The sequence below is a fragment of the Macaca nemestrina genome, chromosome 12 (genome assembly GCF_043159975.1).
Source record: "Macaca nemestrina isolate mMacNem1 chromosome 12, mMacNem.hap1, whole genome shotgun sequence".
NCBI classification, from domain to species: domain Eukaryota; kingdom Metazoa; phylum Chordata; class Mammalia; order Primates; family Cercopithecidae; genus Macaca; species Macaca nemestrina.
The window spans coordinates 37,728,114-37,872,292 of record NC_092136.1 but is presented as its reverse complement, the minus strand read 5'-3'; the positions used below and the strand labels follow the sequence as shown (position 1 = coordinate 37,872,292).

General features: G+C 40.6%; 1 protein-coding gene across 7 annotated transcripts; it reads right to left on the bottom strand.

Moving 5' to 3' along the window:
* Positions 1–34,801: 34,801 nt before the first annotated feature.
* LOC105463281 (brain derived neurotrophic factor) lies at positions 34,802–102,667 on the bottom strand. 7 transcript variants are annotated; one of them, XM_011710305.2, is made up of 2 exons: positions 102,031–102,667; positions 34,802–36,074 (listed from the first exon to the last, which is right to left on the bottom strand). In XM_011710305.2, the coding sequence occupies exons 1-2, from the start codon at positions 102,031–102,033 to the stop codon at positions 35,310–35,312; spliced, it is 768 nt and encodes a 255-aa protein (XP_011708607.1). In that variant the 5' UTR covers positions 102,034–102,667; the 3' UTR covers positions 34,802–35,309. The 7 variants fall into 7 exon arrangements, with proteins under 7 accessions (XP_011708607.1, XP_011708608.1, XP_011708610.1 ...); XM_011710306.2 differs by lacking the exon at positions 102,031–102,667 and adding an exon at positions 100,961–101,395; XM_011710308.2 differs by lacking the exon at positions 102,031–102,667 and adding an exon at positions 101,044–101,395.
* Positions 102,668–144,179: the final 41,512 nt, after the last annotated feature.

Sequence of the window (144,179 nt, the reverse complement as noted above, 5' to 3'; positions counted from 1 at the left end):
GAGAGGGAGTAAGAGAGAGGGGGAGGTACCACACCCTTTTAAGTAACCGGATCTTGTGTAAACTAACAGAGTGAGAACTCACTCATCACCAAGGGGATGGCACTAAGCCATTCATGAAGGATCCACTCCCCTCATCCAATACCTTGCACTAGGCTCTATCTCTAACACGGGATTACATTTCAACATGAGATTTAAAGGAGACAAACATCCCAACCATATCAGCTGAGTTGGTGTTTTCTGCCTTTCCAACTTCTATCTCCTCTTACCCAATACCCATTCCCAACCCAAACACCTGGCACAGGAGTAGACACAGTAGAACTTCATATAAGTACTACCTGCTAATTTAGCATCTCTTGTTACACCTTTTTCAATGTACTTGGTAACTCAAGGACATGGTCATCAATACACTGCCTGGATGAGCATGGCATATCCCTACTACCACTGCATTATGATTGTCTGCTTATGTGCCTGTGTCCCTATCAAACTGATAGAGTCCTGGAAACAGAGATTATGGATTTTCACCTCTGTTGCCCTAGGAACTTGTACAGGGGTTGGCACATAACAGATAATCAATCAATGATGAATTTAAGAAATGGTGGGTCAACGAATTTGATGAAATTCACTTTTGCCTGAAAAAAAATTTGACTATTTAGACTAGTTCAGTCAACAAATTAAGATGTTTGAACCGTTTACACATATGGGCCCAGTCCTCATGAGAATATGAAACGTGTTTTTAGGAGTCAGATAAAATTAGAACTAAAATTGAAATGGAAGAAAAATATTAAAGAAAGCCATTGACTACTAATGGCTTTATTGTTCTACTCAGGAGCATTATGGAGCTTTCAAGGTTTTAAACCTAAAGAAAAACTCTTAACAGTACAATTTCTATCAGGAGAGAGAGCTAGTTTGAGATCTTTTGGTACTGCTTAATTCACACTCAAGAAATAACTCTCTTCTGTCTTCTGGAAGCTACACTATTGTTCCTCCTTCCCCACCCAACAACCAAAAAACAAAGCAACTTCGAGTCCTGGCAGTACAGAAGAAAAATCTTCTCTGCTCATGTTGTAGGTGTGTTTCTTCCACTACTTGCGGTGGAATTCATCAGCCAGGTTGGGGCATGTCCAGGCTGTGTTCCACACATCTTCTTCTGAATCCTCAGCCCAGGCAGAAATCAGACACTTCCATGTTGTCCTTTAAGAGAAGAGCTGGTAGGCTGGGCGCGGTGGCTCAAGCCTGTAATCCCAGCACTTTGGGAGGCCGAGATGGGCGGATCACAAGGTAAGGAGATCAAGACCATGCTGGCTAACACGGTGAAACCCCGTCTCTACTAAAAAATACAAAAAATTAGCCGGGCGAGGTGGTGGGCGCCTGTAGTCCCAGCTACTCAGGAGGCTGAGGCAGGAGAATGGCATGAACCCGGGAGGCGGAGCTTGCAGTGAGCTGAGATCCGGCCACTGCACTCCAGCCTGGGCGATAGAGCGAGACTCTGTGTCAAAAAAAAAAAAAAAAAAAAAGAGAAGAGCTGGCATTTCAGTGTTTTAAACACTGGCATATTCTGGTTCAATGGCCCAGCTAGATGTAAGGAAAGTGTGTTACCGAATTTTTTCATCCTTTGAACCAAAAAGATGCTCTTCCTTATGTTTTACTCCACCTGACCATTGCCTGGCTTGAAGGAAAAAAGAGAACACTTTTCAAGAGCTGAGAAAATTGGCATTGATTTAACATAATTTAGTTAAAAGTTAGTTCTCCCCTGCCATAAGCCACAGCTGATTATTTAGAGAATTATTACCATTCAGTGTTCATTGAGTTTTATCTTTCTAAATTTTCACTGATTAGCATGATTTGTTACTAGGAAAAATATTATGATTTTAATTGCATTTTGGCATCTTAAAAGAATGTTTCACACTACTTAACATCTGCAGTCAACAGATGTTTAAACACAGCTCCCTCAATGACTAAAATTTGGCAAAATGTATAATAGTTGGAACAGCTTAAAATTCTAAATATACTTCTAGGAACATGATACAGGCAGATGAAGTACTACTTGTATGTGTTTTATATTAAATATTAAAATATTACATATACCATCCGTCTCGGAGATGACAGGTTTCAGGGAAAAAATCAACAACAACCAAGAGATGTTTCAACCCTACCATACCAGAGATATTCTATCTATAAGCAGGGCTATGTCTTATGGTCACTGTCAACTGCAGTGGGGACCCTTTTTTAAGTGCTATTTATTGTGGTTAACTCTAGAGGCTGGCAGAGGCAAAACTGAGACAGATACGTTTGTCCTTTTTGCTTCCCCTTTTGGCATCCTTCTTTTCTCTGACTCAGATCCTCAGGAGCTTCCATGAAGGTATATTCTAAGATTAATACGTCAGACTTGAGTTTAAGTTCATTGGTCAGCCTTCAGTTAACTGGGACAAAGATTCATTCATATCTCTGTGTGTGTGTGTGTGTGCGCGCGCGCATGCGTTCACGCTTGTGTGTGTGTGGTGTCTGTCTGCTGTCTGTTTCTCAAGGCAGGGGTGTAGAGAGGAGAGAGGATGACCCAATTAGCATTTCCTCAACTATTTGACCAGCCATTGGTCAAATTAGCATTTGACCAACCATTTAAGCCGTTATGTTTAGCATGGCTTAAAGAAATCCAGAGAAAAATCATGAATTTCATTTCAATCACAACTTTTAACAATCTACTCCTATGGGCACTTTATGACAGTTGATAACTCAGGGCTTAGCAGGTAATTGCTTCCTGTCCCCTTGTTGAACTCACCCCCAGTGAAAATGCCATTTCTACATCAAGAATCCTAGAGGCTGTAGCAGAAAGAATGAGAAATCCACATTTTCTATCCCTGGATGGTTAAGTTCACAGTCACAGGAACTGTGCAGATATAAAGACTTTCAATCAATATGTCTCTGCCTAAGCTTATCCTGTTATTCTGTTCTCTGTTACTGATTTAAGTCAGTAAATTTTGAGTACAGCCAATTACTTTATATATTGTGGGTGGGCCTAATCCAATCAAGTGAAGGCCTTAGAAGCAAAGACTAAGATTTCCTGAAGAAAAAAGAAATTGGTCTCAAAACTGCAGCATAGAAACCCTACTAGAATTTCCAGCCTGGCCTGACCTGCAGATTGGGGACTCAACACTGACTGAAACATCGACTCATCTGAATTTTCAGACCGCCAGCTTTCCCTACAGATTTTGGACTGGCTGGCCCCCACAACTGAATAAGCCAATTCCCTAAAATCTCCTCTCTGTCTCCTCTCCCTCTTGACTAGTCCACATGTGTATATGTAACATCTGGATTCAGAGAAGGTGACTGTACCCAGGAGGAAGTCGAATCATGGAGAGATAAATAGGACTAGGCTATGAGAAGTGCAGTGCAGGTGGTCCATCAGGAAGAGGAAGCAGCTTGTACAAAGACGAAGGAGATAGGGTCTCTGCCTTTGAGGGGGAGAATGGAGGGAGAGAGCCTGAGAGTTGGGAGACTGTGTGTTAGAGAGCAGTGGGTACTAAGACTGGATGGATTGGTAGGACCCAAGAACTGATGTGTAGAAAAGAACCTCTTCTTTTTTTTCCATGCAGGGGGCTTAGAATTATTGCATTTTTTTAAAACACTGAGTCATCTTTTCTATAGTATTTTACAACAGAGTCCACTTCAGACTGTGCAGCTGCTCCCAGCTGTCACCATATCTTCTGTCTTTCATATCCATCCCCAAAGGCATTTGCTCTTCCTAAAAGGGACGCCCTCCAAAGAAATTTTAAAAGAATCTTATCAAGGAGTCCTGGAGAAGAAAGGGATGTGAGGGTCAAGTCACAACTTTGAGGGGAAATAGAAAGAGGGCCCCTTTCTGAGAAAGGAGAATTTCAAAGAGTCTAAGAGAACCAAAAATTCAGGACCTAGGAAGGTAAGCATTCCTGTTTATGCAAGCATCACAGACCATTTGAATGAGTGGGTTTTTCAGGTGATATTTAAATGAATAAACAATATCCATGTCTCAGGGTCAGAAATGGTACTTTTGCAACTGATTCTGTCCCTCTTGAGAGGCTTCCACAAGACTGAGAGGGTGGGATGACTTAATGAACATTAAAAACAATGTTATTAGGCCGGGTATGGTGGCACATGCCTATAATTCTAGCACTTTGGGAGGCTGAGGTAGGCAGGCCCAGGAGTTTGAGACCAGTCTGGGCAACATGGCGAGACCCTGTCTCTAATAAAAATACAAAAATTTAGCCAGGCACGGTGGCACACACCTGGAGTCCCAGCTACTCGGGAGGCTGAGGTGGGAAGATCACCTGAGCTCAGGAAGTCAAGGCTGCAGTGAGCCAAGATGCACTCTAGCCTGCATGGGCAGGAGCGAGACCCTGTTTGAAACACAAAAAACAATCAAACAAAAAAATCCCACACAATGTTATTTTTAAAATACTGAGGGGAGAGGAGGTGGAAAAAAAGGGGAAAACCTAAAACTCTCCATATTCCTACCATCAGAAAATTACATTAATGTGATAAGCGACTTTCTCCCCTCTGAATCTCCAATTCCATTACTTTTAGTAAATATGAATCTTATTCCACAAACTCAGATGTGCAAAAAAAAAAAATAGCACTTTACTTTTTACATAAAATTAATCCTAAGCCTATAGCAACTCTCTTTATCCTATTAGGTAATTAGGAATTTGGTCTCAGATATTATTGTCACCCTCAGGGATGGGCAAGGGTCTCAGAGTTTTGTGTAGCACCAAACCCTAATAAGGTCTCTTCAGCTATTGAACTTACTCTACAGAACTGCTGAGGTGTCCATGGTCTCAGACTACAAGGTCTCTTCTGGTTCTGGCTCCTCTGCTGCTGCTTTTAAAACCAGGAGAATCTTTGGTGAAACTTTGGAATTCCCAGATCCCTAGCCAGCCTCCCTAGGGTCTTCCTCCTCATCAGAGTGCTCCAGAACTCAGACTAAGATTCCATTTACACTCCAAACACCTTCCCTTCTCTCTCCAGTTCCTCCAGGACACCAAGCATAATCTCCTCAATGGGTTTAGGTTTTACAAAATTCGGGACCAGAATCGGAAGTGTCTTGCAGACAACTTTGGCTTCTGGCCCTATGACAAACATCTCCCTTGTGGCAAGAGGCCACAAAAAAGCCCTGGCCATCTGCTTACAAGGGAGGAGGGGAAGAAACACTGGGAGGACAAATACAAGTTAATATTCCAAAAATTATACCACCACAAACTGTTGACCGTTTGCTAAGTCTCCTTCCCGAATGTTCTTGTGCTTATAAAGCAAAAATCTCTACACATAAGCTTTTCTTTTTTAAGCAAAAAGGGGATTGTACTATATATATGTAGTTACAGCTTGCTTTTTTTTTTTTTCCACATAGTATAGTGTGGGTATCTTCCTAGAGTGTCCTTGTTTTATTTGTAACATTGGTTACTGCTCCACTGATGGGTACTCAGGTGGTTTCCCTTGTTTTGCTCTTTCACACAATGCTGTATTGTGCACATACATGTACATCTCTGTGTTATTTTTCTATCATCACTTTCTAGAAGTGAACTGACTAGGTTGACCAAGTGGCTAGTGAATCAATACTCAGGTTTATTTGCAAACAGGAGCATAGTTCTCTGTTTCTCTGCACTGCGGGCCCCGGCCAACTCTGGTGGGTTGGTTAGCACATGCTGGTTTTAGAGAAAGAGCCTGAAAATGCATTTCTCAAGATCTTAGTCTTCATGCATTTGAAAAAGTTGGTGGAGTTGGTGCAAAGATTATTCTTAATATCTTTCTAGTTTGCCTCAGTGAATAGGACTCTCACTATTAGTGTATAGGAAACAATAATCAGGGCTTTACAACTAACCAGCTAAGAGACCCTGGACAAACCATGTCCCACTTGAGGTCTCAGGTAGATCATGTAAAATGGAGATGGGACAGACAGACGATCTCCTAAAGACTTCCTGAAGTGATATCATACATATTATCATATGTCCTCTGCATTCATAAACATACAATGTCCTGGGCAGGTAACAAGTGTCTGTCTGTGGATTGATGACAGACTTTGGGCTATATTGACTTTGCTATGCCTCTTCAGTTTCCTACTTTATATTTTTGGAACAGTATAATATATTTGTATTAGCTTGTGTTCCTCCAAAAGCTGACCCAGGGACAAGGGTTCAAGTTTAAGAGGTTTATATTTGGAAAGTGCAGGAAAGACCAGTAAGGGAGGTGGCTGATATAAGGTATGTTATCAAGCCAGCTGTCACTGGGCTTAATCCTGAAGGGCAATGCTGAGAAACAGCATAAAACCCATGCTTCAGAGTTATCTGCCTTTAGATCAAGGGTGCTGGGGTGTTTATACATGAAATTCCATCAGCACACCCTAATGTGCTAATGTGCTAATTATCAGCACATCTAGCCTGCCATGCAAAGGCTGAGCAGCCTGCCTTGGTTTAGGGAAAAGCCTTCAGGTCAAGAGTGCAAAAAGAGTTTTCTGGAACACAGCTAAGGGATGTGGGCATGGCCACAGTGTCTACTGTGTAACTCTCACAGTTCCCCTCACACCAGCCTTGCTTTACTCTTCTGTGTCTTTGCTCATGTTGTCTTCCCTCCTTTCCCTTTCTGATCAATTTCAAATCCTCAGACTTCCTAGGTTTGTGTCCTGCCTCTGCTACTTCCTAGCTGAGTGACTTTAGGCATGTTACTTAAGTGCTCTGTGCCTCAGTTTCCTTATCTGGAAATAGGCATAGTGATCATTCTCATCTCATTAAACAGTTGTTAGGATCAAATGGTAATAGTGGAAAGCACTTATGGAAGTGCCTACCACTTAGTACGTCTTCAGTAAATGTCATATTTTTTATTATCCTTCAATAGCTACTTAAAGTGGTAGTGCCTTGAAGAAAGGATCCCTGGGACTCCAGGCTGGGTTAAGGGCTCAGGCCCCTTCTTAACACATGATGATGACATTTTCCATATGCAAGTTTATCTTCTCCTATGGACAGTGAGTCCAGGAAGGCATTACTGTGGCTTACTCAAGTCTGTGTCCTCTGCAATTCTTGCAGGACCTAACCTGCCATTCTGTGAATGAGTAATAAACAGAGACTTTGCTTTCATTCACTCATAAATAAACCTTTTGCTTTAAGATTCACCCTGAGTAAAACGTAAATTTCATCAAACTCTAGTAATAATACACTTCCTTTATCCTAACACATACATTGCCAATAGTGCTTCCTTAAAACACACACACACACACACACACACACACACACACGCACATACAAACCACTGCTTAGTATTTCTGAAATCAGGTTGTCAGTCTTAATACTGAGATTTTTTTTCATTTTATCTGCCTTTCTTTCACAAAGTTGGCTATTATTAAATAAATGATTAAATAAATGCTAGACTCTAGTATTAAAATTGACAAATGTATGGTTTAGACATCAAAGTGAAGGATAACTTGGGAATAGTTCTCAGTTGCTCTTCAAGAAATAAGCAGGTTCCTGGGGTTCCTTGCCATGTGGTGGATCTCATACTCCCGTCATTCTGCTAACACAATCCCAGGACCTGATTCTGTTGCGTCTCTTAGGGTATCCGTCTCATCCCGATCAAGGATGAGCAGGGCAGACTGGTAGGTCCTAGGAGTGGGAAGGGACAGAAGAACTAGTCTGATACCATGTTGGAAGGTCAAGACAGAGATGCCAAATCAGATGTCAGGATGGAGGAGCCAACAAAATGGGCAATAGGGGACACAGTTGAGGAATGGAGTGACAGTAGCAAAAGAATGAGAAGTAGGAACCCGGCACAGAGATGTACACCCAGCCAAGAGGTTATCCTGCATTAGATGACAGTGAGCTGGCCTGGAATGGATACCCCAAAACCAAGATCCATGGCAGAGGGGACACTAGCAGTACAGGGTCTGGCCCTGGACATCAGGTGGGTGAAGCTGTTGGAGATGGTGGAGAAGACGGCATTGATGATGAACCATGAGCCTTGGGAGGGTTTAGTCAGATATTAAACATTGCCTCATTTAATTTTGCTTGAAAAGCAAAATAATTCAGGTTAGAATATTTTAGGACACAGGCTTGCTAGTATCACTAAACCAGAAAAAAATTATCAAATATGTATATATATTTGATATATATATAAAAGAGCAAATCCAGATTTGAATCCAGTCTCCTTGAGTTAATAGCCAGAAGAATTTGGGCAAACAATTTGGACAAGCAAGTTCTCTGCATTTAACTTTTCATCATGAAATACACGTAATACTCCTAGGCTGTTGTGAGGAATTATTAAGATAAGAAGATAATGACAGCAATGGTCTACTGAATACTTAATATTTCCAGGCACGGTACCAAGGGTTTTCCCATACTTTGGTCTTATTTTCTAAAATTAGCCTACAAGGCAAGTACTATAGATGCTTATTTTACAGCTGCAAATTGAGTTTCAGTGTGATTAAGTAACTTGTGCCATGTCTCATAGTTAAAGAATATATATACATCATCACCCATGGAATACAGTAGGTGTTTAACACATGTGAGTTTTCTCCTTTCACTCTGCTTGTAGTGCTAGCCATAGAAGATTTTAAAATTGTCAGATTTTTGAAGAAAAAACCCTTGGAAGAGCACTCCCTCTCTGCTAGACTAGAGTTTAACTATCATCATGTTCTTTGTGAATTTGATAGCCTTTTAATCCACCAAGGCCATGACCTTTTTATAATGTGCTGACTTCCTCTGCTGCCAGTGTTTCTCGCGAGGGACCTCCATCTGCATTTGTTTGTGGCTGTCTCTCTCTGTGACATTTCCTCCTTTACCTGATTCTCAAGATAATTTGTTTTTCATTTGAGCTTCAGCAACCTGAGAGATGATGTCAAAATCAATCAATCCTCCAACAAGCTTTGTAAATACAATTCCTTGGTTTTGCAGAAAGGATATCTCTGTTGCCCAGTTCTTCCTGGAGCAGTGCGGCCACCCAAAGGAGAATCAGGAGGTTAGAACACATCCTAGAACATGAAATCTCATGCATGGGGGGATGTCAGCCTCATAGCATCTGAGTCCTAGTGTGGGAAGATGGGAGCTGAGGAGGTGTCATGCCGTGGGACTTCTGGAAACTGCAGGTGGAACATAAGAGCCCTTGGTCCAATGTGGATAATAAGGAGCCCTGTTAGAGAGCCATAGAAACCATCCCTGAGTCATGTCTTTCTTTCTCCTTCATTATGACCTTCTCTGTTGGGGGGAGGCAGCAATGCCTTGGAAAGTTTGAGCTGGTTTCTGATGAGAGGTTGAGGATGGGATCTAATGGTTATCTCCTTCCTCAAAACGGAGCCAGAAGATGCAAGCCAGCTGCCATGGCTTGATTGAAGCCTATTATGGATTTGTCTTTTAATGTGTTTGTTAAAAATTTGAATCAGGTGCAACATTTAAAATGGGAGACTTCACATGAAACTCTAGATTTCTGGCTTGTCTTGAAAAATCACACCTGATAATCCTGGGCTAGCATTTCTATGGACAAGAGTAGGCTGGATCTAGGGAAGCCTCTTTAGGTCAGCCAGGTGCAGTCCTGTGTGCCCCAGTCCCCACCTGACCCCATGCTCCCTTAGGTTACCTGTCTTGTTCCCTGGGCATTTGAGTTTTGACAGAAGGAACGGGAAGGAAAATAACAATAGAGTTATAAGACTTACAGCCTAACATAGTTAATAACAGGAAAAGTAAAAGGTGCTTCAGATAACTATTTCCCTTACATATCATGCAAAACATCCAGTTTTGCAGAAAGAGAAATTGGAGACCTGAGAAGCGAATTAAGCTGCTCAAAGTCGCATGGTGTTGGTAAATGGTACAACCAGAATTTGAGGTTTGGTCTCTTTGACTCCAAGTCGTGTGACCACAAAATCCCACTTGGCCACAGTGGCCTCTCCCAGAATCTGCTTCCCTTTTATGAATAGGATGCCCTCACAGTTCTGCATACCCGGGGCACCCGATGCCCTGTCAGGTATCAAAGAGTTAATGTTTTATCAGTCACTATTCTTGATACTAAGAAAATTCAAGAGGAGTCTTGTTTATCTCTGATGCTGGCTGGCATCCTCTCTGTTCCCTGAGTCTCTAATGAGAATGTGTACAGTGATATTCAAACAGGATAGGAGAAACTTCTTTGTGTATCACTGAGGTTACCATTTGCATTAAGGGAAAAGAGGTTCTATGACTCTCAGTTCGGCAATTCAGCAGCCATCTGTACTTCACATCACTGGCCTGAATTTTCAGCCTCATTAAATTCTTTCAGGTCATCTGGCCCCAATCTTTATGGTTGCCCAAGTGTATATTTATATCCCATGAGTTATTGCCATTTCTAACCTGTGCTTAACTGCTCCCACCTCCCACCACCCTTAATTGATCTTGCAGTACTTCTGGTATTTTTTTTTTTTAAGTCTTCCCTTTCCCAATTATTTCCAAGAGCCCACAGGGGTTACTGCATGTGTATCAGACACTGTGTCCTCTGGGTTTCTACATGGCTTCTACCTTGTTTTGTCAAAGCTCCCTGTGAGCTATTTTTTGCTGGGTACCACGGTCTCCCACCAGACACCACTGCTAAGAGGTGTTTAAGGTCATATGGGGTTGCATGCAGTGGTGGGTAGAATGAATATTTCTTTCTCATGGTCTATGTTTCACATAGCTACCAAACTGCTGGTAGTGCCATGTCTTAGGGAGTCTTAGCTTGGTTGGTTTTTGTCACAACGTCCCTCTGCCTCTATATATCCTTGCATTGCTCCACAGGATTCAGAGGAGATGCCATGGGGAACTGGGCTGGGAAATATAATACTGAGCTAGGGTTTGCTTCTTCCCTTTGATGACTAAGGCCTTTCTTTTGCACCAAGACTATCTGCCTAGTACCCTCTTCCCTTAGGCTGAGTTTTCTCCCAGGGAGCTCTTTACACCCTGTGCAACCCTTGCTATCTTGCCTGCATTGGGTATGACTGGCTCTAAGTGATGGATATGGCTTGGTGGCTCGGAGTCAAATTGGAACCCTTGAAATCTGTTTTTTTGGCTTTTTTTTTTTTTTTTTTTTTTTAAGGTAAGGCCTCACTCTCTCACCCACACCAGAGTGAAGCGGCACACTCTTGGCTCACTGCAGCCTCAATCTCCGGGGCTCAAGTGGTCCTCCCACCTTAGCCTCCTCAGTAGCTGGCACTACAGACGCATGCCACCATGTGCAGCTCATTTTGTGTATATTATGTAGAGGTAGGCTTTTGTCATATTACCCAGGCTGGTCTTGAACTCCTGGGCTCAAGCGATCCATCTGCCTTGGCCTCAGAAAGTGCTGAGATTACAGACAGGAGCCACACAGCTGGCCAGAACCCCTGAAATCTTAGGTGGCAGTGTTTTATATAATCTTGTGTCCTTAAAGCCCAAATCATCTGAAATATTTTTATCATACAGCCTCAACCCAGACACAGATTGGCTTAAGTGTTCCTCTGGGTGCTTGGGTATGCAGCTTCCTTGTCTTCTTTCCTAAAGAAGCAAGCCTGTGACTCAAAGGAGATTTTGAAATTTGGATTCTTGCATGATGTGAGCTGAGTAGCACGGTTATAAGGCTACAGACACTACTGCAATAGGTGGGACTCCTTGAGCCAGCTTAAGCCACAGGGAGGAAATGGAAGTAGAACCCAAGAAAAGGATTATGGCTAGGTTTTGGGAAGAAGGGATTGAGGCAGTGAACTTTCTCTGGTTCCTGCCTTCCTCTGTCGGCTGGTTTCATCCTCTCTCTCTCTATGCAGACTGTCTACCTTTGCCTATCAGTTCACAAGGTGGCATATGACCATCCCATTCTTTTCAGGTTTACATATAATAGTTCCAGAAATATGCAAGACTTTTCTAATCCCAATTTTAAATTCCCAAGAGGAAGAGCCTGATTGTTTCTGTTTAGGTCAGTGTTCACCTCTGATTCAATCAACTGTGTTGCATCCACCAAGTCTGTGTCTAAGGATCAAAGATAGACCAGAGAGGTTACAGTGAGCTGGACAGCCAAATACACATCCATTCTACTTGACCATATTTTTTTCCCATTTTCTCACATTTACTTGTACCTTTCTGGAAAGGCACTGAGGAGTAGAGGGGCGATACTCAAGAGAAGCAATGAAGCCTAATAATAGTGTTTTCTCCTTCCTTCCTTCCTCCCCTCCCCTCCCCTTCCCTTCCCTCCCCTCCCCTCCCCTTCCCTTCCCTTCCCTCTTCTTTCTTGTGTGTGTGTGAGGGTCTCACTCTGTTACCCAGGCTGGAGTGTAGTAGTGTGATCTCAGCTCACTGCAATCTCTGCCTCCTGGGTTCAAGTGATTCTCATGCCTCAGCATCCTGAGCATCTGGGATTACAGGTGCATACCACCACGCCAGCTAATTTCTGCATTTTTAATAGAGATGGGGTTTTGCCATGTTGGCCAGGCTGGTCTCGAACTCTTGGCCTCAAGTGATCCCCCCCACATCAGCTTCCCACAGTGCTGGGATTACAAGCATGAGCTACCGCACTCAACCCTAACAAAGAATCATAGTAGCTAATATTTACTAAGCATTTCTTATGTAACAGATACTATATTGAGTGCATCACAGGAATTATCTCACCTATTACATACAAGAAGATCTTACCATTGGTTATTTTTATTAGCCTCATTTCACATGAGGACACCAGGGTTAGGGGGCTGGCTGGACCAAAATCTATGTGGAGAGCAGAGTTCAAACCAAAATGCATGCTTTTTTATCACTATATTTAGAGACAGACATACCTGGTTTCAAACCTGGTTGCCACTAGCTATGTGATTTTTGAATAATCATTCTGAATCTTAGTTTCCTCATCTGTAAATGAAGATAAAAATACCTTTCAAATTAAAAATGATTTTAAACTAGGCAACTTAGGCAAATTATTCTTTTCAATCATGTACCTGGGCTTTCCTGCCTCATCTAAGCACACTTGTTCTTTCTAATGCTCCCTGACTGTAACCAAAACCTCCAGAGCCCTTCACCCATCCTCTTATTGCCATGAATTGCCAATATCAGACAAATAGTTTAAAAAGGGGCAAGAAGGTAGGATTTGAATTCAGAAGACTTGTATTTGAATCTTGCTTCAGCTTTGTATTAATTGTCTGACCTAAGACAAGCCTTTTTATCGTTCTTAATCATAGTTTCCCCATCTGAAAAATAAGATGTGGAATTGTTATTATTGGTGGTGGTCTGTTCTAAGCATTAAATTAATAAATGCATGTCAAATGTTCTGAAAATTCAAAGACACCATACATTTGGAAAGGATTCTGTTACAGACTCACCAGTGCACCACAACGTAGTAGTCTTTCCTTGTGAGGTATCACCCAAGACCAAGAGAATTAAGGAGTGTGGACACAAAGGGTGAGGTTGGAGTGAAAGTTTAATAAGTGAATGAAGAAAGCTCTCTGCTGCAGAGAGGTGACCTGGAAGTGAGTTGCCGTTTTTCACAGTTGAATGCAAAGGCTTTTATAGGAAACTGATGAGGTCTGGGCATCTAATTAGCATAAGGCATGTGTTTCTGGTAGCTCCACCCCATCCTCCTAAGGCGCATGTGGGCCCTTAGCTTGAGTTACCCATATTGCTTTGTTGCCCTTATTATGCATGTGTCAGGGGATGAAATTTTCCACTGCTGGCATGTCTGGGCAAGTCACCTGTGTAGCCTTTCTTATCTGTGCAGCTGTGGGCATGTCTTAGGCAAGGTCCCCAGTGCAAGTTCCCTTATCTGTGCCTGGAGGCTGTTCTTTTGTTTCTAAGAAGTTTCTAAGAATTCAATCCAGGACCCATCCTAACTGCCTGCCTGACTGGTTTCTTTCTTTCCCCTCTCTCAATTCTTATTAAGGCAGAAAAATTCTAGAATGACTTTTTGTCCTATAACCTGGTTCTCAGAATGTTTTGGAAATGTAACCACCCAATGGGTTCACATTCCCCACTGCCTAGACAGAGCCAATTTATCAAGACAGAGGAATTGCAATAGAGAAAGAGTACTTAATGCAGAGTGAACAGAAAAAAGATAAAGGTCTTTTAAATATATATAGCTTGGATATTCATGTTTAATTAAGCAAATTTTAACTATAGAGCTCTTTTGTTTAAAGAAAATCTCTTTCAAATCTCTTATTACCAGACTCTAGTCAGGACAGCCAATATTTCTGGCCTTTGAATTCTACCCCAGATAACGGCCCACATGAAATTAGTAAGTTTTAATTAAGGTTATAACTTAACCATGGATACAAAAGGTGTTTTAAGGAGATGGTAAGCATTTTTTTTTTTTAAACAAGTTTTAGAATATCCCCAAAGGTAGTTCAGTGAAAGGAAAATTCAAGACAGGAAATCAGAAGCTATCTATGGGATGAAAAACAAAAACAAAAACAAACCTCAATAAATGGCAAAGTTACACAAATAACAAACCAGAAAGGAATCATTCTGAAAGCCAAGAATTGAACCCGGGCCACCATTGTCAAGAGATAAAACCTTAGCTACTGAGCTACATAGCATTGAGCAGTTTCTACTGCTCTTCCCCGAAGAAGTCTAGAGCGGCTGATTTCAAGCTTGTAAAGGCTTTTAACAGCTCAAGATAATTTTTAGGGCTGTGATATGAACCCCCAAATTCCTATCCCCTGGATGGTGGGGACCAAGATAAAGTACCTCTACATAGTCACAAGGTTAAGCTCTTAAAGACACAAAACAAGACAGAAACTTCATCTGGTATTGGTTTCAGGGGCCCACAGCAAAGTTTATAACTGATCAGCCTACCAGGTTGGCTTGAAAAGCAGGATTATAGGGGTCCTAAACTCATGTTCTATTCTGTGACACCCTTCTCTCCATTACAGAAAGACAAATTCTTAGCACAAAGTACACCAGATTTGCCACAGCCTAAGACTAGTCTCACAAATCCTTTTTTACTATTCATCAAACCTTTGCAGAGGACACACACAGTGACATTTATCGCTTACCACTGCCCCCCTACACACACACACACACACACACACACACACATGCACACACTGACACACACATTCACACACACACACACAATGCGGAGAGACAGAGAGAAAGAGAGAGAGAGAGGCCAGACACTTTTCTGGTAAGAATTCCTACCCTTTGTGCCAGCATATCAGGTTTCTGGGTCCCCTTTCTCTGCAGCTTCTAGAAGAATGGAGCAGCGTTTGATGGCCCTGTTCACTGTGCCATAGCTGTGGGGGACCAAGCCCCATTACAAAAGAAAATAATCTTTTTCTGTTTTATGGAACCATAGGCAAAAGCTTCTCAATGTTGCAAGATGCTGCCTGACGGGCTGCATGGGGAACCAAATTAACATTTTCCATTCCAGTGGAAGCAAAATACACATAACGCAACAGACACTGGTCACCTTATTCAGCACCCAACATCGACCTGGCAAGACTCAAACTTTTTCCCATTGGTTCCTGTTGTCTTTGATCTGCATAAAGTGGGGAATGGTGATCTCCATCCAGGAATTCAATGGGTGGTCTCTGGGCAAGATGAAGAGCAGTCACCCCGATCCAGGGCTGTTAAACTTCTTTCAGGACTCACTGAATGTGACTAGAGAGATAATGAGAGTTCTCTGAGTTAGGCCTGCTGGACTTGCATCAGCAATTCCTTCAGAGGTCCCCTCCACATATACAAATACACGCATATAGACAAGACAGACCGAAGGCTTTCCAAGTCAAGACTCCTAACCAAGAATTCCAGAGTGTCTCTTCCAAACTATCTTCCTATTCTCTGTTTGAGAAATCTCCCTGAAATCTTCTTGACTGAGAATTGTCCTGAACCAAGACTCTTTCTACTAGTTAGGGAGAGCCAACCGAGACCCCCCAGGAGCCAAACCAAGACAGACACCCCATGGTGTAGCTACAGACACCTCACAATGGAGCTACAGAACTAGTTGGGAAAAGGAAGGAGACCGTGGCAGCACCTAGGATACTCACCAACCCAGACAACCTGCAGTAGGGCTATAGACAGACACCCTGTGATAGGGCTCCAGTTATGGGATGTCTCCCTAGGACTATTTCTCTATTGCAATTAAATCCATGCCCATTGGGTCGGGAGTGCCCCATCAGTGGAGTGAGTACCAGAGTCAGCTCCCAGTCCAGGTGAACTAGGTGGCTGCTTGGGCTGGCCTGGATCCATTGCTGGAGGGGGCTACTGAACCATGGGTAGGTAGCCACAAGGGCAATCCTGGATAAGCCTCTAAATTTGTAACCACCCAAAGGGTTCACCTTGCCCACTGCTTAGACAGAGCTGATTTATCCAGAAAAGGGAATTGCAATAGAGAAAGAGTAATTCACCCAGATCCAGCTGTGTAGGAGACTGGAGTTTTATTATTACTCAAATCAGTCTCCCCAAAAACTCGGGGACCAGAGTTTTTAGGATAATTTGGTGGGTAGCAGGCTGGTGAATCAGGAGTGCTGATTGGTTGGCTCAGGGATGAAATCATAGGGCATCAAAGTTGTTCTCTTATGCTGAGTCAGTTCCTGGGTGGAGGCCACAGAACTGGTTGGCAGGTCCAGGTGGGACCATCCAGTTGGTAGAAATACAAAAACCTGAAAAGACATCTCAAAAGGCCCATCTTAGATTCACAATAGTGATGTTACCTTTAAGAGTAATTGGGGAAGCTGCAAATCTTATGACCTCCGGAATAATGGCTGGTAATATCTAGAATTCCAGCCCCTCCCATTCTAACTTGGTGGCTGGTGGCCTTTCATTCATTTTACAAGAACAGTTTAGTTTTGGGGAAGGGCTATTATTTAAACTATAAAGTAAATTCCTTCCCAAGGTTAGTTCAGCCTACACCCAGGAATGGAGAAGGACAGTTTAGAGGTTAGAAGCAAGATGGAGTTGGTTAGGTCTAATACCTTTCACTGTCATAATTTCCTTAGTTATAATTTTGCAGAAGCGGTTTCGGGAAGGCCATTGTTTACACAGTATTTTCATACTCTTAATTTGTAACTGCATATGTTTGCATGTCTTACTTTTTAAGTGGCAGGAGTTTTGAGTCTAGGGTATGTCTTTCAAGTTTCTTTACAGAACTTAGAAATAATGGGTGTTTAATAAACACTAGATGTACAGATAACATTCAAGCTTTCTATGCATCTGTCTTTCATGTTTGTGTTGGGATGTTTTTCAACAGTCTGGGGACCTCTTAACAATGGAGTGAAAGGATTTGAAAAATCTCTAAAAGCCTGTATAAATGCAAAAGTATTTTAAATTTACAGGAGGTGCTATTACTACTAATACTGTGCAGATTTGTGAGTAGTTATGGAAATAACCCTATGAGCAAAAATGCTTTTATTTCGGTTTTGTTCTTTGCATTGTACAAATACAGCCTATAAAAATCAAATTTCTACATTTCTGCATCCTGTGTGCCTTAAGACATATCTTGAGATATCAAAAGAAGAAAAAAAACATACAACAACATGGAATCACTAAAGGTTGGAGCTTAAAGATTATTATGTTCAGCCCTGCCATTGTACAGACAAGGAGACTAAGTCTAAGGGACACCAAATGACTTGCCTAAGGTCACACAGCAAAATAGTAATCTTTTTTCTGTCATGATTCGTTCTCTGAAATATGTGGGTGTGTTTAGTATTGTTGACATTTCCTTAGAAAAACAATTTTTAAAATGAAATCTTTTCTTTCCAGGGCTAGAGCAATGTATCTTAGGCTCACTCACTTAAGGAGGTTATAGAAATGAGCCCAAGGAGGGAAACCAGAAGAGCCCCCCAGGCTCACCAGTTGTTTGTTGGCTCCCTACAAACATGTCATTCAAGTGGCTAATCTTACAACAGCACAAATGCATCTAACCAGGTGAATTTCTTCGAGTCACTTCAAGTAATTATTTCTTGAGCATCTACTTCATACCAATGGTGTGCTAGGTTCTATAAGAAAATAAATGTGAATTACTCACAGATAAAAATAAATAACAATCAGGATGCATACGGTGGCTCATGCCTGTAATTCCAACACTTTGAGAGGCTGAGCAGGGTGGATCACTGGAGGTCAGGAGTTTGACACCAGCTTGGCCAACATGGTGAAACCCTATTACTACTGAAAATGCAAAAATTAAGTGGGCATGATGGCGCACACCTGCAATCCCAGCTACTCAGGAGACTGAGGCATGAGAAACGCTTGAATCCGGGAGGTGGAGATTGCAATGAGCCAAGATCGTACCATTGCACTCCAGTCTGGGCAACAGAGTGACTCCATCTCAATAAATGAATGAATAAATAAATAAATAACAATCAGAGAATAGAATCAATATAGCACAGTGGACAAGACCATGGATTATGGAACCAGACTGCCTACTTACTAACAGAATGATTAGTTTTGAGCAAGACCCTTAAGCTCTTTGGGAGTCAGGTTCTTCATGTATAAAGTGTGGCTTACTTAATATTAATAGTTTCTGTGAAGTTGTGAATTTTATAACTATCAAGCTCCTTACCAAAGCTAACTAATTTGCTAATCACTGATTTTGCAAAGCATGTTATGGAGATGTGGCTGGACAAGTTTGCCATCAGAGTCGATATACCGTTGTATTAAAAACAAGATTAAAAAAAGCTGCCAAGTTCTTTGGTGAGTGGTTGGTTAGTCTGAAATCTTTGCAAGGCGCTGATGCTCAAGCTGTTGACATACTCATTGCCTACTTCAACAACTGTCAGAGAAACATAATATGGGGTAAACAGGTGCTTTTTAAAAATCGTTCATAGACTTCTGTAAAATGCAAGATAAATTGAAGTTATTTTAACAGTGAGAAAAAAAAAAAGCAACAAATGTCAGGTGCTTTCAGGGTCCAACATATAATAAGTGCTTTAGTAACAGTTATTTTACATTTGTTATCTCCCTGGGTTTCATTCTAAGCCTATGAAGTAGGTACCATCCACATTTTATAGAGGAGTAAACTGAAGTTAAGAGGTCAAGTAGCCTGCTTAGGTCACCCTGCAACCAGCAACAGAGCCAAGAGTCAAGCCCAGGTCTGTCCGACAGCCAGGCCTGGCCCCATAAACACTGTTCCGTGTGCTGTCCTCAGACACAAGCCTTGCTCTTCAGAAGGTCGTATTCTAGAAGCCTTATTGCAGGACGGAAAACACTAAGTGCCACTAGAGACATAGAAATAATGTGGATGGGGATTTCATAACAGGGCCTGTGGGAAATTGTTTCCAGCTTAGAAAATCAGAGGAAGTTTTAAGGAAGAAGTGGAATTTGAGTCTTGAATGATTTATTTGTGCAGAAGCAGGAGTGAGAAAGGACAAACAAAAAACCAGGGATGAGAGGGGTGAGGCATAGTTTGGAAACAGGCAGTAGCTGGTTCAATAAAAGTGGACCCTGGGGTATGTACAGGAGAGCAGGGAAAGGTGAGGCCTGCAACCCCCCCTAGATGAAGTCAGATCACAAGGGGCTTCAAGTACCAAGCCAAAGAGTGTGCATCTAAAATTGAAGGTCTTTAAATAGCTTTTTAAAAGACTAACTGGAAAAAAAAAAAAGACCAAATGGGAAAAGGAAAAAAATAAGACCTAAGACTTTGGGACATGGTGATTATTTGTCAGTAAGAATTGACGGAATATGGTCTTATTAACCTAGTTAGTTCTCTTCAGAAAAAGCCACGTAGGTTTACAGAAAAAAAAAGTTAATTTTGCAAACAACATACTTGTTCATTTGAAGAGTTGAAGCATTCTTTCTGAAATGTAATATAATTTTAATATTTAAGTTAAAATGCAATTATAGATATTTTTCATCAGTTAGATAAAAGAGATCTAGAATTTAAATTTTACTTATGAATTATTTCCCTCCCTCCCTCCCCCCTCCCTTCCTTCCGTCCACTTGCATTTGTGTTTGGTTCACTTCTCTCTCTTACACAATAGGTATTTTCTCGTTTCTTAATCCCAATTTCTCCTTCATGTTTTGAGTGCTGTTTTATGTTTCAATTTCATATTTATTGTAACATGAACCCTCAGCCACTAGGACATCCAACATCCCTAGAATGGCAGAGTTGAAAGGAACAGTAGAGATGATCTGTTCTAACATTCATCTTACAGCTGAGACAATGAAGGCTCAAAGAAAGAACATGACTTTTTCAAAAACACAGAGTGAGTTCAAGGCAGAAATGGGACTTGCACTTGTTTTCTGGCTCCTATCTACTGCTCATTTCAGTGCACCATCTGAGCACATATGTAAGCAGGGCTCTGGGCTTTTACTTTCTTGAGAATGGTTTAGGGAGTCTCAATAGACTTCTCATGTACTGCTGCAGGACTTAGAATCTATGAAGTATTTAGAGCTGGAGGGAACCTTAAGGTCCTGAAATTCAGCATCCTCCTGGCTGTGGTCTAAATGGTCCCTGCAAAATTCATGTGTTGAAAAGAATCCCCGGTGCAACAGTGTTGGGAGGTGGGCCTTTTTGGGACATGTTTAGGTAAACAGACTAATGTCACTGTGAAAGGGCTTAATGGAAGGAGTTTGGCCCATTCTCACTCTCCCATCCCTTCTTCTATGTGAGAACATAGTGTCCTCCCATCTGAAAAATGTAGCATCAAGGTGCCATCTTGTAAACAGAGAGCAGCCCTCACAAGACAGCTGAACCTGCTGGTGCCATGATCTTGGACCTTCCAGCCTCCAGAACAGTCAGAAATAAATTTCCATTCTTTGTAAATTACCCAGTCTCGAAACTTCTTTTGCAGAGGAGAAGACCAAAGCTGAAAGAAGTGAGGGGTGACCTGCTTAGCTTATGTGGCTGGAGACGTACACAGCAAGGTCAGGGATTCCAATCTGCTGACTTGAGGCCCATGCTTTCACTCTGTACATGCTCATCCTTATTTTCAAAGTCTCCAGTTCAAAAATTCATCCCTTTACAGTCACATATACTGAAAGGAATTCTGCTTCACAATGCCTGGAGGAGCTTCAAGTGGAATGTGTCCAAACCAGGAGGAAACAATTCCCTTGGTTTTCCTCTGACTGTCAGTGCAGGTTGGTGTGTGGTGAAGGTGGGGGTGTGGAAAGCTGGCTAATTCCGCTTTACAAGTTCTTTATTTTCTCATACCCAGGAAGTACCACAGCCACTGAATTCTTGGTGAAACCAGAACCTAAAACAGTAAAAGTGGAGTTGGGAACCTGGGGAAGCAATACTCAACCAAGCCAAAACTAAGATTGCATATTTACATAGCATGGCTGTAGCCATTTTGTTCTTCACACTCTCAAAGTGAACACACAGCACAAGGCTCAGTGGCCAGACTACGTGGTGGGGGTGGGATGTGGCAGGTGTGCATGCATGTGAAAGAACAGTATAAACTCTAAAACATCTACAACAGGGAAAAGCAAAAAAGAAATCCATAGCTCTCCCTCTGATGGTCTTGGTCTCTCTCCTCTGTCATGTATTAGACCCAGAGAATAATATTAGTCCAAATCTCCAGCAACTGTTCATCATTTTTAACCTTTTCTGCCTGGTAAAATCACCTGGGAGCTTTGAAAATAATGTTGATGCCTGAGCTTCACCCCCAGAGATTCTGATTTACCTGATGTGGGATGGGGTGTACAGATCACGATTTTTAAAAATCTCCCCAGATGCCTAATGTGCAACTACTGTGGAGAATTACTCAATTAGACTATCAAGTAGCTTTCCCTGACTGCTGGGATCCATTCCTTGGCTGCTGCAAACAATGTTGTAGCCATTTAGGGCTAAATACACTTACAATGTGGTCTTACACTGCATTCATTCAATTTAATAGACACTTGTTTAGTGCTTTCTGGTACATGGCTAGGTGAACTGCAGTGGGTACGCAGGCGAATGAGTGTCCTCTGCTCTAGAAGAGTTTATACAAGTAACTGTGGCTTAGTAAGGGAGCAATTATTTTTCCCAAGAAAATGCTAAAGGCTTCATGCAATTGAACCTTGAAGATTCTAAACATATAGAAACATTTTTTATATTCATAGAAAATTCATTTGTAGAGAGTAACCTGCCTAATCGAAAATTTGCTTTGATAAGTCTACCATGGTATACAAACAAGCCGTGGACTAGTGCCTGGGTCTGAAAAGTGAAAGCTTCTGTGCATAATAGAGAGTGAGAGTAGGTGATCAGCACGAAATGCTATGTAGGGAAATGGTCAAAAGGACACTTAATGACTTTTAGAGATGGGGTCTCAATCTGTCACCCAAGCTGGAGAGTAATGGCATGATCATAGCTCACTGCAGCCTCAAACTTGTGGGCTCAAGTGACCCTCTCACTTCAGCCTCCTGAGTACTGGGATTACAGGCACGTGCCACCACACCCAGCTAATTAAAAAAAAATTTTTTTTTGTAGAGACGGGGTCTCGCTGTATTGCCCAGGCTGGTCTCAAGCAATCATTTTGCTTCAGCCTGCCAAAGTGTTGAGATTACAGGCCTGAGCCACCATGCCCAGCCATAAGGCCATTTTTAATAAGAACTGTTAAAAATAAAATGTCAATTATGGAATGTAAACTTCATTTTCACATTTATTAAGAAGTCTTCCATAAAATACACATTGCTCATTATTTAGTGAGAGTGAATTGTGTATGAAAAATTCAAAGAAGTGCTAAATCCCACCTTGAGATGGCAGAAGAAAACCAGAGGGTGCACATGGGACAACTGCCTGATGTGTGGGTTTGCTAGATTTTTACAATTAAAATTGCAGGACACCCAGTGAAATTTGAATTTAAATGAATACAAATCATTTTTTACTATAAATATGTTCCATGGAGTATTTGCACGTACTTATATTAAACAATTATTCATTTGGTTTGATGTTTTTTCTGGCAGCCTTATTATGGGTTATGGTTAGGTAGGGATTTTATAATCAGAGAGGGAGACAGGAAATGGACAAAGGTGCAGAGGAGGTAGAATGCGAGGTACATTTAGGAAATAGGGAGAAGTAGGGTTGGAGCGCACTCTCAAGTGTGTTGGAAGTTGTCTGGACATTAAAGTAGGAAAATAAAGCTACATCCTATAAGGCCATAATGTCAATATCACCAATTGGTACTCTGTCAGCAATGGAGAGCTGTGTGACATGTTAAAGGGGGGAAATCATATGCTCTATTCATCCATTCATCTATCCATCCATCCATCCATCCATCCATCCATCCACCCACATTAATGTATCTGTATCAATATGGCACACTTGAAAATCATATATCCTTTGAATTTATATTCTAGTTCTGCCATATGCTCACTGAGTGATCTTCTGCAAATTACTCCCTCTCTCAGCCTCAGTTCCCTGAAAAATGGGCATAATTAGATGTACATCTTACATCTCTCATCAGGTTTATCACAGTGACATACAATTACCAAGCAGACAAGGCCACCTTGAATGCCTTTTTGAGGACTCGTTTGAGGGTTCCAGTACTGTGTGTGCCAACTTAGACCATTATTTCCCAAAAACATTCCTCTCAGTCTATTTCATTTCCTTGCAGTGCACTGGCCTTTACACCTGCATAGTCAACAGTGAGTAAAGACTGCATTTCTGTCTCTCCTGCCACATTGGTACGTTTGTGTATAGGTGGGTGTTGCTATTTGTGTAATGTATTACGAAGTGTTTTCACATTCATTATTTTCATTGAACCTTCAGAGAGATCATTCTGCTATCATGGGAGGATAGATTGGAAGTGGGTGGGGGTAGAGAGATTGGAGGTAGAGAGATGGTTGGAAGGCTGCTGGGATAGCCTGGGCAAGATGCAATGAAGACCTGAACCAGAGTAGTGGAAAGGTGAGCTGAAAGTGAAAGGAATGGATGAAAACAAATGGCACAGAAATAAAAAACAAAGGGTAGTTCTGACACCTGCATTTTGGTCTCCTTGACATTGCTTCCATTTCCTCTAGGGACATGTCCTGGATAAGGGTGAAACCGGATGCTCCTTGGCAGTTTCAGATGTCACACCCCTAACTTTCCATTGGATAAAAGAAGGCCCAAAATAACCTCTGGTCCCATAGGCTAGTGATTACTGGTACTCAGATTCCTGTCCTGAAAACACAGGGAAGAAGCCAGACATTTGCCCACTTACCCTCTCACCAGCTGACCCGGGGCATTAGCACCCTGGTGCCTGCTGACGCAGAACATCTGCCAAATTCGATTAGCCCCGTGGCCTGGCTAAGCTGGGCATGTCCTGCATTGCTTCTAAAACAAGCCCTCCAGGAAGGGGCAGTGAGACTCGGAGATGTTTTTTCCTACTGTCAAGCAAGACTCACTGCTTGCAAGTTTGAGGTAGGGATGGGAAGGAGATAAAATTATTAGAAGATGCAGAAGATAAAGCCAAACACTAATCTAACAGTCACTTCTGAAAACAGAGAAAACACTCCAGTCAACAGGGATTGTTTTTTTTTTTCTCATTGCTTCAACTTAGTAAAGCCTTTTGAGTCCATCAGAATGAGCTAAGCAGTGTGAAATGTGTGGAAACACGTTGTTGGCTCACAGCAGGTTGCTTGGAGGTGGGACAGGTGATGACCTGCCTGTGAGAAGACCATAGAGCTCTCTTTGCTTCAGCACTGGGTCAGTTGATCCTCATCTGTAGATGAGAGATCCTCATCTGTAGACTCAGCCCTCCTGCAGCCATTAGTGCCTCTCCTGTTTCTAATCACAGGGAATCTTAATAAATTTAAGGAGCCTCGTTCAGGAGCTCAGTGTTAGATTGAGCTTTCTGGTGGGTCCATTCTGACTCTGAATGTTGATTTTACTATCTATAATCATTTTTCTTGTTTCTATAGCTAGGGTCCTACTAAATTTCCTATAGAACTAGGGTCCTGTCTGGTTAATTCCCAGTCATTAGAATCCCACACCCAAATTTGGAACCAGGTTAGGGCTCTGAGTCCCTTGGGTAGAAATCTCTGATACCTCTGACTCCTGTTTACCTGGAGGAAGAAGAATCTGGGGCAGCACTTCTACCCTGGCTGGTCAATAAAACCACTGGAAAGATCTTTAAGAAATACAGATTCCAGGGCCCCACTCCCAGAGATTCTGATTTAACTCATCTGGGTATAGACATATTTTTAAAATTCCCTATGTGATTCAAATGTACAGGTCAAGATTGAGAGCCACCAGCCTGGTGGTTAAAATTTGAGGCCTTGGGATTATATAGATGTGGCTTCAAACCTGACTATATCATCTATTAACTGTGTGACCTTGGGCAAGTTATTTAGGCTACTGTGTTGTCAGTTCTCTTGTCTCTCAAATTACATCTATCTCATGATTGATGAGTATTTTAGATAGCATGCAAAGCATTTGGCATGGCATCTGGTACAAAATAGGGATGTAATAGTATTGCCTATTGCCAAATACTTGTCCTTGTGTTCAACCAATTCCTAGAGTAATCTTACCCTTTACTTGGATTCTTTGCATATGGACCATCTGTCTGAAGCCCATGGATAGAAGTCTTTATACTCATTATAGAACATTCTTCACCCTTTCGCATCTAACTTCTGCTCAACCCGAGGGGCACATCCAGTCCTCAGCACCTTGACTTTACTACCTTATCTACCCCATCACCAATGGGATCTGTTCTTAAGAAACTGGGGAAGCCAAGATAGCAAACTGAGTTCATCTTTTGGTTCAATTCAATTCAACTGGCAGTGGAGCATGACCTTGAGATGACTTCTGAGGCTGAGGTGCAGCAAGGACTTACAAGTGATGTCTGCTATACATGGAGGAATGGGGGAGAGAAGGCTGGCGCTGGTGGCCAGGGCTATTGCAGACCCAGCAGGCCTGAGTCATTGTCCTTTCTCTTCTCCACCAATCTCAAACACAAAATAACTGTAAAGTATTGACCTAGAGAGGATTGGGCATTCCTGAGTTTTGCAAGTGGTTCCACAACACTCTGCCTATCTTCCCAATCCCAGCAATTCACAGGAAGCTCTTCAGATTGGCCATGAGGTTAAAGGGGTGACAACTGCCCCATATCCAAGTATTGGAAACAGCTGGCATGAAGCTCTAGAAACCCTACGATCAGGTTTTTCAGCACAGAGCAGGGTTGTATCCACTTTTGGAAAGGCCCCCGTGCAATGAGAGACTGTTTGCATGTTAACCCTTAAAAGTGCAATCCAGTACTCTTTTGAAAGCTAAAAATTCTAAGCACCACTAGTGGTCTCTCTCTCTGATGGAAGCCAAATCCCTTGGACATGTAACTAGCTATTCCACTCCCCTCCCCCGAACCACCGCCTATTTTTTTTTTTTCCGTCTGTACTCAATGCCCTTTACACTTTTAAATTTTGCAGTGGTTTAAGAGTGGCTACAGATCCAGGCTGCCCTGTTACTCACAAGTGTTGCAGCCTTTGCCAACTTAATTGGATTATCTCTGCCTTAGTTTTTTCATCTCTAAAATGGGAGTACTAAAACTACCACCTAGTTTATGGATTGTTGTGCAGTGAGAAAATCTGCATAAGATGCGTTGAACACTGCCTGCTTATAGTAAGTACTAGTCACTATAATTGTGCAATGGGTTAAATGTATGTCAAGGACATGGGGCAGAGGTTAAGGCAGGATTTTCCTGATGTGCCATGTCTATTTTTAGAAATGTGACTGTAGCCCCTTGTTTCTTTCAGACTACATGAGTTCATCTATTGCATCCTGGCTTCAGTCATTGCCATTCAGCTGGGATAGACACTTAGGGATAACGGGCTTCATTTGGAATGTACAGTCTAGAAAAACACCCTTTGTTGTAGTATATCTCTTCCATTTGCCTGAGTGTATGTAGTGGCCACAGCTTAACTGCCAAGCAATATTATTGCTAGTGGGGTAAACAAGAGTTATCTCTCTGAGTCTTCCAGAAAAGACAAAGTGACCCTGGATGCTAATGGCACAGATGAGATGCGATCTCTTCCAGGATTCTGAATATAAGAAAAAAGTCTCTGAAGTGTGTACTAGATGAGCCCAGCTTATTACCAGTCAGCAGAGTGACTACCAAGAGTTCGTAAACACTTTCTGAGGCTTTCTCATGGGTCCATAACTTTCCTAAGTGCTTTATATGTATTACCTAATTTAATTATCACAAAATCCCATGAGGTAAGTGGGAATATTTTTACCTGTCCTTTGCAGGTGAGGAAATGGAAGCACAGAGAAGTTAAGTGACTTGCCTACAGTCACACAGCTCTTGTAGCAGAGTTGGGATTCAGACTCCACTCTTTATTATGTGCCCCCTGAGAGGTGAGATGTTGGATCCCAGAGGAAGCAGAGCTCTGAGGTCATCAGGAAGGGAAGCAGTGGGAGTGGGAGCAGGGCATGAAGTGGGAGCAGAGGTGGATTGAACAAAAACATAGATTTCTCAGAGATTCAGGCAAAAAGGACTCAAGGCCAGGAGTAAACCAAAGTTGGATTGCTGAAATAAGGAGTTTCAAACCCTGGCATGCCAGTGAGGTTTGTCTCCTAAACTAGCCAAAGCTCCACTCAGAATGACCTCTTTACCATTCTGAAATATCTGCTGTTCCTCTGAGGAAATCTGCTGCTGAATGTGGTGTTGCTGTGATTTGTTATGAGACACGTTCTCAAGGCCATCCTCTCAAGAGAAGGAATTATCCAGAGTGCTCAGGGGTGGTGGTGAAGCAGGCTGGGAGCTGTATATCCTTGGTGAATTTATAAAGCCCCAAAGAACAGAGATGCAAACCCATTTCATTCAGAGAACTCTGTAATAAACAGTGACTCTACAGGATGCTAATTCAGCAGTTTCATTCAGAGTTTCCTGACTCTGCAACTTGGCAAAACACAAGGAATCTCTCCTTGCCAGGCACCATGTCATACAGTTGAATGAGTTACATAAAACAAAGGTAAATGCATTGCCTGGCTTTGAAAGTAAGGTTAGAGACCGGTAGAAAGTTTGCATCTTGAAGAATATTTGGGCACCTTCCCCAGGGTATTTTCTGCCTGCTTGTCAGACAGTTGGTAATAATTTTATAGTTGCATATGAAGTAGAAACATTCCTTGGGTCACATCCTCCCCAACCACCACAGTAACTCGAAGTGCCTCCTGCTTTTAATCTTGTGGCAAGTGCCAAGAAATAAGGACACCAACTATGGAGGGAGGCAGGCGATGCACAATGAATTATCTCAGAATGCATCCCAGCCTTCAAGTGCTTCAGAAACCTCTTTAATCTCTTTTAATGGCAAATAATAAAGTAGGAAGAATGAAATTGTAGTCTTAAAACTGAAATTTACCTCCAAGATCATCCTCTTGGGAGATCCCCCAAGTTCAGCCTCTTCCTCTGACAGATGAGGGCATGGAGGCTCAGATACTGGAAAGGGTTGGCCAACCTAGTGATTGAACTACCAACATACCTGGCTCTCCAAGGTAGGCTTGTTAGAATTCAGGCTTCCGTATTGCCTAATGGATTGGACACCCTCCTGTCCATCCCAGAAATAGAAAAATCTTTTAATGCAATTTGCAGTGTAAAATGTGCAGGAGTGTGCACACACACATACGCATACACACAGAGATGGGAATAGCTATGTTGAGGTCCTCATTTCCAGAAACCAGTTCCTACAATATGGAAAAGCTTTGCCACAAAGTCTGGGGAAGCCCTTTGAATTTCTAGTCCGGTCATTCTGGAGGTGTGAACCTAGATTTCCTCAGCTGGATGTTAATATCTGATTAATTCAGGATGCTGATTTAATTTGTGACCTATAAAACGCTATTTCACAGAGAATGGGCTGTGTTGGCATGTGCAGAGCCCAGCTCCCCAGATGGAATAATCTTTTCCTTATTAATTTGCTGCATGTTGCTTCTCATTTCTCACAGTCGTTCCAAATGTGTTACAAACGACTACATGCTCTGGGTCCCGAATCCACTACTGCTGTTGCTTTGAAAGGAAAGAAAAAAAAATTGTTGAATATGAATGGCACTGGGCTTTCCTGGCTCATATTTGCATGCTCACTTTCAAACCATCAGTGCACTCTTCTCTTACAACACTAAGCATTGCTCCACCTGCGAGCACCCATCACTTTTGCGTTGTTTAGGAAATGCAAACATAGATGGTTTGATGTTTTCAGGGCCAAGAAAAGAGTTAGTGACATGACTGGGATCAGATCTCAAAGTTCCAAATTCTTGGGATGTGCCATCTTCCTATTATCTAGAACATGTGAAAGGCTGTTTAATCCCCTTAGTCGAATGATCCTCAAATTTGAGTGGGCACAGAATCACCTAGACGGGTTGTTAAAACTCAGATTGTTGTCCTCTACCCCCAGAGCTTCTTATTTAGTAAGTCTGGGATGGGAACTGAGAATTTGCATTTGTAACAAGTTCCCAGAGATGCAGATGCTGGTTGCAGTCCACACTTTGAGATCATTGCATGAGTCTAACTGGAGGAGAGTGTGGGTACTGTTATCTCCAAGTAAACACTGCTTGGTATCTGTTGGAGAAGGTCTCTGCTGGGTAAGGTTTCTGTTTTATGTCTTTTTCCTCTTTCCTTCCTGATATGCACCAAATCCCAGTTTAGCAACTATTTTTTAAATGTTAGGGCTCAATGGAGAATGCAGCTTGACTAAATAAATTTAAATGTGTACTGCAGTACTTGATATGGATTTTTTCAAATTGTGAGCACTTAAGCCAGACGAAAATATTTCCCCTGGGTTCAGACGTTCTATGCAGACCAGCCCCTGGTTTCTAAGGAACCATTTGAAATGGAATACAGTACCAAAGTGCAGAGCTGCAGAATCATCTTTATGTCCTTTCTAAATGTAGAACATACACCTCAAGCTCAGGATTTCAACTAACACTTTTTGGTCATTTACAGACTTGAGACAAGTCCTGTCATTAACTACAACATTGTGTGTGAGGCTTTTTTCAGGACAGATAGGCTTATTTTTCTAAAGGAAAGGACTTTTGTTTTGCCAGATATAAAATAGCAGTTCACACTTAAATGCAAAGGTCTTGTTTATTGTTTGTGTGGTGAGGTTTAATTGGAAGGCCTGCTTTTTACAATTCCATGGTACTGACGTTACCAAGCACACAGGATTGTTCTTAGAAAAGCAAATGCCAGGCTAAAGAGCTCCTAATCTGGTGCTCTGTGCCTTGTAAATAATTAGGGGGTGGGGGTGAGGTAAAGGCCTATAGAAATCCTACAGAGTGCCACAGAAATGGGTCTTCTCAATGATGATAATGTGTAAGGTCACAGTATTTTTTCTGTTAATATTTAAACATAGTCTTCAAGTAATTTACTGCAAATAATCACTTACTAAAAAGGACTTTGCCTTTTATTCCCTACAAATAATTCAAATGGTGGCCAGAATTGAGAGAATGGATGATCATACTTACAAGGCTGGGGATAGACATGCAGGCAGGGTGTTTATTAGAAGGAATGTCCACAAACATGGGCTGGTTTGGAGTGGCTTCACCCACTCTAGTTGCTAAGTTTAGCTATTAGGTGGAGAGTTCACCAACCACCAGTTAGTTCAATGTAACCAACAAAAGTCAGATTCCCAACCATTACCCCCGATTGTCCCCAAACCAAGCAGCCAACCGACCTTTAAAACCACAGTTTAAAAACCCACAGCTAAAAGGATGGCCTGTGTTCCATCAAACACTAATTTTGCTGGTCAACATTTTGAGGTTGGATCAAATCTGTGAATGGCTTTTTGCAAGCTAAACACTTCATCTTCCTAAATTTATGTACACTTATATTGTTTTTTATCCCAATTAACAGTCTTTACTTAACAATGGTTTGTCAAAATATGCAGCCATTTCCACTTTAACTTATAGACCAGGCTTGATGTTAGAACATGAGGGAGACATGTATGTTTTACAATAAGCTTAAACCTTAACACTACTGGGGGTGCTGGCTGAACTGAGGCAATGCCTGAAGCCATTTATTGCAGTTCAAAAAGTGTTTGACATTTTATCCAGATCTAGAAGCCACTTAAATGAATGAGGAACAATTTAACACTGACCCATTCTAAGATTTAGTCCAGGTTCTCATTCGGAACTGTCTTATTATTCATAGAATTAGTCTAGCTCATAAAAAGATTTCATAGACACAGCTAATCACCACAGAGGCTTATCAGTATGGTGAAAAACAACAGATCAAAGCAATGATCTGAGTTATTTCCAGGCATCTTAATAATTAAACAAGTTTAACTGCTTACTCAATGAATGCAGTACACATTGGTTACTCCTATTAACTCCAAGTTGGATAATTTAGTAGATGTCTCTATTTTGGTTTTTTCTCCAACCTCATCTTCTAATGAAAACTTTCAGTCATGTTTACCAAACTCGTTTAACTTCAAGTAATTTGGATGTCATGTTTAATTTTTACTTTTTTTACTCAACCATTTAAAAAATATTTTGATCCTCTGACTATGAAAATTGGTCAAGCCTGAAGTTTATCAAAGTTCTAATTCCATGGCTAGGCTGTCATGACTGGCAGTCAAGGGCTTCTCTTAGAGTTTAGAGTACTTTTCAAGTTCACTGGACAGATTAGGATAGAGTAATTCATCTCTTTCGATCTGTTTTTCCGTATACACAACACAAGTCAATGTTTGTTATGACTTTCCTGATCCTTATTTATAAGACAATACAAGAGGAAACCATGTGTGTATGTTTAGAAATAGAAATGATACATTGCACAGATATAGTTCACCACGTTATGGGATGGGTTGTCAGTGTTCAAATGGGGAGGCTGAAGAGTAAGAACAGATGCTTTTTTTCCTTAATGGCCCTTTCTCTGATTTAAAATCCTTCCATTTATTTCCCTAAGATTTAGTGATAACTTTAAACACTTTAACTAAATTACCCAGCGGCTTGGCAGCCATCACGGAGGCAAATCCTTTTAGAAATCCTAGCAATCTGTTAGATTGTGGGTACTATGATATAAAATCTGTGTGCTCCACGTACAAAAATTAAATCAGTGCTATGGATACAAATACATACTGCAAATGGCACCATTGCTAAACTGTGAGTATGTGACCTGTCTCCAAATATTGAATTTCTTTTTCTTTTTCCAGTACTTGACTTTCTAAATTTGGGCCAATTTATTCTCATTATCCCTAAGTAAACCTACTTTGATTTTTTTTTTAACAGTTATTTTATAATCAGATAGAGCCAGCCAGCCAGCCGTGATTCGTGGATGCTGATGTTGCTAGGATACATGGTTTGGTATCTGATGAAAGTATATCACTTCAAAGGGGTAAAACTTTCAAGTGTCCGAGAAAATGACACTCCCATCTTACAACATGGAAGACAGATCCAATCCTACAACTTCTCAAAAGCTCACAGACTGCAGGATTGGCCTCCCAGGCTTTCAAATAAGTATCCTCTCTGGAGGGCTGTTTAATTGCTAAAACTAGTCAGATTAGTCTTAAAGCAAGGAACACACGTATTTATAATAAAACACGTTTTCATGTTTGTTTTACAGTAAAGAGAAAAAAACCCAGAACCCCCAGATTTTATGTACTTTGAAAATATATTTAAAAACATTAAAAATTCTATATTTAAAACATATATTATATGTTAATTAGTACACTTAAATAGAACTTGTATTTACAATAGGCTTCTGATGCGGTTAAGTTTTAATGCCAATTTTTTTCAATAACATAATTATATAAATATACTAAAATACAATAAATACTGTTTTTTGTTTTACATGGTGAATAATATCTTTACCATAGAGAGAACAAGGCCACAGACATTTACTTACATTTTCAATGGGAATCACCATAAAAAAGCAACAGGCCTGCTGCCATGCATGAAACACTTCTGCCACAAAGAGACCACAGCAAGACTTTAAAAAACAAAACAGAACAAGAACGAACACAACAGAGAGAGATTTTAACAAAATAAATCTTAGGTCAACATAAACCATCAAGCATGTGACTGTGATGTATCTTATTGGGTAAAAGAGCCACTGACCACACAATTGCTGGATGTGTCTCCTATGAAACCACTTAACAGATCTGGCCCTTGCAATCCTTTAAGATTGTGATGGGGGTTTGTTTTAAATTCGTCCCTCGAAAGGAAGATGCATAAAGTTAACATACAGCAGATATTCCAAGAATTCCTTACATATTAAAAATAATTACAAAAATAATATTTTCAAATAACACAAAACAAACCTATACTATGTAAAGTCTTCCTTCTCAAAGAGGTATTCAGATGGTACTGTGAAAGACAGACTAGCTCTAAAAGAAAGATCGAACAAATTGTAATTCTTTGCTGATGGTATCTTCATTCCTGGGTTATGGTGAGCATCCTCTTTTGCTTATCCCTCACCCTACTAAGATGCAGCAATTGCTTGGGGCTTTCTGATACTTAAGGACGCTGGTCCAAGTGGTGATCACTAACATTTTCAAGTGTGAAATGGGCTGAATGGGCTTAGAGCACTAGTTTTCAGTGGGGATCCATTTTTCCAAGAACACTATTTCAGCCTCCCAACTTGACTTCTAACCCAAAATGGCAGAGGTGAGGCAGGGACCCTCTCCATGAACAGACAGGATGGGAAGAAGGTTGCTGTGGCCTTCACTGGGGAGCAAAATTTTGTCAGCTCTGTCCTGGCCTCTTCCACTGAGCAAGGCACCTTCAAGTCTTGGTGTTCTGAATGTCCAGACACCTTCCCGAAGTCTTGTCTCTGGACAAGATTTCCTATGGGTCCCCTTGATCATTCGGCCTGAGTTTGGGGTTTCTTTTCCTGTTCCCTTTCCCCTTACCAAAAGTTCTCAAAAGATAAACCCTGGTTTCCTCAGGTCTAGTTTCAAAGCATTAAGTGTTCAGGTAGCAAACATCTTCTATCTCATTACATCAATCTCATGATCACAAATGCCACATTTGGCTCCCAACCTGCTCCAGGCTAATCCAATTTTATGCAAAATTATCCAGAGGTGGGATGGAGGGCATAAGTCGGCTTGAGTGTGGTCCTCCAGTCGAGAACCTCTTGAGCACAGTTAGATAATGTAGGCACTTAAAGCACGAGGTCCAAGCAGCTTGACACATGTCATTCCAGAGCCACCTCTAAAGGGTCCTTCAGAGGCCTTCCTTTTGGAATGTCTCAAATACCATGCCCCACCTCCACCTAGACCTTGGGATGGCCACTCAGAAATTCCTCCCGCACTGCTGGTAAATGCTATGCCAGCTCCACATAGCCTCCATTTGGCTGTTCAGTCTCATGTCACTGGCAATGTGGATTCCTGTTCTGATCTAGGTGTTCCTGGGTTGATACAGAGCTCTACCTTTTGCTTGCAAGACATTGTTAAGCCTTACCATGAGTTTTTTTTTTAAGCTTTACCATGATTTACGCAAATGTTTACTCCTTGTAAAAAATAATCTTCATTTTGGGGTTATTTTTTGTTGTTTTCTGTTCTAAAAAAAAAGTCACTGTTCTCCATGCTTATACTATGAGTGTGTCATGATGTGACACGATGTGTCCACTTGTTCACAGCAGTGGTAACATATTTCAGAGCGCGCAACTGATTTTTCTTCCTCAAAACAAAACAAAGAGGAGACCAGAGGGGGAGGGGGGGAAAGAATGTGTTCTGAGCAAACTTAAGTCCTTCCGTCAAAAGCAGCTTACTCTGACCAATGCCCAAAGAATGAGCGGGGCCTGGGAGGTGCATCATGGGATGTGGAGTGTGAGCATTTTTTGTTCAGTTGCCTTAATTTTTATTCACTTTCCAGTCATCTGATTGATATTGCAGACATCTTCACAACATACAAATGTATCTTTTATCAACCAGAATACATATTGAAGGAATTCTTTCCCCATCTCTACTCCCTGTGGGAACTAAAAAACAAAACAAACAAACAAAAAAGAAAACACAAAACAAACAAAAATATACCCCTCCCATCCCCCATCCCCTAAGCCAGTAAAGCAATGACAACAGCACCTTGACATTGTTTTAATTCCAACGCTATCAGAAGTTAAAAGCAGTAAAACAGATATAGTACTAACAAGAACGAAGATACTTACTGTCTAAAATGTAAACGGAATGTTTTGGTTCAAATTTTTGTTGTGTGTGTGTGTGTGTGTGTGTGTGTGTGTGTCTGTTTTCTGAAAGAGGACAGTTTATTATCAATTCACAATTAAAGCAGCATGCAATTTATTATTTTTTTTTAAACTTTTTATGTTTTCAATTCTTGGCAACGGCAACAAACCACAACATTATCAAGGAATGTAATGCAGACTTTTTAAAGTTGTGCGCAAATGACTGTTTCCCTTCTGGTCATGGACATGTCCAATAAATAGATTGTAGAACCACTGTACTGTATAAACTTCATTTATACATGCAGTTCATAAAATTATTTTTTTCTTAACTGAATAATTTACCCTGTTATGTATATATACAAATAGATATTTTTTGTCTCAATATAATCTATACAACATAAATCCACTATCTTCCCCTTTTAATGGTCAATGTACATACACAAGAAGTGTCTATCCTTATGAATCGCCAGCCAATTCTCTTTTTGCTATCCATGGTAAGGGCCCGCACATACGACTGGGTAGTTCGGCACTGGGAGTTCCAATGCCTTTTGTCTATGCCCCTGCAGCCTTCTTTTGTGTAACCCATGGGATTGCACTTGGTCTCGTAGAAGTATTGCTTCAGTTGGCCTTTCGATACAGGGACCTTTTCAAGGACTGTGACCGTCCCGCCCGACATGTCCACTGCAGTCTTTTTGTCTGCCGCCGTTACCCACTCGCTAATACTGTCACACACGCTCAGCTCCCCTCGGCGGGCAGGGTCAGAGTGGCGCCGGACCCTCATGGACATGTTTGCAGCATCCAGGTAATTTTTGTATTCCTCCAGCAGAAAGAGAAGAGGAGGCTCCAAAGGCACTTGACTACTGAGCATCACCCTGGACGTGTACAAGTCTGCGTCCTTATTGTTTTCTTCATTGGGCCGAACTTTCTGGTCCTCATCCAACAGCTCTTCTATCACGTGTTCAAAAGTGTCAGCCAATGATGTCAGGCCTCTTGAACCTGCCTTGGGCCCATTCACGCTCTCCAGAGTCCCATGGGTCCGCACACCTGGGTAGGCCAAGCCACCTTGTCCTCGGATGTTTGCTTCTTTCATGGGGGCAGCCTTCATGCAACCAAAGTATGAAATAACCATAGTAAGGAAAAGGATGGTCATCACTCTTCTCACCTGGTGGAACTGTAGGGAGAAAGCAGAAACAAGACAAAAAACTGGTTAGGGCTTTCTTTCACTGGGATGCCATGTGGCCCATCTGATTGCAATTCCAGGCCATTCTGCAGGGTCAAGGTTTTTTTATGTCTTGGTGATAAACTCCAGCTGCACCAGACACAAATCAATGTCAGTAGCGTGCTGTATGTGGTTTAATATAAACCAGAGACGTGCAGTGTTTCCCCAAGATCTAGCATATAAATCTGAGATTAGATAGCTTCTAAGCAAGTGCAAAAATTGTGGCTTCAGGTTCTCCTTCCTCCCACTTTAGCAGCTTTGTAAGTTTAATTTTTAATGATCTCTGTTCATGCTGTCACAAGAAACACAAAATCAGAAATGTTACTAAGCAACAACTGCAAGTGTAATAGTAATTTTTTTCAAGTTAGCAACATGGTCCTTTGCAGGAATGTGTGACAGGAACAGCAGCGGCCTGAGGGGTCTGATGGGCCTTTCTAGCTCTGTGATGTCTAGGCATGAATAGCACAATAAAACAGCAGTTGGGGAACTATAAGGAGCCTTTAAATTGACTTTTCTTTTTCTCTTCCCACAGAGATACTCTATTATAGCAAAGAAGAAAGATAATTTCATTGAGCCATCCTGTTTTACAGATAAGGAAACCAAAGGCCATAGAAGACTTGCCTCATGTCATGAAGAAAGTTTATGTTAGAACTAAGGGCTCCCAATTCCACTGTTCTTTATTCTACACCTGGGTGGTCACAACTGAAAATGTTTTGCTTATTTCTAAACAGAAATCATTTTTGACATGTTCATTTTAATGATGTGTCTATGCCTGGGGCTGATATCATGAAAACAATGTGTCTGGTAAGGAGAAAACTGAAAAAGTCAGCATTAAAAAGGCATTTAAGTCAATTTCAAATGCTTCCCATATGCATACTCCACTTTATCTCCTCCAATTCTCTAAAACCCTTCACTCCTTGGCTTTTTCTGGCTAATACACACATCTAGCTAAGAAAGCTCAACTTTTCTTTTTACTGGAGAAGTGGTCCTGTGTGTGTGTGTGTGTGTGTGCGTGCGCGCGCTCTGAGTTTATCCTACTTTGTGGTATTTTACACATTTTGGACTAGGCAGCTAGTGCTTCTTTTTCTGCTTTTGAAGTTTCCTGGGAAGTCCCTTAAAAGCATACCACAAAATTAATCTCTTCCTGTTTGCCAGAGGGTTGCTCTACTCTAAATTTGGCTCTACCTCTACAAGTATGCTCTAGGAAGCCAATTAAAATGGATGAACAAGCAAAATGAAAACATACCTATGAACCAACCCAAGGTTACCGTCAGGTGGTGAAGGACTTCAGAATCACTTACCTGAAGTATTGTGTCTCTCAGCAGCAAAGAGTAGCATTCCCAGCCCTGACACTAATTTTATTCCTACTTCTCAGTTCTGAGGCATGGACTTACAAAAAGACACATCATGCAATGACCGTCATGCTATCCAAATAAGTAGGAAAAGGAACTTTTTCTGCCCATGAAGTTTTACTGAATTCAAAGGCAACCTACCTCCAGTCAATAGGTCAGAATGCAGAAATGGCTGAAAACTCTGGTATTGAAAAGCAAATATTCTCCACTTTTGTAAGAAATAACATTTTCAACCACTAAGAGACTTTATTACCATCCCTAAACACACAAAAAAATTTATTTTAGATTTACTCTCACTTTGCACGAATAGCAAACATGCTTAGAACTGCTTAGATTGCACAGTGTTCTCAGATTAGGAAGGGCAAATTCGTTTGAATAAAATACAGATGTCTGTTCTGCTAATAACTAAATATTTGTGAATGTTCTGAGTCCTGTACCATCAAAGAAATAGATCCTCCATGGGGGTTTCTATTTCTGGTAGATGGTACTTACACCACTGAATGAAAAAAGCTTTCTCCTAATATTCCCAGTCCAAATAAAAACAACCCAAGGGGCACCTCTTATTTAGGTCAACAAAAGGTTGCAAATTTGGAATACTTTAGCCATCTATGTCACACTGGTAGAGACTTTCTGTGATCAGCTATTTTTTAATACCATATTTAATCAAATCTAAGATACCATAATTGTGAAACACAACATTTTATATACCACTAAGAAAGCAAAAATGCAGCCTGGGTGACAAGAGTGAAACTCCATCTCAAAAAAAAAAAAAAAAAAGAATTAATGAACTATAGTTTAATACACATTTACTAAGTGCCCACACTAACTACTTAAAAATGGTCCAAAGTACTGAGGCATCTTAAGCTGTTGGAATATTGTTTTGTTATCACCACTACAGTAATGAGTCTTTGAATGATACAATTTTCTATACTTGGCTTCTAGTTTATTCTGCCTTTCACTGATCTTATCTTTTTATTAATAACTTTTTTATGAGAAAAATAAGTAATGCTTTCTATGTTGTTTTCTCAGTTCCACAAGCAAATATTTCAGAGGGAAAATTGGCATCTGAGTAAATATTACTTGGCTTTCATTCTGAAGCCCAAACATGGGCATTCCTCAAGCTGAGCATCTGCATAGAATTAGGAATTAATAAAATGGTGACAAAGTCCAACCCCACATTGCAAGCCCTGCTCTCTGAGTGGCACTTCTGCAATTCTGTCTACTCACTTGCAGGCCTTGAAGTCAAATGGGTGCGACACCAAACTCAATACTTTTTGTCAGAACAGTGGTATCTCCTACCTTTTCTGTTTCTAACAATGGTTTCCTGATATTTTGGGCAACCCAGGCATAGGATAGAAATCCTGGAATCAAGTTTGACAATATATTTCCTGTATAGCCTTCCAATCTAGTCAGTAAAGATGTCCTGTTAATTTTTCCTTTAAAATATTTCTCCTGGCCATCCCTTTTTATCCATCCCACTGCCACCATCTTGGCTCAGCCCTCACCACCTCATTTTGTGACCACAACATCTCCATGCTGTATCAGACACTCTTTCTGCTCCATTCAACTCTGATGACCACTTCCTGGCTAACCACTCTCATATTATTATTCTCTTACACAAAAACTGGCAATGGCTTTTTTGTTCTATCTGCTCAAATCTAATGTCTTCTCTCTGATATTCAACACTCTCCAAAATCTGCCCTCACCCTTCTTAGCTAACTTTCTCAAACTACTCAATGCTTCATCACTTCCAGTCTGATCAGGACAGAGCCCTTAGAGTGCCATACACATTACTGCCTCCTGACTTATTCCATTCTTCTGACAAACTCTTCTCTCTCCCCCTCGCTCGCTGCCTAAATCTTGCTTATCCTTCATAATCCAGTTCAAACATCAAATCATGCATGCCCCTTTTTCTAATTATTCCAGCATACACTGCCTGCCTTCCCTAAAATTCCACATCTTGCGTAGTACTTGATTCCCTTCTCACTTGTTTTTTTGTTTGTTTGTTTTGTTTTTTGTTTTTTCCCGAGACAGAGTCTTGCTCTGTTGCCCAGGCTGGAGTGCAATGGTGTGATCTCGGCTCACTGCATTCTCCGCCTCCTGGGTTCAAGCAATTCTCCTGCCTCAATCTCCCAGCTAGCTGGGATTACAGGCACCCACCAAAATGCCTGGCTAATTTTTGTGTTTTTAGTAGAGATGGGGTTTCACCATGTTGGCCAGGCTGGCCTGCTCACTTGTTAATTGTTAACCATATTTGCTCATTCTGGTCAGTCTTCAGCTGGAAGGTAAGTTCTTTGAGGGAATGGATCATGTCTGAGCCCCCAAAATGCTTAACTGAGAAAAATGTAATAGCAGTACTCAGTAAAAACTTACTTATAGGTTTATTAAACTAAGAGAAAAGACAGTTTGAATATAATTTTCGTAAGAAGGCTTTTCATTTGGAAAGATCAGTGAACTCATTGAAATTCTTAGGTAAATATAGGCTGTGCTAAACCCAAATTATAAACTCTAAGGCAGCAGTCGCAACCTTTTTGGCACCAGGAACCAGTTTTGTGGAAGACAATTTTTCCACAGTCTGGGGGTAGCAGGGGGGATGGTTTTGGAATGAAACAGTTCCACCTTAGGTCATCAATTAAATTCTCATAAGGAGTTGGGTTCTCATAAGAAGCATGCAACCTAGATCCCTTGTATGTGCAGTTACAATAGGGCTCACGCTCCTATGAGAATCTAATGCCGCTGCTGATCTGAAAGAAGACAGAGCTCAGATGGCAATGCTTGCTCGCCCACCACTCACTTCCTACTGTGCAGCCTGGTTCCTAACAGGCCAGGGACTGGTAACAATCCATGGCCTGGGGGTTGGGGACCCCTGCTCTAAGGAATTTGACAGATGGCAATTATCAGCCACAACCAACTTCTTGAGTTCCTTTAATGGGATAAAACTTTACTTGAATAATTAAAAAGCAGATGACACTACCACATACTAACTGTCCTACTATTTCCTGTGTAGCTCTGTTTCTAACAGATCAATAAGAGACTTGGGAAGTAATCAGTAATAGTAATAACAATAATAGCAAAATTTGTAGTTTTCAGCCTTTTAATTTCCTACTATTCTGCTGAGCTTTCAATGAGCAATTTTATATACTGTATTAGGAAATAATCAAAGATTAAACAACAGCTTCCAGGACAATTTTCATTTTCAGCCTTCAGATGACTCTTTATCACACATAAGATAAAGAGGCTGTGCAGTATTGCTAAGTAGATTATATATTTATTTATACTTAATAAATTCATTGATGCTGTCTAATTCTGCTTTAAGGCTTACAACCATTAATTCAACCACATCTATAAAATGCTAGGAAGGCTTTCTTAGCCCCACTCTCAGGAAATTCAATATAGTACATAGAACTAAAAAGAAAATCAATGAAGTAGATATCAAGTTTAGCTTTAATCATGACTCACAAGTCTTAGACATTTCACTGAAGGAATGTCCATAACAACATGCTCTTTTACTCTTGCTGTAGTCATAACTTACATTTGTCTAAGAGACTACAGAACATTCACAGGCATCATCTAATTTGATTTTTACAAGGAGACAGGATGGGTATTATTATCCCCATTACATAGATGAGGCAATTATGCGTCAGAGAGGTTAGGTAACCTGTCAAATGTCGTAAAGCTAATAGGTTACCTGTCTCCTGAACCAAGCTTTTACCATCAGCATGTGCTGCCAGTTTTAGAATATCAGCCACAGAGAAGAGAGTGGCTATGACAACGAAGGAGCTTACAAAATGTGGACACAGTTTTCTGCAGCTATGTGTGTCCTGGAACCCAACTTTCTAAAGGGAGTGCCATTAAGATACCACTTTGTAGGACTGGATTAATCATGACCAAGATCCTTCAACTTTAAGGCTTGATTACTTCAATGGATGAAATTTCAGACAATGTGATCTTTTTCTAAGAGAGAGAATTACAAAAATTTTAGCATGTTAGGACTAAGTTTCTATGGCCAAAGCTGGGAAAACAAACATCAGTACAGATAATTCAGGCATACAGAAAAGAAAAAAAAAAAAGTCTTGTTGTTCCCAGCCCCTTTGGGTTTTACCTGTGAGCATGTAATCAGAGAAAACACAGTTTAAAGATATGGCTGCTCATTTTAGACAGTCCTATAAAGATAATGGTAATGCTGAAGAAGTTATTAGTATTTCATTCCTAACATATATGATACAAACGATTAAGAGTTGACCTTAATGAAATCTTGCAAATCAATATTTAAAAATCTTTAATTTGCATCCAATTGACTACATCCATATGTTAGGCTTCCTTTTGTTCATTCATTCATCACACATGAAGTCTGCTTTCCAGTCTTATGGTCTAGGAGGGAGGTAGGATATATGTAATATGTAACTAGAATATAAAGGTAGAAATGACCTAGAAAAAGTACAGATAAAATTTTATAAAGAGAAATAAGTTACTTCCAGTTAGGGAATAAAGGAATACATTGTCAAGAAGTTTGCAAAGGGCCAGGTGCAGTGGCTCACACTTGTAATCCCAACATTTTGGGAGGCCGAGGTGGGAGGATCGCTTGAGCCCAGGAATTCATTATCAGCCTGGGCAACACAGTGAGACCAGGTCTCTACAAAAACTTAAAAATTAGTCAGATGTGGTGGTGCACAACTGTAGTCCCAGCTACCTGGGAGGCTGAGGTGGGAGGATCACTTGAGTCCAAGAAGTTGAGGCTGCAGTGAGCCATGATCGTGTCACTGCACTCCAGCTTGGGCAACAGACTCTATCTCAAAAATAAATAAATAAATAAATAAATAAATAAATAAATAAATAAATAAGATTGTAAAGAGTCTGAATGTACCCTACAGTGGGTGAATGGCAGCTTAATGAATAGCAGGAAGGTGGGAGGGCATAGAGTAAATGTCTGGAGAGAAGAGTGTGGAATGGGAACAGTGAAAAATAAGACTGAATGACTGCCAGATTTTGAAAGCCTCTGGGGGATGCCAAAGAGTTTGGATGTTGCCATATGGGCGCCAAAGAGCCAATGAGAGTTTCTGAGCATGGGAATGCTGCAAGAAGACCAGTTTATCATCATGTGAAGGAAGACCTGAAAAAAAATGATACACTAGAAGAAAATAATTGGCTGACTTTACTCTTAGTGACTGTGGAGCTTTAAAAACAAATATTAAGTAGTTACTTAAATGTGGGGTTAAAGGCCTGGCTATATATTTTTAATTGATTAATCCATTTATTTATTTATAAGCTGAAGTGAGTTGCAAAAAGAAAAGTGGTCGAGAGAGTGTGCGGAGCTGAGTAGTAACCATCAGTAACATCTGGGTTGGCAGAAAGAACAAGATAGACAAAAACGGAGGAAAGGTGGTACCACAAACTGATTCCAATTATAATTACAAAGAATTTTGATTACATTGCTCAGTACTTTTAATTCAGATATCTCCAAACACTTTGCAAATATTAACTGATTAAAACTCAGAAGACTCTAGAGATGCAGGTAACTATAATTATCCTCATTTGGTATAGGAGGAGAGAGGACAAGAGTTTTTAATCAACTCATCTACTCACTGTGGTTCCCTTGATAGAACAAGTTCAGAAACCCAGATTCCAAAGGAAACTAGGCCTTAAACTATAGGGACTGGTTTGTTTCATTCCTCTATATTATTTCCACATTATTTTCCCATCATATATGTATTGCTTAGCCAAGAAGACTAAAACAAGAAAACACTACCACAACAAAAACCACCCACACATTCCTCAAAGAAAATAATTAGCCATTGAAATCTATAAATAAAATGGAAAAAAAAAAAAAGTAATGGTCATCACAGATACTCACCTACTTATCCAGATGGCCATTCACGTGAAATTAATAAATATTTTAGTAAATGATATCTGAAAATGCAGATATTCCAAAGCTTTGCAGCTACCTTTAAAAATATAGTTTTTAGCCATAATGTAGCTTATGTCTGAGAACATCCAAATACATGTCCTACAAAACACAGTCCTTCATACCACAGTATACGCTAAGCCCCTGGTATGTCTGTGGTGTTGATTGATACTTGCAGACATCACTTAAACTCACTAAGAGTTTCAGAGAAATTGCTGATTCTTAATTCATACCTGAAGTGATACCTACACGTAACTACCATAAGAAAAAATGTATAATTTCCAGAGTCTTTAATTTGATGGATAAATTTATATGCATCTTTGTTAGAAAGCACCATAGCTCTGACCCTCTGTTACTTCCCACTACACCCCTACTCCCCATCTCTGAAAATATAAGGATTTTTTTTTATTGGCAGATGCTCTACCTTTCTTCAAGAGTAAATTTAAAATGCCTGTGTTACAAAGACACTTGTTTTTGCTTGATAAGGAGCAAAGGATAAAGATTGACATTGGATATTCTCCTCTGAATAAGCAACTAGAACAATTTGTACAGTACCATGTACAAACTAAGTACTCAATTCTCCTTGTGCTAGAAATATTTGTAAAGTATTTAGGGAAGTGCAATTAAACTAAGAGCAGTAAGTCTTAAGGTAAATTGAAATTTTGTCATTAATTTTGGAATAAACAATAAAAAATGCCTGGCACAAGGGCCAGAACTGGGCAGAGAACATCCCATCTGGCCTCCTGACCCCAGGCACTTAGTGCTTCCATCAAGAGAAAGAAGTTACTTCCAGTTAGGGAATAAAGGAATGCATCATCAAGAAGGTTGCAAAGGGCCAGATTCAGTGGCTCACATTTGTAATCCCAACACTTTAGGAGGCCGAGGCGGGAGGATCACTAGAGCCCAGGAATTCAAGATCAACCTGGGCAACACAGTGAGACCATGTCTCTACAAAAACTTAAAAATTAAAAAAAAAAGGTGTGGTGCACACCTATAGTATCAGCTACTTGGGAGGCTGAGGTAGGAGGATTACTTGAGTCTAAGAAGTTGAGACTACAGTGAGTGATTGATCATGCCACTGAACTCCAGCCTGGGCGACAGAGACACTGTTGCCCTAGGAACACAACTGTTTCTCTGTAACCAATGAAGGTTCCCGATAGCCAGAGTCACCCAGAATTCACAGTCACATCGAACCTTGCCCTCATCCTCTGCCTCCTTGTCACAGACAACACTGCACCAATAGTACACATCTCCAGTCTATAACAAAGAAGTCTTAGCATCAAGCATACTCAAGCCACTTGCATAGCAAATGAGGTCATCTGAAAACACTTTTAAAGGTTATTTAAAAAAAAAAAAAAAAGGTTTTCATTTACAGGACCCAAATGGCAGTTGACATTCCATGTAAAAGTTTAACTTCTTCAATTAGGATTCTGTTTTCTTTAGAATTTCAGGTGGGATCCATTACAATTCACTGAAGTTTAGATTTAACAATGTTATATCTACTATGTTATTGGAAACCACATAATATTTACCAAATTCCCATACATGGTAGACAGTGACATTAATTAAGAAGATAATTTCCAATTTGTTCCATGAAGTTTCAGTGACCCACTCTGTAATAAAGAACCTGGAGAGGGAGGTTCCAAGATGGCCGAATAGGAACAGCTCCAGTCTGCAGCCCCCAGAGTGGGTGACGCAGAAGACGGGTGATTTCTGCATTTCCAACTGAGGTACCAGGTTCATCTCACTGGGGCTTGTCGGACAGTGGGTGCAGCCCATGGAGCATGAGTCGAAGCAGGGCGGGGCATCACCTCACCTGGGAAGTGCAAGGAGTTGGGGAATTCCCTTTCTTAGCCAAGGAAAGCCATGACCAATGGTACCTGGAAAATTGGGACACTCCCACCCTAATACTGCGCTTTTCCAGTGGTCTTAGCAAACGGCACACCAGGAGTTATATCTCGCGCCTGGCTTGGAGGGTCCCACACCTATGGAGCCTGGCTCACTGCTAGCACAGCAGTCTGAGATCGAACTGCAAGGCAGCAGCAAGGCTGGGGGAGGGGCGTCTGCCATTGCTGAGGCTTGAGTAGATAAAGCAGCCAGGAAGCTCGAACTGGGTGGAGCCCACTGCAGCTCAAGGTGGCCTGCCTGCCTCTGTAGACTCCACCTCTGGGGGCAGGGTATAGCTGAACAAAAGGCAGCAGAAACTTCTGCAGACATAAACATCCCTGTCTGACAGCTTTGAAGAGAGTAGTGGTCCTCCCAGCATGGAGTTTGAGATCTGAGAACGGGCAGTGTGCCTCCTCAAGTGGGTTCCTGACCCCCGAGTAGCCTAACTGGGAGGCAACTCCCAGTAGAGGCCAACTGACACCTCATACGGCCGGGTGCCCCTCTGAGATGAAGCTTCCAGAAGAAGGATCAGGAAGCAACATTTGCCATCCTACAATATTTGCTGTTCTGCAGCCTCTGCTGGTGATACCCAGGCAGACAGGGTCTGGAGTGGACCTCAAGCAAACTCCAACAGACCAGCAGTGGAGGGTCCTGACTGTTAGAAGGAAAACTAACAAACACAAAGGATATCCACATAAAAACCCCATCTGTACGTCACCATCATCAAAGACCAAAGGTAGATAAAACCACAAAGATGGGGAGAAACCAGAGCAGAAAAGCTGAAAATTCTAAAAATCAGAGTGCATCTTCTCCTCCAAAGGAATGCAGCTCCTCACCAGCAATGGAACAAAGCTGGATGGAGAGTGACTTTCACAAGTTGAGAGAAGAAGGCTTCAGATGATCGCTAATAACAAACTCCTCCAAGCTAAAGGAGAATGTTCGAACCCATTGCAAAGAAGCTAAAAACATTGAAAAAAAATTAGACAAATGGCTAGCTAGAATAAACAGCGTAGAGACAACCTTAAATGACCTGATGGAGCTGAAAACCATAGCACGAGAATTACGTGATGCATGCACAAGCTTAAGTAGCTGATTCAATCAAGTGGAAGAAAGGGTATCAGTGATTGAAGATTGAATGAATGAAATGAAGCAAGAAGAGAAGTTTAGAGAAAAAAGAGTAAAAACAAATGAACAAAGCCTCCAAGAAACATGGGACTACGTGAAAAGACCAAATCTACATCTGACTGGTGTACCTGAAAGTGATGGGGAGAATGGAATCAAGCTGGAAAACACTCTTCAGGGTATTATCCATGAGAACTCCCCCAACCTAGCAAGGCAGGCCAGCATTCAAATTCAGGATACACAGAGAATGCCACAAAGATACTCCTTGAAAAGAGTAACTCCAAGACACATAATTGTCAGATTCAGCAAAGTTGAAATGAAGGAAAAAATGTTAAAGGCAGTGAGGGAGAAAGGTCAGGTTACCCACAAAGGGAAGCCCATCAGACTAACGGCATCTCTTGGCAGAAACTCTACGAGTGAGAAGAGAATGGGGGCCAATAGCTGACATTCTTAAATAAAAGAATTTTCAACCCAGAATTTCATATCCAGCCAAACTAAGCTTCAGAAGTGAAGGAGAAATGAAATCCTTTACAGACAAGCAAATGCTGAGAGATTTTGTCACCACCAGGCATGCCTTACAAGAGGTCCTGAAGGAAGCATTAAACATGGAAAGGAACAACTGGTACCAGCCACTGCAAAAACATGCCAAATTATAAAGACCATCAATGCTAGGAAGAAACTGCATCAACTAAGAGGCAAAATAACCACAGGATCAAATTGACACATAACAATATTAACCCTAAATGTAAATGGGCTAAATGTTCCAATTAAAAGACACAGACTGGCAAATTGGATAAAGAGTCAAGACCCATCAGTGTGCTGTATTCAGGAGACCCATCTCACGTGCAGAGACACACATAGGCTCAAAATAAAGGGATGGAGGAAGATCTACCAAGCCAATGGAAAGCAAAAAAAAGCTGGGGTTGCAATCCTAGTCTCTGATAAAACAGACTTTAAACCAACAAAGATCAAAAGAGACAAAGAAGGCCATTACATAATGGTAAAGGGATCAATTCAACAAGAAGAGCTAACTATCCTAAATATATATGCACCCAATACAGAAGCACCCAGATTCATAAAGCAAGTCCTTGGAGACCTACGAAGAGACTTAGACTCCCACACAATAATAATGGGAGACTTTAACACCCCACTGTCAACATTAGACAGATCGAGACAGAAAGTTAAAAAAGATATCTAGGAACTGAACTCAGCTCTGCACCCAGGGGACGTAATAGACATCTACAGAACTCTCCACTCCAAATCAACAGAATATACATTCTTCTCAGCACCACATCACACTTATTCCAAAAATTGATGACATAGTTGGAAGTAAAGCACTCCTCATCAAATATAAAAGGACAGAAATTATAACAAACTGTCTCTCAGACCACAGTGCAATCGAACTAGAACTCAGTATTAAGAAACTCACTCAGAACCACTCAACTACATGGAAACTGAGCAACCTGCTCCTGAATGACTACTGGGTAAATAACGAAATGAAAGCAGAAATAAAGATGTTCTTTGAAACCAATCAGAACAAAGACACAACATACCAGAATCTCTGGGACACATTTAAAGCAGTGTGTAGAGGGAAATTTATAGCACTAAATGCCCATAAGAGAAAGCCGGAAAGATCTAAAATTGACACCCTAACATTACAATTAAAATAACTAGAGAAGCAAGAGCAAACACATTCAAAAGCTAGCAGAAGACAAGAAATAACTAAGATCAGAGCATAACTGAAGGAGATAGAGACACAAAAAACCCTCCAAAAAAATCAATGAATCCAGGAGGTGGTTTTTTGAAAAGATCAACAAAATTGATAGACTGCTAGCAAGACTAATAAAGAAGAAAAGAAAGAAGAATCAAATAGATGCAATAAAAAATGACAAAGGAGATATCACCACCGATCCCACAAAAATACAAACTACCATCAGAGAATACTATAAACACCTCTATGCAAATAAACTAGAAAATCTAGAAGAAATGGATAAATTCCTGGACACATACACACTCCCAAGACCAAACCAGGAAGAAGTTGAATCTCTGAGTAGACCAATAACAGGCTCTGAAATGGAGGCAATAATTAATAGCCTACCAACCAAAAAAAGTCCAGGACCAGATGGATTCACAGCCTAATTCTACCAGAGGTACAAAGAGGAGCTGGTACCATTTCTTCTGAAACTATTCCTATCAATAGAAAAAGAAGGAATCCTCCCTAACTCATTTTATGAGGCCAGCATCATCCTGATACCAAAGCCTGGCAGAGACACAACAGAAAAAGAGAATTTCAGGCCAGTATCCCTGATGAACACTGATGCAAAAATCCTCAATAAAATACTGGTAAACTGAATCCAGCAGCACATCAAAAAGCTTGTCCACCATGATCAAGTTGGCGTCATCCCCGGGATACAAGGCTCGTTCAACATACACAAATCAATAAACGTAATCCAGCATATAAACAGAATCTAAGACAAAAACCACATGATTATCTCAATAGATGCAGAAAAGGCCTTTGACAAAATTCAACAGCCCTTCATGCTAAAAACTCACAATAAATTCGGTATTGATGGAACATCTCTCAAAATAATAAGAGGTATTTATAACAAACCCACAGTCAATATCATACTGAATGGGCAAAAACTGGAAGCATTCCCTTTGAAAACTGGCACAAGACAGGGATGCCCTCTCTCAACACTCCTATTCGACATAGTGTTGGAAGTTCTGGCTAGGGCAATCAGGCAAGAGAAAGAAATAAAGGGTATTCAATTAGGAAAAGAGGAAGTCAAATTGTCCCTGTTTGCAGATGACATGAGTGTATAGTTAGAAAACCCCATCGCCTCAGCCCAAAATCTCCTTCAGCTGATAAGCAACTTCAGCAAAGTCTCAGGATACAAAATCAATATGCGAAAATCACAAGCATTCTCATACACCAATAACAGACAAACAGAGAGCCAAATCATGAGTGAACTCCCATTCACAATAGCTTCAAAGAGAATAAAATACCTAGGACTCCAACTTACAAGGGAGGTGAAGGACCTCTTCAAGGAGAACTACAAACCACTACTCAGTGAAATAAAAGAGGACACAAACAAATGGAAGAACACTCCATCCTCATGGATAGAAAGAATCAATATCGTGAAAATGGCCATACTGCCCAAGGTAATTTATAGATTCAATACTATCCCCATCAAGCTACCAATGACTTTCTTCACAGAATTGGAAAAAACTACTTTAAAGTTCATATGTAACCAAAAAAGAGCCCACATTGCCAAGACAATCCTAAGCCAAAAGAACAAAGCTGGGGGCATCACGCTACCTGACTTCAAACTATACTACAAGGCTACAGTAACCAAAACATCATGGTACTGGTACCAAAACAGAGATATAGACCAATGGAACAAAACAGAGCCCTCAGAAATAATACCACACATCTACAGCCATCTGATCTTTGACAAACCTGAGAGAAACAAGAAATGGGGAAAGGATTCCCTATTTAATAAATGGTGCTGGGAAAACTGGCTAGCCATATGTAGAAAGCTGAAACTGGATCCCTTCCTTACACCTTATACAAAAATTAATTCAAGATGAAATAAAGACTTAAATGTTAGTCCTAAAACCATAAAAACCCTAGAAGAAAACCTAGGCAATATCATTCAGGACTTAGGCATGGGCAAGGACTTCATGACTAAAACACCAAAAGCAATGGCAATAAAAGCCAAAATTGACAAATGGGATCTAATTAAACTAAAGAGCTTCTGCACAGAAAAAGAAACTAACATCAGAGTGAACAGGCAACCTAAAGAATGGGAGAAAATGTTTACAATCTACCCATCTGACAAAGGGCTAATATCCAGAATCTACAAAGACCTTAAAAAAATTTACAAGAAAAAATCAAACGAACCCATGAAAAAGTGGGCAAAGGATATGAACAGACACTTCTCAAAAGAAGACATTTATGCAGCCGACAGACACACGAAAAAAAACTCATCATCACTGGCCATCAGAGAAATGCAAATCAAAACCACAATGAGATACCATCTCATGCCAGTTAGAATGGTGATCATTAAAAAGTCAGGAAACAACAGCTGCTGGAGAGGATGTGGAGAAACAGGAACACTTTTACACTGTTGGGGGGACTGTAAACTAGTTCAACCATTCTGGAAGACAGTGTGGTGATTCCTCAAGGATCTAGAAGTAGAAATACCATTTGACCCAGCCATCCCATTACTGGGTATATACCCAAAGGATCATAAATCATGCTGCTATAAAGACACATGCACATGTATGTTTATTGTGGCATTATTCACAATAGCAAAGACTTGGAACCAACCCCAATGTCCATCAATGACAGACTGGATTAAGAAAATATGGCACATATACACCATGGAATACTATGCAGCCATAAAAAAGGATGAGTTCATGTCCTTTGTAGGGACATGGATGCATCTGGAAACCATCATTTTCAGCAAACTATCACAAGAACAGAAAACCAAACACTGCATGTTCTCACTCATAGGTGGGAACTGAACAATAAGAACACTTGGACACAGGGAGGGGAACATCAGACACCGGGGCCTGTTGTAGGGTGGAGGTGGGGGGAGGGATAGCATTAGGAGATATCTCTAATGTAAATGACAAGTTAATGGATGCAGCACACCAACAAGGCACATGTATACATATGTAACAAACCTGCAAATTGTACACATGTACCCTAGAACTTAAAGTATAATAATAAAAAAAAAGAACCTGGAGAAATTATCAAGTAAGCATCATATTTAATGAATTTAACTATGGTGGAATTGTGGAAAAAATTTTCCTGTACAGGGATGATGACTCAGGAAATGATGCAGACAGAGATAGAAAAACAAATGTCATTGTAACACAGGTATTTAAATTGTATTTAAATATACAGACTTTTGAATTTATAGAAAATTTTCAAGTATGAAATTGTTTTTATGCAACCTAAAAGTCTCAAAGTTCAAATAATTTTTTGAGTGTTACATTTATAAATTGTGTATTAATGCAATTCAAATTTATTCCTAAAAATATTTTAACTAAAGGAGAAACTCATGGGGCCTGATATTAGAGTTTTAGGAAATGTACATATGGGATAAACTTACATAGGCTGAAATTAAGTGAAACCTTGCTTCTCAATGTTGAGATGGATTAGCCATTTTAACATAAAGTAGAAGCTTCTAAGAAATGCAGAATCTCAACTTCCCCACCCTCATTCCACCTACCCCACCCACTCAATCAGATCCTGCATTTCAATAAGATTTATTTAGTGCAATAACTTTTTTACTTATCAAAGTTGAGAAGCACTAGACTAAATGATGAAGAGAAAAGAGGCTGCTTAGGATAGGGAAATAAAAGGTTAAAGTTAACTTAAGTATTATGATACTTTCTTAGCGTGTCATACAGTTAGTTACCTGTCATCTTTCCTCATCAGTTCAACTTGTTTTATGGGGATGTTTATGTGGGAAAATATCTTTGCTTTTGTAATTTATGTGGGAAAATATCTTTGCTTTTATAATTTTACTTAAGTAAAATCTGGGCTCCTTTTATGTCAACTAGCTTTTCCACTATTGTTGTTATGATAAGTACAGGCTACTTATAAACATGATTAGTTCAATGAGAACTTTTAGAGTATTGCTAACCTAAATCTGGACATCTACACAATCATTAATTCTTACCAAAATGCTACAAGGCAATATAAGCATAATTAGCCTCCCTGATCCCTGAACATAGCCTAATATCATTCACTCAATCAGAATCATACTAGAAATGATATGACCAACTATAGCAGGTAGTAGATGTCCAGTCACACTACTATTGCTTTTAGCCAGATGTCTCTGGTCCTTGTGAGTTCCTTTAGTCCTATATGGTGAAATAGCAACAGAGAGAACCAACTCACTCACTCAAGGCAGATTTCTTATTTCTAGATTTGTCCTGAAACCAACAGATCCAGCTCTCTCTTTAAATACCATGAAATTTAAACAAATGAAACTCAAAATAAAACAGCAGCAGCAGCAGCAGCAACAACAATGAAATCTTAAAATAGTAAATATAAGTTTCAAGCATCGAAACCCCCTCTCCAACCAAAATCTCTCTTCTTCAATAAAGTTCCCAGGAGGAACCCAATTTCTAGATTGGTATCCAATATTTGGGAACATTTGATTCAAGACTGAAGTACTTAAAATGGCTTTTAAAGAAGGAAAAAAGGTTAGATTTCCAGAGAAAAGTGTAACATTTTTTAAGTTGAACAGTATGAGGGATTTGATGGGGGCAGCTTTGCAAGTAGAACTGGAGACTGGTCCACCGTTTAGCCTTTTTACAAAAGACTGCAAAGGTTTTTTGTTTCCAGACACCAAGAAGTTACCAAGTTCACCAGTCCAAATGCAAATGACTCACACTAGGAACCCTAATAGTGCTGCTATTTGCAAAGGGGTGGGGCTGAGATGACGCAGGACCCTATTTTCCCAGGTGGCATCTTAAGTATGGTTGATTCTACCTTCAGCCCCACATTGAAAAGTACAGTGTAAACACAGCTAAGGGACCGCCTCCTTCAAATTACACACAAGGCACACCTACTTATAGGAGATGTTGTGAAAGCCAGGTGGGGCTTTGTCTTTCAAGTCCCTGCATCCAAGAATAAGCATGCTCTGTACCAAAAAGAAAAAAAAGAAAAAAAAGAAAAAAAAGCAAGGATGATGCAACTGCATTCATTGTCCCTAAAGGGAGAACATGCACTAACTCTCAGATCCAAGGATAAAGGGAATCCCCCTTTAAGAAAAGACGTTGGCATTATGTGGGGATTGGGAGCATGCCAGAACAACCACACTTTTTTACAAAAGAGAGAAAGAGAAAAAAAGTTAAGACCCATCTGTCTTATTTCAGTCTCTTTCTTCAGAACTGACAACTTTAATCAACAGGTTGCTTTCAGAGTATTGCTGGACATCTTGACTTTCTGCCATGAAATGCTATGGGAATTCTGACAGTTGAGAGCCAACACCCCACTAGACACCAGTGCTGCATAACCACGCTTTTAATAGACCCCAGAGCTGTGGTGACGGCATGCCCTTCCCAGTTTCTCCACAGATGGTGCTCCTGAAATTTTCCATAGTCAGTGTATTCTTGTGGTTAATTAGTTATCTGAGCAATTTCCATTGTAGAAAGAGTATCTCTACATAATGAAACCCATCTTAGGACCAAACTGCTGGGCTTCAATGTCATTAATTCAGAAAGGCTAAAATGAAAATGAGATGAATAATTCTCACCTGCTGAAGGGACTGCACTAGATTAAATCCTATCCACTGAAATACATAGAACATTAAATTTAGAAAAACGAGAGGTGAAAACAGGTGGTGGAAGAAACTGGAAAGGTAAGTTGCCTCTAGAGACCAAAAAATAACACTCTTTTTCAAACTATTATCAAGAAATCTTGGGGGAAAGATAAAATTAGCAAGAGAAGGCTAATAGCTCTCTGTTACTCACCTTTTATGAAACCATTTTCAGGGATCAGTTTGTTAAATTCCACTGAAACGCGGAGGTACACAGCACAGCCCTTCTTCTGGGATGCACAGTCATGCCGTACAGAAGGGTGTGGGTAGAGACACCAAAACATGTGTGGACCTGCAACCCTTTCTGTAGAAACTCAGCATTCTGAGTAGTAAGAAGGATTAACCTTGTACGCACATGGAGAATACTGGTGGCTCCACACATCCAGTTGTCTTTCAGGTTATTTTTGCATCCCACTCTATAATTTCTTTTAATTACTTACTGTAAAGCACAGGAAAGTGCTCATTACTTGTAGCTTAATGCAGGAGGAAATATAATTGAATATGTTCTTCTAGCCACTGCTGTACCCCAGCTCCCAGCTCTTCTGAAGTGTCACTGTTCATCTCAACAGCATGAGTAAGGCAGTTTCCAGGCCCTGTGCATAATGAGCCATGTGGACCCTATTCAAGAAACTGGCTGTACTCCAGAATCACTATAAAATATAAGGAAAATACTAACATCTTAGATGACAAAAGATCCATATGGCTGGCCAGAAAATATCCACATCATTTAAGCCATTAGAATGCACCTATATGGAAACATTCAATTTGGCGGTACTGTGAACAACAGGACTGTGAAAACATCTGTTTGTCTCCACCCATTTTCACTAAACACTGGTTCCTATAGAAGACATGTGAACTCAAATACCAACATATTTCATCTGAGCATGGGACAGGGACTCCATTTTTACATAGTTGCTATAATAAATACAATATTTGCTGGTGATAAGATTTTGGAAGATGCTCGGGGCAGCTGGAAAAATAAGTAAAATGTTTCTCTTTGTCTTAACCTTGATAAAAAAAAATAGCTAACATTTATTAATGGTGAGGTAGATAATTTGATTATCCACCACTTGTAGCTGAGGAAACTGAGGCCCAGAGAGTTTCGGTGGATTCCCTAAGATCACATACCCATCATGTGGTGGAGAGGGAATATGAACCAGTGCTGGCTTGCTATGCCTCTTTCCATATGGGGTCAGACATGGATGTGGTGTCTTATTTGTGAGGGAGGTCTACTTGGCAGAGATATCCTTCAGACCCTGTATGCCAGTTTTTTATTTATTTAAACAAAGCCCCATATGAGCATTTCTGATAAGCAGTTTGTTTACACACTAATTCCACAGAGGTTAAATATAATCCTAATGTTTCTTTGTTGCTACTCTGTTCCCAGTATTGAATTATTACCACAAGGTACCAACCATACACGCATACTTAATAGGGCAACGTGTCAAAACTATGCATGAGGGTCATTTGTTTGAGATGTCAGAACATTTTCCCCTGAGAAGATCTCATTGGGCATTGAAACAGAACCACATGCTTTTCAGACCAGCAACCGCGACTACCAAATACTCTTCTGTCAACTCTACTTGAGTAAGAATGCTTTCAATTAAGACCTAAGTGTCAACATGCCTTTAAAAAAATTGTGGTGACATAAAATCTTTCTTTTTGGTGCCCAACAGAATCCCTTCAAAGCCTGGTGGTCTAACACCCTATGCTACATGACTTGTGATCCACCCATTTGTCGTGTTCTTTGGGAATGTGCCTGAGGGGCTGAGATGTGACTTGAAAAGAATGGTAGAACAAGATAATCTCAAATTTATTATCAAGGAATAGTTCAGACAACTACTTCAGACGACAGAGACAGCAGAACAGATGGTCCGGTGTGGATAGAGCATCAGACACTCACAGACTGTGCCAACAAGAGCCATCGAGTCAAAACAGCCAAAGGAAGGAGGATCATGGATTGGGTTCTCTCACACCAAACTGATGCCCAGAGGCCCTTGGCATGAATAACAAAGGCAACCAGTCCCACAAGCCATACTGACTTAATACAAAACCTATACCTGGGCTGACATCCCAAATATGTGTGGCAAGTTAGATGATGATGGCACAAAAGACAGAACACCTTTGCTTCTAGCCATTGTCAGCTCTTGGTAGACAGCAGACTTTTAGAGGAGCAGCTGCAAGGAGCCTGAGAACAAAACTGGAAATGCCTGTTATGAAAGCCTTCACAGGTATTATTAACAAAAGAAAATGTGTATTTGTAAATGATTTGTCAGTTAGATTTTGGCAGTCCATTCTTATGCCCAGGAATGACCTCTTGTATAGGCCGGATACAGTCATCAATGCAACTGTCCAGGTGCAACTATTCTATAAAGGGGAAGAGGAGTGACTTTCCCCTGTAAAGTGGCCCTATCAAAATTCTGTAAGAAAAGATTGTCCATTTAAATTGAATAACCACTGTGCCCGGCTCCATTTACCACACTTTTCTATGCAGTGGAACTGAAGGGGATTTTTTTTTCCGTCCTCAGAGAAAAATAAGACTGAGAATCAAACTTTCTAATGAGAATGGTAAGGAGTTATGTGAGGATGACCTGAAATATAGGCTTCTCAAAATGTGGAGATGTTATCTAGGCCGTAAATCATGGTGTTTTAATATGATCCCCTATTTGCCTAATGCAGGAAACCACTTGGCAACTTTAAGGAAGAAGTCTAGCAATACTGCATCATAGTTCAATGTTTATATTGTACTTGGGCAGTTTAAATTTATCTTATAGAGTACTAATTAATTGCAAATGTTGGGTAAGTGTAAAATCATTCCTCAAAAAAGCATCCCTTGAGTATGAAAGTTCCAAGCTTCGCAAGACATCCCTGTGATTTGGGATACATCTCTTGAACTCAGTCCTGAAAATAATGTTTTGTTTTGTTTTGTTTTTCCTGAGATGGAGTCTCGCTCTGTTGCCCAGGCTGGAGTGCAGTGACCCGACCTTGGCTCACTGCCAGCTCTGCCTCCCAGGTTCACGCCATTCTCCTGCCTCAGCCTTCTGAGTAGCTGGGACTACAGGTGCCCACCACCATGCCCAGCTAATTTTTTGTATTTTTAGTAGAGATGGGGTTTCACCGTGTTAGCCAGGATGGTCTCGATCTCTTGACCTTGTGATCCACCCGCCTCGGCCTCCCAAAGTGCTGGGATTACAGGCGTGAGCCACTGCGCCCAGCCAAAAATAATGTTAATAGCTGAGAAAAGAGCATTGAAAGCCTCATACACAGTGTGTTGTGGTGAGACAATTTTCTTTTTGGTTCTAAAAAACACTGTTGTGCTCTTTAGATCCAGGATGGCTAGTTATGTGAATAATGAATGCATATTCAATTTTCTGCTACAGGAAATTCTGCAAGTGGCAACATGGGTCCATTCTGTGTGTGTCACTAGAGCTGGTGCAAGCCCATGACCATGGTGAGGCACTGTTTCCACTGGAACTAATCTGATACCTGCACCAGCTCTTGGAACTGTGCAGTGTTCCCACTGCAAACTACCGATGAGGTAAATAACTTCTCACCTCCTATTTCTCATCTCATCTCACACACTCTGTTTGATGAGGCTATGGAGAAACACATCTTTTCATACACTAATGGTGGGAGTACAAACAATTCAAGCCTTTTGCAGGACAATTAGGCAATATCTATCAAAATTATACATGATTTTTCCTGCTGGCCCAGCAATTCCACTTCTGGGAATAAACTGACAGATATAGTTGCATATGTACAAAATGATGGAAAGCTCTCTGGAATATATTAGTAAGTGATAAAACAAGGTGTAAAATAGTATATATATGGCTACTACTTTTTGTTTTAAAAATGGGGGAAAATGGCAGAGCTTGCGGTGAGCCGAGATCGTGCCACTGCACTCCAGCCTGGGCAACAGAGCGAGACTCTGTCCCCAAAAAAATAAAAGTGTGTGTGTGTGGGGCGGGAATAATGGTACATATTCATTTTTACCTGTATCTATATAAAACACACTATCAAGGATTCACAAGAAACTAATACAAATGATCATCTTATAGATGGTATGTATTGGGGGATACTGGGGTGAGCAACATATAAGTGGGGCAAGACTTTTCAGTGTAAACTTCCTTGAAATTTTATTTTGATTTTTGAATAATGTAAATTAACTGTCAAATAATTAAATTAAAAATAACCAATTTTTTAACCAAACATTTAATCTAGTGGCTTTACTTTTGACACAAGACAATCTCCACCAAACCACCAAATCTCCACCAATCACCAAAAACAGAGATTTACACCAGTTCGTTTGCTAGTTTTTCCTGGTAGTGACTACAATTAAGAAGTCCTGTGGGTGCCATCTCAGTTTGGGAGATATTTCCCTAGAAGAAATTGATTCAAGGTGGGACAATTGGGTATAGAGAATAGTCCCTGGGACCGGGGGCTGAAGTCCTGAGTTCTGGTCCTGCCTAACTCCCGCTTTCTATTAAGCTGACCCTGTGAAACAGCTGATACATGACCATTTTTTACCAACAAATTAGACAAATTCATGGGTGAACAAATTTAAAAACCCTGTTGCCTCACCACTATGATATGATGAGGACACATATACTCACCCACCCTGCCTAACTCACAGCATCACACCAGGGATTGTCAACATATGGGAAAGAGCTTTGTACACTGTAAAGGTCAACCCCACAAACAGCAGCTGTGAAACACAACACAACCCTGAGGGGGTGGCTATGGCCAAACACAGGAGGGGAAAAGAACCCAGCCACAAAAGCATCTGAGATACTGAGATATTGCAGAGGAATGAAATCTTCCAAAAGATGGAATCTAAACATAAACAGACATCAAGAGCAAGACTTGCAGTGGAAGATGTGGTTAAATGACTCCACATGTGGTCATCTGCCATTGAATACACTGCAAATTCTGTAAAGCCTACTAAGGGAAATTAGGGAGATGTAACTGGGAGCTTACTGTAAAGATACTGATATGAACACAAATGTGAAATCAGTGTTGAAAGATGGACCCAAAAGGATGGCTCTTAGTCCTTGTAACATATAGTTGTCAGAGACATGTGTCTGTCATACACAGATAGGCCTCCAACTCACCTCTGAAATCAGATGCAAACTTCAAATACTTTTGAAAAGGCTCCCTAGAGGACCTTTTACCCCAAATGTAGAGATTAAATGAAAAACCACTCTTTAAAGAGGGTAAAAACACACACACACACACACACACACACTCAAAAAACTTCTCCTTTCCACATGTATAGTCATCTGGAAAACAGATCTCCCATTAAACAGATGGTCAAAGCTGTACCACAACATTAAAGTAAGCACAAAAATTCAAGAGTTCCTTTCCTCACCCTCCTAAAATGAAACATCCCAGTAGGCTAGAAATAACCTCATGAGGAAGTTCATTGAAGGTACTCCCACTTGGCAATGCTATACAGACACTCCCACTGGCAATGCTAGTTAAGAAACTAGTTACTTGGAACTCAGAAAAAATAAGAACTATTTTGATTAGGCAAGGCCCCTGTGAAAGGTGCCTAGTTCCAGCTGGGTCTCAGTAGTCTGATGGTGTCATACACTCCTGGACCTCCTCTTAATGAAACAAGGGATCTTGACTTCAGGCCCCATGCTGAGAAACTCTGAAGCCACTTTGGGCCAAATATAATGTCCTCTCACTTCTAGCTTCATAGCAGACCATGTTTCCGTATAGAAATTTCTCTAGGAGGCTTACTATCCTATGTTATCTCAAGCCGGGGCCTTCTCTTACACAAAAGCCTTAAACTGCCTCTAAGTAAGAATTAAAGATATGTTATATTTTTGTGAATTATTCATTTATACATTCAGCAAAGGTTATTAAAAAGGATGTACTATTAGGAAGGAAGTTTGGATGTACTTTGCTTTAGGAAAATCATTTTCAAGGTTGCTTCATGCAAAGTGGGAATAATTAACTTGGTATCTCAGTGGATTTGCTAAGTGATTACCCCATGTTTAAATTGTCACTGATTTTCAAGTATGACAAGAAAACCAGAGACCCAAGGAGGTGGACACATTCCCACCTGTCAATAGCCCTCAAGAGAAGTGCTTCAGTATTACCCCAAATGGCCAACTTTGCATGGTTAATCATTTAGTTAGAGGCTCACAAGATCAAAAACAATTCTTTAAAAACTATTTATGTGAACACAGGGACAATGAGCTGACACCTTCAAGGTGCATGTCAGGGGCAGAAATACAAGTTCCTGTTTCACCAGCAGAGCTCCGGTCGCTCAGTTGAAGCTGAAAGTCAGAACCAGCTGTTTCTGTCATTCCCTCATATGAAAAGAACTCAGCTGTAGACCTTCTTTACTCCATGAGAAAAAAAATTTAAAAACCTACAAATAATTTTTAGGTTTCGTTTTTGCCTCTGCTTCCGGATCCAGAGCTACAAAGGTCACCCAAATTTCTGTGACGAGGTTATTTAGGAGAGCCTTTCTTTTGGATGTCAACTTGTCAAACTTGTAGTTTAGATGAGTGTGATGTAGTCTTCTCCTAAAATTTACTTTTGCACTATTTGTTCATATAATAGACATTCTCTGAGGACAGGCACTGAGGACATCAACATAAATAAAACTGAATTTCTGTCCTTAGGGACTGCAGTGTTAAAGGTGGGTTAGATCCCCAAACCAACAATACAGTGCAATGTGGTACATGCTGTAACTAACATGCACAAAGCACATTCCCAAAAAAAGAGAATGAAAAGAGGGAGGAAAGTGGCAGAGAAGAAGAGCCTTTGGCCCAAGTTTTTGTTCAATAAAAATCATATTTTGTAGATCAAAAGATTATATGATCTGCTAACCCCTTAGCATGTATAGCTCATGAAGCAAGACAAAGTTCCCATGAAGAGTTCAACATTAGCGAGCCTCTGGGGCAAGTAAGTTGGAAATCATAACCCATTTATGGATACCTACCTAGAACTGATTTCCTATTCAGAGTGCCTTCCTAGCTGATAAGAACAATACTGAAATCTTTCTTTTCCATGAGGGAAAAACATGTTGAATCATTTAGCAAGTACCTACAGAGCCACCTACTATCTATGTGCCCAGCAGTCTACTGTGTGCTATCAGGAGTAAGAAAATGTAGAAATATTCTTGCTTTCAAACGGTTTACAATCTAATTGTAGAGATAATACTAAAATACATGAGAGGAAAAAAGGCAAACTTAGCTTCTCTGGGATAAGGACTATATCTCATGCAACTTTTAAAAAATTACCATTTATTCAACTTCCTACCACCGTTACATACTTGTGGTAATCAACTATCTTCCTTCTCCCCTTGGGATTTTGAATTGGGAACAGAATAGAAACAAGCTGCCAAATAAGAATCAAAATACAGGGTCAGCCTCAATTTCAGTGCAAGCGGTCCATTGCTTTGGTTCACAGCCTTTACAGTCCAGAAAACGAAAGATTAAGGATTTCATCGATCAGATTAACCTCTCCTCTTTTCATGGAAAGAACAAGTAATGGGGATAAGAGAAGGGCCTAGACTATTCCCCTGGAAGTGTTACTTATTAGGAAGCAAGTTCCCTTGTGGAAACACAAGGATGGGGGAAAGGGATTTCCCTCAACATTGTTGTACCTACGCACAGAGAATTCAAGTAACTTGCCAGACATCACAGAGCTAGTAAGTGGTGAGCCTTAAATCAAACTTAATCATCAGGTCAAGGAACACAGGTACAGGCTGGGGCTGCCTCATGAAGTTTCTATTTAGGAAATGTGTCTTTCAAGTCAACAGACTGTCCTGAGTAGGACAGTCTAGAACATTTTTCTAGACAAAAACATCATATCCACAACTTCCAGCCTAGAATCTGATACAGCAAAGACACACAATAATGATTTGTTATAGAATTGCGTATACAATTAATTACCAAATTGTGAGTTACAGACCACCTAGGAACTCAGATGGGGCAGGTTTATTATTATGGGCAAGAGTCTTTCTAGAAACAGAATTCCAGCTGGGTCTTGAAGAATGAGCAGAATTAAGATGAATAAAGAGCAGAAAAAGTCATGAATAAACAAATGAGACTCAGAGAATTACAACAGACCAGTTTTAGTCTTGTAAACTTTGCTATAAAGTGAAGCATATTTAGGTATGAAGCATGCTGATTAAACTTTTTATTGTTTTAGTACAAGTCTAAAAAAAAGTATCTTTTGGGGGGAGCTGGAAAGTACTACTAATAAAAACAGTGGCTGAAATTCATTAAGCATTTACTATGCCAAGCACTGCTCTAAGCACTTCACAGGCACTAACACATTTAATCCCTACCAATACCCTGTTGAGAGGTTGAGATACAGAGAATTTAAATTACTTGCCCAAGGTCACAGACCTAGTAAGTGTTAGGCCTGGAGTCAAACTCAATCCTCCTCTGGCTCAGGAATATTGTTCCAGACCTTTGCTCTTACCTGGAAGTTTCTAATTAGAAAATTTCTTTCAAGTCATCTTCAGCAGTTCTCCCATCTCAAAGTGTCTAAATTTCTGATTATTTACAAGACTGCAAATCCCTTCTAGCCATGCTCTAATGCAAGTACTTGGATAGTGAAATAAACAATAAGTCTCTCTAAATCACAGAATATTCAGTTTATTTGATTTTAGTTCAGCAATTCTTAAATCTTCCTATACATCCAAACCACCTGTAGAAGTTTCTAAACCTGACATAGGCCCAGGGACCCAATACCAAACTTACAAATCTTGGAGACTAAGATCTTATATGTATATATATTTTAAAGATTCAAGGGTAATTCTGATGGTTAGTGTGTTTGAGAATCACTGCTGTATGCTGTGTTCTATTTTATTAGTATTTCTATTATTATTATTATTATACTTTTAAGTTCTGGGATACATGTGCAGAATGTGCAGGTTTGTTACATAGGTATACACGTGCCGTGGTGGTTTGCTGCACTCATCAACTTGTCATCTACATTAGGTATTTCTCCTAATGCTATCCCTCCCTCCCCTACCCTCCTACCCCCTGACAGGCCCCACTCAGTGTGTGATGTTCCCCTCCCTGTGTCCATGTCTTCTCATTGTTCAACTCCCACTTAAGAGTGAGAACATGTGGTGTTTGGTTTTCTGTTCCTGAGTTAGTTTGCCAAGAATGATGGTTTCCAGCTTCATCCATGTCCCTGCAAAGGACATGAACTCATCCTTTTTTATGGCTGCATAGTATTCCATGGTGTATATGTGCCACATTTTCTTTATCCAGTCTATCATTGATGGGCATTTGGGTTGGTTCCAAGTCTTTGCTATTGTGAATAGTGCCACAATAAACATACATGTGCATGCGTCTTTATAGTAGCATGATTTATAATCCTTTGGGTATATACCCAGTAACGGGATTGCTGGGTCAAATAATATTTCTGGTTCTAGATCCTTGAGGAATCGCCACAGTGTCTTCCACAATGGTTGAACTAATTTACACTTCCACCAACAGTGTAAAAGTGTTCCTATTTCTCTACATCCTCTCCAGCAGCTGTTGTTTCCTGACTTTTTAATGATCGCCATTCTAACTGGCATTAGATCGTATCTCATTGTGGTTTTGATTTGCATTTCTCTAATGGCCAGTGATGATGAGCTGTTTTTCGTATGTTTATTGGCAGCATAAATGTCTTCTTTTGAGAAGCATCTGTTCATATCCTTTGTCCACTTTTTGATGGGGTTTCTTTTTTTTTTTTTCTTGTAAATTTGTTTAAGTTCCTTGTAGATTCTGGATATTAGCCCTTTGTCAGTTGGGTAGATTGCAAAAATTTCACCCATTCTGTAGGTTGCCTGTTCACTCTGATGTTAGTTTCTTTTTCTGTGCAGAAGCTCTTTAGTTTAATTAGATCCCATTTGTCAATTTTGGCTTTTGTTGCCATTGCTTTTGGTGTTTTAGTCATGAAGTCTTTGCCATGCCTATGTCCTGAATGGTATTGCCTAGGTTTTCTTCTAGGGTTTTTATGGTTTTAGATTTTACGTTTAAGTCTTTAATCCATCTTGAATTAATTTTTGTATAAAGTGTAAGGAAGGGGATCAGTTTCAGTTTTCTGCATATGGCTAGCCAGTTTTCCCAACATCATTTATTAAATAGGTAATCCTTTCCACATTGCTTGTTTTTGTCATGTTTGTGAAAGATCAGATGGTTGTAGATGTGTGGCGTTATTTCTGAGGCCTCTGTTCTGTGCCATTAGTCTATGTATCTGTTTTTGTACCAGTACTGTGCTGTTTTGGTTATTTTAGACTTGTAGTATAGCTTGAAGTCAGGTATCGTGATGCCGCCAGCTTTGTTCTTTTTGCTTAGGATTGTCTTGGCCATATGGGCTCTTTTATGGTTCCATATGAAATTTAAAGTAGTTTTTTTCTAAATCTACGAAGAAAGTCATTGGTAGCTTGATGGGGATAGCACTGGATCTGTAAATTACTTTGGGCAGTATGGCCATTTTCACAATACTGATTCTTCCTATCCATAAGAATGGAATGTTCTTCCATTTGTTTGTGTACTCTCTTATTTCCTTGAGCAGTGGTTTGTAATTCTCCTTGAAGAGGTCCTTCACATCCCTTGTAAGTTGTATTCCTAGGCATTTTATTCTCTTTGTAGCAATTGTGAATGGGAGTTCACTCATGACTTGGCTCTCTGTTTGTCATTATTGGTGTATCGGAATGCTTGTGATTTTTGCACATTGGTTTTGTATCCTGAGACTTTGCTGAAGTTGCTTATTAGCTTAAGGAGATTTTGGTCTGAGATGATGGGGTTTTCTAAATATACAATCATGTCATCTGAAAACAGATACAATTTGACTTCCTCTCTCCCTATTTGAATACACTTTGTTTCTTTCTTTTGCCTGATTGCCCTGACCAGAACCTCCAATACTATGTTGAATGGGAGTGGTAAGAGAGGGCATCCTTGTCTTGTGCCTGTTTTCAAAGGAATGCTTCCAGTTTTTGCCCATTCAGTATGATATTGGCTGTGGGTTTGTCATAAATAGCTCTTATTATTTTGAGATACGTTCCATCAATACCTAGTTTATTGAGAGTTTTTCGCATGAAGGGTGTTGAATTTTATCAAAGGCCTTTTCTGCATCTATTGAAATAATCATGTGGTTTTTGTCATTGCCTCTCTTTATGAAATAGATTATGTTTATTGATTTGCATATGTTGAACCAGCCTTGCATCCCAAGGATGAAGCCGACTTATCATGGTGGATAAGCTTTTTGATGTGCTGCTGGATTTGGTTTAGCAGTATTTTACTGAGGATTTTTGCATCAATGTTCATCAGGGATATTGGCCTGAAATTTTCCTTTTTTGTTGTGTCTCTGACAGGTTTTGGTATCAGGATGATGCTGGCCTCATAAAATGAGTTAGGGAGGATTCCTTCTTTTTCTATTGATAGGAATAGTTTCAGAAGGAATGGTACTAGCTCCTCTTTGTACCTCTGGTAGAATTTGGCTGTGAATCCATCTGGTCCTAGGCTTTTTTTGGTTGGTAGGCTGTTAATTACTGCCTCAATTTCAGAGCCTGTTATTGGTCTACTCAGAGATTCAACTTCTTCCTGGTTTGGTCTTGGGAGGGTGTATGTGTCCAGGAATTTCTCCATTTCTTCTAGACTTTCTAGTTTATTTGCAAAGAGGTGTTTATAGTATTCTCTGATGGTAGATTATATTTTTGTGGGATCAGTGGTGATATCTTCTTTATCATTTTTTATTGCATCTATTTGATTCTTCTTTCTTTTCTTATTAGTCTGGCTAGCGGTCTATTTTGTTAATCTTTTCAAAAAGCCAGCTCCTGGATTCATTGATTTTTTTGAAGGGTTTTTTGTTCTGTTCAGTTCTCCTTCAGTTCTGCTCCGATCTTAGTTATTTCTTGTCTTCTGCTAGCTTTTGAAGTATTTGCTCTTGCTTCTCTAGTTCTTTTGTGATGTTAGGGTGACGATTTTAGCTCTTTCCTGCTTTCTCTTGTGGGCATTTAGTGCTATAAATTTCCTCTAAACAGTGCTTTAGCTGTGTCTCAGAGATTCTGGTATGTTGTATCTTTATTCTAATTGGTTTCAAAGAACATATTTATTTCTGCCTTAATTTCGTTATTTATCCAGTAGTCATTCAGGGGCAGGTTTTTCAGTTTCCACTGTAGTTGTATGGTTTTGAGTTAGTTTCTTAATCCCGTGTTCTAATTTGATTGCACTTTGGTCTGAGAGAGTGTTGTTATTTCCATTCTTTTGCATTTGATGAGTGTTTTACTTCCAATTATGTGGTCAATTTTAGAATAAGTGTGAAGTGGTGCTGAGAAGAATGTATATTCTGTTGATATGGCGTGGAGAGTTCTGTAGATGTCTATTAGGTCCACTTGGTCCAGAGCTAGTCCTGAATATCCTCGTTAATTTTCTGTCTTGTTGATCTAATATTGACGTTGGGTTAAAGTCTCCTACTATTATTGTGTGGGAGTCTAGGTCTCTTTGTGAGTCTCTAAGAACTTGCTTTATGAATCTGGGTGCTCCTATATTGGGTGCATATATATTTAGGATAGTTAGCTCTTCTTGTTGCATTGTGTAATGCCCTTCTTTGTGTTTTTTGATCTTTGTGGGTTTAAAGTCTGTTTTATCAGAGACTAGGATTGCAACCCCTGCTTTTTTTTTTTTTTTTTTTTTTGCTTTCCATTTGCTTGGTAAATATTCCTCCATCCCTTTGTTTTCAGCCTATGTGTGTCTTTGCATGTGACATGGGTCTCCTGAATACAGCACACTGATGGGTCTTGACTCTTTATCCAATTTGCCAGTCTGTGTCTTTTAATTGCAGCATTTAGCCCATTTATATTTAAGGTTAATATTGTTATGTGTGAATTTGATCCTGTCATTATGATGCTAGCTGGTTATATTGCCTCTTAGTTTATGCAGTTTCTTCATAGTGTCCATGGTCTTTACAATTTGGTATGTTTCTGCAGTGGCTGGTACTGGTTTTCCTTTCCATATTTAGTGCTTCCTTCAGGAGCTCTTGTAAGGCAGGCCTGGTGGTGACAAAATCAGCATTTTCTAGTCTGCAAAGGATTTTATTTCTCCTTCACTTCTGAAGCTTAGTTTGGCTGGATATGAAATTCTGGATTAAAAAATTCTTTTCTTTAAGAATGTTGAATATTGGCCCCCACTCTCTTCTGGCTTGTAGGCTTGTAGGGTTTCTGCTGAGAGATCCACTCTTAGCCTGATGGGCTTCCCTTTGTGGGTAATCCGACCTTTCTCTCTCACTGCCCTTAACATTTTTTCCTGCATTTCAACCTTGGTGAATATGACAATTACGGGTCTTGGGGTTGCTGTTCTCAAGGGGTATCTTTGTGGTGTTTGAATGTTGGCTTGTCTTGCTAGGTTAGGGAAGTTCTCCTGGATAATATCCTGAGGAGTGTTTTCCAACTTGGTTCCATTCTCCCCATCACTTTCAGGTACACCAATCAAATGTAGCTTTGGTCTTTTCACATAGTCCCACATTTCTTGGAGCCTTGTTCATTCCTTTTCATTCTTTTTTCTCTAATCTTTTCTTCATGCTTTATTTCATTAAGTTGATCTTCAATCTCTGATATCCTTTTGTCTGCTTGATTGATTTGATTATTGAAGCTTGTGTATGCTTCACCAAGTTCTCGTACTGTGTTTTTCAGCTCTATCATTTATGTTCTTCCCTGAACTAGTTATTCTAGTTAACAATTCCTCCAACCTTTTTTCAAGGTTCTTAGCTTCTTTGCATTGAGTTAGATCATGCTCCTTTAGCCCGGAGGAGTTTGTTATAACCCACCTTCTGAAGCCTACTTCTGTCAATTCATCAAACTCATTCTCCATCCAGTTTTGTTCCCTTGCTGGCAAGGAGTTCTGCTCCCTTGGAGGAGAAGAGGCATTCTGGTTTTTGGAAATTTCAGCCTTTTTGTGCTGGATTTTCCTCATCCTTGTGGATTTATCTACTTTTGATCTTTGATGTTGGTGACCTTTGTATGGGGTTTTTGTGTGGACATCTTTTTGTTGATGTTGATGCTATTCCTGTTTGTTAGTTTTCCTTCTAACAGGCCCCTCTGCTGCTAGTCTGCTGGAATTTGCTGGAGGTCCACTCCAGACCCTGTTTGCCTGGGTATCACCAGAAGAGGCTGCAGAACAGCAAATACTGCTGCCTGTTCCTTCCTCTGGAAGCTCTGTCCCAGAGGGGCACCCACCAGATGCCAGCTGGAGCTCTCCTGTATGAAGTGTCCGTCGACCCTTGCTGGGAGGTGTCTCCCAGTCAGGAATCTCGGGGGTCAGGGACCTGCTTGAGGAGGTAGTCTGTCCCTTTGCAGAGCTTGAGTGCTGTGCTGGGAGATCCACTGCTCTCTTCAGAGCAAACAGGCAAGAACGTTTAAGTCTGCTGAAGCTGCACCCACAGCTCTGTCCCAGGGAGCTGGGAGTTTTATCTATAAGCCCCTGACCGGGGCTGCTGACTTTGTTTCCCAGATGCCCTGCCCAGAGAGGGAGAATCTAGAGAGGTAATCTGGCTACCGGGGCTCTGCTGAGCTGTGGTGGGCTCCACCCAGTTCAAACTTCTCAGAGGCTTTGTTTACATTGTGAGAGGAAAACTGCCTACTCAAGCCTCAGTAATGGTGGATGCCTCTCCCCCGACCAAGCTGGAGCATCGCAGGTTGACTTCAGACAGCTGTGCTGGCGGTGAGAATTTCGAACCAGTGGATTTTACCTTGCTGTGCTCCATGGGGATGCCATCTGCTGAACTAGATCACTTGGCTCCCTGGCTTCAGCCCCTTTCCAGGGGAGTGAATGGTTCTGTCTCACTGGAATTTCAGGTGCCACTGGGGTGTGAGAAAAAACTCCTGCAGCTAACTGGGTGTCTGCCCAAACAGCCGCCCAGTTTTTTACTTGAAACCCAGGGCCCTGGTGGTGTAGGCACCTGAGGGAATCTCCTGGTCTGCGGGTTGTGAAGACTGAGGGAAATGCATAGTATCTGGGCTGGATAGCACAGTCCCTCATGGCACAGTCCCTCAGGGTTTCCCTTGGCTAGGGGAGGGAGTCGACCCCTTGCACTTCCTGGGTGAGGCGACACCCTACTCTGCTTTGGCTCGCCCTCTGTGGGCTGCACCCACTGTCTAACCAGTCCCAATGAGATGAGCCAGGTACCTCAGTTGGAAATGCAGAAATCCACCTTATGCCTTGATCTCTCTGGGAGCTGCAGACGGGAGCTGTTCCTATTTGCCATCTTGCCAGCCACCTAGTATTTCTAATCATTCACTTAGCAAGATTCTCAGGTTTAAGTAAAAGTATAACTGAGTTACTAAGGAACAATACATCAAAAGTCATATATTCATTTTTCCCTCTTTCTAAGAGTTTTTTGTTTTTTAAAAAAATTAAATTTAAAAATTTAAAAACTCCTTGGAATAAACATTTTTAATCTTCCCATTACCACTTTATTCCTTGGCACACAGAAGGGTACTAGTCTCTGCTGGAGAGAAAAGTGGATACTGGGCCAGGGTGACAATATCAGCCTGTCCCTGCTCCAGGTCTCGCATTAATGCATCAAGGGCAAGATACGGTTTCTTACTTGAATACTGTAGGTTGTGGTTATAGACCACTGGAGTGGTGGTAAGGGGACTAGGTTAGGTGAAGTCATTGGGCTATCATCCTTGCTCTGGTTCTGTAGCTGTGCATTTTGGATTGCTATTTAGCTTCTCTAAGCTCCAGTTTCCTCCTCTGTTATATAGAAATAATGTCTGCCCAATCTTTTTTATAGGGTTATTTGTAGGATCCAATGGAATGAGATATGTGAATGCATTTTTTGAACGTTATGGAATGCCACACATTTGGACAAGATTATTATTGAGGTGTGCAATCTGTCTACTTGACAAGTGAAATCACGTAGGAATTGCAGTAACAACAAACCAACTGAATTTTGGTCTCAGTACCAATGCCTACTGGGGCACTGCACTAGAGCAAGTTTTCCTAACACCTCATGGAACAGTGACAGTGAGGGTTCTCCTAGGTTTTTATGTGAGACTGCCTGAAGACCAATTACAGGCTCTGGAATAATAGATGCTACTAAGTTTATTTTATTATTATTTTTTATTTTGCTTTAAGTTCTGGGATATGTGTGCAGAATGTGCAGAATTTGTTACATACGTAAATATGTGCCATGGTGGTTTGCTGCACCTGTCAATCCATCACCTAGGTATTAAGGCTCACATGCATTGGCTATTTGTCTGTTTGTCCTGATGCACTCTCTCCCTTCCCCTGCCCCCTATCCCAGGCCCCAGTGTGTGTGGTTCCCCTCCCTGAGTCCATGTGTTATCTCTGTTTGGCTCCCAATTATGAGTGAGAACATGCAGTGTTAGGTTTTCTGTTCCTGGCTACCATGTTTAAGAAAGTCATTGTCAGAGATGTGAAAATCAGAAAAATAATCTGGTATTTTAGGAAAAGCACTTAAAATAAATTGTATTAATGATACCACATTTTAATGATTAATAAAATACTTAAGATAAGGCCATCCTGTATTAATACTCAACCACTTATACATGATTATTTCTAAATATTATACAATGCAAAAAAATTCACATTTTTAAAGAAGTATCTACTTTATCAGGTTACTATTTGCAAATACTCTCAAGAAGCAGATGAATACAACTCTCAATGCAAGTGAATATGCACAGAAATGGGCAGCAGGATGGTCATTTGCCTGTCTGTCCTGCTCGGGAGTAAAAGAGAAGGCTAGGGACATGGCTGTAGGTTTGGATTAGAAGGAAAATGGGACCTATTCTGACTTCCTGATCCTGTGATTTTTTTTTTTTGAGATCCACACACACACACAAACTATGCACAAGTTTGCTTCCATGTTGTATAGCAAGAGTTTAAATATTTCTGAGTTAATAATGCCAAATTGTGCTCCGATTATATCAGCATATTTACATGATCCTTGAACACCACATACAGATTCCTATACTACACATTTGAGCAAAATCACCTCCTGACTTCACAATGAAAGGAGACCTATTGTATTAAGAAGTGGTTTCTAGTAAACCCCAAAGAGATACCTTACTAAATTACTAAATTTAAAGGCAAAATAGTATTCACTAAACTGATTTTTCTGTCTTCTTTTCCTTATTTGGCGTAATCATTAACCAAGTTCTAGTAAATGGAAGTGTTCTCACAATTTAAGTGTTTTTAGGGGGAAACACACAATTTATAAATACTGTCAAGTGAAGAACAGATTCCTGAATACTGAAAGACCAATGCATATCTTTGTATGTAAAAAAAAAAAATTCATCATAAAATCAAAGACTCAAACACCATCTTTGATTCAGAAGTTGTCCCTCTACTGTGGCTTCTGCTGTAGAGTCATTGTTAAAAAGACTTCTTCATGAAAGATTCTCAGACAGCAAAATGCTTTAAGACAATGTCTAACAAGCATTTTTATTGTCTCAATTTGAACACAAGCTGACACCTGAAAATCAGAGAGGATAAAGAAGTTCAATCTTTAAAAAAGAGAGGTAAGTTATTCCAAAATGCTACCAGTCAATAATTAAAAATTCAGTTTGGGGGCAAGAAGTTCTGAAATAACTCAGAGAATTTGCTCAAGATTTTACTTTTGGACCAGTCTTCTTTGGGAGAGAGTATGTGAATAGGTAATGAAAGCCTTATATGAGAGAGTCAATGGAGAGCCGTATCAAGGAGCACCTGAAGATATATGGATCAATACAGGGAAAAGAAATCCAAGTAGCCCAGTGCCTGGCACTCACTGGGCACTCAATTAATGCATGGTGAATTAAAAAATGAATTAATGAAAGAACCATTTGCTACATATAACATTGTTACTTTAAGAAAAAAGACTTTGAAACAGAAGAAAACATACACGTAAGAACACACACAAACTATAAAATATATGATATCCTAAAGGAGACGTAAATATTAAACTGTTTGCTTTGCTGACTGACGCTATTAATACCTAAAAGCAGTATGAGAGATCACAAAGAATAAGTACTCATTCATACTTGGAGTGGGCTGCTCATCTTATGGTCTAACTTGCATTTTATGACATGTCCATGTTGCTTAATATCCAAGTGTTCTACAGAAGAGCAAAATAAGTTATAAATAAATTATTAAAGAAAAAAGTAACTCTATCCATGCTAAGGCCTGAGGGAGTTGGGGGAGGAGTCAATTTCTTTTTGTTTATATTTAAAAAGAGAAACTCATTGGAAAACTGTAATATCCAAAGATTTTGTGGTTTCCAAAAAGTGAAGGTGAATGGTGAGAAGTTTTCTTAGTTTAGCTACTGAACTCTAAAAAAATATAATCTCAAAAGTTAATTTCTTAAGCAATTTGGGCACCTGAATTTGGTAAGAACTCTTTTTTTTCCAGACATTCTGTTCTGTCTAACCCAAGGGAAAAATAACCAATTTTGAGAATCTGTATATAAATAAGGAAAAGGAAAATACAGCATGTCGCAAAGAAATGGGAGGGATTTCTGATACTCGATTCATGATGCTAAACACATCAAGTAGATGATTCAAAGGCAGAAATATATAACTGTTCTCATTAGGATTGTTTATGAACTATAAATAAGGAGTAGACTTATGGCCAATGCATTAGAAAAAAACAAGTACAAAGGCACTTCAGAAAACACCTAACTCCAACCTCCCATTTTAGTGTCATTTCTAAAACGGTTTCAGCCTTCCTACCTTTCTTCCTTCCTTCCCTCCAACGGGGTCTCACTCTGTCACCTGGGCGGAAGAGCAGTGGCACAATCACAGCTCACTGCAGCCCCAACCACCTGGGCTCAAACGATCCTACTGCCTCAGCCTCCCAAGTAGCTAGGACCATAAGTGCCTGTCACCAAGCTTGGATAATTTTTTTGGCTTTTGTAGAGATGGGGTCTTGCTATGTTGCCCAGACTGGTAATGATCTCCTAGGCTCAAGTGATCCTCCCACCTCAGCCTCCCAGAGTGCTGGGATTACAGGCATGAGCCACCACACCACATCTCTTTTTTCTTTTTTATATATTCCTCTAATAGAGTGCTCTGTAGGCAGTGGGCATTCAATATTTGCTTAAATTAATGGAAAGTTCTTCTAACTACCACGTAGAGTATCTAAATTTACGTCATTGGTTCTAGAACTGCTCTCTGAAGCAACACAAATTATACCTATGACAGTTCGTCAAATCTTTGAAGCTCTTCCTCAAAATAAGGATGTCAAAAATACATCACACATGCCGACGCTCTAATCTCCCAGCCACAGTATGCATTAGCAATCTGAATGTTATTTCTTACTAATCCTTCACAGTTTCAGAATTCTTCTCAACTCAACATTCAAAAACCACTTGCCATTCCAGCCAAAGTTTTCTTGTCCCTAAGTCATCCATTCCAAGTCCCCTCAACCATTGCTCACATGCAATGCTTTCAAATTCTCTAGCATCCTGGTCACAGTGATTTGGATGTACACTAATTTATCGATGATGTACCTAAAGCAACTTATTTCATTTCCTTGAACTGATGATAACATTCTAGATACAGTCTATTTAAAAAGTGAAGAATTATTAGCTTCTGCATTTCAGTATTATATTTCTAGTGGTGCAGCCCAAAATTTCAGTAGCTATGATAACAGCCTCTTGTCACACCACTGGCTTATACTGAATTTGCAGTTAATTTAAAACATTCAGGTTTCCTTTTTACAATCTGCTGGTAAGTCATCCCCTAAAACTGTGCCCCCAACTCTCTATTCTCTTCTAAATTGATTTTTTTGGACTTAATCATCGTATTTTACATTTAAGTAAATGTAAATGATCTAAATTCTATCATTCAACAGAATGTCTGCAATATCTGCTGGCTTTATGTTTCATATGATAAGCATATCGTCTGTGCCTTCAGACACATTATCAGCCAACATGTCGGTGCTGGATGTATTTTCCCAATGTTGCATAAGAGAGAATACCTTCGAGAGTTTGGCCTAGGAATGTGGCCTGGGACTCTGCCAAGCATCTCTCTCCAGCAAAATGACTGCAAATTTCTCGACCTTCAGATTCTACATGATGTAAAAGAAGTTTGTCTGTGTTTAAAAACACATTCAAGAAATAAGTGAACATGTGAAAAGACAGAAAAACTTGTTTTAATTTGGGCATAGTTTCAGTTTTCAAAGGCACATGAAGGCAGAAAGAAAGAATCAGAAAATGGAACTACTGATGATAGCAACTCCAAAACCAAGACTGATTAGACTAAATCCCATGTGGCAAAAATTTTATTTAGTAAGTTTCCTTCTCTCTCTCTCTCCCTCTAGATATATGTGCATACACACATGCACCTTTATTGTAGTAATTTTTTTTTCTGAAAAAGAAAGTTTTCTACACCTGATTGCTTCCACGAATGATACAAAGTACAAACAATATGACTTTCTTTGGTTATCATGCAATTTTTTCTCTGCTTACAAGAAATTGGCACAAATCTAAGATATACTATATTCTACTCCCTGAAGCACAGTAGCTGGCATCTCCACTGGCATTTAAAAATTTGAAGACATTTAAAAGAAAATCCACAAGTTTATAGTTGCTGTCTAAATCAACTTTAACATTTCATATATTCACAATTTCATGAGTAAATCAAATTACACATAAGAAATTGTAGAACTAAGCCAACTAAATGACTTTTATAATAGGTACTGGGGAAAAATATTATTAAACCTTTTCCTCCAATTTTTGCCTTTCTTCCAGCAAGACAAATAAGCCATTTTCTATGAAGTTTCTGTCTACATCACTAGTGATAATCTGAAGCAGCCATTAATCAATCTATTAGTGCATTCAGCAACATTTATCAAAGTGCCTCCCCTGCTACCAGAACTGTTTTGGATGCTGTTGTGGGCGCATGCAAAAATGAACTAAATACTGATTCTGTCATCTATATTTCCTAAGTCAATTTGTAATTATTGGTTCCTAGTTCCATAACTTTTTTTTTTTTTTTTTTTTTTTGGTGCTGGCTCAGATGTATATCTTCATCTATTCTAAGGTTAAGGCAACCCTTATAATTCTCTTCCTTTTTCTTGTTTGTTTTTTTTGTTGTTGTTGTTGTTGTTGTTTGTTTGGTGTTTGAAATCCTGCTTATATATGACTTTATTTTATTCTCACATCTTCTGAAATCATTAAAGTTAAAAGTAGATCATAAATCAAAAACATTCTTAAAGGTCTCTCTACTCAAATTATTTGGTGTTATTGTATCTCAGAAAGTGTAATGAATTGCCTGTAGCAAACAAATAACATCAGAACCTCTATACTCAATGCTTCGGTACATATCCCTGAAAATAATAAATGTTAAAAAGGAGGCTAGCCGTTGATTCCTGGCATGCTATTCTACATTTGGCTACATTACAACATTAAAAGGATTCAGTGCATATATCAAATTGTGGATCTGCTTGTTTTAAAATTTCATCTGTAATTCCACATGCACCCCCCACCCCCATACACACTCACCAGATCTGAATATGGTAACAAGGAAATCCTAGTAACTGTAGCGTTGGAAAAATGGTTCATATGGAAATAAGCCATTTGGCTGGTAAAGCTGGTGATTTTGTTCTCTAGGTGGCACTATTACTTCAATTTTTGGTGAGTTGCTTAAATTACTTGGAACTGCCCGTTTATTTTCTTCGAATTCCCATTTTATAAATTTTAATTTTATACAAGCTAGTTGTAATTAAACCACAGGTTGCCTTCTAGGTTTTATTTCAATAAGCCAATCTGAAGTTCAGTGATTTTTTTATCATATAATTTTATGTTTCCTTACTGTATTGTCTTAGATTTAAGAAATCCTCTCTTGCCTGACCTCCTGTCTCCAAAAATGCAGAGGCATGTCAAACACACAGAGGGTCGTCATAAAGTTTCCATCAGACCAAAGGAACCAAGATGAAAGCATGTTTAAGAGCTACTAGGTTCTGGGAGATTTCAAAGTCAGGACATTACTATCATGACAACCAATGAAAAGTTCTTTCAAGTGAACCTTTGGGGAAAACTATATAACATTCGTTACTCTCCAGGCTCTCTGGAAATAAACTTTTACTTTATTATGGCTGTCACTAAAGCTTGTAAATTTACTTTGCTTCCCTCCAATCGTTCTCCTGTCCCACACCCAGCCCCCTAACTCACCTAATGCAACCCATCCTCAAACATCAATCTATAAATGAGACATCAGGGCAATGAGCCACTTCTTAGCATCTAGTATTTTTGGTAAGATTTGTCTCATCAAGAGGATAAGTGCCCCAGAGCTTGTACTTGAAATTAAGCTCTCACTTAATTTAAATGAAAGCTTCCACACTTACTGACCAGATACTCAAATTTTTCTACAGAAAAGAGAATACCTTCCTGTTCCGCTTAAAGAACACACACATTTACCACTCCCCCACCTCCCCTGCGAAAGGTTTTCAATGTCAGTACATTCGTGAGCTCCATTTTGCATCTGCCATCAGTAATGATTCCATATAGTCAATAATTGGGTCCATGACCTTTCTAAGTCTTTATAGTGTAAATATTCTGGAAATCCAGTGATGCATTTCAGTATAAAATTATTTAAGATTAAATAATTCTATGCCTTAAGTAGAAGTTTAAGAGGACTTTTAGAACACACATGACTAAGCCTACAAATACCAAAGCCACTCTATGTTTCCTAGGTTTAAATCACACATGCAAATAACATACGGATTTCATTTGCCAGCATCATTTATTGCTTAACATTACCCCATACTAAACAGAGTAAATGGATGCAGAGTGTAACCAGTGTTTGCTCATTCACTTTTGAAGCTCATCTGTGCATGTTATTCATCCTAATAAAGAAAATTTATCACAACACAACTTGATGCGATTCTCGTTCAAATGATTTCTTCTTCCATTGAACAGCAGCCAGCACTTAAAACCTAGAATTCCACAGAATTCTCTCCTCGATTCCTCTTTTAAAATGCAATTCACAGCTTGAGATCGTAGAGCTTGCCAGTGGCTGAATGGCTGCACTAGATGGCTAAGAGTCCTTCAATTAAGCAGCAATTTTGCAATTATTGGAAACTGAGTGCTCTATAACAATTGTTTGAAAACAAGTTGAGACAAGTTAGCAATTACCCTATAAAAGGGACATGTTCACTTTTGTTGGATAGGCGAGCCCCCTCACACAAATTGAACTCTTCCACGCAGGGAGATACAAGTTGAAAATCAATGTTTTAATCACTAAAATCAAATCCGTATTATGGGCACCTGAAATGGGAGTGCCTTTCTTCTCAAAAGATATTCAGAGTTTAGCTATCATCCACTCTGTATGCTGTCTATTTTTATTCAGGAAGTCTGAAATTGTTCGTCTCTACTCTGGGATTAATTTCCTACATCTCAAAATGTTAATAAACTACTTGAACATGACCTTTCCATTCTGTACCTCTTCAATTTTCTTAAGATTAAGTCTACGATTGAGACCCAAAGCTGCTGGCTGTGTTATATTTCACAGTTCACAGTTCTCTCTTTCTCTCCCTCTACACACACACACACACACACACACACACACACACACAGAGAGAGAGAGAGAGAGAGAGAGAGAGAGAGAGGAGAGCGCCCCAGGTTTTAGAAGATGAATATAAAAAGAATGTAAACAAGTTCTCTGCTATACGATCAGGTGGGCGTGCCCAGCTCACTGTGTGTGCTGAACTACAAACCAGTGCTATTCATATGAGAAAGAAATGATATCAATCACCTACATTTTGACTATTGAAAAGCTGGGACTCTTAAAGATACCAGGAAAAAGGGAATAGCTTACATTCTCACGGTGCCCCCTTTAAACAGGAAATCCAAGGACTTTGAGCCAGGATTTTAGAAATTTGCATTTTTTTTTTTTAACAAGATTTTCCCCTCCTGGTGAGTCAAAATGAACAAGAAATATCCCAGGACCTCCCTTCCCTCCTTGGCCATTAATGAGATTAAGGCAATTAACTCGCATAGTATAAATGAATCATTTGAGGTGATGACTGCATTTTAGGCAAATGACGACTTTCTTGGTTCCCTTGATTTACAAGTAAAAGTTACACACATTGAAAAGACACTCTGAAACAGATTTCCTAAATGCTTCATTTTCTGGATACACCAATGTTGACCTACTATACATCTTAAATGGCTTTAAAATATCACCTTAAAATACACGAAACTTCCAGCTACTAACTCCGCTCTGAATGGGCTATGAAAGGCTCCAAAGGTATGTGAAAAATTACTGTTATTTTGCTTTAAAAAATGTGATGTCTAAGTGTGTCTGCAATGTTCTAATGCTTCAAAACATGTACGTAAGCCTTGTTTATCTGGAAATCATTTCTTTCTGCTTATATCATTTATAAATAGAAAATGTTCTGTAATAACTTAAAATAGTTCCACATACATAATGCTTTTCGTGTCATAATACTTACTACTGGTCTATATTTACCAACATTTATCACATTTTACAAAATGAAGTAGAAGAAAAAAAAGACAACGACTTTATGGCGCTGGAATTCCAGTAATGGTGACCAACATGTTTTAAATTCCAGTAAAGGTTATGGTTACATTTCAACAAGTGTCTCTTTCCTTTCTCTTACCTCTCCTGCTCACCCAGAGGTAAATTTACCAAAAAACAAAAATAAAAAAATAAAAAGTCTCAAGCAAGGCATTTGCAAAAATCAGAAAACACGAACAGGTGTTTAGTGATGGTTTTTAAAAGGTGCTGTTCCCAGGGTCAAAACTTTGTGGTGTAATTTCAACATGCTATGTTACCTATTATGTGTAATGTCTTGAATCGCTACATGTCATAACATCAGAAATCTCCAACCTAAAAATCATGTTGCATGAGGTAAGCATTGAAGGCACACACGTTCAGACAAATTAAATCTGTAATTATGGCTCAATAAATTAAAACGTAAAGACATATCAAATTGTAAGACCGAAATGGCTTTTGACCTTACAACAAACTCATATAAAAATAGATTTTTCGATAATAATAAAGGGGAGAGAGAGATTTTTCAGGATATTGAGCCAGTAGGGAGGGGTCTCATTTAATAGCATATCGCCTTTTATATGCAGTTAGAAAATCAACGTTCCCAATTGCATACTACTTTGCTTTAAAAGATAACTGTACTAGGAGGATTAATAAACACTCAGAAATATGCTTTTCTTCGCTTCTGGCCAAGAACATTCCTGCGTGCTTGTTGGAAAATGTTCTTTGGTTGCTACTGACATTGAGGAGTAAGTGCAAGATACCTAGAGGGCCCTAAAATAAGATCCAAGAAGCCCTAACACACCACCAATCGAGGCTTATCAGAGCTCCCCCAGCGCGAGGAAAACTTGCATAGAAGCCAAACAAGAACAAGGAGTCAAAATCCACCGACGACGAGTCGCATGCCCTACTGAGCTGGAGTCAGCAGCACCATTCAACAAGTCCCTCCTACCAGCTCTCTAAGGGATCCCGCAAAACCTTCCCTTACCACTTCCCCACCCCCAGCCTCCCGCCCCCAGTAGCTGCTCTTGGCAGCATGGCCGGCAGAGGGCACCCTCTACCTTCCCTAGCTTCCTTCTCCGGGTCCCCTCCTCCTCCTTGCCTCCCCTCCACCTCGGTCCCTCATCCCTGCTCCACCCCCAACACAAAAACACTGCATCCTCCAGTTCACCCTCGCAGCCCCAAGGCTTCTTCCTTAGGGCTGCCCCTAGTCTGTAATCTCCCCTTCTTCTTGCCCGTCGGGCACAGAGCCCCCAATCCTCAGCTATTTCTTTCCAGGCGCAACTCACTCTCACCCATTCTTCCCGGCTCTGCATCCCCAGAGACTAACCCGAGTAAGGAATCCCCCACCTATATCCCACCTAGTCCCCGAAAGTCAAAACTCTAACTTCCTTGGAGGGCGCTTCAGAAGAGGGGCGCAGGCTGGGTAGAGATGTGGGTTCGGCCCGCCCGGGAGTCTCGCAGACCCTTTCAGTTCCCAGCGGTAGTAATTCCGCCTCCCAAGTTTTCTAAGCTACATTGGCTTCGGACTTGTAAATCCACTTCAGTCTCAACTCCTGGGGAGCAGGTAGCCGTGTGCAGTCCCGGGGACGACGCGGACTCAAGGCGCAAGCTTCCCTCCCACTCCCCCCGCAGGTCGGCGCGGGGACCACCCAACCCCTGGAAGGATTCCTAGCCTAGCCTCAGCACCCTTCCCTCAGTCAGGGCCCCCGACAGCTCTGGCCCCCTAAGTCTCTCTCGACTCCTCCTGGGGTGGGGGAGGACTGCGAGGGATCCCCGGGTCGCCGTCTTGGCTCCCATCACGCAGCTCTGGGTCTCCTCCAGGCCTTCTGTCCTCTACTTCGTGCCTTCCCCGGGTCCCTTTTTCCCTGGTAGTGCCGGCTGACCTTCTGGGTTGTGGGATGGGGGAGAAAACTCCCCAGGAGCAACTCCAAATCCTCCCTTCTACCGGCGGGGAGGAAAGAAGGAGACTGGCCTCGTCCCACAACTTTGGGGGGTCCCCCAGTCAACTTTCTCCTGCGGACCGGCAGCTCCCGTACCAAGCCCCATGCCCGGCGCTTGCCTACCTCGGGGTCCACACAAAGCTCACGGGTCCCCGGCGGCGGAGTCACATCGTGGTTCCGATTCTGGCTCCAGCGCCCAGCCCGGGTCCTCGTCGCGGTGCTGCTCCCCGCCGGCCCCACAGCAGCGGTGGCAGCTGCATTCAAGTGTCTCATTAAAGCCCCCCGAGCAGGAGATGGGAGGCGCACCGGGCCGGTTCCTCCGTCCGGCCCGGGAGCCCGAGGCGCTACGGGGTGCGCGGGACAGCGAGCCGGCGGGTGCGCCCGGGCGCGGCGGCGGCAGCGGCTGGGACCCGGAGCTCCAGGCTGCGCCTTGCGCCCGGGTCAGACATTATTTAGCTCTTCGGTTGAGCTTCCATTGGTCAAACGGCGCCACCCCCCCGCCCCCCTCCCCCCGCTCGCCCGCGCTACCGATACCCGTTCGGGGCGGCTGCTTAAAGGGAACGCCGCGCCTTTTTCTCGCCCGGGGGACCGAGGGGCGCCTGGGACTCCCCGCTCCCCCAGGGCCTGTCCTCACGTCCTCCCCCAGGTCCCCGCGACATCATCCTGCGAGTCCTGCGCCCTCCCGGGGCGCCTTGGGCAGGACGCCCGCAGCTTCGAGGGGTGTTCCAGCCCCAGCCCCAGCCCCGGGGAACCCCGCGTCCCGCGCCCTCTGCAGAAACCCCGGCTGTGCGCGCTGGGGCGTGAGGGAGCGAGTGAGGATCGCACGCCCTGAGGTCTTGCTCCCCTAGCTTTCAACTCTCCCCTTCCTCCCCATCCCAGCACCTAAGTTCTCTGGGAATGGGCGTGCTTTTCCCGGGCCACAGACACACCTTCCCGCACCTTCCCGCACTACGGAGCTTGCGAACGCGAGCACACAATGAAATCGCACAGAGCATGGGGGCTATTGGTTTACTCCGCTGCCTTAAACACGCCGGCTTAAACAGAGTTCGCGCACTGACCTCTCTAGAGTTTGCCTAATAGGAATTCAATCAAGATAATAACAGCATTTTTTATTGATGAACGCCCCCAGATAACGTTACACCAAGTTACTTGTTCCAGCCAGGAAGCCCAGGCAATGACAGACCTCGCTAAAGCCACACGCTTTCTAGCAGACCAAACAGAAAAACGGAAAGAGAAAGAAAGAAAACAAACCCACCTTTTCAGACACTACTTGTCAAAGTAACCATCAAGGCAGCTGCTCTGGGAAAGACTTCGGCCCCAAAACTCCCAGACTCTATTATTTTTTCACGTTCCCTTTGCTTAAAGGGGGGAGGGGGCGCGAGTCTTTAGTGCCCGGTATGTACTCCTTCTGTTCTGCAGCAAAGAAGTTAAATTATTGATAGTGGAAATTGCATGGCGGAGGTAATACTCGCACCCCATCAGCTAGAAGCTCCATTTGATCTCGGCAGAGGCAGGAAGATTTCATGCTAGCTCGCCGGGGGGAGCGGCAGCGAGAGCAGCCCTCTCCGCGGTGAATGGGAAAGTGGGTGGGAGTCCACGAGAGGGCTCCACGGTGCCTTGACGTGAGCTGTCATATGATACCTCCGCTGCCTCGAAATAGACACTCTAGTGCACGAATTACCAGAATCAAAATTCAGCGCATTTAAAATGATACATCTTTTATTAGAAGAGTTCCGTTCCAGGGCATTGCATGCTTTTGCAGATGTTTTCACTTCCAGCCCCAGCAAACACACATATAAGCTAACCCTTTTAATAACGAACCAGGGCAGCAAAGATAAATAAAAAATCTTCTGCTTTAACCAGAGTGGGGGTAGGGGATTCGAGGGTGGGGGCAGAACTGGCTCAGTTAATCCTCCCCCGCCCTCCACCCCCACCACTGCCCGCAGCAAAAGAGCAAATAGTCTTTCGGGTTCTCATTTGCCTGTAGCCAAGACCCATGGAGAGAACTTATATGGCTAGGGTCCAGAGGACATTTTCAATTATCCGTTTGATGAACTCTGTCAACCGTCTACCTGTGTTTCTGCTTTAAGGCTAAATTTTATTCTCATTAGTTCAACCAATTTGTGCAGACCTTAAAATTTAGAATAAAGAACAAGACAGCAGTACCGTACTTAACTCGGAGTCCCTGGACCTCCTCGGAGCATAAAAATCACCTGAGTGAGTGTTAAAATGAAGGTCTTTCCTCCTGAAATTGTGATTTAGTAGGGGTGGGGCAGGGTCCAGGAATTAGAATTTTAATAAATACCACAAGCAATTCGAATGCAGACAATCCGAAGTCACACTTTGAGAAGCACTCTCTTGGGGGTACAACACTGGGTATCAGAGGAATCTCCCACCAAGCCCACACCCAAATTCCGCAGGCAGCTTTCTGTGTATGTGCACTTTCCTGTAATCTCAAAGGGATTTGACCTAATAATTGCTAAGACTCATTGCTGTAAGAATTTCCCTAAAGACTCCAACATTAATTTTGCTAAAGGGAAAGATTTATAAACAGTTTCCTTTCCTGGACCCTCTTGTGGTTACCAAGAATGTGCTGTTGAACTGAATATATAATATTATTACATACTCAGTTCAGTTTACCTAAGGGTTTACAGTTAACAAAATGAATTCACTAACATTAGCTATTTTAGAACTTCTAAAGACTAGTGACAGAAATTATTTACCCGTTTTATAAAAGAAGAATCCGATCCTCTGCCAGGAAATAATTTACCCACGTTCACACAGTGAAGTACCAGGGACAAGACTTCAGTGAACTCAAGAATTCCTGCTAGAAATAACCCTGCTTCCATCTCCCCCACCCTCTAAGTGAAGCTATCTGTTCCTTGGAAGTGTTATCAGAATGTGTGATCATTCAGAGCGCCTTTGCAAATTGTTGGACTAAATAGTCAAATTATTCAAATATATGCATATTCTTCGAGTGTCACACATTTAGCTTTGCACCTCTGTCAACTTGACAGAGCACATGACCAATACAAACTACCCTACAGCACAGATGGTGGAGTTTATTGTGGAATATTTAATGTATGTGAAATACGCAGGCTAACCAGAAAGCAGTAAAGGACAGAGGGCATGAAGCTGGGTACCGTTACCCCAGAGATCCTCTGTGTTGGTTCCCAGGTTGTAAGCTGAATGCAGACATAATTTCTTTTAGTAGCACAATACAATTTAAAAGGCTAGTGTTATAAACTAAAAAAATAAATAAATACTTGTACGACGTTATAAAGGACTGGAGGAACCCTACTCCAAACTTTAACTTTGTTAACTTCAAACTGATGCTTCACATTTGCTTGAAAATGAGTTCTACCCTCAGTTTTTAAGCTCAATTGTAATTTATTTCCTTCTGAAAAATACCTAGCAAGTTAATGCCAGGAATCTAAGCTAGCATTCTGAACGCTGCTCACTTAGAAGTTATGGCAAATCTTTTTCCTGCTAAATTCACATTGGCACGTCAGCATTTCTGCTAAAGGAAAAAGTGCTCTCATTTCCCAGACTCTGATTGGGTGGGTCTATGGCCAATCTTCTTTTTCCTGCTCTCCCCTGACATTATATAAATAAATGTGTGTATCTTCGCTTTCCAGTGTGTGGTGCAGTTTTACTGAGGAAAAGACAGAGGAGTCAGAAATGTCAGGGATATTTAGAAAGAAAAGAAGATCAAATGCCAATTCAGATAACCATGATGAATCACACCTCTTAACACTTCTAAGCATTTCCAAACTTTCTGATCTGTGATTATAGCATTAGCAAAATTGTATGCGACCAGACTTAAAACACATACTTATTTGCCTTAAAAGTACATCTTACATTCAAAAACAATGAAGCCAAGGTAAACAAAAGTTGTACCAGTGCCTTGCATGGAATTCTAAATATTATTTTTTATTTGCTTAATTCAGGTAGCATATAGAGATAATTCTAGAGATCTAAAATCAAACCTTGTACAAAATTATTTCCCTATTGTGGGCAAAGATGATGCTGAGAATATAGGGCATGCATTTCTTATTCTTCTTAAAGATTGGCATGTGACATGATTGATATGTTTGGAGCAAAGTTTCCAAGTTTATAATCTGAACATTTTCTCTATTACTAAAATGAGGGAAAGTTTCACAGCTTGAAAAAAAGATGCTACCTATTTCACTTTTGTGGGGCTTAAAAATTAATTGTGAATTCGTCTGAATCTTTATTTCTTTTTGGTTATGTTCTAATATGATCCTAACCCAATGTTCCAGTGGGGACAAAGGTCAGGAAGAAATGTGAATTCCCATCTATTCTTGTCAGGAAATATAAACTAATCCTCGTTACCCAAGTGGGAACAGAGGTAGTAGGCTTGACATTGACATGTTTTTTCTATTAATAATTTTAATTGGCTGAGGTCAATTCTATCATTATAAGCATTTTATATTTAATTATGTTTATTTAAGCTTCCTAGTTACTCCTACCTTCAGTCTTCCTTGCAAGAAAAAAAAAAAAAAGTTGTCTAGTCTAGTATCAAATAAGTTGGCCTAAAAAAACTGTTGAAAATTTCCGTAATTAGCATAGGGAAAATACTAAGTAAACAGAAAACTCTGCTACTGAGCAGAGTGGCAGAGGTGTTTCCAAATTCATGCTGGATAATTTGAAAGGCCCAGGCCAATGTTAAACTATGTCACTCACAATCCTTGAAATTCTTGTATAAGGCCTGTCCTGAGAAAAACCTTAAGGGAGACGTAATTTCCCTATTCATTAGATGGTATGCTCTCACTAAGCTTTTTATGAACCATAAGAATAGCTCTATACCATACTCAAATGTGTTCAAATTGGTCAACACCTGTTACAGGAGTTATGTAACCAGGCATAGTCATTAGTGGCAGACAAAAGAAAGGAACCACAGCCAGAAACTTTTAGAAGGGCCAAGACTAGGAGAGTAGAACAAGAGGGTCAAAAACTGATTCCATCTGGGAATAATATTTAGTTGGATCAAGAAAAACAACATAGAAACCATTAAGAAACTGTTGAGACTAAACCCCCAAACATATGAGAATCATCAACTTGTAGCCCTCCAAGTTACCAGATTTGTGCTGAAAACATTTAAAAATTAATAATGAAGAATAAGTTTGGTTTACTTGTTATAATATTTCTATAAGTGTGGTCAAAAGGGATGTGAGATTGTGGACATAAGTTAGAGCTGACAGTAATAAATAGCTGTGGTATTAGTTGGTTTTCTAGGAGAAAAGCCATGAGAAGAATTAACAAATTTAAACCAAAGGGTTTCAGGACATTGAATCAGTTGAAAGATGAACATTAGGTTATTTTTGAGACTCACCTATTTAGGCTGTATGATGACTGGAGTGAGAGATTTTCTACCGCCAAATTTTATATTCTTCATGAAAAAAATGGAAAAAGAAAAATATACAAAAAGATAACTTAGAAAAAAAAATGGAACTTCCTAAAATCAGATTTTAAAAACACACACTAAGAATTCGGCCTACTTTCATGTGATTCTGATATGAATCCACATAGCACCTCTCTTTAGTGGTCTTTTTGATCAAGGATGTGGGCAGGATGTGCAACTGGCCCTCTTTCTACCTCCAGATAGCACAGGCATGGTGAGAATGAAATCCTTAATAGTACATGTGTGAAGATTGGGTTAGGCTTTAGATTGGTCTCGCATATAGAATCATTTGGAAACATCTGAAACTCCTGACTTTCTCAACTTTAGTTTCCTTTCACTTCATAGCTACAGTCTTTCAGTTGATGAAAGATTGCTGAGTATCTACTATCCATCAGAGGCTATTCTATGGGCTGATACAGGCAGATGCATGAAATACATTTTAGTCCTTTACATGCTCATATTCTAGGATGTAAGAGTTGTATTTTAATCCATGGTGCCACTTGCAAATTTCTTAAGCCTAGGAAGTTTTGTTTTCTTTTCCCTTGCCGTAGGTTTGGTGTGTAGAAAGATGATGGTAAACGTACCCCTTGTGGCCAGGGAGTGGTAGTGATGGATAGGAAACTTGCTCCCAAAGCTGGAGTGGCACTTAGAGACTGGGGAGGGCCCACCACAGTTAATCAGTCCCCAGTTATTTTGGTTAGCAGTGTTTTACAAAAGGTAGACAAAGGAGAAGGAGTGGATAGGGTGGGAGGGAGGAAATGAGACCATTTTTGTTTGAGACAAATAATTTTTCTAAATATGATAGATAGACCAATAAAAGATAGGTCCAGAAAGGATCTTAAGAGATTATCTCATCTTCCTCACTATTTGTAGGCCTATCATGGCAGACCAGGGAAGTAGACTACACATCCTTCTTCTGGGGAGCTATCTAGAATCCAGCAATGCTGGTGCTTGGAAGTCCTCCTGTAATGCATTTTTTGTTCCTGTTGCAATTTATATCTTATTTCATTTCATTCAACCTTAGTGAAGATGGAGAACAGCTGCTTACTAACCTCCTTGTGTTATTAAGTCACCACTCAGACTTTTCTCATAGCAAAAGATCAGATCTCACAACCTTTCTTCATACACTCCGACTTTCAACCCATTAATCATTTCCCTTGGTCTACCCTGGACCTCCTCCAAGGTTTCTATATTTTTCTGAAAATGTGAAGCCCCAAACCAGACATGTGTGTGAAATTATCCAGGGCTCAGGAAACACAGGAGTCATGAATTATCTGAACACAGCTGTTGGGAAAAACTAAAGGGAAGATTCAATCAGATTGACAAATCCTCCCCTTGCAACTTGGAGACAGAGTAGTGGTTGTTTAATAAAAAGATGAGCCTTCATAACAAAGCTATGTCTTCTGTCTTTAGCTTTTAAATGAAGCATTATTTTCAAAACAAACAACTCTTGAATAGAACATTTAGCTTTCACTGTTTTCCTCCTCAACAAAATTGTTTAAGAACCAGTGGCTTTTCCGTACTCCATTTAAAATCCCAAGTTGTAGACCTTTAACATTTAAATTGGATTTGTGCTTTCATATTCTCAGGTGCTTATTATATACTGATATAATTTCTCTCAAATATAAGGTCTATGAAATACTACACTACTTTGGAAGCTTTACCTTTCACCTAAATTGAAGCATTTCTTTTCATTTTGTCTGCACACAAAATCCAGTTAGAATAAAGTGAATAAAACTAAGTTGAATTCAGTAAAAAAGAATTATGCTAACCTACATGATACCTAGAATCAAGTCTTCATAAACTCATCAAGTATGTCTCCATTATGGCCTTACAACCCAATGTGACCAAATCATGGGATCAGCAGAGATATTGTTCCCATGACCCATGGTTGTCTGTTCAGGAGATATTCTATGGTGACTGTAAAATCAATCCAGTTGGTCCAAGAAGATATGAAGCCAGATATAGAATAAAGTTTTAGCACTCTAAAAAAAAATGGGGTAGCAGAGGAGAATGTTTACTTCCTCTTCATAATATCACCTTGAGAAATGGTCTGGGGACTTTGTAACCAAAAAGAGACTACTACAAGTGTTTGCTGTAAGTAGGTACTACTGAAACTTCAGTCAGCCAGTGAGAGGGACCAAGGAGTGGTAAGTCTAGTTGGATATAGGAAAGGCTAATGCTGATACAGATGAATAGGACAAATATAATGTTTCATAAAAGTTGAAGACAGAGAGATGGGGTGGAATGGGGAATGAATTGGTGAGAGTACAGCTATGAATTTAAATTCCAACCCCCATAATTGTTTTTTTGTTTGGTTGGTAGTCACTGCCGTGTATGTACTCTGGGAAATTACTTCTTTTTTGCTGCTTGGACAGTAGTCATGACCTGGGAATGGGGGGTTGTGTGTGTGGGAGGTGAGATATTATATGGCTAGATATCCAATTTTGGAAGTCAGATGTCGATGCCATAATTCAAACTAAATATATTTCTGAGACACAAACTAAGACCATAGTCAGTTTTCCTCAAGACAGTTTCCATGCTGAATTAGAAAAATGAAAACCAACACTTCCCTTATTACCAGATTTCATGTGTCTCCCAAATGCAGTAAAATGTTTAATATTGAGGATCTTTTATTTCATAGGCATGTTTTCCTGAAGGCCTTGAAAAGAATGAGCCAAACATATGACCATCCACTGGCCTTTTTAATTTAAGTAAGTTCCCAGTATAAACAACGAAGTTAGCTTTGCTTTGTTCATCCCTTTATGTTGATACTAAATACTGATTTGAACTACTATTCTCACATAATAAACATATTCTTATAGCATTATAACCAGATTGTGGATGTAGATCATGTTAGAACTACTTTGCAAGCCAGATTTCCATCACCTTCCATCTTGTCTGCACATAAAAACTAATTAGAGCAAAGTGAGTAAAAATAAGTTGAATTCTATAAAGAAGAATCATGCTAATCTACATGATGCCAATTTATCTCAAAAGTATGTACAAGTTTGACATATTCTTGACTATTTCTTAGATTAATTTTGTTTTCTAATGTTACTTTTTATCATTGTACTTTTGGAAATTCATATCGTTATTTATATGATTTTGCTCTCTGTTTCTAGAAAGCATTTATAAAACATCAGATTTACCTTTAGTTAATCAATGTTTATAAGAGCACAATTTTAAAAGAGTATTTAGTAATAAAAGTAATCACAAAAGCAGAATTATATGTATGGATATTATATGAGTAACAAAGAAATTGCTCCAAAGAGTATTTCGTTGTAACATAAGGAGGGTTTAAAAATAAAAATTTTAAATGAGCAAACGTTTTCTAACGTTTTAAGAGTAGGGATATTAATAAATACAAATAATTTTAGAAGTCCTCTTTTTTTTTTTTTTTTTTTTTTGATACAGAGTTTCACTCTGTCGCCCAGGCTGGAGTGCAATGGTGTGATCTTGGTTCACTGCAACCTCCGCCTCCTGGGTTCAAGCGATTCTCCTGCCTCAGCCTCCCGAGTAGCTGGGATTACAGGCATATGCCACCATGCCCGGCTCATTTTTTAAGTTTTAGTAGAGACGGAGTTTCACCATATTGGTCAGGCTGGTCTCGAACTCCTGACCTCAGGTGATCCACCCGCCTCAGCATCCCAAAGAGCTGGGATTACAGGCGTGAGCCACCGTGCCTGGCTAGAATTCCTCTTTTATTTCTTGATCACTTTGGGGAAAATATAGTAGTCGTCGTCATTTTCTTGGGGTGGAGGACCAGGAGTGAAAAGAATTTTGTCACTGAAAATCAAATAAAGCTGTTGTCAAATCTCAGATAAAAGAACCAAATGAAGTAACTCTGAAACAAGTAATAATACAGGAATCAATGAAAACTTGAAGTTTCAAATTTTAGCTCGTGTCTCAATAGTCATAAAGTAACTACAGTATATTTAAGAAGTATAAAGTATAATTAGTTTTGTCCTACCATTTTGAAATTAATAATATCTTAGTAGAATGCTATTAAAGTGTTGTTATACTTATGTTTTAGTAATTAATCTGTTTTTAATTTTATTTTGAATATTAAAATAATTAAAATCTTGCACAGACTGTCCATGGTTTCCTTTTGATATGACTATTAGGAAATAGAAGAAATATCTTTGTCATATGATATTATTATTATTATTATTATTTTTAGACAGAGTCTTGCTCTGTCGCCCAGGCTGGAGTGCAGTGGCGTGATCTCTGCTCACTGCAAGCTCTGCCTCCCGGGTTCACGCCATTCTCCTGCCTCAACCTCCTGAGTAGCTGGGACTACAGGCGCCCGCCACCACTCCCGGCTAATTTTTTTGTATTTTTAGTAGAGACGGGGTTACCGTGTTAGCCAGGATGGTCTCCATCTCCTGACCTCGTGATCCGCCTGCCTCGGCCTCCCAAAGTGCTGGGGTTACAGGCGTGAGCCACCGCGCCCGGCCTGTCGTATAATATTATTTTAAGGCCCAGATAGCAGTCAAAAGAACTTGGGTCCTAATTTGAACTGTCAGTTTCTGGTCATGTAACCTGGGCAAGTGACTTCACTAGCCCAGGATTGTTCAGATAGATACCGTAAGGGCCATATAATTGTTTATTGAATAAATTGAGAGATCTACCACTGTGCACGTCAGTTGTCCAATCAATAAAATGAGGTCAGTGGGCTACAAACTGAGTTTGCTAAACCTGGTGACACATTCAGACCTTATCTCAGAAAGAAGAGATGGTTTAGGTGATTTCAACGCATGAGGGGAATCAGTGAGCTAGATCATTTGTAAGGTACTTTTTCTATCTAAATTTGAACTCCTTTCAGGAACTGTAGATCATTTGGAAACTAAACTTGGAATTCATGCAATTATTTCCTGTGATTTTAGGGGAAATAATTGCATGAATTTCAAGTTTAATTTACCAAATGATCTACAGTTCCTGAGCCAAGGTAAGGATTTATAGTCTTCCAGCCATCATATTACTTAGTTATCGCTGACAAAGCTTTAGGTGGACTTTTTCATACATCAAAATGTCCTTCAAGATCATCCCTTTCTGCTAGGCTGCTTTCAGAGCTCTGGGACATATCAAATCCATTATGTGTTCATGGTATCCTTCTCTGAATAAATCGGAGTGGAGGTGGGATGAAGGCTCTCCATGGATTTCCGCATCTTTGATTACTTACATGACTTTGGCAGCTCTGCAGAGACCACTGACTTGTGTGCTATCTAAGACATAACGGTATGCATCCAATCCCTCATTTAAAACCACATCTTTCTAGGAGCTGCTTTCTAGGAGGAAGATGGATGAAGTAAATATATCAGGAAGATGCCCAAGTAGATACACGACTCCCTTACCCAGGATATATCCCAGCTTAGTTTCTAGAGCTAGTATCCAGAATTCTGAGTTGCTGCAAAGACACAAAGGACCCAGACACCAATTCCTGGCATGCTCCCAAATGAAATGCTATTTTCAGGAAAGTTGCAAGTTTGGAGGGATCCTTTGGAGGAAGAGCATTGAATTGCACAAGGAAAGCCAATAAACATTTTAGTCCCCAACAGGGACTATAAGCCTTGTAATTACGTTTTAGACTGTGCTTGTCCATCCTCTTCTTCTCCGTATCTGTAAACAACATGTTAGCTTTGGAGGTTTGTCATCCACTGTGTGTCTTTGGAGAGGGTGTTCCTCATCACAGCATCTGCAGTATTATAGCCAGTAACAGCTCGAAAAGGCAAACTTATGAAATGGCTTCTAAACATACTAAGTCCTAATCCAAACAATTTATAACGTTTCTTACTCAATAACTCTCAGAAGTCAACTGACTTGGAACTGCCCTAAACAAGTTAAGAAAGGAGTCAGACATCATCCATTGGGTTAATAAACTAAAGTGGAAGGAAGAACATGCAGGTGAAAAGTTTCAGATTCTAATCTCTTCAGTGACTATATACTTATGTCTGGATAATTCTGTATCTTGATAGTGTTTTAAGTGTGATGATAATTATAATAATAACAGCTAAGAGTGAACAGTGATTTGTAGATTAGTGATTAAAAGAAGGGTGTTGACATTAGACAGACCTAAGTTTGAACCCAGCTTTGCCACTTATTGGCTCTGCTAATTTAAGATAGTAAATTAATTACTGATGCCTCAGTTTCCTTATCTTTAAAAGAAAAATAATCATCTTTGCCTAGAAAGATTGTTGTGAGGATTCAATGAACTATGGAAATGCAGAATCCTCACCATAGTGAGCTCAACAAGGTTAGATTTTATTATTAATGCATATGATCCTCACCAAACATTTTAACACTTTTGCCGTTTTATGATTATGAAAACTGGGCTTCAAAAAGGATAGGTGACAATTAGCTATTTGAAAATCTCTCATCGGTTAGCAAAGATCGAAATGATTCTAAAGTAGCACTCCTGGAAATGAATTGTGAGACTCATGGCCATCTAAAGAGTTGTGGTCAAGATCTTGTAAGAAAATGTGCATGTAAACCATCTGATAATGGGAGACCCAGATTAAATCTGGGTGGTAGCTATAACATGGGGAGGCATAAATTTATAGTGGACTTTGGAATCAGAAAACTTTGGGTTTCAAGTTTAGCTTCCCCACTTCAGATTTTCTGTGTCAGTTTGGGCAAGTTACTTAAATTCTCTGAGCTCTAGTTTTCTTCATCTATCTCTGAGAGTTGCTTTGAGGGTTAAGTAATATATGCCAAATACAAAACAAATAACAGCACTAGATGAACGCAGAATAAATGTCATCCCACATAATTACAATGTGCATATCCTTTCCCATGGTGTAGTAATGACAAACAGGAAGAGTTTCAGTAATCTGTTGGGTTAGTGAGGTCAGAACAGGTATTTTAAGCAATGCTGAGTTAATGACTAGAATCTGAACTTTTTATCTTTTTCAATGGAGTTATGGATTGCTAGTGTAATGGGGTTGTGCTGGTGATACTAAAGATAAACGTTAGAGTAATAGCAAGCTCAGTCAATAGAAACATGCTTACCATGCCCTGGCCTTCTCAGTATTTGGTCCTTTCCTCACTTGGCAGCTTGTCTAATGGCAAATGTGAATTTTAAACATTTTCTCCCAATGCCAGCTTCCTTTTGCCAGGAAGGAAACCACAATGGCTAATGTTGACATTGACTAAATTAACATTTCTGAATCTATGCTGTGTTAATAAGTGCTTCTCAAATGTTCTGTTGTTAAATATGTGTGGGAAATGTTACACAGTAGTATTTACGTGCTTTCTCACCAGTATACATCACAGACACCTTCATATCACATGTCAGTTTTATAGATACTTCAAAATACATTGATACTTATCATTACTTCAAAATCATAATTTTTTTTTGCTGTTAGACCTTATTTAATGCATTAAAAAGCATATATATTTACTATATCACATATGTTATTTTAAATGTTTTTATGACTGTACATCAATTCCTTTGGCTTCCTTTGTAATCTTACATGTTTATTTCATTCACTTAGATTTTTTTTTTTTTTGAGACAAAGTCTCACTGTGTCACCCAGGCTGTAGTGCAGTGGCTGATCTTGGCTCACTGCAACCTCTATCTCCCAGGTTCAAGTGATTCTTGTGCCTCAGCCTTCCAAGTAGGTGGGATTACAAGTACGTGCCACCACGTCCAGCTAATTTTTTGTTTTTGGTAAAGACAGGGTTTTGCCATGTTGGCCAGGCTGATCTGGAACTCCTGACCTCAAGTGATCCACCCGCCCTGGCCTCCCAAAGTGCTGAGATTACAGGCATGAGTCATTGCGCCTGGCCCCATTTAGACATTTTTACGAGAAGGGTTTACATAGGCTTTACCAGACTGCCAAGATAGTTGAGTCCATGGCATAAAAGTCATTACAACGAGCAATTCTTTTTTTTTTTTTTTTTTTTTTTTTGCATATCCAGCCCAGGTTGGAGTGCAATGGCATGATCTTGGCTCACTACAACCTCTGCCTCCCTGGTTCAAGTTATTCTCCTGCCTCAACCTCCTGAGTAGCTGAGGTTACAGGCATGAACCACTAATTGTCTGTATTTTTACTAGAGACAGGGTTTTGCCATGTTGGCCAGGCTGGTCTGGAACTCCTGACCTCAAGTAATCCACTCACCTCGGCCTCCCAAAGTGTTGGGATTACAGGCATTAGCCACCGTGCTGGGCATCAGAGCAATTCTTAAACATTGATTATGGAAGTTATTGGCAAGGAAGAAGTCCTTAGCAGAGGAGGATGGTGAAAGCAGAAGAAATAATTGTTTCCTACTAAAGTAGCCAGAACAACAATGAGCATGCAAGGTAGAGAACAGTCAATTCAAGAGCCCCTGTATAATTAGAACTCCATCGCGACTTCCCTTTTTATTTCTCAATTTTCTCCACATTCCCTTTCTTTTCTCTATTCACTCACCCTGCAATGCCCTATCCCAAAGGCTTTGGATGTTTGTGGCACATTTCTGCAATCACCTGATTTTTGAATTTTTTCCTTGTAGTAACCTTATTACTTAGAGACAGGAGGTGGTTGATATATTTCCTTAAAGCTGCAGGAATCAATTCTAACTCCTTTTGGTACTGATGAGCAAGGTGCTCCAAGGAAATTTCTAGATAGCATAACATTATAACATGCACTCTGGGAGCAAAGATCTCAGAGCATTTTCTGCTGCTGTTTAGGAAAATTGTTGGATCGCCTTTCCGAGGATGCGAAGATTTTGGAGTGGATTTAATATTCACTCAGAGGTTAAAAACTTTGACAAAGTACATTTTACTTCCTGTAGTGGTCTCGGAAATGCCCACAGTGGGTCAAAATGTCCCATACAAGCTACAGCTTTCTCCCAGCTTCAGGCTGAATTGTTAAATCCAGAGGTCACATGTCACTAAACTGCTGGTTTTTAGAAACTAGACTTTAAAGATTTTTTATTTTTAAATTAATATTTTGTAATATATTTTGCCATTTGTCTAAAATAGAATTCAAGAATGATGTCTGTTATCCCCAGTGCATCAGAAGTTATTTTAAATATGGCATCTTTATAAAAGTCAATAGCTGCCTCATCAAAGGGCAATCATGTCTAGTGTGGGTGGCTGTGCCAATTGTTTTTGAACTACTGCAGCAATCTAGCCAATCCCAGGGAATGGCTTGCAGTCTTCCTACACCCACATTTTTTTTCTTAATTATCTCCACCAGGCTGAGTTAGTTAAGGACAGATCTATAGCATTTCCTGGATGTCAAAATGCCCACACACCTTCTGCAATCCTTGGGCTACCCGCTCCCTTTCATGTTTCTTTTGGTTTGTCCATCTAATTATCTATTATCATGTGTATATAATGCATTATTCATGAGACCCAGGCCATTTCAGGATGTAATATCTTTGAATTTAAAAGGAAATGACCTGAAAAATTAGAACTTCTGCTTGCCCAAAGAAAATAAACAGTAAATTTGATAGTGGGTCTTCCATTGCACCACCTGTTTTTAAAAATAATCCGCAGAAATTTGAGATCACTCTCTAAATTAAAACTTTCTCAGTCATCATTCCATAAATGAATAGGTTCAACACCAAGATTCCTTCTATTCTGGGTTTGAATATATTACTTTGATTTTTTTCACGATATACTTCTTAACAAGTTAAAAATTTGTGGTACCCCAAATTGTAAATCATCAAAAGTTAGGGTAACTTAGCCTTACTTTCCCCAACACTGCAAGAAATGGTTATAGACTATATCTTTTATATCACTCAAACTTGGGACGGAAATGGAATATGGAGGTTATTCTGAGAACATCTCTTTTGTTTTATGTGTGAGGAAGCAGAGATCAAGAGTGACTGATTGACTTTTTTAGGTACTGACAAGTGGTTGGAAGTAAAACCTAAACTCAGGCTTTTAATCTTATTCACTGTGTTCTCTTGAAAAAAGGAATCTTATGAGTCTAGAAGTCTGTCCCCTTCTAAGGATTGGAACAAATAAAGAGACCAGTCTTTGTCTCTAGGCCGCAAGATCCACCAAGATAGGGATCATTTGGTCTTATTTATTCTTGAATCTCCAGATTGTAATACAGTTCCTAGCACATAATGGCAAATAATGTGTTGCAAATTAATACTTACAAAATAAAATTATGAATGCTGGAGTCTCTTTAGAAAGTATACCTTTTGGGCAAAACGGGAAATGGTCAGCCAAGCTCATGATCCACATAAGTATCAGAACATCTACCAAGATAAACAGGTACCCAGCGTTCAAGACTGGGATGAAATTCCAGAGGGTCAAAAGAAAACAAGCCAGCATGAATTCATGTATCAGATATGGGCTGGGCTAAGTGACCTCTGAGAACCTTCCCAGACCCCAGATTCTATGACTCACAAGTAAAAGTAATGTACATCTTGGCTTTGGCTCTTGTTATTCTCTGTATTTGTTTTTTTGGGGAATTAGCAACTATGACTTAGATGGTATGTCAACTAGAGGAAGAGTTCTGCTGTCTTTGAGTTTCTAACTGTGGCAGAGGGAAACACTGTCTTAGGAAGGCTAGTTAAAACTTTCCATTAGGCCTGAAAATTTCGAAAACTATTTGTAGACAATGTTTTTAATTTAATTAAATAAATCAAAATAGGAGAAAATAATGTCTGCAGCTCCTCTGATGCCTTAGTGGAGTTTAAGGCAGCGTAGTCTAGAGAGGAACAAACACAAATTTCCTTAAAATTTGAAGAAAGATTCTGAGTTAGTCTTTACATCTTACTGGTAGTGTAGTATTAGATAATTCTGCACCTTACTTTTCTCATCTGTAAAAGGTGATTGGTGATTCCTCCCTTACATGACTGATAAGGAAATCAAATGAAACCTGTAAAGAGCTGTCAAAGTACTATATGAATCTAAAGTGTTATTACTAGGAAATACAAATAAAGTCTGCACTGCCGCAGAAAAATGTCTTCTAGGACTATTTTATGATGTTGGAAAGAAAGAAGAAAAAATATCCAGCAGAATTTTAAAAACTCAGAATGAACACTCTAAAAATTACCAAATGAGATTAGAGGCAGGGATAAAGAATTCATCCTTCCATCTCTGCACCATAGTGTTTTAGGGGTATTAATCTTTATGAAACACGTGTATCTTTCTCAAAAGACACTTGTTAAAGCAGCAGCTCTACATTCCAAAGTGAAAGAGGAAAGATGTCATATTTTCGAAACTATAATCACCTTTAAGCCAAAAAGGGGAGAAATTTTTTTGTTGTTGAAAAATTTAATCTTTCTTGCTTTAAGACCTCTATTTCCATAGCACTCAATGATGGTAAGCTTTCACTAGATGCTAATGTTTATTTTTATTGCTAAGTACTACGCAATGTTCTTGACATAGATTATGGCATGTAAATTTAAGAGACTCACTGCTTGTTAAATTCCCACTAGAAAACACACACAGAGACACACACGCCCATACACACACACACACACACACACACACACAGAGCAGTAGCAGATCAGCAGAGAAAGACACCAGCCAAAGAAAGATAATTTGAGATACTTCTGAGGTAGCAGTTGTAAAATTAAAATAAGCAACTCATTAAATTATCCATAGAGTGAAAAGAAAGCTGCAAAAATAGATATTTTTCTGGCAAGTCAGTGCTTTTCAGAACAAATTTAGTTTTCAGCAGAGCTTTTAAATCTGATGATATCAGTTCATATTCATTAGAGTTATTTAAATGGTTAGACTAGTTTGTCTTAATTAAAATCAAAGAGTAGCTTTACTGGCCTTTGATAGAAGTATATTTAATAAAAAATATGCTCAGTTAGACATCATTTTAACTGACAGATTGTAAGCAATATGATCAAGTGAATGTTACTTGAGCAAGTTTGAGTCTGGTCCCAAAAATCACAGAATTAAAAAATAAAAACCCTTTGTAAATCATGCTTTAATGCTGGTTTTCCCTTATTTCTGTTTGTTGGCTGATTATCTATTTTGTGGTCATCCAGTCCCTTGCCTTCTTTCTCTCACTGCCTGATTTTGGAATGTTGTTTCTTACTAAAGCTTCCCCTAGAGGACAGGCCAGGAAAAGGAAAGAAACTAAATTCACCAGCTTCTCTTCTTAAGAATTTAGATCAGAGATTTGATGGGGAAAGAGACTGGCAAATGAAACGGGAAGCTTATGTATGTTGATTTTAGATATTTAAAAGCCTTCTTTCCAATGTACAACAGACAATTGAAAAATAATATTTTATAAGCCAACTAATCACTTGCTTTTAAAATCCCCACTTACTACCTTGAGCATATACATTAGATTATGTTTTAAAATAACTAGTACTCTGGTTCAATCGAATGAAAATGCTATATGCAAAGAGAACGTCATAATGATACCTCCTATTTATGGAGTGCCTGCTTCCCAGTTTGCAAAGCCCTTATGGACATTCTCTTCAATCCTCCAAAAATTGCTGTGTTGTAGGTCTTACTATCAATGACACTGAAAAAGCTACTGGCAGGATGCATATATTCTCATCTGAATCAATACTGGTATACTCCATTGGGGGAGCTAGACCAAGCTAAAATCTCACATACAGAAATATTAATATGCAAGACCAGGGGGTATAAAAGTAGGCTAGGTTACTGTTGATTTAATAGCAGCTAGGTTAAAATTCTCTCTTTCCTCTTTCTTCCCTTCTCTCTGTCACCTTCTAGTCTTCTGACTGATTCGAAGCAGGACAATTGGAATGTCTTGCCTTCATGCTGAAGAGCTCTTGGTAAATACACATAAACAGTGAATATCAGGTGCAGCATTCTTAAAGTGATATTCATTTCCACAACACTTTAGGTGAAACCATGTCATCTTACAAGTCCAGTTTGTGTGTGTGTGTGTGTGTGTGTGTGTGTGTGTGTGTGTAGAGAATGACGTGACACTTTTGAGGTTTATTTAAGTTGTTAAAGATCTCAAGGTTACAAGACTTAGACTGTTAAGCATTTTTCCTCCCAGGGACACGAAATCTACAATTTTCTCGGTTCAATTGTCAGCTAAATTGGCAAGTCAACTAAAAGGATAATATTCCCTTAAAGATGCATTCATTTGAAGCCCTAGCAACTGTATTAGGCAGCAGCGAGTATTCTCTAGCAAGGGATGGCGCGGGGAGAGGGAACTCTGCAATTTAGAGTGACAGATGATTTCTTTCCCATCCATCAAGCTGCCTCAAAATGTCACAATATTTACACCTCTTTCTTGGTGAATTAGAATCCAGAGACAAGCAGACAGAAAGAAAAAAATAATAATTCCGGCCGGTTGCCGCCTGATTGGGAAAAGCAAGCGTTGCACCTTTAAATTCTGCTCCTCCATTCCCCGTTCCGCGAACCCCCCCTCCCTTCCCGGGATTTTGCAATAAATCTCCCAGTTCTGCGTTCAGCCCTGCAGATCCGTATTTAAAACAGCACCATCTGGGAAGGGTGGGTGGCGATGGTGATGCGGGCGCCTTGGAGTTCCTTTGCAGCACGCTTGGAATTGCATCAGACTGATCAGAAATCCCCCCGCCCCCAAGCCCAGCCCCTCCCGCCACGCTCCTTGGCCCGCCCCTCCCCTCCCCTCCCTTCGCGTAGATCTGACTGAGAAAACGACTGGATCTCGGAACAATCTGTGCCCCATTCGCTGCAGGCTTGCTCCGTAAACCCTGCCCTACGCTCCCTTTGTGTGCCGAGCAGCCTATCACCGTCATCTGATCCTAGCGCCTGTTTTTTATTTTTTCCTTCTAAATTTCCACAATATCCTCGCGTCGCCTATGAATCCACCTGCGCAGAGTTGGGATTCTTTCTTTCGTTCGTTAAAACAGCCGAGTCTTGAGTTTCGGAAATAGGTTTTTCCTACGTTCCCCTCACCCCTACCCCAAGCCCTTGCCTTTTAATTAAGAAGAGCTAATCCGGGGAGAAGTCCAGAACCACCAAGCCCTGGGGCGAAAACTGCCACCGGGCACGGCTCTGTGGCCGGAACAAAAGGCCTGAGAAGGGGGTGGGGGTGAGGGTTATAGGAATTGTGGAGAGGGTGGTGGCCCCCGCCCAGGGGCGCCTAAGTCCCTGAGCTTCCCGAAGAGTGGCAAGAGGACAACGCAGCCGCGCGTTCCGGCAGTTCGCGGTCCCTCGGGGGTGCAGGCGGGGGCGGGAGAGGTAGAACACTGGCTGGGCGGCTCCGCGCCGCTTCCATCTCACCCGCCAAGCCCCCCACCTCCACCCCACGCCAGTCGCCAGGCCCACCCGGGTGGCGGCGGTGGCTCAGCGACTAGCCAGCCACCCTCCACCGATGCCTCTGGACGCAACCTCGCCCTGGCAGGGCGGTCTACGCGCCCAGCTGATTGGTGGCTCTGTCCAGCCGCCGCACGGAGCTACGAATGTTCTTCTCCACCGCCTCCAGCCGCCCAGGCCCCCTCGCCCGGCCCGCTCCCTGGCTCTTCGGTCCGGAAAGGACCTTCTACTCCCAGGCGGAGGCCCCCCTTTCCCTGAGTTACCCCGACTGACTCGGACCTGGGCTCAGTGAGGCATCCGGCCCGGCTGGGGAGCGGAGCGCGGTCTCGGCAGCTCCCCTTCCCTTGAGAAAGCGGGAGCCCTCTAAGCCAGCGCCCGAAACTCGCGGGAAGGGAGGACAGAAGGAAAAAAAAAAAAAGAAAACACACACACACACACACACACACACACACACACACACACACACAGAGAGAGAGAGAGAGAAAGAAACATCCAGCGAGGAGCGAGGGCGACGGAGAGGAAGAGATAGAATGAGGGAGGGATGGAGGCTGGAGGAGGGGGCGGGGTGGAAGAAGGGGGGCGGGAAGGAGGGAGGGAGGGGGAAAGAGAGGGAGGGAGGGATACAGAGAGAATGAATCCTTCTCACTAGAAGAGCTGAAATTACCTTGATTCATTTTTGTGTTGGAGGTTTAGCTTTACCTCCTTCCCTCTTCCCAACCTCCACCTCCTGTTTCCCCACCGCACACCACCTCCACCGCCTAATTCTAAATGCTACAAAGTCAAATCTTAGGAAATCGAATGTTGTGCAAAAGCTTCATAATTAGTAATGAATCTACTGTACACACACACACGCACACGCACACACACACCAGCAAAGAGAACGGAAAAGAGGGAGGTGAAGGGGAGAAAAAGAGAGATAAATCTTACATTTGAATCAGACATTTGCAGGTCCAAGTTAACTAAACTCATTATATCCGCAGGAAGACTGAGTTTCTTTTTTTTTTTTTCCTTCTCGCTTTGCCCCAGGGTTCTCACCTAGGGCAATTCAAACTGAGCAAATACCAAGAAACAACCCCCTCTCATGCTCCCCCTCTACCTCCTCCCCTCCACCACGCGTCCTCTCCGGAAGACAGAGTATCAAAATAGCTCAAGAATTGGGGATGCAGGGGGTCCCCGCCCCGGTGCTTACCTTCTTTGCGGCTTACACCACCCCGGTGGCTAGATCCTGGAGATAAACACTTGCATTTCCCAAAGTTAACCCAGTATACCAACCCGGAGCTTGCCAAGAGTCTATTCCAGCCTACACCGCTAGGAAGCCAACTTCAGCGAGCTCAATGAGGGGACCAAACTGGGGCTCGTTTTCCAAACGCTCCGCTCCAAAATCTGACTCTCTCTCCAGCCCCGATCTCAGTGTGAGCCGAACCTCAGAAAAGACGCTTTTTAAGGGCGACACGGGGTTGGCTTTACAGCGGGGCCAAGAAGACTACCTGGGGGTACCGCCACCTCGGACAAATCCGTTGGCTCTGTCCAAGGTGCTGAATGGACTCCGATCGCCCAGATTACACACCCGGCACAGCAGGAGGAAAAGGCTTTAAAATCTCTAATTAAGTGATACTTGATATTGCTCTAGACGGTTTCTTCCACTTCCTTACGTTTTGTCACGTGCGGATGGCTTTGCCAAAGCCATCCGGTCAATAGTTGATCACATGTTGATGAGAACCTTTTCTTCTACGAGAGGATTACCCATTTCATTACCGGTGATATGCACTTCTGACTTATTTCTCTCCCCCAACCCCAACCCCCATCTACACCTAAACTCCCAGTCTCTACCCCACCCTTATCCCCACTCCACCCCCTAACCCCAACCTCTAACGGCATTATTGTTTTTAGATGGAAATTAACCCCCTTGCAAATGTCAATTACATGCCCACATATAAATCATAGAATATGATCATACACCATACACATAAAGAAAAAGAATGGAATGCAAGACGGCTGAGAGACAAGCATCAGCCTTGAACAGCCAATATAACATCCCCCCCCCCCCCCAGCTCCAAGTTTGTTCCACGCAGCTCCACATAGCTGTGTTAAATCTCAAATGATTCCAATTAAAGTTGCACTGTGTAAAAACCCGATTCCCCTGGCCTGAGTAGCTGCTGTTCTTTGGCGTGTGAAGTGCTAGGAAGAGCCATGATATGCCCGTTGTTAAGCAACATGTCAAGATTTTTCAATTATAATGCAGGGTTTATTGCTACTCACCATTGTGCCTTTGCTGTCCTGGAGACTCAAGTGTCTTAAAATCTCGTCTCCCCAACAGATGCTGGAAGGTAATGTGTCTTGTTTGAAGTCATCATGTGAGAAGTTCGGCTTTGCTCAGTGGATCGCCCACCACTTGGTGTGACTTATGAATCTAATAACCCTTTGCAATATCCGCAAGCTTAAACTCTCAACCACCTTGGCGACTACAGAAGACAAAGCAACTGGCATCGATGTCGAAAAACCTATAGATTTACGCAAACGCCCTCACTCCGAGAGACACGTTTCCTTTTGAGTTCTTACGTGATTCTAATGAATGAGCGAGGTTACCAATGATTGTCCAACTGCCCTGCTATGTATGTAGCAGGTGTTTCCTAGGGCTGACTTCTAACCGCCCGTCACTGGGTCCTGGCACAGAAAGTTCCCAGAGAAAGTGAGGAGTTTCAGGGTACCCCTACAAACAAAACAAAACAAAAACAAAAACCCAGCCTGCACACCGCTCCCTTGCCCACTACCCAGGTCACACCTGGGGCTCCGGCGAAGCTGAATTCGGCTCAGGAGATTTCCCTGTCGCCAGGTAAGAAAACCTTCGCCTTGTCAGGCTAGGGCGGGAAGACCGCTGGGGAACTTGTTGCTTATCAGCGCCAGCGGACTACCGCTTTAATAATAATACCAGAAAAGCGCAGAAGGGAGGGGGTGGGGGGCGGTAACGGCGACGACTAACCTTGCTGTTTACGTGACCGACGCACTGTGACTCCCTGGGTAAAAAAAGGAAACTTCTTAGAAAAGTTCGTGCCCCTCCCCCTCCCCCATCATGACTAAGGGTCTCCAGCCGATGAGGTCGTGAGTGATGATCAAATGGGGACTGGGGGGAGGGGGGCGAGTAAGTGACTTGTCCTTGGGAACATCTGCATGCGTCGAAGCGCTCATCAGCCCAACAACTTTCCCTTTTCCTCTTAGGTACTGATGACTAGGCGAGAGGCACCAAGGCGAGCCACTAGTTGCCCACAGAAACCTGTGTAAGCCGAGCTCTCGAGCGGCTGAGTTGAAGGAAGTTATGACTGCGTTTGCTTTAATGGGTTATGGCTTCCCAAATGTGAGTTAACAGCCCCGGTGCGCAGCTAGGTCGGAAGGCGAGACGCGGAGAGCGGAGCCGCCGGCCAAGGCAGGGAGAGTAGGGGAGGCGGCAGGTTGGGCGCTCAGCGGCTGCTCGGTGCTGCTTCCCCGGAGTCGGTTCCTTATCCTGCGGGGGCTGCCCCGCCGCCCGGGTGCCGGGGTGCCGGGGTGAGCGCGGCGGGAGCCGGGGCTGGGGTGGCGAGCCTCGGAGGGGGCTCTCCCAGGAAGCCACGCGGTTAGCGCCCGCGCTTCACCACCAGTGGCTGCGCAGGCTGGGAAGCGGAGAGGTCACGTGTTGGCGGAAAGTAACTTGGAGGCGAAAGGATGAACTTTGAGAAAAGGAAAAAAAGCACAATGAAACAAACCACCCCCTTGGAGTGTCAGATAGAGGGGGAGGCGGGAGGGGATGGGGGAGGGGCGCCGCTCTCCGCTGGAGACGTGGGGACGACTCCGGAAATCTCGGGAAATAGGCAATAAGTCTAGCTTTGGCAACGTCCCCCAGCCCAGGGAGGCGCTAACGCAAGGTATCTTTCCACTGAAGCTGCCCTTTGCCTATCCTCAGCCATTGCTAGCACAGCCGAGCAGAGGAACCGGGGAAGAATGTAGACCAGTTGTTATGGAGATGCCTGTCGCTCTGAGGAGCGCTAGTGCCCTGGGAAGTCCCTAGACGCATTTCAGGTTTCGTCGTTTTGGCACTGACACCCTGATTTTACTCGCTCTGATTTCCCACCAAGGGGAGCCCACCAACGGCGTCACAGGCCCTGGCTGTGGCGCTATTGACTGCAGGGATGAGGCACAGCGATGCTGCAGAAGATGGTGGATAGCTCTTAAGTTTCAGACCACCCAGCCCTTTCCAATTTCCAGTTTCTTTATTCCAATCCGAAGTGCTTTATTTGAATATCATTCTTGCTTGCTTATGTATAAACATCTTACTTACACGATAGGATGATTAGAAGCAACAGAACATTAGCATTCAGTGGCTGCTTCAAGGTTCTCCCCCTCCCATCACAGAAATGCCTTCCTTATGGAAAATAAGTTTTACTTCCCAATTATGTGCATGGACCTCTGTTCATTGCAGCCCCCATTGGTACTGGGTTATTATTATTAGCAGTATGTCCAGTGTTGAGTTCATCCTTCTCTAGAAATGTTTCCAAGATCTAACCCAGCTTATCTTAGGTTCCAGATAAAGTATCTGTATACAAAGGCTTCCTGGTTCTCATTAGGAATAGTTCTAGATTTGCCAGGCTTCTGGAGACCTGAGATGGGTCACCATGAAAGATTTCAGACATCCTCACAGTCATCAACACAACAGTTCTCACCAACTGAAAGGACTGCTCAAATTGCCCACAAACTGCCATTTTTTGTCCATCCATGAATTAGCCAGCAGATGCTGCCCTAAGACTGGGACAGCTGGTACATACCATTCTCAGAGGTCTTGGGGTACAGGCTTTGTGGACAAAACTGGTTTTCTGAGAATGGAATCCATAATGCTGTTAATAACTTCCTTGCCTACTGACAAATTCAATGACTAGCACAGATCTGCAATCTTGAAAAGACATAAGAAGATGACCACTGTATATGAACATATTATTCCCCATTGCCATCAATGTGATATATTTTTCTGACTCTTTTGTCAACAGTTTGTGGTCTGTATAGAAACTATCAGCTACTCCTGTGATGGATCTGTATTCTGAAAATTATATCTTGTAGTGGGATTCCATGAATTGTTGGTATAGGTACCTGAGAATTCAGAACATGAATGACTGATTAGTTTGAAATTATTTAGACACATGATTGTTCTGAAGAAAATTCCCAAGAAATATATTTGATCATTGCTCTTATTACTTGGAACCATTACTAAAACCTCCAACTCAGGGACCAAAATGATGGACAAGAGTTGTTAAATAATAAGGGTTGATATAGGGAGCTAGGGAGAGTGGTGAAGATATGGTGTTTGCCATATATCTATATATACCTATTCTCACTCTGGATTTCTCAGTGATCTGATAGACAATTATCTTCTCTTGGTGCACTATCAAGTCTCAAACCTTTTATGTCCGTCCATTCACTTACATAATTTTTTCCATCTGCAGAAATTCAATGTCTAATGTAAGTAAAAGTTGCAATCATTTCATTTGTTAAGATAGATGCCAAGCACTGTATCTGCCACAATTTTAATCACAGTAGCACTTATTCCTGAGGTGATCTTATTTTTTTATACAATCCCAATCAGCTGTGATATGGATGTCACACTTCTGTAGGCTCATTTGACCCCATTTATATTTAGTAATGAATAGTGAACAAATCTTGTCCCTTAAGGATCACTACGTAACATAACCAAACTTAAAGCAAAATGTATTAATACAACCCAGAAGGAAGAATTTTTGCTTTCAAAATATGGGTATTGCACTCCTTATAGATGAGCTGTTCAATATTCACAGTTTTCTACCTATGCCACAGTTATAAAGCTTGTTCATTGCCAACATCTTTATGAAGATAGGTTTAAAAATTAATATGAGGCTCATCAATATTAGGAGGTACAAAAGTTTCACTAAGTAGATGTGTAAAGTCTTAGAATTGGTGAGAGACGGGTAACAGAGCAGGAGTCTACAAAGTTAGAAATGAAAGAGAACTCCTTTTTCTTAGAAAACTAAGAAACAATTGGAGTACCTCTTCAGACAAAGTCCACTATCTATTTCTAAAAGGAAATTCATAAGTCACTTTTAATAAGATGGTTTGTGTATTCCTTACTACATATCAAGGACGACAAAGATGAGATCATACTTCCATTCTCTTCTCCCAACTAGTCTTTCCAAATCTATTTGGTTGTAGTTAATTTCCAGGCTCTCCATCACCTGGTGTTGGATAGATTATTTCCATCCTTCCTTCCTACTCTTACTTCTCCTTCCTCTTCAGTACTTATTCTGTGCCAGGGACTCTGATGGGACTGGTGATCCACATGTTAACAATTCTCTACCTAAAGTATGTCAGAAGTTAAAGAGTGCTTGGTTAATAATAGCTGAGAGGTCAACAGTGCCTTCCCCTTCATTACCTCAAGATCACTTGTTATAATCAATGCAGAAGAGTAGTCACAGAGAAGCTCTTGATGGTGACATAATTGCTATCTTAGAGGCTAAAGAACAAAAAACAGGTAGCAGAAGCCTTCTGTTTATGATATAAGAAATGCTTCTGACCAGGTAGGAAGAAAGATTGGCTCTCTTAGTCACTTTCTGATCTCTAATGGTTCTCCACAGGTAATAGAGGGAGAGGCAAAGAATCACGACACACAATTTGGAAAGCCTTCTGAAAGCAAGAATAGGCAATGATTGCCAAGAACCTGGTGTTGAGCTCATATTTAAAAAGAACTCAAAGAATATTCTATCTACAAAACCTAGTTTAGTTATAAAGGAAACAATCACAACTTCAAAAAGAAGCAAGCAAGAGAAAGCCTTGGGAAAGTCATGATTTAGTTTGCAATAACCTCTGTGCATTTCTGAGCCTGACAAGCAAGCATGAGACAGAAGATCTGGACGTGACTTAACTCAATTTCAGAAAACCAGACAACCCTATAATGAGGCTGAAGCAAGACCACATGGAATACTGAGGAAGAACTGAATAACTCTTCCTAAACTGTCTTACAGAAAAGAGATGAATAAGAGGAAGTATGGGTAGCAAGTAAGAGAGAAGTGACGTTGTTAATATGAAAAGTTAACAGGAGATTAAGATGGTTCAAGAGCATGTCAGGTCAGGACTTGCTAGATGTACTTAACTAAATGTAAGTTCATATTAGGAATTGGATAAATGAGATATAAAAACTCCAAGGAGTCACAAAACTTAGGATCATGGAAAGGCAAATGAAAACTAGTAAAAGGAGCCAAGTTTATATCATGATAGGGCCTACCAAGTATACTTGACATCTAATCTGCCTAGAACATCTGGAAGGAAACTTTCACAGATGCTAAACTGTGCTTCTTATAATTTAATGTGCACATGAATCTCCTGGGCAACTCTTTAGAAAGCAGTTTCTAAGTTTGGGGTCAGCATCAACATTTGGCATTTTCAACAAATTCCCAGGTGAAATGAGGTTGTGCCACATTTTGCACAGCAAAATACTAAAGCTTGCTGCCCCAGCTTATGGTTTCATTTGCATTATGGCTTCATTGAAAACTAGCTGATCTCTTTAGTAACTGAAGTGAATGCTATATAACAAAAAAGTAATTCAAGGAAAAGACCTGTTCCTTTAACTCTAATGTTACACATACCACAAACTCTAATTTGCTCCTGAACCCATTAATTCTAGAAAGTTCTTAAGCACAGTGGACATCAACCTCTTATTATGAATAACATTGGCTATAGTTTGAACATTTATCGTTTGGTACCTATTGGAGTGAAAGAAAAGAGAATCCATTTGGAATATATTGGGCACATTGCAAAATGGAAAAGTCAGGGAAAATTATTCTAGTCATGTAAAGAGGATTGGTTAGGTCATATTCTGAGTCCTGAGCTCATTCTGGGTTTCTTTCTATAAATAGGATATTTTGGAACTAGAGAAAGCACAGCAGAAGGCAACCAGAATGACAGAGGGATTTGGGGAATTTGCTTCTACTGAAAGGTTAAGAAAACTAGGTCTGTTTTCTTTTGTAAGGAGAGAAAAGATGTTACCTCACTGAGGTGATATCATTCTAAAAGTAGTGGAAGTAATAGGATGAGACAAGAGTGCCTTATGGAAACAAGAGTAGAAGGATTCTGGCAAGGAATGAAGGCCAGAAGAATGGCTCTAGCTTTTCTAAAGGCCCTCAGTTAACAGTGTTCCTACTGGCAGAACTCCACTGCTCACAAAAGGAGGGGTAAACACTAGATTGGGATCAGGAAATAAGTGAGAGAGAGAGAAAATGAGGAGGCGGGGGGATCTTATCTCTTTATTCATTGAGAACATTTTCAAACAGGCATTTATTAATCCTATAGAAGCCCTGCACTCAAGGCATATTGTGAACTTTACCAACATTCCCCAAGCTCAAGGGTTCTTCTTCTGTAACACATCACATCTCTGCTTCCTCTTCATCCCAAAATGGCATTTTGTCCATCAAATCAGCAACAAAATGTAAATAGTTATAATATGCAGGGTTTTCCCTCTAAATTACTTTTTCCTCTTCATCCATCCTGGAAAACATTCTCTTTTTGTTTTATTTATTTATTTTTAGAGACAGGGTCTTGCTGTGTCACCCAGGCTGAAGTTCAGGGGCTCGATCTTGGCTCACTGCAACCTCTGCCTCCTGAGCTCCAGCGATTCTCCCACCTCAGCCTCCTGAGTAGCTGGGAACACAGGTGCACGCCACCACACTGGATAATTTTTATGTTTTTTGTAGAGACAGGGTTTCGCCATGTTGGCCAGGCTGGTCTTGAACTCTGGGACTCAAATGATCTGCCTGCCTCAGCCTCTCAAACTGCTGGGATTACAGACATGAGCCACTGTGCCCAGGCTGATTCTCTTTTCAGTTGGTAGAAAAGCATTGCCCATGACTTCACATATGAGACCCCAACATCTTCCTTTGATCCTTGAAGCTCAGAGATGAAAGTACTTGCAGACCATCCTGGGCCATCCCATAATTTTACAGCAGGGGAATATAAAGCTCATAGAGTTGATAATCATACAGATTTTATCTGTAATGCACTGGAGCATATATGCTTTCTGGAAACTCTGAAAATTCCCCAGTGAGCTATCTGGAAAATGTCAGTTATCCATGAGTTAGCTCAGTACTCTGGTCCTCTGTCAAAATTGATTTTCAGCTCTGTGTCTTTTTACTTGGACAACCTTTGAGGGGAGTTGCTCTAGGTCCACTGCTTTAGGTAGTTGACCCAAACTTCCCCCAAATGTAGGAAATTTGGTTAACTAACTTTAGGTGGGTTAAGCAACTTTTCCATAGTCACACTGCTTGTAAGTAGTAGAGGAGGAATTAAAATTCAGGATTTTCAGATCTAAAGTTTATGCTCTTAAGCACTGGACCATATGTACCCCCTTGCCATCTTTCTTTCTGAATACATACATTTTTGCTTTTGTTGCAGTTTGTTTGTGTTAGAGTATTGGAACAAGCCAGTCTCACTGATCTATACTGCTTCCCCCTCTCCCAATACCTTGACTGCTATATAATAGAAACTTAATATAATTTTCCTATATGAGTTAGAACCAAACTGTTTCTGTTTATCTCTGGGAAGACTTGTTTTCTAACTTTATCCAGCATAGCAGCATAGATTGTAATGCAAGGAGAGACTGAAGAACAACGGTGATCACCAATTGCCCAATGTTCCGGGAGGCTTAAACCACTTCTGGAGCCTCCTTTTCCCCCACCTCCATCCTAGAACGTAGCAGATGCATCCTGGAAGAAGCCTCGACAGAACATAGGCCAATTCGATTCTAAGATGCAGGTTATTCTCGAAATCTACGAGCTGCAAATCAAAGATGGGGTATACACTGCAAATTAGGGGGCACTAATGCGATGACTCAGAGTCCCAGAATGGGTCTGAGTATGCAAATCACTGTGGAGATGTTCCCAAAGTCTTGACAGATCTATGTTAAGGCAGAAACAAGGACATCATACTCTCTAATATTACTGTGATTCAGAATCTAAGTGACCTGAACGCCAGAAATGTCAGACAAGAAATGGGAAAAGGAATGGGCAGCCCAGAGATCTGGGTCTGTTGAGAAGCCTATGAACCCAGTGACTTGGAATAAAGACAATTGGGAGATGCCTGAAATTTCAAGAGAAAAAGAGGAATCTCTGGCCCTAATGCTGGGGCTTTCTTAGTGTCCCCTGTCTCTGCAGTCTGTTTCCTACTTCCTGTAAGACAGAACATCTCTTGGAATCATCTGATGTGTTGGAAGGGGGCTGTGAGGGAAAGAGCATTCATGCTGACTATGTTACAGGTTGGATTGTCTGACCTTAGCAAACCATTTTCTTTCTCTGGGCCTCAGTTTTTCCACTTACATAATGGCCTTAGATTTGATATTTGTTGTGAGTTTAATTGTGTCCTCTCTAAATTAATATGTTGAAGTCTCAACCTCCAGTACCTCAGAAAGTAACCATATTTGGAGGTGAGTCTTTAAAGAGATGATTAACTTAAAATGAGGCATTAGGGTGGGGCTCCAATCCAATATGCCTAATTTTTTTTATAAGAAGAGAGAGACTGGCTGGGCACAGTGGCTCACACCCGTAATCCCAGCACTTTGGGAAGCTGAGGCGGGCGGATCACCTGAGGTTGGAAGTTCGAGACCAGCCTGATCAACATGGAGGAGCCCCATCTCTAATAAAAATACAAAATTAGCTGGGTGCGGTGGTGCATACCTGTAATCCCAGCTACTTGGGAGGCTGAGGCAGGAGAATTGCTTGAACCCAGGAGGCGGAGGTTGCAGTGAGCTGAGATTGTGCCATTGTACTCCAGCCTGGGCAATAAGAGTGAAACTCTGTCAAAAAAAAAAAAAAAAGAAAGAAAGAAAAGAAAAGTAGATAGAAGAGAGAGACACCAGGGATGCACATGCACAGAGGAAAGACTGTGTGAGAACACAGCAAGAGGACATCCATCTGCAAGCCAAGGAAAGAGGCCTCAGAAAAAATCAACCCGGTTGGCACCTTGATCTTGGACTTCCAGTCTCCAGAACTGTGAGAAAATGAGTTTCTGTTATTGACATTCAGTGTGTGGCCTTCTGTTTTGGCAGATATAGCAAATAAATACAGATTTCCAATGACCCAATTATCTGCCTTTCTATTTCTGCGAAACTTCCTTCAACAGGCTTAGTATTGGGGTGGATTGAAGTTGACTGCAAATTCTTTGATAGTGCTTTCATCAGGAAGGAGGAGGGGAGGCCTATGTGCTCCTCCCCCACTTTCGGGTGGACTCAGTGACTGCTTTGACCAATAGAATAAGGCAAAAGTTACACCTCTAGTTTCCTGGTTCCAAGCCTTAGGAGACTCTTCACTTCCTCTTCCTGTGTCATGGAACGCCTGCTCTTGGAGCCCTGAATCACCATGTAAAAAGTCCAACTACCCTGTTTTAGATGCCGTGTGAAGTAGTCATGAGACTACATGAAGACAGTGAAAGGCCCAACTGAGCCCAGCCTTCCAGTTTTCCCTGCTGAGATGCTGGGCATTTGAGTACAACTCACTTGGACACTCCAGACCAGACCAGCCACCAGCCAAAGGTCACTAAGTGACTCCAGTCAATGCCATGTGAAACGAAAGAATTACCTAGCCAAGACCTGCCAGAATTCTTATTCATCAGATTTAATATGGTTGTTGAGTAAGCCACTAAGTTTTGTTACAATGCTTGTTAACTTGTTACAGTGATGTAATAAACATTTCTGAACTGATTTACTAGACATTTATGAGCATATTAATTCTATACAGGCCCATTGTTACCAGGTCTTATTTTGTGCCCATGGAGAAAGTAAGGTGCCATTATGAAGGGATTGGGGTTTGGACTGAGATTTGGATTTGGGTAAACTCTGCCATTAACAAGTCACTTGTTTTCTTCAGACAAGTAATTTGACATCTCTGAGTCTCACTTTCCTTATCTGTAAAATAGGGATAATCACACCTGCTGTGTGGAGTTTTGTGAGGACTTAATGTGTTAATTAGATATTTTATTGCTAGGCAGATAGTATCCTATAAATGGTAACTGCTCTTACTGCAATAGTAATGCTACTGCTGCTGCTGATAATCATGATGAAACCAGGTCATCTTGCCTATGACTGCCAGTGGAGTTGGATGAAATGCCCCTTCCAAACAAGCAGCTTTCCTCGGTCTGCCATAGGGCTAAAATCTCACCATTGGCTTTTTCAAGTTATGGCATTTCAGTTGAAGGACTCAATATCCTTTAAATTTCCAGTTACACCTGGCAGGGTTAACACAGGTAAAAACATTACAAACTGGAGGCAGCATAGCAAAGTGAAAAAAAGCATATGATTTAAAAAATTGTAGAACTAGTTTTGGCTACAAGTCATTCCAGATCTAAAAGAACAGTGGATTAAATATGTTAGAAATTTGACTTTCATGTAAATTACAAGTAGGTCTGGAGCCATATGATGTTCTATAGTATCAGGGACCCAAGCACTATCTGTCCTCTATCTTCTGCTGTATGTAGTTTTACTCTCCATGTCATCTCATGGTATAATATGGCTGTTCTTCACCATCAGGAAAGAAGACTGGTTGGGAAGGACGCATCTGTTACTTTAGGGACACTTCTTAGAAGTTGGACAAATTGCTCTTGCGTATACACTATTGCCCAAAACTTAGTCATAAGGCCAAATCTAGCTCCTACACAGGGTGGGAAATGTGAACTTAACATCCATGTGCCTAACACATTAATTCTATTGTTAAGCAAGAAGAGATGCTTACTGGGGAAAAGAAGTAATCTTTGTGACAGTTAACACTTTCTTGAGCACTATTTCAAGTCAGGAGTGGTGGTAGGCAATTCAGGTACTTTTCTTGAGACGGAGTTTCGCTCTTGTTGCACAGGCTGGAGTACAATGGCGCAATCACGGCTCACTGCAGCCTTCACTTCCTGGGTTCAAGCGATTCTCCTCCCTCAGCCTCCTGAGTATGTGGGATTACAGGCACCCGCCACCACACCCGACTAATTTTTGTATTTTTAGTAGACATGGGGTTTTGGCATATTGGCCAAGCTGGTCTCGAACTCCTAGCCTTGGGTGATCCACCCACCTTGGCCTCCCAAAGCGTGGGGATTACAGGCATGAGCCACTGCGCCTGGCCTATGAGCTTATTATTATCATCCCTATATAAGAGAGAAAGAAAGTGAAACTGAGAATTGATTTTCATAAAGTCACACAGGTAGTTAGTTCCCAGGCCAGGATTGGACCCAGGTCTATGTGATCCAAAGTGCATACTCATTTCCCTAAAACAACCCTAGTTCCAATCCTGGCTTGATGACTTTACTGACTATGTGACACTGAGCCAGTCATCTGCTCAAGCAAAGGCAGCTTTACTGTGAAGCTAATGAAACATCTCACTTACACAGACTCCTGATGAGATAGGAGTTTCCAGGAGCTGCAGAGTACTGAGAGTGGGGTGGAGGGATGAAAGCCAGGTAGCAATCAATAAGTATTTCTATGTAAGCCTTTCTTGCAGATTGACAAATAGACTCAAGAAGAAAGAGACGTAACCTCTAAACCTACAACAATTTTTGGTGATTTCTTTTATTTTATTTTTATTTATTTTTTTATTTTCAAAACTGGGTCTAGCTCTGTCACCCAGGTTGGAGTGCAGTGGCATGATCACAGCTCACTGCAGCTTAAACCTCCCAGGTTCAAGTGATCCTCCCACCTCTGCCTCCCAAGTATCTGGGTCTACTGGAACACACCACCACACCTGGCTAATTTATTTTTTATTTTTTATTTTTTGTAGAGATGGGGGTCTCACCATGTTGCATAGGCTAATCTTGAACTCCTAGGCTTGAGTGATCCTCCCACCTAGGCTTCCCAAAGTGTTGGGATTACAGGTGTGAGCCATCACATTTGGTCTCTTTTCTTATTCCAAATAAATATTTGCAAGATTTGTGTTTGGACCTACAGTTGTATCTGTAACAGTGTATTGTTTTCTTAAATAGGGTCCCCCCAAATTATATATACTTCAGCTCTCACGAAACCTGGATCCATTCCTACTGCCAAGCCAAAATTCAGCAAATTTTAAAAGAATGAATTTCAGAACTATCTTAAATTTTGACTAAGATTTAGGTCTCAGAAATGGCAGAGCAGAGACCCTGACCAAGACGACAAACTCAGAGGGAATCTATGGTGGGGTTCTGGAAACACAGAAAGACAGACCTTCCCCAGGGATCTCTCCCAGATTCCTCCAGAGAGGGACTCTTTCCCTCTGGCATATTCCCATGGCCCTGTAAGTGTTCTTTAGCTCATTGCACATTCTGCCTTCTGAAAAATTACTCATGTCCATATCAATCCCTCCACCCAGAGTAGCAACTATCAGTAAGCAGAAACCAGGTATCCTTCATCTCTGTACCAAGACTCCAGCAAGGGGCATGTTGCAAACCAGGAACCAATAAATAGTTGTTGAATTGAGTTGAATTGAGGAACCTGTGGATTTAGGAACATAAAAGGATGCACAAAAGCAAAGTTACTAACTCATTTCTTTATTGCATGATGTTTTCCAGATCTCAGTTTCCTTCTGTGAAATGAAGGCATTAGATCTATTGATCTCTAGGAGGGCAATTGTGAACCTGACAGCTGACAGTAGTGAACTAATTAACATCTCTGAACTCTATATTCTCAGAGTGCAGGTTTTATGCCTTGAATTGAGGTGAAATCCAATCTGGAAGCCTCATGTTCATTAAAGAGGCCTTCGGCATTCCTTGGAAGTGTTAGATGTTGGCCTGACCAAATTTCAGCAGGGATAATTGCATTCTGACAACTTCGAGTTCCCCTGAACTCTTCAATTGAATAAGGTAAGCTTCGCTTCCCACCCCAAATTATTTTGCACTGCTCTCCTTGGCCTTTAAACAGAGATGTCACCTCATTTGTAAGCTGTTTTGTTCTTTCTTCTAAAGGGTTATGTACTTTTGCTGAGGTTCAATAATTTTTAACAGTTAAGGCATTGTATAATTTCAGGTAATTCCCATGGATGAAAGGCTGTTCCTGGATACTATATCCAAACTATTTTAGGACCTTATAACTTGTTCTCCAGTGCTGAAGACAGTTACTTTGAATGATATAAAAACTCTATCATAGTGAATGATCTCAGTGTTTATAGGAGGAGAATGAAATGAGATAAAAATTCAAATACTCTTTCTCGTAGATACAACATCTTGGTTCTAAAAGTTTTCAAGGGCCACACATGTTATCTAGTCAGTAGAATAAATATACATTCTAATGGGTTGTACACTGGAGACTCAAACATCCCCAACCTGACTTGATATAACTTTCAGTCTAACAAAAGAATGAGAACATGTGTGAAAGGTATTAGAAAGTGAGCAGCTCCATAAATACTTGTGGGATCACGATGACATTTATTTGTTTATTTTGTGTCTTTGTCATGGAATGCAGTAACAGAAGCACTAATGTGCCATGACTTGCCCTCATACCCAGTTACAGCTATAAAGCTCTGTAAAATCATTTGTTTAATATTAGGGAGGTAATTTAACCCATTTTACTGGGCTTTATTTTATTAGAAGCTGCTGTAATAGGTTTGCATCTAATAATTTTACCTTGGTTATAATAATAACATCCTTTTCCTCATAATGATGAGATTTTTTCCACTCCTTTGATGTCTGTACTAATTACTATCTATTGTAATATTTAAATTCAGAATTAAAATGAGTTTCTTCCTTCATCTGTAGCTCTTTAAAAAGCCAGGTTGTGAATACAATGACAGCAAATCAAACCCAAACCTGAGGTTTGCTTAACAGCTGAACGACCCTGCTGTTTTTTTTTTTTTTGAGACAGAGTCTCGCTCAGTCGCCCAGGCTGTAGTGCAGTGGCGCTCACTGCAAGCTCCGTCTCCTGAGTTCTCGCCATTCTTCTGCCTTAGACAGCCGAGTAGCTGAGACTACAGAAGCCCGCCACTACGCCCAGCTAATTTTTTTTTTTTTTTTGTATTTTTAGTAGAGACGGGGTTTCACCGTGTCGGCCTCGCTGATCTCGATCTCCTGACCTCGTGATCCACCCGTCTCGTCCTCCCAAAGTGCTGGGATTACAGGCGTGAGTCACCGCGCCCGGCCAACCCTGCTGTTTTAAATAGATGGTTCATCCCTCCATCACCAAATGTTTACTGAGTACTTCCTTTGGCCAAGTACAGGTGTTAAAAAACTTGCTATACCAATGTGACCCTCTTACTTTGCTTCTTCTTGACATGGATAGTGTATATCTTGGAAAAAACTAACAATTTCATAAATTATATCTGGAACTAAAATAAATAAAAATGGGATATGGAGAAAAGGAAGGGAAAGGAAAGGAAAGGAGGAAACGTATGGTCATGAATTAGAAAGTAAAGTTCCTGTAGGAGGTCTTCTTAACTATTTTTGGACTTCTGGAATCTCTTTTCTAAAAAACATATGCACTTTCCAAATTTTGCTTAGAATTTTGGCATATTTACAGACTCACAGAAGCCCCTCTAAGCAACCCAGCTCCATAACAGTATATTTGGGTGAAGTTGGGGAAGCATTCAAGTGGTCACACAAAGCAGGCAATGTGCCCCTTGAAAGATTTCCCATGTGGTTATTGACCTTGTGCCAGAGTTTTATGCATTGCTTAGCCATGTCACTCAAGACAGGGAGCTTCCTGTTATGACCTTGAGTGCATTATTATTATAATAGTTAGTGAAAATTCTCCTAATCTTGTGACCATTTTATTTATAGTTAGGAAGCCTTTGGCTTATACACTTCTTCAGTGATTATGATGTAGTTTAGTTAAAGAACTGTGACTACTTATCCCTTAACTTAGGAGACTGAAGGCAGAGGTGTCACATGGTATTTATACAACTTCTAGGCCAGATCTGTAGATAACTGTAGGCAGAATCCAAGAAGCACCCAAATCTTACAGGTAAACCAAGGCAAAACTGAAATCTCTGTTAACATGGGTTTATGAATGAGGGGTGTGTGTGTGTGTGTGTGTGTGTGTGTGTGTGTGTGTGTATATATATATATATGTATACACTTTGATCCCTTTAAGGAGAGAGGGAGGGAATTTCACAATGCATTTATAGAAGGACTTCTTCTGACTGGTAGATACTAAATAAGTGTGTTAACTGGGTGACAAAAGTACCAGATACGTATAAGGAAGCCATTTGCTTTATTGAAAATAGTCTTGAAAGTTATCATCCTTTTATTTAATTGAACTCAATGAATATACACTGTGCCCACACATGCCATACGTTGTGCTATGTGCTGAGTGACTCAAAGATATCATTCCCTGAAGATATTTACTGCTAGTACAGTTGGAAAGCACACGTGCAGGCATGCTCCCTTCTTGCTCCCACATCAGACATTTCCAATCGATGCTGGTGATTTTTTTGTCTGAACCTAGATTCAGTCTTAAAATCTTTTTAAACTCAATGCTCTGAGCAGCAGTTTCCAATCAATCTGAATAGGCACAAGCAAGAAAATCCATTTGTATCCTGACTCTAGGAGAGGGACCGATAAATACACAAATACTTATGGTATCAAGGAAATTATGATCATCCACAAGAATAGATATTTCTTAAGTATTTACTATATGCTGAATCAAGTTCTCAACAATTTATTGTAGTACCAATGTCCAGAAGATAAAAACTATTTAAAGAAATCCTATTGGGACCTCCTTTTGAAAAGCAAAGAACTATTTTGAAAGCAAGTTATCATCCTCTGATTGGTCTGTTTGCTGAGATCAACTGTGTGTTGAATTTTTTTTGCGTACCACACACCTAAGAAGGGATATAGGGTTCAATATCAATTGCCTTCACTGGAGTATGAGATGAAGCAGGACAAGAGAAAGGAGTGGTTTTTCAAGGAAAAACAATTGAAAGTAAAAAAACAAATAAAATTAAAGCACCCACTGGGAATGAATGGAAAGAATATGGAAATTATAATTATTATATGAATCTCCCCTCCACTTGACATGGGAAAAAATAATATTGATTTTCCTCTTCTACCTTAATGGAAAGAAATCTGATTGTCTTTCAGATCAGCTTTTTAAGAACATCTAATCCTTAACAGGTAAACAAATTATAGAAGAGTATTTTTTAAAGTGAGTCATTTCAATTTAACAAGGACTTTCCTTAGAACCGTAAATTTTTTAAAAGACAATGGATATCCACACAATGCAAAGAGAAACACTGCATCAGCAAAAGCGCCCTAGGTATAGTATTTGTTAAAAAAATAAAATAGGCATATGTACTACTAAGCAGACAATTTTGAGCTTTGTTGTTTTTCTAGCTCATTTTTTCCTTTGAGGGAATTCTAGGCTTCATTTTTATTTATTTATTTATTTATTTATTTATTTATTTATTTATATCAGTTGCTGACCACCAAGTGCCTTGGTGTCATCCTGGCTCCTCTCTTCCTCTCACACCCCATTTCCCATCTGTCAACAAATCCTACCAGCCCTCTATCTTTGAACCAACAACTTTCTACCCCCATACTCACTTGGTCCATACTATCATTACCTTTCCTTCTTTTTCTGTTTCTTTCTTTCTTTCTTTTTTCTTTTTTTTCTTTTTGAGACAGAGTCTCACTCTATCACCCAGGCTGGAGTGCAGTGGCATGATCTCAGCTCACTGCAACCTCTGCTTCCTGAGTTAGAGCGATTCTCCTACCTCAGCCTCCCAGGTAGCCGGGGTTACAAGCGTGTATCACCATGCCTGGATTTTTTTTATTTTTAGTAGAGTTGGGGTTTCACCATATTACCCAGGCTGGTCTCGAACTCCAGGCTTCAAGTGATCCACCTACCTCAGCCTTTCGTGCTAGGATTGCAAGCATGAGCCACCGCACCAGCCATTAGCTTTCACCTGAATTATTTCATCAGCTCTCCATCAGCCTACCTGCTTCCACCCTGGCCCATTTTCAGTAGTATGTCTACAGCACTCAGAGAGATCATTTCTGAACAGAAGTCAGGTCAAGGGGCTCCTCTATTCAAACTCTCCAGGGATTTCTAACCTCAATTGGCACAAAACTGGCACTCTTACAGGACTTACAGCTTGGTTCTTATAGGATCTGTGAGGCTCTGCGTTATTTTCCTCCTCCTCAAGTCTCCCACTACTTATCTGACTATATCTCCTTCCACTCTCACCATCGCTCATTTTGTTCCAACCACACTGACTGTCTTACAATTCTTTAATCATGTCCCTCTTCAGTACCTATGAGTTCTTTTCTTAGCCTGCTGGAGACTTGCTTCTGACAACTACATGTCTCATTTTCTTACTCTCTCAGATTTTTGGTTAAAGGTCACTTTGTCAGAGAAGTCTTCTTTGACCACCTCAAATGCACCTTATCCCCACTGTCTGTCCTCTCCTCTTGCCCGGCACCCCTTAGCATTTCCTAGAATGGTATTCTGCTTTATTTTCTTCTAAAGTATTTATCAATGATTGACATTTTATATCTTTGCTTATTGTTTGAATCACTCTATCAGACTGCAAGCCCTGTGAAGGCAGGGAGTTCATCTATTTTGTTCCCTGTTGTGTATTAATCTCTTCGAACAGTATCTTGTATCTAGTTCGTACCCCATAAATACTTGCAGTGACTGATGAATGAATGAATGAATGAATGAATGAATAAATGAATAGAGACTGACTATGAACTAGACACTGCTATGGTTAGAGCAGTGAAAAAGACAGACCTGGCTACTGGCTTTATGATGCTCACACTCTACCGGTTATTGGCATTCTTATTTTCTCTAAAATGTAGCTCAAATTCCTTTTACAATCAGTTGAAAACAGAGTGAAGAAAAAGTGGGGGAAAGATACAGTGGTACAGTATGATACTGGTTAAGGAAAGAAGAGGGTCAAGATTTTAATGTACAATGTGTTACAGAGTTTCAACACTTTCTGTACTATATTAGTGTCATAAATACTGGAGTTCATTTAGGAAGGCTTCAGATACATCCTGTTCCAAAATTTGCCCTGTGGACTCTCTTTATAATGCCCATCAAGGGAAGGAAGATAGAAGTCAAGCCAAACTGCTTGGTAATTTTTTATCTCACAGGTATTCTCCACAAATGCTTTCTTTACCCAACATTATTCTTAGAGCACATTCTGCATGGAAAACTCACACCTTATTATTTGCTTTGTTTCACTGAATATCTACTTGTTCTTTCTGGCTTGTTCATATGTCCAGTGTTTCATGTGTAGCAAAACCCAGGAGCATCACAGTCTACCTGAATTATCAGGGGCAAGTTGGAAATTTTGAAAATTATTTTCCATTTCCCCATAGAAAAATCTTGAGCCCTCCTTGACCCTCTTCTTTTGCCTTTTTTTTTTTTTTTTTGACAAGGTCTGGCTCTGTTGCCCAGGCTGGAGTGAAGTGGCATGATCTCGACTCACTGCAAATTCTGCCTCCTGGGTTTAAGTGATTCTCATGCCTCAGACTCCTAAGTAGCTGGGATTACAGTCGTGTGCCACCAAGCCCAGCTAATTTTTGTATTTTTAGTAGAGATGGGGTTTTGCCATGTTGGCTGAGCTGGTCTAAAACTCCTGACCTCAGGTGATCTGATCACCTCAGCCTCCCAAAGTGCTGAGATTACAGGTGTGAGCCACTGCACTTGGCTCTGCATAACTTTTTAAAGCTGATTTAGTGATAATGGATTTTCCCTTTTTCTTTTTTTTGAGACAGGTTCTTGCTCTGTCATCCAGGCTGTAGTACAGTGGCATGATCTTGGCTCACTGAAACCTCTGCCTCCTGGGTTCAAGTGATTCTCGTGCTTCAGCCTCCCAAGTAGCTAGGACTACAGGTGCATGCCACCATGCCCAGCTAATTTTTGTATTTTTAGTAGAGACAGGGTTTCACCATATTGGCCAGGCTAGTTTTGAACTCCTGACCTCAGGTGATCTGCCTACCTGGGCCACCTAAAGTGTTGGGATTACAGGCGTGAGCCACCATGCCTGGGGGGATTTTCCTCTCTTAATCTATGGACAGTTCTCCAGCCACTTTGAACTGTGAAGAAGCCATTGTAGGACCCTTGCTAAGTAGAGGGGCAAAGGTCAGCTTCAGGATCCTTTAAAGACTCATTGACATTTTAGGCATGGCTTAGGACAGTAATTGGTTATTTTGCTGCTGTGGAAATGGGCCTTTTTATTTCCAGCTGTATGGCTCAAGGAGTCAGAAGATATACTATTTATTTATTTATTTATTTATTTATTTATTTATTTATTTATTAGCTAGTGGGTTTTTCCTATAATCATATAATACTGAGTAGATTTATTTTGCTTCTTGAGATTAAATTCATAATAGAGGATGGTCAGAATTTGTCTGGGGATTTTATGGGTATAAATTAAGATGACAATACTTGTTATAACATAGGAAGCGCAGGAGTGCCACACTATCCTCGTTCAGTACTAGTTTTCCATTTGGCTCCACCAAATAACATATTGGCTAGATATGAAGGACTTCCATTTGAACCACTATCACCCATCTAAATTGACTGGACCAATAAGTGTTCTGGTCACTGAGGGGAATTGCAGAGTGGGTTGGATAGTTCGGAACAAAGTCTTGAGGGAACAAATGGGGATCACTTTCAGACAATCATTGGGCGATCCTTGGATGACATGTCAGCTGCTGTCATTGGGTGGACCTCACTAGCTAATGAGAAGAAAGCTAATATAGCTGCTCAAGTCAGGTGATGCACAGGGGTCCAGGAATGGAAAGGGAACTATATGCGGGCACTGAGCCAGTTCTCTGCTGGTGACCCCTTTGGGCTGACAACAAATGGTACTTTGGCCAACTTCAGCCGTCTCTCCCTATTCTGTTCGAATCCTGTCTGTCTCAACAGTCATCCTCTCTTCTCAGTCCTGGAATCTTTACTTGGTGTGGAAAAAGAAAATAAAACTTAATCATTTATTCTTATAAATATTTTGTTGAGTAACACTTAGATCACAGTTCTTGAAACTCGAGAGCCAATCAGTTACTTTCTTCCTTGGTTCCATACTTACAACTTTCTCTAAGGCAAAGGGGGAATTTACTGCAGCTGCCAGGGCTGAGGAAAAGGTCACAGCGTCTATGTGAAGAAATGAAATGGGGAGTTGAGGTGGAAGTGGTGGAGGTGGAGTGGGGAAGAGAGTGGATCACAGTTCAAAATATTCTCCTGCCCTACTCTCATTTCATTCTTGGTTAGGATGCTCTATGCCAAACCCTGTATCAGGCACCTTATTTAACTTTTATAACTACCCAGTGGAAAAGATACTATTTTCTGATTTAATAGATGAGGCAAAGGAAACCCGGAGAGGTTAAGTAATGTGTACAAGATCATACAACCAGTAAGCAGCAGACCTGGTGTTCACAATCAGGGCTGTCTAATTCCCAGATCTGTGTGCATGACCACTCATTCGCTAGCCGTATTGCAAGCCCAGAGAGATGCATTTTGAGAAAAAAAAAATGCTGTGCCCTCTCCCTTACTTTATTTCTATATTTCTAACATCAGGTTAAATGGAGGTCTCATACAAATTGGTGTTGTGGGGTGACCATTCTTTTAGGCTTAGACCTGGACTATGTGGTAAGGGTGCACACATAGCTGGAATGTTAAGAGATCAAGCTTCTTTTTGCTGTCTGAGCCATTACAGAGGTGTCAGCTTTTCTTTTATCTTCTGGGGGTGTCTCCTATGGAAGTCCTAAGGACCTGCAGGTATCCAGCCTGCATCTAGCACTGTCCTTCCTTAGAAGGCGGTAGAAAACAGCAAGTGATTGTTTTCTTCCCTTTCACTCACAAGTTTCTTTGCTTTCACCCGGGCCTCCTTCTAGCAAACTATTCTTCCTCTGGATGGCTACTCTGGCCCATTGCCAGCTCTGCAGGAAAACAAGAAGCCTTCCTTTCTGGGATAAGAGATTTCTCATTCCCCACTGCAGCTCCCTCAGTAGATAAAGATTTTTGGCATGTTTTCAAGGATGTTGCAGCTGAATTATCCACCTCTGTGCTTTCTTCCATTTGCTTTTATGATGTTTCTTCCATTCTCCATTGTTTCTTGCAACTTTTCTTGATGACAAAAGATACCCCCCATTTACATTTGAAAAAGGGTAGTGACTACTGTTACAAAGTCAGAACAATACCCACTGAAGCTGAGCTTACTCAATTGAATAGTCGTTTAATATTTTAATAAAATAAAGACCTCTTTTAGTACCTGCTGCTGCATTTGTGAAGTTTATGATGCATCTTTTACATTCATTTCCATGTTTAAATTATAATATTTTCCCTCTCACCCTAGAGCAGCTTAATACACTGCAGGGAACACTTTCCCTTGATGATGAAAACAATATGTTTAAGGTAAGTGGGGCTTATAGTTTAAGTATAACCAGAGGACTCATTAAAGAATGTGTTCAATGTCCCAGTACCTGAATTCTCACTTCTAAACCACTACAATTTGTGCTTGAATTTAAAATATTGTTGATTGATAATTTCTGGGGGGAAATAAAGCATTTGTGTAAGGTTAATAAAAATCAGTTAGTAACTCTTGCTAGCTAACCCCTACAAAGCTTCAAATGATGACATTATCTTGGTGAAGTTAGATGGTCCAGAATCTGAGCTTTGAGACTTACAGCCTCTGAAACCTGATTTGTCATTACACAGAGAGAAGTATTATTCTCTCAAAGTCAGATTTATATTAACTGGACATATCAAGATTGTTATATAAATTGCCAATATCAGTTGATCAAATTTTTAAAAAGAAATGTAGTTATCATTTGCCCTGGAATAATTGTATAGCAGGAATCAGCACATTCTTTCCCTCTATGAAGACTTGCAGGTGAAACCAAATTATAAGCAGAAGATTGTAGCATGATCATAGAATCTGTGTAAAGAGATTAAATTTATTCCAATGTCAGGCTAAGATTATCTGACACAGTGGTGGTTCTCCACTCTGGCTATGTCTCTGGGACTATTGGAGTCTATGAAATTTTCAGAAGCTTGGGACCCATTTCAGACCTAAGATTAGGGCAAGGCATTTGTATTTGTTTTCTCTTAAAAAACATGTGATTCTCTTGGTCATCAGGGTTGAGATCATTGGTCTGAAGCATTTGTCTCCACTATAGAAATGATTTTGCAATGGTGCCATATTATTCAACGTTCGATGGGCAAGATTCCCTCCCTCCTGGATAGTATGTAGAATCACACCACCAGCATTTGGTTATTTCCCTTTGTCTGTGGTCTCAGGGACAGTCAGTTCTCTTTTTAAATAGGTTTTTGCATCTAGATAAATACATATTCTGGCCAGATTCCTTTTAATTTTAGGTAACTTTCTCCATCTCTGCTCTCATCTGGCTTGCCTGGATCATACAATTAAATCTTCAGACAATATTGTTTCTTTCTGTGCAAGCTTTGAGAGACCCCTGTTATTTTAATCCCACGCTCCTCTTTGTCAACCAAGAAAAATCAGTGGGCAAAAAATATTTTTCCAGCTATGTAAGTTTATGCAGAGATAAGATATTCCATGGAAATATGCATTTGTTGTCATAAGGACCACATCCAGAGGCTTTCAACCCTTCCCCAGGTTGTAGCTAGAATCATCTTTCTTTTAAACATAGGTTTTTTGTTTTTTGTTTTGTTTTTGTTTTTGTTTGTTTGTTTGTTTTGCTGTTGTTGTTTTCTTTTTGTCTAAACTCTGAAAACTACTTTCAAGGCAGCAGGAAGTACGGTCTGTGCACTGTTTACTTCTCTCGTTGCATCCCTCTCTCTCATCTCCTCAATCATGCTTCAGCCATTTTTGAACTTTGTTCAATTCCTTGAATGTACAATTCTTACATTTTCTCTGCCTAGGACACTATCATCATCTTCTTCATCCATTAGCTCTTCTCTTCCTTTGGTTCCCAACCTCAATGTCACTTGCTCTGTGAGGCCTTCCCTGATTTCTTCACTTGGTTTAGAAATGTTAACCATGTACTCTCATGGTACCCTTGATCTCCATGGTCAAAACTCATCATGTTTCTTAAAATTGCTCAGTGACTTGCCATTGCTTTTAGGATAAAGTCCAAATTTAGCCTACTATTTAATCAACAGTCCACCTCTTGGGGTCTTATTCCTCTGTCCTCTGGACCATTCTTTCTCAAGAATGCTTTATTTTAGCCATTTGTGGTTACTTCTTAGCTGTCTATTAAGTATCTTTATTAATAGGTCAATACATTGGAAAGATATCTTAGCTTCTTATGCTGGATCCATATTGCGATTAGAATTAAGCATATGTTTTTTGCAAATCATTATAGACAAGAGTAGAGAGGTATGATAGGTTCAAGGTGGATTTAGTTCAAAAATTTTAAGATATTCTCTTTCTTTACTACTTCTGAGTTTAATTTCTGGAGACAACCACTCTTGTTAATCACTGTGCCCATGTGCTACCCATGTCTATGTATTTACTGAATTGAATAAGGGGGAAAGAATCTTTTTGTAAGCAGAGAGTCCCAGTCAATCACATTTACCAGGCTTAATTGAGAGGAAGATAGCATACCAATGTGTTTGCTCTAGGCCAATCCCAGATTTTCCAGTAGAGTTAGAATTTCATGTAATTTTATATTTTTCTACATCGGCATTGTGTTAAATGCTTCCCTAAATGGAAATTCATTTTTAGAACTTCTAAAGGTATAAGTAAATTCACAAACTTTTCAAAAACCCTTTGTCAAGCTATATAACTATATATAACTGTATCTCTCTGGTTTGGCAAATCCTGTGGCTGTATATATAGAAGCTCCATCTTTCTCCAATAGTCGTGTAAAGGGAACAATGTTTCCTCAGCCTCTTTACAATCTTTCCTCCCATCTTGGATGCCCATACTCTCTTCATATATACCCCACTTTCCAGACAGACCTGGATTCAATTTTGTTTCACTTTCTTATTAGCTCTGCTATTTGAATTTTCACTTTTCTGCTGTATAGGCTAATAATATGAAATGGGGAAAATTAACTGAGATAATGTATGCCAAATGTTCGGTATGGTTCCTGGTTAAGACAAAAAAGATGGGCATGGTGGCTCATGCCTGTAATCCCAGCACTTTGTTAGGCAGAGGTGGGATGATTGCTTGAGACCAGGAGTTTGAGACCAGCCTGGGCAAGAAGGTGAGACTCCATCTCTACAAAATATTTAAAAATTAGCCAGGCAAGGTGGCATGTGCCTGTAGTCCTACCTACTGGGGAGGCTGAGGCAGGAAGATAGCTTAAGCCTAGGAGGTAGAGACTACAGTGAACCATGATCATGCCACTACACTCTATCCTGGGAAATGGAGCTAGACCCTATCACATAAATAAATAAATAAATAAATAAATAAATAAATAAATAAGAGTTTGGTTTGATTTTCCTTTAGTGACACTGAATTCTCCATTTCCAGAACATATCTTCAAGCCCCAATATTATTGCATATTCTTTTTATTCTACCATGAAGCCTTCCCAAACTCTGTCAGAGTTAGTTCCTTCTTTCTCCAGGTATCCTCAGCCTTTTTGTTCTTATCATTCTAGTAAGACTTCTCTACCTGTTTTGGAAATCAATAACTTGCCCCAAATTCTGTCAGCTCCTCCAGAGATAGGCACTGCCTTATTCATTATTGTATCTCTAGGGATTAAAATAGTGTCTCCTCAGAGGTTGTTGTGAGGATTAAGTGAGTTAATACCTGCAGAGCTCCTAAAAAAAGACCTAGCACATAGGAAATGTTCCATGAGAATCAGCTGTGTTATCAGTTTTTGATTATCATTAGTGCCCAGCACAGGGACTTGTATAGAGCAAGTACTCAAAATGGGCTGAATGAATGAGAAAAGGGAAGAGGGAAAATACACACACCTTTCTTCTTGTTATGGTAGCTTAGCATCTTAGAAACAAATAGTGCAATTGACCACGTATTTTCATCTCCTTTTTTTTTTTTTTTTTTCTGAGACTCTCCCTCTGTTGTCCAGGCTGTTGCCCAAGCTACAGTGCAGTGACAGATTCACAACCCCCTCAATGCAGCCTCCTTGAACTCCTGGGCTCAAGGAATCCCCAGATGTCAGCCTCCCAGTAGCTAGGACTACATGTGCATGCCACTACATCTAGCTAATTTTTCAACTTTTTATTTGTAGAGACAGGGTCTCACTTTCCCAGGCTGATCTTGAACTCCTGGGCTCAAGCAATCCTCTCACCTTGGCCTCCCAGAGTGCTGTGTGATTACAGGTGTGAGCCACCACTCCCAGCTCATCTCCCTTTTTATAATGACAATTCTTTTTTTTTTTGGAAAGCCATCTCTCTTTGTGATTGTGGTTCAAAGGGTACTGAACTCATTTCCTCAGCTTAAGGTTGAACACGCAATCTAGATGTGGTCGCTTAGCATGTCCTATTCCCTGTCCATTGTGACATTGTGCTTGGAGGATAAGGACATGACTCAAGTGGTCCAATGAGAGTCAGCCTTAGGACTTTGGTTGGCACTCCCAGAAAAGAGGTAGTATTTACCACAGGTTTACTAATTTACTCAGATGTAAGACTGAGCTGTGAATGGCCATGTTTGCTGCTGATGGGAGAGTATCAGCCTGGGAACAAAGCCAGCTCAGAGCAAAGCAGAGCCAAAAGATACAGACAGATGTTTGATGATACCTCCTAAGCCCTTGGATTCAGCCATACCTGAACCCAGATCTATTTCTGAAAAATACACACTAGCATGTAACTAAAAATTGTTGTCTGACAAACCCTAGGGATCCCTGAGAGCCTTGTAGGTGCCTAAAGGGTTAAAATTATTTTCACAATAATAAGATGTTACTTATATTTTTCACTGTCATCCCCCCAGGAGCATACAGTGGAGCTTTACAGGCTATGTTGTATGTGACAGTGCAGTTGATGGAATATAGAAGCAGATAGAAGAATGTAGCTGTCTTCCATTAAGCTAGACATGAAAGACATTTACCAAAATGTAAAATGATAACATTCTTCTGATGATATATTTTTATTTCCGAATATATAGCCACTTTTAAAATAAAATATGCATTATATAAACATATAATGGGTGTATAGTTGTTATTTTTAGGTGAAAAAGTAAATATTTAGAAATGATTATCAGTATGAATTTCTAATATGGTAAATATTGATTAATATAACCCATATAGACAAAAAGTCTTTGGGAGGTCATCAATAATTTTTAAGAGTGTAAAGGGATTTTGGAGCCAAAATATTTGTGCACCTCTGAATTATACAAGTCAATAATTTATATATATATATATATATAAATAAAATGATTGAGACCCAACTAAACATGACCTCAGCCAAAATATATATATTATATACATATATAATATATATAAAAATATATATAAAATATATAAACATATATTTATGTACAAAATATATATAAACATGACCTCAGCCAAAATATATTTTTTATATATATATATATTTGGCTGAGGTCATGTTTAGTTGGGTCTCAATCACTTTCAAATGAAAGAGACTTGATATTGTATTGCATTTTACAGAAAAATATTATAACCTTGAGAAATTAGGGATGTCTTTTGGCCAATAGTAATCTCTCTCTCTCTCTCTCTGCGTTTTTTGGACAAAATAGTCCCCCTATCCCCCGTAATCCAAAAATAAGGAAGAGACTTGCAATAAGTGAAAGAATTCAGGTCCAGAGAATGTTAGAGCGTGTTGCAGTGTGAACCACCTACAGAAAAGAGACCCTTCTGTATCCTAGCAAAGGGATTCATGAATTCTGTCCTTATGGGAGTACTGGGGGCTGTTCCAAACCATTGGGATGTGGGTATGGTTTCAGGTCAGCAGGACCAATGTTTTAGGTTAAAGAGCAGCAGTTCTTTTGTCTTTGTGATCTGTCAAAACAAGATTTTATAGCCTGAATGCTTAAAATCACTTTTTTTCTAATGGGATTTCTTACTTGATTTTTGATTTTCACCAAAATTGCTCTCAGTTTCACACTTCATATGTCAAGAAGCTGCTTTGAAAGTGTCTGAAGATTCAGCTGAATGCTGATTTCAGTACTTGGGCCGAACTGATCTATCTGCAGATTAGCCAACTTTGGAAAAAGGCCTATAACTGTATTTTTTTTCTCTTAAATTGCAAACATGGATGAGAATGTATGGACCTCTTTTTTCCAGAAACACTTAAGCAGAAAGTCATAATGACATATCATAGTGACATATGGCCAGAGAAGGCCTCTCAGAAGACGTGATGTTTGAGCTAAACCCTGTCATGGGAAGATGAGCAAAAAGGAAGTTACTGGCACAGCAAAGAACAAATGCAAGAGGCCCTACAGGCAAAAGATAAATTTGAAGATCAGAAGGAAGTCAGTGGGGCTGGAGTAGAGTGAGTAAACAAATTCCATGAAGAAAGAGAAGCAGATAGGAAACATATCATGCAAGTACTGTACTATAAAAAGTCACTGAAGGATTTCAAATGGTGAACGTAGACAAGATGTATAGAGATACAGAAAGCGAGGATGTCCTCTCCTTGGTTTAGCACTCCTGAGAAACAAGACCATTGATTGTTCCTATGTGTTCCTATGTGTATCCTAGCAAAGAGATTCATATTTTAGCTGCTTTGTCTACACATGCTGATATTTGTTTGTTTATTTGTTTGTTTTTTGAGATGGAGTCTCCCTCTGTCACCCAGGATGAAGTGCAGTGGCATGATCTTGGCTCACTGAAACCTCCTCCTCCTGGGCTCAAGCAATTCTCGTGCCTCAGCCTCCCAAGTAGCTGGGATTACAGAAGCATGCCATCATGCCCAGCTAATTTTTGTATTTGTAGTAGAGATGGGGTTTCATCATGTTGGCCAGGTTGGTCTCAAACTCCTGACCTCAGGTGATGCACTGGGCTCAGCCTCCCAGAGTGCTGAGATTACAGGCGTGAGCCCCTGCGCCCGGCCTACTCATGCTGTTATTTGTATTCAGAGACACTCCCTCTATCTGCACCTGTTGAAATCCTATCCAACCTTCAGAGAACCCCTTAGAAACCACAGCTCCTTGATGAAGCTATGACGTTTGGCTGTTTGGTGCTATGTAAAGCCCATGGGCATTGGCATCCAGGAAACTTGGTTTTGTATCCTGGCTCAGTCACTGGCAAAGTCATTGTGCATCTCATATAAGATTCTTAACCTTTCTGAGATCCTTGTTTTCATATATGCGGTAATGATACCCATCTTGAAGAGGTACTGAGAGGATAAAGTGAGATGGTATTTGTAAAGAACACGGCATATGATAGGTGCTTCATAAATGTTAGTTTTCTCCTGCCTTGCAAGGCAGTGGGTAGTGTTTAAGAGCATGGGCTTGACCAGGCGTGGTGGTTCATGCCTGCAATCCCAGCACTTTGGGAGGCTGAGGCAGGTGGATCACAAGGTCAGGAGTCCGAGACCAGCCTAGCCAATATGGTGAAACCCCACCTCTACTAAAAATACAGAAAAATTAGCGAGGCATGGTGGTGCGTGCCTGTAGTCCCAGCTACTCGGGAGTCAGAAGAATCGCTTGAACCCAGAGGGCAGGAGGTTGCAGTGAGCCGAGATCATGCCACTGCACTCTAGCCTGGGTGACAGAGCAAGACTCCATCTCAAAAAACAAACAAAAAACAAAAACAAACAAATAAACAACAACAACAACAAACATGAACTGTGAGTCAGAAAGGTTTGAGTTTGCATCCCATCCTGCTATAAGCTTCCTGGGTAATCTTAGGCATTATTTCACCTCTTCCCAGGTTTCTCATTTGCACATGGAGATAATAATAGTACTAAAACTATAGGATTACCATGAGGATTAAATGAGATAATTTACTGAAAGCAGTTGGCGCAGTGCCTGACAAATAATAAGGACTCAATAAATATTGGCTATTATAGACTACAGCAGTACCCAGCGTGGGTGCTGTGTGAAACACTATATGTGTTATAATGATCTATAATACTTTCTCAATGAATAACTGCTGATGGAGTTGCTAAATTCAGATCTGGAGCATGGGCAACTGGGTAAGATCAGGGGGCAGAGGAATGGGGAACTGATGCAGAGTAAATTCAATAAGCAGGCACAGAGAGCAACGTGGGCTAAGGAAGCTGGTGGTGACAAACTCTGCTCTCTTTATAATTTTGATGCATGAAAAACACAAACTGAATCTCCTAAGCTATAATCGACAAGAATAAACTTAAAAAATACAACTGAATTTCCATGAGTCATATTTCTTTCTTGATGATATTTGGAGAGATTTAGAGTCCAGACGTGATTGCTCCCACAGAATGCATGCATCTCTCTCTCTGCTGGTGTAGTGTCAAGCTTGCCAACTCCACTCAGGAGGGGGTGGGCATCCAGGCTGGTGATACTTGACTAGGTTACATATCACGATCATTCTAATGCTACCCCCATAATCAAGGGGGTGCAACTGGCCCAATATTCTTGAGCAAGGAATCTTGGGAAAATGCCAAGAAAGACTTCGACATTAATATTGGTCATTGATGACATGATGACTCTCTTTCTTGGTATAAGCTCATACTCCAAATGTAAGTCTTTGAGTTCTAAAATACTCCCAAATTAGTGACACAGGCTCAGCCTCTGGCACAGTGGCTTTCATGATGAATGTTCAACTCAGTTTATTGGAGTGATACTTGGTTGAAGAAAGATGAAAAAATCTAAGGATAATATTGATACAGAGTTAGAGAGTTGTGAAAGTCAAACCTTTCCCAGAAGAACCTCTTTACACAACTCCATTCATATCACAGTCTATATAATAGCGCCCCCTAGAGTTGTGCAGGGCATGGGTTGTGTGACCATTTAGGGCATCATTAGAATTTCTAAACTGAAAACTTTCTGATTCCAAAATACATAGATGAGTATTGAACCCTTATTATGTGCCAAAGACTTGCTTAGAGATTATCTTAGTTTATTAAGAAAGGCCAAAAATCTCAGGACCCATTCTTGATTTTCCTCTTCCCCTAGCCTTACTTCCAACCCAACAGCAAGTCCTGTCAGCTTGACTTTTAAAGTACAATGTGAATCTGATCACTGCTCAGCACCTTATCTGCCACTACCTCAGGTTACACCTCCATCATCCCTCACCTGCAAGATCTCAGCAGTCACCTAACTTATCACCTGCTTCCACTCCTGTTCTGCTCTGTAGCTGGAATGTTCTTTGAACAGTGTAAGTCCACTTATGTTTTTTTTTTCCCCTTGGGATCTTTGCACTGTTGTTCTTTCCTCTTGGAGTGCTCTTCCCCAAAATCAAATGTTTTCTTCTCTTTTTATCGTTTTTGATCAGATATGACCTCCTCAGAGATGCTTTCCCTAACTACTGCCGAATCCGAAATAATCTTTCTCAATTAGACTCAGTCACTCACTATTCCATTAACCTGCTTTATTTTCTTCAAAGAACTTAACATAATCTGAAATGTTATTGTTTATTTATGGGTTTACTTATTGTCTACTGCCACCACTAGAAAGCAAGCTTCATGAAGGCAGGGACTTTGTCTTGTTCACTGCTTTTTCTTTCATACTGAAAACAGTTCCTGGTACACAGTAGGCACTCAATAAATGTGTGTTAAATAAGCTCAATACATTTAATCCTTAGAGTAGGGGTTCTCAAAGTGTGACCCTGGACGGTTAGCATCAGAAACAACTGTGAAATTGTTCAAAATGCAAATTCTCAGTTTCTAACTTAGACCTATTAATACTTAATCAAAAACATTAGGAGTGGGACCCAGCAATTGATGTTTTAAGAAGCTCTCCAGGAAATTCTGATGCATGCTTAAGGCTGAGAACCACTGCATTAAAACAAATATGTAAAATATTACTAGGTTTGTTGTACAGATAAGAAGGTTACATTTTAGAAAGGTAACATAGTTCAGACAAGAAAGAACTAACATTTATTTCCAAATGCCACATTATAAGCACCCAATAAATAGTATTAATAATAGTATTTGTAATTGTATTGTTACCTACTGTGCCATATGCTGTATTTGATCTTCACAATAATTCTGTTCAGTATCATTGCTTCTATTGTTTATATATAATTATTGAGATGTAGGCATTTAAGTAATTTATCCAAGATCATCTAGCAAAAAAGAGACAGAAAGATCTGCTTGCGTCTTTCCTTTTTTCAAAGAGATCTAACTAAGGACAGATCACTGATGTGCCAGCAGATATGCAAGGAAAACACATTTGGCATTTTCTGAAACAAATGCCAAGTTTCCACATTTGGAAATGATGAATGGTGGGTCTTGACATCAAGGGTACCCTCAAAGGGGAAGTAGATGCTCTTTCATTCTGGTGGCTTCAACTCGGAGATACTGGCTCTAGCTGACCTTGATGAGCCCCATCTTTTTCTACCTCGGAAACAGCAGCTTTGTAGACTTTGGATGTGGGCTGTCAAAAGCCTGACTTGGACATCAGGAAGGATGAATAATTGTGGGCTCAGCAAATCACATGGGCCCCACTGCCTTCATGGAAGAGAACTGACATTTGATGGTGATGGAGAAGATGATGATGGAAATATATAAATACATATACTTCTGAAGTCGAGTCACAGCTGTTCTTGGAACTGTACACCCTGAGCACATACAGACAAAACCCCAAACAGCAAACTCCTAAAATTATGCTACAGCAATCTGGTCAATTTAACCATGAATATTGATGGGGAAATTACGTCAACTGGCCTTTCCAATTCCTCCTTATTCCTTTCTGTTTTGGTTTTTATAGCAACATCAATCCATTTCTTATTTTTTAGTTCCCTTGTAATAGGGAGGCAAGCATTCATGAGACGAATATGCTTTAAGTCTCTAATGTAGACAACATCACAATTGTATTAATTTCTGCTTAAAGTTGATATCTTTACAGATGGACATTTATGCATGGAGGATTTCTAAAAGATCCAAGGTGTTCATATTACTGTTGAAGTTTTGCTTTTAGGTGGCTATTGGCCATGGGACAATTGGACTTGTAGAAAGCAAAGACAATAGGCTTCGAGTTATCAGAGAAAGGGGACACTGTCTGAATCATGTGTGTCTCCAGCCCTAATGTGCAATACCTAGCACATAGTAGACACCTAAAAAATCTCTGTGGAGTGAATATTTAGAAGTTGAACATACATAGGAAATCAACAAATAGTTTTTGATTCGATAAAAGAAGGAACCAGGGAAAGATTCTCACTATATCTGCCATATGATAAGCATTCAACAAACATTTCTTGATTAAGAAAGTACTACTGAGATCCTCAGTGAATACTGAGTGAAGGTTTGGACAAATGCTTGGCACATGGCAGGTAGTCGAAAAAAGACACCAGAATGAACAAACAGTCATATTTTCTGCCACAAAAATGCTCAGAGTATAATGGAAAGACACTGGGCTACTTCCCGAGAGCAGAATCCTTATGCTTGGAACATATCTTTCTAAGTAAGTCTCTGTGTATTCCATAGCATTAACAGAAACTTGGGCTGTTCACTTGTGCAGTAACAGCTTTGTTTCTTTTCTCACCACTTCTCGGAGGCACACAGACACTCATTTATCCAAGTTCACACGTTAAGACAAGGGTATGGTCCAGGCTTCTGACACGTCCACACTCATTAGAACCACCAGAAAAGTCATTCTCCCCCCAAATGCTTAAAGAGTGCTCTCTTCGTGCACATAGATTCTTGGTGTCAGTCCACATGGCAGAGTTCTGACACATTGGATGTCATGAGCCTGTGATGTCATGGATTTTTCTAGACATCTCCCTTTGCTACCCAGTCACTAAGGCCATGTAACCAACTTGGCTTAGCTCTCACAAAGGACCATAATGGAAAAGTTTTTCTGAAAAAACAACATTTCACTTGTGACCGGCATTTTCTTCAAAACCAAGACACTATTCTCTGCTTGATTTTAGTTCACTTTGGATTAGGAGACTAGATATCACTGAGGATCTGAAATCTCTTGCATTCTGGAAGGAGGCACTCACTGTGAGAAGTCTTCATTCTTGGGTGTGTTAAGCCCTTTGTGCCTCAGTTTCTTCTGTAAAAAAGGGTCAATAATAATACACCTGTTGCATAGGGTTATTGTGAGGATAAGGAGTTATGGTATGGAAAGCACACAGAAAGGTTCATTGGAGGTCCCCAGGAAATCTTCTTTCCTTAGCAAAAAAGTCAAATCTGGGAGACTGCACAGAGATCGTGGGGTCCGTCCCATATCTTGCAAAGTGGCCTTGGTAGGAGACGTGGAAGGACAACAAGGCTTTGGTCCCATTGGAAGAGCTCTCTATTCCTGTGCTATTTTCATCTGTGCAGCATACTTACTCACCTAATAGTTTGGGGTTCCATGTCAGATTGCAGGTAGCAACACCTTTCAGCTGCTGGCTAAGAACAACAACAAAAAATGAAAACAATGGATTAGTAAAATCTTTCATTTTACAAATGAGAAGACTGAGGACTCGAGTTCTCCTGATACTCATATTCAGTGATTGTTCAGTTTTCCAGCTGTGGTCCTGACTTACCTCTCAAAATTGACTGTTCTCACCCTTTGGCTATCACCCAGACCCCATTAGATAGACATAAGCGAGACATAAGTCAACTCTCATTTTCCAGTTGAAATGAAGCTTGTGTCTTTTCAATAACTTATCTGAGGCTATGCAGTTAGAAAGTTGCTTGAACTGTAATGTGGGTTCCTTTTATTCATCATTCATCACTATTTATAGAACATCTACATTTCAGTCATTTTTAGCACTATTTCTATGTACACTCTAGAACCCTCTGCTTAGAATAGGGCTACCACCATAGGTACGAAAATTCCCACAATGCTAAAAGATCACTTTCCAAGGTCGTGTTCTCTTTCATTCCTCTTAAGGAGCCAAAAGGGCTTAAGAAACCTTTAAGCCTTCCAGAAAAAAATACCTCATAACTTGAGTTGTGAGGAGGCCAGAATCAATCTTCAACTGGTACCTTTCCTTTCTTGGTGTGACTTTTCTTATTTATAAAATGGAGATGAAAATGCTCTTCTCATAATGTTAATGGAAGAGTTGAATGAAATAATGCTCACCCCAGGCCTGTGGTCCGTCCTTGCAGAAGAAATTCAGCCAATTAGATATACCCTCTCCTTTCCCAAGGAGTATGTGCCCCTCTGTTTTCCCAGGTTCCTTTTAGGGATCCACCCCGTTTGGGTGTACTAAATTCTTGTTTCTGGTCTTTTTCCCTCTGACCCACACGAACATTTCCATTTAATCCTAGCCCCTCAAGGTCCAGTTCCCTAGATGGCACAACAGCTGTATTTGAGAGTGATTGTCTTTTTAAAAAAATCTTCACGTTAGCTCCTTGACATAAGCAGAACAGGTGATGTTACTCCCATTCCTCAGACAATAACACTGAGCTTCAGGAAAGTCAAGTGACTTGCCCAAGGTCATGCAGCTCATGGTGTCTGGGCTGGAATGCAAATAGAGGTTTATCTGACTCCTTTGGCTGCCTCCTGTTAAAACCTTTGTCTATCCTCCCCCAGCCTGGGGAGCTGTATTTTTATATAAGACAATTTTAGTCTCCTCTCAGTAGGTGGTAAAAGTACTGGTGAGGGAGGTCACTCCACCTTGGCGGCTGCTTCGAAGGCCTGGAAACGTGTGGGAGGCAGAGGGAGAGGGTTGAATGACATTTGGTCCCCCACACTGTGGGAGTTGAGGAGGTGGGAGACATTGGGACAAGTCAAGCATAAAGGAAGAGGAGGCCTTCCAAGCACTGCCCTATATAAACACCGCCGTGGCAGGGGGAAGGTTGCCTACAAGGACACACTTGATGTTTCCTTGGGTTTTCAAGGGGAAGGGCTGAGTCACCACGGAAACACCGTCACTTTGCCTCCCCCAGGGTGTAGACAACTGAGGTGTGACTCTAAAATAATGCAACCGATGCTTTGCATTCCTGAGCTGTTCACATAGCCAGAGAATTGTCCCTCTTCACCCACTTCACCTTGTGGTTGAGGTTCCAAACTACTGTTTAAACTCCTGCCCCCACCCTCATGCCTGCTCAGTATTCTTCTAATCCAGAGTCAGACACATTGACCATTAACATATAGGAAATATATCCCCTACCTACTTGGAAACTCATATGTAAAATTTTGCCTGCAATTAACAGAGGACCAACTTAAAGTGGCTTAAATTATATATATATACAAAATCTTAAATAAGAAGAAATAGAGAGGAAAGTGGTTTCAGGGTTGATTAACTCCAAGACTTAAAGTCAGCAGCTTCCCTTCACCTTTCTCTCATCTTTAGCGAGTTAGTTTCATCTTTAGACTCATATGATTATGGTCCCAAGAAGGCTACCACAGCCGCAGGCTTCATGTTCTTAAACAGATGCAGAAAGAGGGGTCATTCTCCTTGTGAAGTTTTTGTTTTTTTAATCAGGGAATAAAGCCTTTCCACAAGTCCTCTGGCCGACATCCAAGTGGGGAGGGTGATAATTTCTTTTTTGGTCAAATCTCAACTTCCCTTAGCTCAAACAATCTATGCCAGCAGGATTGGAATTAGTATTACAGACTTAGATGAATAAAGACACCTCCTGGGGACTGAGGACTGAGGAGGTGCTCTTCTACCAGGACAGGTCTGTCCAGGGGGAATAGCCAAAATTAAATCAGGGCTTGGTGGCAAGGGAAGAGGAGGAAAGAAGCTGTTGGGTAGGCAACCAGAAGTGTCTTTGATAATATTACCTAAGACTGCTGTGAAGATTAAATGAGATATGTGTAAAACACCATGCCTGGTTTCTGGCAGATAGTAAATTTCAAATAAATGTTAAATGTTATCTTTTCTGCTCTGATTTTCATCCCATCTTGCACTTACTATTCCTCCAATTGACTCATAGCCTTAACCCATATTCTCTCTGCTTAGCATGCTCTTTTCCTGGCTACCAATACCCAAGAGCTCATCTCAAATGTCAAATCTACAATAATGTTTTCCTTGATTTCTCAATCCTTCAGGTTATTTGTTTCTTATTTATGGCTTTAATCATGCTTTGTCTTGTGTTTGTGTACTTTCTGAGATTTCTCTAGAGTGTCAGCTCCTTGAGGATTACACAGGTCTCATTGATTCCTCATTTCTTTGAATAACCTCTAGTGGGCCTTACACACAATGGACACTCAGTAAATAGCCTTGGAATTGAACTGAATAAATTTTGTTCAAAGTTATTATCCTGGAGCTCCAATATTAGCCAAAGCATGTGGTACATCCTTTTTTTTATTGTAATAGACACAACATAAAATTTACCATTTTAGCCATTTTTAGGTGTATAGTTCAATAGCATTAAGTACATTCCCATTGTTGTACAACCATTACCACCATTCTATCTCCAGAACTTAAAAAATTTCCCAGACTGAAATCCTGTACCCGTTAAGTAATAACTTTCCATTTACCCCTCTCCACAGCCTCTGGCAACCACCATACTATGTTCTGTCTCTATGAACTTGACTACTCCAGATACCTCATGTAAGTGGAATAATACAATATTTGTCCTTTAGTATCTAGTTTATTTTACATGGCAGTTGGTCCTCAAGGTTCATCCATGTTGTAGCATGTATTAGAATTTTATTTCTTTTTAAGGCTCATATTCCATTGTGTGCAAGTACCACATTTTGCTTTTCCATTCATCCATTGATGGACATTTGGGTTGTTTCCATCATTTGATTATTGTGAATGATCCTGCTTAAACGGCAGTGTACAAATCTCTGTTCAAGTCTCTGTTTTCAACTGTTTTGTATATTTAACCAAAAGTAGAACCAATAAATCATATGACAATTCTATGTTTAATTTTTGAGGGGCTGCCATACTGTTTCTCACAGCGGCTACACCATTGGCACATTCTTTTGACTTGCACCAGTGGCAACAAATCTCAGAACTTGGAGCATGGGTATGATTTATTATTTTTTAAAATTATGCTTTACGCTCTGGGATAATGTGCAGAACATGCAGGTTTGTTACATAGGTATGCATGTGCCATGGTGGTTTGTTGCACCCATTAACCCATCATCCAGGTTTTAAGCCCCACATACATTAGGTATTTGTCCCAATGCACTCCCAACCCCCAACAGGCCCCGGTGTGTGATGTTCCCCTCCCTGTGTCCATGTGCTCTCATTGTTCAGCTCCCACTTACGAGTGAGAGCAGAGCATGGGTATGATTTTAACATCACATGCATCCTCCAGGGTATCATGTTGGTTCATGTCTATTACAGTCGATCAAGCCTATGATGACAGCTTTCAGTAAAAAAGATGTAAGGCAGATCAGTGTAGAGATTTAGAGTTCATAGCCTAAGCCACACAGGCCTAGATTCCGAATGCTGTTGCTATTACTTACTGTATGGCCTTTGGCAAATTGCTCTGCCTCACTGAGTCTCAGTTTTGTCACCTATAAGATGAGGATAACAATAGAACCCACCTCTCTGGTGACTGTGGAAGTTAATAGGATAGTGCAGGTAAAGTTCTCACTGCCGGGCATGGCAAAGTAAACATCCAATTAATGTAGTAATTAAATCATACAATACTAATAATTAAAAATGGGATGGGCCCAGATACTGATTTTGAAAGCCATTCTCAGAGAGAAATTTCAAACTGGCTTGATTAACAGTGATATTGAGTGTTTAGTCCCTGAAGGTATCTACCTTGATGCACAGAATTTATTCAGATATCACAGTTTTGTCACATGTTGCCTTAGCTAAGATTCTTTTGGTTTCTAGTAAGAGAAGCCTGCTCAAACAGGTGTAAACAAAATGGGGAATGTATCTTAGGGATATGCGGCAGGGGAGGGAGCTCTTAAAGAACCCTGGAATAAGATGAATAAGGTATAGCCAGGCAGTGTGTGAATTTGGGTCTGGGGTCCTATGGTATCTTATTGTGATATCTCCTATCTCTGGGCATCTCCTCTGTTTTCATCCTTTCTGAAGATTGGCTTACTTTGCTGGTTGTTGTACATGATATGGCCACAGCTCCTGAGTTTTGTGCTTGTTCACTCTAGGCTCAAAAACTAACTTGCTGAATCTGAATTCCCATCACAAATTCCCAGGAAAATCTGATTGTCCCTGGTGGGTCAGCTGCCCATCCTCTGTGAAACTGGGCCAGGAGGCTGTGTGATGGCCAAAGGGAACAAACATGGCTGCCCAAAGTAGATATGGTGGACTTCAGAGAAAGGGGGTTCTTGAGTTTTTTGTAGATCCACCAAAAGGTGTTCACAACAAAAGACTTTAACATGCAATATGGCTCCTTGTTGTCATATTTTTAAACCCATTTAAATAATTTCTTTAAACATTTAAATAGCTTCTTGGCTGTCCAAAGAAGAGGAAGGCTTTCATTCTTTAATCAGCAGTTCTGCTAAGAAATTGGGTTAACAAAAACCTCAGATCAAGTGTTCCCCCCTTACATTTCTTCTCAGTCAAAATATTTCATATGTTTCAGATGCCATTCTCTTTTGAGAAGGGCCCACAGTCCACACTGGACAGGAGGACTGGTCCTTGGCAATGTTACAGACTGATGATGGATGACTCATTATTACAACTCTATACATGTGTTTTGCCAGCACAAAAGGGGAAAAAAATACCACAAAAGGCGAAGACGAAGGATAAGGTCTTTAACATTTTGGCCATCCAAAGTCTTGTCATCCATCGGGTCCTGGAACTCTGCCACCCACCCACTTGGCCAGTGCTGGACTAGAAATGATAAACATAGGTCACTGTGGTTTTTCTCATTTTTCAAAAATAGAAGAAAAGAGATGTGGCTAGAATGTGGCATGTCTGGATTTCCAGATATATCTGCTTATACAGGGAGATGAAGGCCCCAGGGCATGCTATTGTAGATGTCATTACAGGGGTCCTCCAAATTTCAATGCTGTCAGTTCCCCTAGATCAGAGGAAGATACTTTTACTTGCCTTATCTTTATTATGATTATAAATGTAGTAGATTCTCACTCTTTAAAAAAAAGAAAAAGAAAAAGAAACTTTACAAAAACAAATGACTTCTCCATAATCTTATTCCACAGATATAACCACTGGAAGTCATTTAGTTTATATTCTTTCAATATTTTTTCTATACGTGTATGCTAACATAAGTAAAAGCATGCTTTTTCTACATATAATTATTTTTACCTAAGTGAACAAATACAATAGCGTGGCTCTGAAATCCTTTTTTCCTAATGATGTATCTTACACATTTTTCCCTGTCAACGCCTAGAGCTCTCTCTCATTCTGTACAAGCTGCACAATTTTCCATTTTATGGGTGTACTTTATTTATTCAGCCCTGATAACAGCTATTCAGGAAGTGAGAAAAATACTTAATATTTATATTTCCCCTTATTTTCTCTCTTCTTTTTTTGCTTCCCACATCTATACTATTTTATTGAGCAAAGGTGATTTTTGGATTGAAAGTCAGAATTGACTTCTGTTTACTCCAGGGGCCACATGGTTGCTTTAAAACGAGCATCTATTTTAGTTATTCACTGTGAGGCTCAGTTGTTTGGTTAATTATTCTCAACTCAAACAAATCACCCTTCATCTGTCAATTAAATGTATAGAATGTTCTCAGACCTACAGAAATGTAAGGGCTGGGAGAGATCTCAGAGCTGTAGATCTGGGAAGAATCGGGGAACTGAGTCAGAGAGCTCTTCTGCAGTTTCTGGACTGCTTTTTGATATTTTCCCCCTTGTTTTGTTGCCATGGGAATTGGTGGAGTGCATTGTGTGTGTGTGGGGGGCCGGGGTGGGGGCGTGGGGTGGGGGTGTTATGCATGTGTGTGTGTATGGGGAAAAAAAAGGCCAGGCAAGGATGCCTCCCCAGAGCAAATGCTGATCTGTGCAAAGCCCAAAAAAGTGGCCAGGTGGAATTTTGGGGTCACTAGGCAGTAGGAGAAGTGACCTTAGTAAATTAGGACACAGCTCAGGGCCAAGGTTGAATACTATTTCTGTAGTTTCCCTGAATTTGGAAAATTGATTTCTTTGCCAGTGCAATGATGCCTTGGGCATCTCTGATTAATTAAACCCCTCTAGGCTCCTTTTGTGACTAATCTTGTGGACTTCTGTGTAACATACCATTGAATAAACTAGAGGATCTTGAAAAAAATTTGTGATGGTCCTTTTTATTTATAGCATATCCTTATTATTTATAGCTTATTTGGGCCACAAATGTTGGAAAAGAGCTTCCATTTAAGACGGATGCTGGCTACCTAGGGTGTGAGTTTGGGAGGTGTGATTGGAGAAGGGTGGATAAGGTTTTAAGATGAATTAAAGGCATCCAGCAAGTGCTTTCAAAATACTGTTGTCTGTAGTGATAGAAATGTTAGTCTGTGTTGCTTAGAAGGGCAGCCTATCTTAGAAAAGCTTTTATTCTTCAATGCTAATTTAAGCACAGTGTGGTTTCCCAAGTATAAATACAGATTTAGTGTGTACTCTACCCTACTCAATATACGATCGTGTATCTGCAAAAGCCACCTTGTTCTCAGTCTCACATTGCTGGGTGCAGACAAGAACCGTCAGCCTTACAGTTCCGATTTTTCTTGGGATAAGGATTGTTTTCTAGGGACCAAAGAGACCATTACAGCTTTTGTGATTACAAGTAAAAATTTTTTACATTAAAGTGTTCTTTTAATGTACAAAGTCCCTTCGATCAACGGTTTCATATGCTCCTCTCTAGAAATCCTGGAAGGTAGGCATGGGTTATTTATTTATTTATTTTTTTCAGATGGGGAAAATGAGCTCAGAAATAGCAAGTGGGAGCCAGGTGCCATGGTTATTAGTAACACGATCTCCAGGGTCTGGCTGAACTGGGTTCAAATGGGAGCTTTATCCCTTATTGTCGATGTGACCTTCTGCAAGTTAAGAGATTCCTCTGCTCTTCAGTTCCATTTTCAATACAGTGACGATAGTAATTTCTACTCTATATGGATCATTGCAAGATTAAGTAAAATAAGCCATGTTAAGCATTCGGTACAGTATTGGTACATAGGAAGTCCTCAGCAAATGTAGAAACTCTGAATAATATGTTCAAGGACAAAACAATGGTAAGTTACAAAACAGGACTGCAGTTAGAGTCTGACTCTGAGCCAAGTATGTTTTTTACTCCACCATACAGCCTATCTCAAGACTCTCTGGGGGGAGTGAATTCGTTCCTGTTGGAACTATCTAGAATCGTTCCTTTGTGGTAGCTGCACATTTGAAATGTACTGATTCTGCCAACTTAGGGCATCTTTAGGACAGAAAGAACGCAAAAGGGGCGAACACGTTCTGAGTGTCAGGTACTACTGTGTGTCAGGTAGCCTTACAATATTGCCTCATTTTATCATGACACTCTCACTCATCATAAAGACAAGGAACAGGAGGCTCAAGTAGATAGCTTGCCCCAGCTCAGGCAGAGCTGCCCGACACCAAAGACATCTTTCTGCTGCTCCAACTAAGGGTTACAAAAAAGGCCCAAGAGACAAGTTTGGGCTGAGAAGGTGTGGGCTGTATTTGGTTTGCCTGCCTGTTCAAGATTCCTTCCTCAGTCTGACTCCCTGGACTATTTCGAGGCTGCCATGTCATTTCAGTCCCCCTCAAAGAGCCCTGAAGAATGTGCAAAGGAAAAAAGAAACCCAAAGAAATCTATTATTGGCACTCGCCCTTGATTTGCTATTATGACGTCCATCCTGCAAAGAAGTGTTTATACCCTTATAAGGTTCCTAGCATCAATTTAACTGTGTTATCTCCCAGTAGATGGTACAAAATGCAATCTCAGTAGCATACGGCAGAGAGAGGTGGGAGAGTTTCTTGGCTGAGGAATGAGAGAGAAATTAAAAAGGGCCTACTATGCTGAGTCACTAAGGCAAAGCAGCTTACTATGGACCACATTCAGGCCTGAGCCAAGACACAGCAGCGAGTCAGTTACTGGTTAGGGCCGCTGAGATGGTTCCTCATTGGGAGCGCATCTTCTGAGAAGCTGCAGCCAAAAAAAGGGGGAAAAACGCCAACATCCTGAACATTTTAAGTTCATCAGTTATATTTTTATACAGTTAAATCAAGTACAAAAACAGAAAAAAAAGAAAGTCATGTTTCCACCAGCTTTCCTTGAGCCTCCCCCAACACACGCTCACCAGCCGGATGAGTTAGTTCTCCTCCCTTTGTCCTCATAATAATCCATTTAGAATTACTGGGTGTTGTTCACAGGTCAGACACTGGGCCCAGAGCATCTAGCGCTTTATCTCATTTAATTGTTGCAAAAATCTCATGGGGGTACGTGCATTCCCATTTTTGAAATGAGGAAACTAATGCTTAAAGATAGTGAGTAGTTTCAGAGCCAGAGAGTTACACAGCCAGAATCAGAATCAGATGCTTTCTAACCCCAGAGATGGAATTCTTAATGGCTGGTCACTACTATTTCACCACTACCAAAAGCTAAGAGGGACAAGAAATCGTTCAGTCAGGAGTCCCAAACCTGGCTCATTATCAGAATAACTTGGTGAGC

What these genes read in the sequence shown, in the direction of transcription:
- LOC105463281 (XM_011710310.3), bottom strand. Translation starts at nt 80,428, where the DNA reads ATGAGACACTTGAATGCAGCTGCCACCGCTGCTGTGGGGCCGGCGGGG. An exon ending in AGCTTTGTGTGGACCCCGAG is followed by an intron (nt 36,075 to 80,278) that starts GTAGGCAAGCGC and finishes TTCTCCCTACAG; the next exon opens with TTCCACCAGGTGAGAAGAGT.